This window comes from Sorex fumeus, unplaced genomic scaffold (assembly GCF_029834395.1).
Source record: "Sorex fumeus unplaced genomic scaffold, SorFum_2.1 ptg000265l, whole genome shotgun sequence".
NCBI lineage: Eukaryota > Metazoa > Chordata > Mammalia > Eulipotyphla > Soricidae > Sorex > Sorex fumeus.
In genome coordinates this window covers 27,946,548-28,090,393 of record NW_026606322.1, presented here as the reverse complement: position 1 = coordinate 28,090,393, position 143,846 = coordinate 27,946,548, and the positions used below count along the sequence as shown (strand labels likewise).

At 49.8% G+C, this 143,846-nt stretch overlaps 1 protein-coding gene across 1 annotated transcript; it reads left to right on the top strand.

Moving 5' to 3' along the window:
• Window positions 1-82,614: 82,614 nt before the first annotated feature.
• Window positions 82,615-142,907, top strand: LOC130018463 (interleukin-10 receptor subunit beta-like). Its single transcript, XM_056109157.1, has 14 exons — window positions 82,615-82,851; window positions 99,240-99,327; window positions 100,726-100,767; window positions 102,511-102,634; window positions 105,273-105,445; window positions 106,386-106,540; window positions 107,544-107,703; window positions 112,731-112,742; window positions 124,466-124,589; window positions 128,505-128,665; window positions 131,378-131,544; window positions 137,002-137,149; window positions 141,513-141,667; window positions 142,677-142,907. The coding sequence occupies exons 2-14, from the start codon at window positions 99,273-99,275 to the stop codon at window positions 142,905-142,907; spliced, it is 1,707 nt and encodes a 568-aa protein (XP_055965132.1). The 5' UTR covers window positions 82,615-82,851; window positions 99,240-99,272.
• Window positions 142,908-143,846: the final 939 nt, after the last annotated feature.

Below are 143,846 nucleotides of genomic sequence, written 5' to 3'. Positions count from 1 at the left end.
TAGCCACACTGGAGGTGGGGTTAGGACCAAATGCACTCCACCTTGTAGCTGAGACCAGGGAATCCTTTTTTTTTATTGAATCACTGTGAGATACAGTTACAAAGCTTTCATGTTTGAGTTTCAGTCATACAATGATCGAATACCCATCCCTCCACCAGTGCACATTCTCCACCACCAATGTCCCCAGTATACCCCCTCCATCCTACCCCTCCCTCTGCCTGTGTGGCAGACAATTTCCACAATACTCACTCTCTACTTTGATGACATTCAATATTTCAACACCAGTCCCGCCATTATTATTTGGAATTTTCCCACCACCCCTCAAACCTGCCGAAAAGACAGTGCTAGACAATTTGTTTTGTACTGCTTATTATGAATAGCATATATTATTAATAGCTCTTCCGGCCATGCGCCTCTGGAATTCTAAAATTTTAATAATTAGGATCTGGAGGGGTCAGAGCAATAGAATAGCGGGTAGGGCATTTGCCTTGCACAAGGCCAACCCGGGTTCATTCCTTCTCCCTTCTTGGAGAGCCTGGCAAGCTACGGAGAGTATCCCACCCGCATGGCAAAGACTGGCAAGCTACTCGTGACGTATTCGATGTGCTAAAAAACAGTAACAACAAGTCTTACAATGAAAACATTACTGGTGCTCGCTCAAGCAAATCAACAAACAACGGGAGGACAATGCAGTGCTACAGGGGCTGAAGAGATCTCTGCAGCGAGTTGTTCGGTTCTGAGATTCATTTGTGTGTCTCTGGATCAGGGCCATTAAGGAGTTTAACAAGTAGCTGGGGGCAGTTTGTGGGCGTCATTTCAGGGTCCCATGCATGGGGTGGGGGGAAGAGAGGGGGAAGGAGACGGACCGGCTCCTCCCCTGTCCCGCGAGGCCTGGTGTTTGCCATACTCCTCCCACATACCTGGGCTTCTCGTTGAGTTCTGGAAGATGGCGGCCACCTGGATTCCTAGGGGGCAGTCGGAGAACAGAACCTGCTCCCGTCTGGAGTAGCCCGTTGAAAGTGGCCTATTGCAAAGTCCGAAGGCATCTCTACAGCAAGCTGCTCAGTTCTAAGATTTGTTTGTGTGTCTGAGGCTAGGGAGTCTTAAGAGACCAGTCAGGACCCGTCAGCTTGAGGGCCAGGAAGCACAGGAAAGCGTCCAGGATAACAGCTCTATTGTGGCACCAGGGGAGAGAGCCGAGAGGAGCCCCCTGCCTTGGCCCTGACTCCTCCCTCCCCACCTTCCTCAAATCTCTGCAGGACCCACTCAGCCTGACATGCACTGACCCATGATCCCAGACCTCCAAGTGAACCTGCCCTCCCTGGATTAATCCAGGCTCCTCCTGGCAATCCCTTCCATGAGCATTGAGAGGCTCCCAGTCTTCTTTGCAAGTCAGGCCTGCACCAGTCTGGGTGTTGGGCTGGCTCTTCCAGCTGCTGGTGCTCACGGTGTAGACAACAGCCCTTCCAGGGGTACACACACAGCCCCCTCACCCCAATACACACAAATCTCTTATTTATTTTTTATTTTAAAAAGTTTTCGTTTTTGCTTTTTTGGGTCACATCCAGCGATGCACAGGGGTTACTCCTGGCTCATACACTCAGGAATTACTCCTGGAAGTGCTCAGGGGACCATATGGGATGCTGGGAATCAAACCCGGGTCAGTCACGTACAAGGCAAACGCCCTACCCGCTGTGCTATTGCTCCAGTCCCCCCCCCTTTTTTTAATTTTTTTATTGTATAAAGTAGTTCACAATATTTTATTATATTTAATATTCAAGCACCAATCCCGCCACCATTACACCTTCCCACCACCATATTTCAGATGTTTCCATCCCGAACCCCAACCCCTGCCCCAAAACAGAACCAAAATAATATTATATTTCCCTCTAAGGTTGGTTGCCTCCTACTTTGAATCCCTTCTAATGTGGTGCAGTCCTCTTGGAGTATGGGTGGAGTATGTCCTATGAGGTGTCATGCAGCCAGACACACATGGTCCAGGAAGAGGAGCCTATGGAGAGTGGCCCTGAGCGTGGCAGCGGTTGGATTCTGGAGGTTTTCAGGTGTCAGGGCTGGGTCCCTTGGGGCAGGGAGGGGTCCTACTTGTCCCTCTCTGGGGCACCCCGAGTGAAACAGCCTGGCACAGAGTCCAGCGGCATCGTTATGGTGAGTGCCGTGTTATGCTCCCTTCCGGAAGAGATGGACATGCGATCTGGATGGTGGCCTATGACAAGGTTATCTGGTGCCTGCTAGAGGTGGCTTATGGGCATGATTACTGAGTTGCCAGAGATCGGGAGAGTAGGGGAGTGGGGATATGGGCAGAGGGTCTCTGTTCCTGGTTCCGTTGGACCCAGAGTTCTCAGTCACAAAGTCCCACATACCTGGGTTTTCTTGGGGTTCACATACACACACACACACACACACACACACACACCTCTGATGGTCCTCTCAGGCCTGGGAAAGAGAGGCTTCTCCTTACTGATGGGTCAGCTCTGCTTCTAGATGGCCCTGCATGACCAGAATTCCCTGTTCATAGATCGGGGAGCCCGTGGCAGGTTGGTCTGTGAACCGCAGCTCCATGGCTATGGTACAAGTGGTGCAGGAGGGAACTCAGCAGTGAGCACAGGCTTTCATGTACTTGATTGGGTTTGATTCCTGGCACCTCCTCAAAAAAAAAAAAATAAAACAAAATCCAATGGCATCCCCCCCACCTTTGCTGTAGAAAGAGCAAGACTATTTGTGTCTTCCTGTTTGGGGGCCACACCCAGTGGAACTCAGGGATTACTCCTGGCAGTGCTCAGGAAATCATATTCAGTGCTAGGAGTCGAACCAAGGTTGTTTGCGTGCAAAACCTTGAGCTTTATCTCCAGGACTGGACTAACTCTCTGGCTCATGAGCGGCTGTTTGATCATCGGTTGCCAAGGATGAACCAGTACTGGGACCATCATCAGAGCCTCCTGCTTTGCTGCTCGATACCAACGCTCTCCCATCCTTTTCCTTTCTCAAACTTCCGATGTGGACCTCTGTCTGGATCCTCTCTGAGGTGAGCTGAGCCTTATGCCATCCCTTCTCGAGAAGAGCAGGCAGTCCGGAGAGGGGAAAATGTGCTCAATCCCAGAGCTGGTGAGCAAGGCTGGCTGGGTCCAGCAGCATCCTTACATGCTGCCCCATGGGTTGTGGAGTGCTGAAAAACAAACCCTTCTTCAGTGCGGGCAGGAGCTTGCTCAAGAGAAAGTGCCTTGGGCTAGAGTGATAGCACAGCAGGTAGGGTGTTTGCTTTGCACAAGGGTGACCGGAGTTCAACCCCCCACATCCCGTATGATCCCCCAAGCACCGCCAGGAGTAATTCCTGAGTGCAGAGCCAGGAGTAACCCTGAGCATCGCTGGGTGTGACAAAAAAAAAAAAAAGAGGGCATGCCGGTCAGGGCTGGAGACATGTTAGTCTTGCAGGTGACTCACCTGGATTGAATCCCATATGGCCCCCTGACCACCACCAGGAGGGACCCCCAAGTATAGAGCCAGGAGTGTGCCCATAGGGTGTGCCTTCCCCCACCCCCTCAAAAATAGAGGATGTGCCTTGACTGTACAAGGCTCCAGTTTTGGTCCTTGGCATCACCTGGCACCAAGAACATCACCAGGCAGGACCCCGGTGGTCCCAAGTGTCACAGAGCCCAGCACAGAGCACATATATGTGACAGACTAGCGCTGCTGACTGAGTGACACTTGGACTTATCCTGGGACACTTGAGCACTGCCTGAAGATGCCCCTCCAAAATGTTCTTAATGAGACGTGTTCCCTACTTTCTTCTCCATTGTCTACTTGGGGAAGACTCTGGGATGTAAGTGTGAAGATACAGTTTAAAAATTAAATCTTCCAAAGAGGGAAACTAAGTTTCTTAACACATAGGAAGAGGGCTGGAGAGAAAGTGAACAGGGGTTAAGGTGAGGGCCTTGCACAAAGACAACCCAGGTTCGAGCCCCAGTGCCACATCCAGTTGCCCGAGTGCCACCAGGAGTGAGCCCTGAGCGTTGGGCCTGGAGTGACCCTAGAATGTGTTCACTGATCTCTTGTCTCAGAGCCTGTCCACAGCCCAACCACGGCTCACCTACAGCCTATCCACAGCCCATTCACAATCTATCTTTATTTCTTTATTTATTTATTTTTAAGTAAGTTTTATTGGATTACTGTGAGGTGCAGTTACAAACTTGCATGATTATGTTTCAGTTGCACAATGCTCAAGCACCCATCCTTCCACCAGGGCACAATTTCCACCACCACTGTTCCCAGTGTCCTACCAGCCACCCCCACCCCACCCCACTCCCTGCCTCTGTCGCAGGCACCATCCTTCTTACTCTCTCTCTCTCATTTTGGGCGTCATGATTGGCAATACAGATACTCAGAGGTCATCATGTTTGGTCCTTGGTCTACTTTCAGCACACACCTCCCATCCCAGGTGATCCCTCCAATCATCATCCACTTAGTGGTTCCAGTCTTTAAACTCCGTCCTCCTCCCCATAGAACTGAACTAGAACAAAGGAAGGAAACCCCTCTTAGTTGCAGGGGCTTGGTGGCCTTTTGATCTTCTTGCTTTTGATCACTTTTCAAAATATTATGAAAAAAATTGAGGGTAGAAGCCTTTGAGCAGCGCTCAGGGGCCTGGGGGCCACTCCGGGCAATACCTGGACACCTGGACCAGACTGTTCAATGCTGCCTAAAGGGGCTGGGATGCCGGGGGTGGGTGCATGCAGCACTGGCTATCTCACTAAGGGCTTCTGTGTGCAAAGTTTGTGCCCCTGACCCCAGCGGTCCCTTTTCTTCTGATGACAGGGGGCAGAATGGAGTCAACCTGGCCATGGAAACAACATCTGCTTTCAGCCTGCACACAACACCCCATCTTCTCCAGTCTTGGGGGGCCCTGCCCATCCTTCTAGCCCAGAATCTGACAGGGGGCAACATCCTGCACCTCCCCAGGTGCCTCCTCCCTGGCGGGCCCCACCCCCACCCCATCTGCAAAGTACCAGGTTCTTGTGGACTTTGATTTTATTCAGCCACAAAGAATGCAAGATGCTGTTTTTGAAGAACTGAATAGAAGTCTCCTGGCCACCTTATCTGGCGGCTGCTGCACGCCAACGTGGTAATTACCCGTTTCTAGAGCCTTTTTTTTCCCTCTCCCCAAAACCCAACTTAAGCTGATTACCGGCATCTCAAACAACTTCCCTGGGCTCTAGATATATCCATTTAATATGACCAAGCCAGGCAGCCAACTGCTGTTTTCAAAAGATGATCTGACAGATTCTATTCATTTTCAAAGTAGCTCTCCACGCCTGGAATAATGATCGTTCATTTCCCGCATTCTGACACCTTTCAATGATCTGTTGGCATCTGAAGATTTAGGGACAATCTTGGAAGAGGCAGCTGGACTTTCCAGCCCCAAGACACAAATACAGAAAGGATTCCCATGCAGCATCTGAAATGACTCTGTTCTTTGCAAATGGATTTCCAAATCTGCATGTTAATGGGATACTTTTATCTTCAAATATAACCCCAGAGAGAGACAGAGAGAAAGGGGTGCAGTGTTCATTTAACTGGCAGGCTGCCAACTCAGGCAGGGAAAAAAATGATGCACCTTTTCCTCAAAACTGGGGTTCCCTCAACTGACCATTTAAAAAAAAAAAAACAGTGCAAACAGCAGGGGTTTCCAAACATCTCATGTCTCATACACCTAGCAGAGAAACATAGAGAACCCCACGGAAGTGGGAAAGGGCCTCAGTTATTTCTATTGGTCAAACTGGTTTTATGTGAGCCCCTCACGATAAAGAGACAATTAGTGAGGTGCACGTCTATAAGCTCTTTCTGTTTTTCTTTCTCTCTTTTTCTCTTTTGGGGCCACATCCCATGTTGCTCAGGGGTTACTCCTGGCTCTGCACTCAGGAATTACTCCTGAGTATTTAAGGGACTGGAATGGAAAGGAATGGGAATAAAGATAGATGGTCGGCAACTACACCACTTCCCCTTTGTTGATGACATTGTTCTAATAACACCAAACATCAGCCAAGCGGCACAAATGCTGGCCAACTTCAGCCGTGAGTGTGGAAATGTCAAACTAAGGATGAATCTCATGAAGACAATGTTTATGAGAAACAGCCTCGTTCCTGACACTCCATTCGCTCTCAACAGAACAACCATCTCCGAATGCAACAGTTATGTGTACCTAGGTCGAGAAGTCAACATGATGAATGACCTGGCACTTGAGTTGCGCAGGAGGAAGAGAGCAGCTTGGAATGCCTTCAAGAGCATCGAAGAAATAGCTAAGAGGACGAAGAACCTCCAGCTCCGGGCACATCTCTTTGATTCCACTGTTCTTCCTGCATTAACATATGCCTCAGAGACCTGGGCCCTACGCAAACAGGATGAGAATGCTATTTGGGTCACCCAAAGAGGAATCGAAAGAGCTATGCTTGGAGTATCACTTTCAATCAAATGAGAGAAAGAGTCGGGAGTTCCGAGCCCCATCAACAATCAAGAATCAGGGACGCTGTCTCATTTGCCAAGGCATCAAAAATCAGATGGGCTGGACACGTAATGAGATTTGGAGACGACCGCTGGACTAGAGCCGTTACCTACTGGATTCCACGGGACCGCCCACCTACTAGATGGTCAAAAGACCGCGTGGCCGCCCACCTACTAGATGGTCAGACTTCTTCATCAAGATCCTGAACAATCGGTTTGAGGCTCTTCGTTTCCTAGAACTAACACACATTGGGCTACACTAGCACACAACAGGGACAAATGGAGACATTACTGGCGCCTGCTCGAGCAAATCGATGATTAACGAGAAGTGATCAAGTGATTTAAGGGACTATATAGGATGCTGGAGATTGAACTCAGTCTGCCCCATGCAAAAGCATGCAAGACAAGTGCTCTACTCACTGTACGTCTCTCTGGCCCCGTAACTTTCTTTCTTTCCATCCTTCTTTTCCTTCCTTCCTTCCTTCCTTCCTTCCTTCCTTCCTTCCTTTCTCTTTTCCTTTCTTTCTGTATCTTCTTTCCCTTCCTTCCTTCCTTCCTGCCTTCCTTCCTTCCTTCCTTTCTTCCTTTCTCTCCTTTCTCTCTCCCTCTGTCCTTCCCCTCTCTACCTCCCTCCCTCCCTCCCTCCTTCCTTCCCTTCCTGTGAGATGCACAGTTACAAACTTGTCCATGATTGGCTATAGCCTCTTTCTTGAGGACACTCTAAGTTTCCTCCTGCCTTTGATTTCAGTTCCCTTCTTATTTCAGCTCCACCCTCCCCCCAAATCAGGCTCCTTTGGGGCCCAGCAGCGTTGGGTTTACAGATGAAGAATAGTCCTGGGGGCTGGAGGGATAGCATAGTGGAGAAGGCATTTGCCTTGCACGCAGCCGACCTGGGTTCTATCCCTGGCATCCCATATGATCCCCTGGGCACCACCAGGAGTAACTCCTGAGTGCAAAGCCAGGAGTAACCCCTGGGCATCACCAGGTGTGATCCCCCCTAAAAAAAGCAAAAACAAAAGAAAAAAGAAGAGAAAAATTGTTCTGTTACATAGTAATCCACTTGTAAGCCTAGATTCTGCAAACTAGGGAGAGAGACAGCAAAACCAACGGCTTGAGGTATTTCCTTCCCTCTCTCCCCCCACCCCCTCCCTCTGCCCTCCCCTGGCCTCCAATCTGAAAAACTGAAATCAACCAATTCAGTTTAGTTGACCAAGTCAAATGATTTTCAGATATCAGCAGAGGGGACCCAATGCACAGAAAGCCAGTGGGGACTGTAGACTGAAGGTCCAGGAGGTCGGGGTCAGGAAAACCGGCCGGTGAAACTGACCAGTTCCAGAAACCGTTCTGGGAACCAGAGACCGCTCCCACAGTGGATGGGGGGAGGGGAGCAGACAGGACCTCCTGGCAATCTTGGGTAGGTGTGAGGCCACTTGTTTGGTTGGCTCTCCCACCCCCAAAAGGCAGAAACCTCCAAGGGCCCAGAAAAGCTGCCCTGGCTGGTCACTGCCCGGCGTTCTAGCCCCGTCTCTCAATCAACAGCGCCCCTTACTGGCCCTTCCTGGCTGCAGCTCCTGCCCTCTGGGGGGTCTCCGCGGGGGCAAACCAGGGGGCAAACTGGGAACTAGCGCCTTGGTTCCATCTCTATTTCTACACTCTGGGGCGCCTGCAAAAATCCCAGCCAGGGGCTCCCGTCAGGCGGCCCCGCCTCTCCCGGAGACCAACCACCAGGAAAATCCGGGGTGATCTGGGCAGATTGGGGTGCAGGACGCCTCCGTCCACGTGCTGGAGCCAGAAAGATCCGCAGAATCTGCAAAACCAGGGTTTGAATTCTAATTGGTGAGTGGTATCGGGCGGGGGGGGGGGGGGGGGGGAGGGGTGGAGGGGATAGGGGTGGGTGGTGCCTCAAAACCAGCACCTGCGTGAAACTCCCTACCCTCCCCCGGTCCAGGAAACCCACCAGGGTGTTGCCAGGCCCTTTGGGCTGGACTCACTGCAGAATTTGGGGCTGGAGGTGGGTGACAGCCGATAGGCAGTGGGCGGGGGGGGGGGGGGGGGAGGATCTGTCTGAGTTATTTTAAGGGAGGGGTGGCACCCCAGGACACAGAGGGTGGGATGGGGAGGGTTATTTTTCTCCGCTTCTGAGATTCCAACCCCCCCCCCACACCCCCTCGTTCATTTACTCAGCATATGTCTTAATTCACATCAACGCTTAGTAGGTGTTGGATTTGCACACCTGTCTTACATACCTGGGTCCAGGTACATAAAGTCCATTGAAATGTCTCTGAGGTGTGGTGGGTGAGGAATCGTAAGTGGAGAACCCCAATCTAGTTGAACACAAGGAACCCCATGAAAAATAAGCAATGTTTTTGATTTCAACTTTGAGGGGTATGTTCACACACAAAATCTGCCAGTGGGGGAATTGGGGGGGGGGGATGCCAATGAGGACTTTTTATAGGTGTGGATGTAACTTCCATTCTAGATGCTTCTGGAACACCATGCTTTCATCACTTAGGAGGAAGAAGAGAAAATTGTATCCCCCCTACCAGTACCCATTCAAAGCCAGGAGGTAAAGGCAAAAGAAGGAATCCTTCAGTGCCCGGGGCACCAATGTTCCTATCTAAATCGCAATAAACAACAAATACTTTATCAGATAATATGAAAATTGTAATAGCAATCAAATCATTAACTGTGGCTGGGACATTAGTATAGTGGGTAGGGCATTCACCTTGCATGCAGCCCACCGGGGTTCGATCCCAGGCATCCCATACGGTCCCTCAGTACTGCCAGGAGTGATTCCTGAGTGCAGAGCCAGGAATCACCCTTGAGCATCACTGGGTGTGACCCAAAAAGTCAAAAAAATAGAACCATTAACTCAAAAAAGAAAAGAAAAATGAAGGAGGAAAGAAGGAGGGAGAATGGAAGAAGGGAGGACAGAAGGAAATGGGAGCAAGGATTCAAAGAGTTATTCCAAATTTTCCGTGGAATATTATTTAGCCTTTAAAAATAAGCAAAATTCAGGTACATACTAGAATATTCATAAAACTGGAGGACATTGAACTTAGCGAGAAGAACTGATCCCCAGTACAAACAGCCTAGATTCCATGTACATAAGGAACCTAATTGTCAAAGTCACAGAGACAGAGAGGAAAGGGGCAATGGGGAGAGGAGTGGGGGTTGTGAGAACAGGGGTCAGGGAGTTGTGTTTGAATGAACCCAGAGTGGACGGATGGAGGTGAGGGTCGCGGGTTGCACATGATGTGAATGAACTTTACGCTGATGAACTGGACTTTTTGGAATGATCAAGATGACAGGCACAATGTATGTTTTACCACAATCAAAACAAGCAAACAGAAATGTCCTCCTCTCCGGTAAGCGGGGGGAAGGGGGGGACGACAATGATTGTGAACATTTTAAATGAAATAACTCAAGTATGTAAGAGGTTCTGTAGATTCAGTCATTGCAGTGGGTGCTTCATCAATTAGCATGACAATTCCCCAGGTGATCAGAAAAGATGGACTGAATCGATGAATCATTAAGACATACACATTTTCACTGATATTTGATTGACATACCTTTGGCTTTCAACACTATGAATTTGGGGGTACAGTTTCACCATTCAATGTGTAGATAAGCCTCATAGCAGCCAAGTTTAAAGTTCTAGAACCATTTCCACGAGCACAGGGACCACTGTTTTACTCATACCTCTACAGAAAAAGCCTTTGTTTTTTTTTTTTTAATTTTTTAATGAAACACCTTGAGATACAATTACAGACTTACACACTTTTGTGATTATGTTTCAATCATACAGTGTTCAGTTCCCATCCCTATACCAGTGCCTTTTCTCCACCACCAATGTTCCCAGTATCCCTTCTGCCACCCCCATCCACTTCTCCACACCTCCCCACCTCTGTGGCAGAGCATTCCTTTTAATTCCCTCTCTCCTTTTGGGTATTATGGTTTGCAATACAGGTATTAAGTCGCCATCGGGTTCAGTCTAAAGTCTACTTTCAGCACACATCTCCCATCCCGAGTGAGCCCTCCAAGTATCCTTTGCTTGGTGGTCCCTTCTCTATCTCATCTGCCTTTTCCTCCTGCATGTGAGGCCGGCTTCCAAGCCGTGCCTTGGGGGTTTTATAAGATGAAGAATGGGTAAGTTGGAAGAGAGGAAATTGGCAGAACTGTTGGGGCAAGGCGTTGGCTTACATCTGGGACTACTCCAAGGTATTTTGGGTGTTCCTCCTGTGATGATTGGGGGGGTGCCATGTGGTGTTGGGATAGAATCCAGGGTTCCAGCATATGAAGTTATGTGCTCCAGCCCTTTGAGCCATCGCCCTGGCTCTAGGTAAAGTTTTATTGTATTCCTCAAACATCCAGAACCCCTGAAAACTGGTCCATAGCACTGGCTTTTCTAAGGGGAGGGATGTGGGAAGTGGATGGGAGAGGTGGGCTGAGATAATAGTGGGAAATAGCTGGCAGTTCGGGGGAGGGCATGGGGTTGGGACGTTGTGTGTGTGACGCCCTACCACTAACTGGAGTGTACATCACAGCACTTTAAAAAAAAAAAGGCACCCAAGAGCTGATAAAATGAACCTTTGTTAGTCATAAAGTTTATGTTATGACTAGGTTGGTTAAATCACTTGGCGTACAAATACTTTTGAAAATTAAAACAAAATAAAACTGGGCTGGAATGATAGCACAGTGGGTAGGGCGTCTGTCTTGCATGCTGCTCGACCCGGGTTCGATTCCCAGCATCCCATATGGTCCCCCGAGCAGGGCCAAGAGTAATTCCTGAGTGAATGAACCAGGAGTAACCCCTGTGCATCGCTGGGTATGACCCAAAAAGCAAAAAAATAAAATAAAACAAAATAAAACTAAGTCGCCTACAAAAAAAGCTGTCTAAAAAAAAGTTATGTACTGTGAATGCATGGTGTTCATTAAAATAAACGGTAGCACTGTAGCACTGTCTTCCCGTTCATCGATTTGCTCAAGCGGGCCCAGTGATGTCTCCACTGTGAGACTTGTTGTTACTGTGTTTGGCATATTGAATATGTCATGGGGAGCTTGCTAGGTTTTGCTGTGCAGGCAAGATACTCTCGGTAGCTTGCCAGGCTTTCCCACCACCAGCCATTTGGTAGAGAGGGCAGTGGAGAGAGAATCCGGGAAGTTGGTTGCGGGTGTGCATGTAAATCTGGCTTTCCCTTTCTGAGAGGAAGTCATAGGACATGCTTAGGAGTTTAATGAAAGAAGTTTCTGGAGCCAGACAGATGTCAGATGAGCAAGGTGGAAAGCAAGTGTGTGTGTTAGGGGCAGGGGCGATGGTCACCAAGGGTGGCCCAAATGCTGTATTGTCCCAAACCACCACCACCGCCACCCTCCTGTACGTTAAGAAGGCCATTTGTGAAGTCCGGGGGATAATAGAAGGGTTAGGGCACTTGCCTTGCTTGCAGCTGACTGGTTCAGTTCCCTGGAGCTGCATATGGTGTCCCCCACCCCCACCCCCAGGCAATGCTAGGGACCACTCACCAGCACAGAACCAGGAATAGACCCTGAGCAAACAACAAGATGCAACCCCCTCCAAAGAAAACATATGTTTGGGGGTGGGGCATGGGCTCCATGTGGCAGAGCAGAGGGGCTACTCCTGACTCTGTGCTCAGGACTCAGTACCATGCGGTGAGGAGGCTCCCTCTTGCAAAGCCCGTGTCCCTGGAGTTGCCCCTCTAGCCCCAAGAAGACAGTTTGTCCCAGCACTGTCTTCACCTGGGATGATATTAATCCTAGGAGCGTTCTAATAATGAGCTGAGGAATGTGTGCTGGACATAGGGTGATCGATCGATCGCTGCTGTGAGGCCATCTACAGCGCTGGCACCCCCTACTCAAGAATGAGGCTCAGGAGGGACTTCTGTGCCTGCCTCCTCCACCCCTACCTCCCAGCCCCAGGTCTAAACAGCATGAAAGCCTTCAAGAAGCCTAATTTTATCTCTGGCTGCACCTCATTACTGCGTTTCCTGCAAACAATCGCCGGTTTCCAGCATAACAAGGAGGCCCGTTGGTGTCTGTCTGGGAACCTATTCCTCAGAGAACCCTCCAAGCGGGGAAGGGGAGATTCTTGTTAAACCCTGGAAAGCGGCTGGACTGTGAATGTGCCTTGCAGCCCACCACGTGCCTAATTGCCCATAAATGTCATTAAGTTGAGAAATGTTTCCACCAAATTAACTTTCGCTCATGATGTCTCATTAGCCCGGCAGTGCTGGAAGATAACCGCTTACTAGTCACTGTTTTAAGGAAAACATGGTTAGTGGCTGACTTTTGGCTAGCAGCAATGTGGAACCAGGTATTGTAGCTGTCAAAATCCGTGCCCGAGCCCAGCAATTAAGCCCGGTATCTCTGTCTCAGTGCCAAGAATCTAACAATCCCGCAGCAGATGTTGTTTCAGAAATGTTCTCCTGCGCCGGGGTCCCCCTAGGAATCCATTGTGTGTGGAAATGAGAGGTGTGTGTGGGGGGGGGGAGGAAAGATCTATGAGGATCCACAATCTCTTTGGCAGAAAATGGGGCCGGGGGCAGTGCACTTAGAAAGGCACAGACCCCATGACCAGGCTTTCTCGGAACCGGGCAGAAATCTCCCATGGGTGAGGGTGGTTTTAATTGCTTGCAAAGTGCTTTGCAAAGTGCTTTGCTACCCTCTTCTCACTTTTCGGTCCAATCTAAGGGATGGGTCTGGTTGCGGTGGTGGATCAGTAGCCAGAAGCCCAGAACTACGCTGGCTGGGTGTCGGCGTGGGCATTGTCCAGCTCTCTCCTGGACTCGCAGTTGGAGCGACAATTCCCCCGCACACCAGTGAGAGCTGGCTCTGGGTTTGCCAGGGCTACCCACCTGTGCACCTTCACCTAGGAACCTTGGACAACTGGGCAGTGCGCCAGAGGCGAGATGCTGGGGTCAGGGTGTATTGTGCCTGAATTTCATTCAGATCCCCAGTTGTGGAGAGACCAAGTCCACACACGATAATGCAACAGCAAAGGAACTTTAGTGCTAGCTCGAGCTAGGGTCCAAGTCTCATCCAACACAGTGGAGTCTTGACAAGGATCCTGACTCCACGTCACAAGTAGTTTTTATAGGTTTCAAGATTGAACAAGCACTATGATAACAGTGATCAAGCAACAGTTGTCAACGATTAGTCAACATTTGGTAACAGTTTCTGGTTGTTCAAAAAAAAATGGACATAGTAGCAGTAAGTCAGTTTGTGGTTGTTCAAAAAAATGGACATAGTGACCCCTCATGTCCAATCTTTGGGTAGGTTACTCAACTGGGAGTTTACCAGAAATTGCAAGTTCATTTTCTGGAAAACAGATGCTTAGGCCTAGTCAAAACTTAATGTTAGGGCCAGAGCAATAGCACAGTGGGTAGGGCGTTTGCCTTGCACGAGGCCGACCCGGTTTTGATTCTTCTGTCCCTCTCAGAGAGCCCGGCAAGCTACCAAGAGTATCCTGCCCGCACAGCAGAGCCTGGCAAACTCCCCGTGGCATATTCGATATGCCAAAAACAGTAACATGTCTCACAATGGAGACGTTACTGGTACCCACTTGAGAAAATCGATGAACAATGGGAGGACAGTGCTTTACAGTGCTTATAAGTAAAGTAAGTAAAGGCCCTCCGTTGCTCAAGCGGGCCCAGTAACGTCTCCATTGGAGACTTTGTTGTTACTGTGTCTGGCATATCAAATACGTCACGGGGAGCTTGCCAGGTGGCTGGAGCAATAGCAAAGCGGTAGGGCGTTTGCCTTGCACAGTGCTTATTATATATATATATATATATATATATATATCACTGTCACTGTTCTCCCGTTGTTCATCAATTTTGCTCGAGAGGGCCTGGTAACATTGTGAGACTTGTTACTGTGTTTGGTATATCGAATATATGACGAGTAGCTTGCCAGGTTTGCAATGCAGGTGAGATACTCTCAGTAGCTTGCTGGGCTTTCGAAGAGGGGCGGAGGAATTGAACTCGGGTCGGCGGGTGAGCCACATGCAAGGCAAATGCCCTGCCCTCTGTGCTATCCAAGCAATATATATATATATATGTATATATATATATATATATGGGTCAACCTTTAATAACATGTTAGTGATCTCATATAGAAGGTCTTAATGGCCCCTGCCAAAATAAAAGAATCTTCACACTCTTTCCTTTATGGATATTTTTTGGTAGCATTTTCAGCAGTTTTTCATAACAATACAAAATGTATTATTTCAGTTCTGCTTTGGGACAGGGATTGGGGTTTGGGATGGAAAATCCCAAGTATGGTGGTGGGAAGGTGTCATAGTGGTGGAATTGGTGTTTGAATATTAAATGTCATCTAATATTGTGAACTACCTTATAAAATGGGCTGGAGCAATAGCACAGCAGGTAGGGCATTTGCCTTGCACGCGGCCAACCCGGCCGACCCGGGTTCAATTCCTTCGCCCCTCTCAGAGAGCCCGGCAAGCTACCGAGAGTATCTCGCCCGCATGGCAAAGCCTGGCAAGCTACCCGTGACTTATTTGATATGCCAAACACAGTAACAACAAATCTCACAATGGAGAGGTTACTGGGCCCCCTCGAGCAAATCGATGAACAATGGGAGGACAGTGACAGTGACAGTGATAAAAGACAGCACTATTCGTCTCCCATCAAAGCTGTTGTTCAAATTAAGGGGTATACACAATAACCTTTCAGTATCTGTATCATCTGTATTGCAAACTACAATGCCCAAAAGGAGAGGGAGAGAGGAGAGAGAGAAGGAGGGAGAGAGAGAGAGAGAAAAGTGTCTGCCATAGAGGCATGGGAGTGGGAGGGTGATGGCAGGGAACCTGGGGACTTTGGTGCTGGGAAATATACACTGGTGGAGGGCTGGATGTTGGAACACTGTATGACTGAAACCTAATCATAAACAGCTTTGTAAGGGTCAATCTCACAGTGATTCAATAAAAAATGAAATGAAATTTAAAAAAAATAAGTACACAAACAATTGGGTATCACTTTATCAGATGGAGAAAGGTGGATAAAGCATGTTACACACAGATTGAGTCTTTAATTATATGCTATTGGTGTCTGTCATGAAATAATGCCGAAAGCCAAGAAAAGAAAATTAAAAGGCCATCACTTAATTCCAGGTCTTATCTCGTTTAAGGTCTTATCCAGGTCTTGTCACTTATTCCAGGTCTTATCTTGTTTCAACAGTATGAATTTTCTCCTTAAAATAAAATCTCCGGGGCTGGAGCAGTACAACAGGTAGGGCGTTTGCCTTGCAAAGAAAATTGCCCAGGTTCAATTCCCAACATCCCATATGGTCCCCTGAGCACCGCCAAGAGTAATTCTTAGGTGCAGAACCAGGAGTAATCCCTGAGCATCGCCAAGTCTGTCACTGTCACTGTCCTCTGTTCATTGATTTGCTCGAGCGGACCCAGTAACATCTCCATTGTGAGATTTGTTGTTACTGTATTTGGCATATTGAATACATCACGAGTAGCTTGCCAGGCTTTGCCGTGTGGGCAAGATATTCTTGGTATCTTGCTGGGCTCTCCGAGAGGGGTGGAGGAATTGAACCCGGCTCAGCCAGGCTGGCGGTGCACAAGGCAAATATCCTACTGCTGTGCTATCGCTTCAGCCAGGTATGACCCAAAAAAGCCAAAAAAAAAAAAAAAAAAAACCTCCTCCGAATCCTGCCCCCGCCCCCAAAAATTTGCTGTTCAAGTCAAGACATGTTCCACTGTTGGAGACACCTTTTTCTTTGTGAGGGTTGACCCCACCTCTATCCCCTGACAGCTGGAGGTCACAGCCAGTGGTACAAAGGGACCAGGCAGTGCTGGGATAGACGAGGTGCCCTTTGCATGCCAGGCAAGCACTGAGGTCCTCTGAGCCAGCTCCCTAGTCCTACTGGAGATGTTAAAATACAATTTACAGGGGCCAGAGCGATGATACAGTCAGCAGGGCTCTTGACTTACATGTAGCCAGCCCGGGTTCAACGCCCGGCATCCCATATGGTCCCCAGAGCACTGCCAGGAATAATTCCTGAAAGCAGAGCCAGGAGGAACCACTGAGCATGGGTGTGTCCCCAAAAGAAAAAAAATTCTATTTACACAACGATATATTAGGCCTGCTCTTGGGTTTGATGGAGTGTGTAAGTGGGTAGGGTGGGAGCCTTGTTTTTTTTTTCCAATTAGGACATTTATTTTTATTTTTAAAAATTACACCACCGTGAGTGCACATTTACAAAGTTGTTCCTGATTGGGTTTCAGTCATACGGTGTTCCAACACCCGTTCTTTCACCAGTGTACGTTTCCCACCACCAATGTCCCCAGTTTTCCTCCCACAAACACCTTCAGACTGCCTCTATGGCAATCCTCTCTCTCTCTCTCTCTCTCTCTCTCTCTCTCTCTCTCTCTCTCTCTCTCTCATTATGGTTTGCAATACAGGTACTGGAACGTCAAAGGTTATCACGTATAACCCTTTACCTCCTTTCAGCACACAGTTCTTATCCAGAGTGATCATTTCTAACTATCATTGTCATAGTGGGCCCTTCTCTATCCTAACTGCCCTCCCCACCTCCCATTAGTGGGAAGGTTTGGTTTTAATCTTGGTTTTTAAGTCACACCCGGGTTCAAGACTGACTCCTGGCTCTGCATGCTGGGACTACTCCTGGCAGGCTCAAGGACCATATGGGTTGCTTGGGATTGAAACCTGGTTGTCTATGAGCAAGGCCAGCACTCATGCCCCATGCTATTACTTGGCATCCATAGTGTTTGTTTTGTTTGTTTTTTGTTCGTTTGTTTAAGAAACACAAGCACAAATCACATATCTGCTTTACCCCTCTCTAAAAATCAAGATCTCATCCGTTTATGTGTAGGGGACCCAATGCCCTCATCGGAGTGTATGTTCCCTGCACCCATCCATCACCCACTCTCCCTCCAGCCATGGGCCCCATGCCCCTTTCATTCTCTGCCATCACACAGATCTGAGTTCTTTTTATTCTTTTTCCTTTTTTTTTTTTAACTGAATCTCCGCGAGATACAGTTACAGACTTACAAACTTTGGTGATTGTGTTTCAGTCATGCAATGATCGAGTACCCATCCCTCCACCCGTGCCCATTCTCTACCACCAATGTCCCCAGGATCCCTCCCACCACCCTCCCATCTCCCTCCCTCCCCTCCCCCAGCCCTGTGGCAGGCACATTCCCTTTCACTCTCTCTCTCCTTTTGGGTGTTATGGTTTTGCAATACGGGTACTAAGATGCCACCATGTTTGAGGGGCCCACATTTGGACAGCAATAGCAACCCCGTAGACAAAGGGAACTTCAGTGAGTTGTGCCAGAAAGGCATCTAATATATGAAAGGCAGGTTTGGGCTTCTGCTTTGGTCCACTATATAATTAAACACTAAGTCTCCTGTAAATCCTACACTTTGGGGGTAGTTAACTCTCTTAGTTAACTATTTTGATTTTTAGGTTTGAAGAGTGCAAGTATTAAAATCAGGAGTACTTTCCCTCTTCCCATTGTAATTATCAAAATAAATATCTATCACCAGTTGTTTTTTTTAAAAAAACCTAATCTATAATAGGAATAAAAAAAAGTGCACTGAAATTTCCCCAACCACTCAAGGCATCAATTATTCAAGTGCAGATCTGAGTTCTTGAGAGACTCTGGCCCTGTGAGCATCAGTGCCCCTCTCCCTTATGACAGAGGGAGTCTTATCTCGTCTGTATTTCGTTACCGCCCAGCAGTGGAAAGCACATGCTGCAGGCTGGGGTGAGGGCCCAGCATGGTGGTGTCTCCATGGGGGTCCCCTTTAATGTTGGGGGAGACTAACCAGTGGAAACTGACCAGCCACACCCCAGGTGCCTCAAGGGAGCAGGGCAGCTCCATTTACTGTGCGCTGTGACAGCCTTGGGGGGCTTGTTTGGCTTTAATTGCGGGTCACATCCAGCGTGCTCAGGCCTTACTCCTGGCTCTGAGCTCAGGGATTATTCCTGGCCAGGCCGAGGGTCCATTTGGGGGACTTGGGATTAAACCCAGATCAGCTGTATGCAAGGCTAAAGCCCTAACCACTGTACCATATCTCAGGCCCTAGGACTTGGGGTCTGTAATGACCCATCAGCCAGCTACCTGGCCCAAACTCTTCAGGGTGACAAGGGAAATGGGGAGAGATTCTGGGAACAGAGGGAAAGAATGAACAGGGAAGGCAGAGAGTCCGGATTGCACAAGATCCAGAAAACTTGTCACGGGTTGAGACCGGCTTCCTCAGTCAGGGGGCCTGGGTTTTCTCTCTGCAGCGTAAGGGCAGGCATTTCAGAAAGGAGCCCAAATCAACGGCATCTACCGCTCATTCCCAGAGCGGTTGGAGGACGCAAGTGCCTGCGGCACTTATTCTAGAAGGTTCCAGAATACAGCTTTGGAGGTAGGAGGGAGCCCCACTCTGGGAAGCCAGTTGTTAAACCTTCACTGAATATCAGGTCCGAAAGGAACTTTCCATGGGGGCTTTGCTGGTTGAGTCAGTGAAATCAGGGCTGGGGTTGGGCCTGGCAGGAGCTAACACAGGCCTCAGGGGAGAGAAAGGGCCATGCTCAGGGGACGCTGGAGTCTGACTGGAGATGCTCGTCCCGCTTCGTCTGTTAGAGACCGAGGTCTGGGGATAAGGACATGAGATGGTGGCCCGCCTCCCACCTGCACCCCATATACATCATGGTACGGGGGAGGGGAAGAAGGGAGAAGAGAGGAGAGGGGAGGGGAGGGGAGGGGAGGTGGGAGGGGAGAGGAAGGGAGGGGAGGGAAGGGGAGGGGAGGGGAGGGGAGAGGAGAGGAGGGGAAAGGAGAGGAGAAGAGAGGAGAGGAGAGGAGAGGAGAGGAGAGGAGAGGAGAGGAGAGGAGAGGAGAGGAGAGGAGAAAGAAAGGAAAAGGGGCTGAAGCAATAGCATAGCCGTTAGGGCGTTTGCCTCGCACGGGTTCGAATCCCAGCATCCATATGGTCCCCTGAGCACTGCCAGGAGTAATTTTTGAGTGCAGAGACAGGAGGAACCCCTGTGCATCATCGGGTGTGAACCAAAAAGAAATAAATAAAATAAAAATATAATCACGGTCACGGTCCTCCCGTTGTTCATCGATTTGCTCGAGGGGCCCAGTAATGTCTCCATCATGAGACTTGTTACTGTTTTTGGCATATAGAGAATGTCACGGGTAGCTTGCCAGGCTCTGCTAAATGCTTTGAAAGAAAGAAAGAAAGAAAGAAAGAAAGAAAGAAAGAAAGAAAGAAAAAGAAAAAGGAAAGGAAAGGAAAGGAAAGGAAAGGAAAGGAAAGGAAAGGAAAGAGGGAAAAGAGAGGGAGGGAAGAGAAGAAAGGAGGGAGTGAGGAAGAGAAAAAAGGATGATACAAAAGAAAGAAGGAAGGGAGGGAGGGAAGAAGAAAGGAAAAGGAAGGGAAAGGAAGGAGGGAAGTGAGGAAGGAAATAAGGAAAAGGAAGATAGGAAGGAAGAAAGAAGGGAGGGAGCAAGGAAGGAGGGGAGGGGGAGGGGAGAAGGGGGAAGGAGGGAAGGAAGGAGGGAGGGAGAGAGGGAGGGGGAGAAAGCAGGAGGGAAGGAGGATGCTGCTTCATCTTCCAGCTCCCGCTGAGCTACTTCCTGTCAGCCCCTAAGGACCTGGCAGAGTCCATCAGGCCTGGACCCAAGCGCCAGGTAAGGCAGTGAATGTCTGGCTGCTCAGACCTGCCAGGGCGGGGCGTCCTGGTTCTGAGCGTCACTGAGCTCCAGCTGGAGCTGCCTGGCTGGCTCTGCCCTGCCTGAGGAGGATCCCCTTCTCAAACATATGTTGTTAAAAAACCAAGTGATGCAAAGGGCAGACTTCCATTCAAGACTTCCCATTCAAGACTTCGGGATCAAGAAGCGAGACCAAGAGAGTGGGGCGGGGTGGTCCCAAGGGTTTCTGGTCTACCCCATTGTCTCATATGGTGTCTCATATTGGCACATATGGCTGCCGACAGCGTCCCAACAGTGCCTCATGCATGGACAAAGGAGCAGCCACGAGTCCAGTCCCGGCTCTGTGCCTGAGCCCTCCAAGCTGCAGACCTTTCCACACTCTTTTTATGCTGCATTAGAAAGGCAAGAAGGAAAGGCTCGCAAATGCAGGTCCTAATCTCTGGACTCAAATCTTATGATTGGAGAACAGTCACCCACAAAGGCCTCTCTCGGACCCCCATGCCCCTGGGACATCAGCTATGGCCTCATAAAAACAGAGAATTGGGGCTGGAGTGATAGCACAGCGGGGAGGGCGTTTGTGTATGTAGCCAACCCAGATTTGATTCCCAGCATCCCATATGGTTCCCTGAGCACTACCAGGAGTAATTCCTGAGTGCAGAGCCAGGAGCAACCCCTGTGCATCACCAGGTGTGACCCAAAAATAAAAAAATTTTTAAAAAAGAGGAGAATTCTCAGAGGTCAGAAATGTGCCACACCCATTGCCCTGTCACCCCCCGAAGAAACACCAGCAAGATATACCAGTGAGACAAACCCCAGTTTGTTTCCGGGTCTTGAGAACCTGGAGAGAATTGTCCCTCCTTCTGGTTCTTGCAAACCTCACACTTGGGTTGAAGAGATGGCAGAAAGGTCAAGGTGCTTGTCTTGCACGTGGTCAGCCAGGCTTTACTCTCTGGGGCCACAAAAGGTCCCCTGAACTCTGCCAGGAATGATCCTTGGCACGGTCCGGTGTGACCCCAAAGTCAAAGAAGAAAGAAAATGGGCAACTGCCTTCCTCAGCTAACTTCATGTGGTCCCTGCAGCCTTGCCGGGCCCAGTCTGAGGCAGTAAATTCCCAGGATGTGATTACTGGTCTCTGCCTTCCCGACTGGCCAGGGGAAGCCTCTCTGAGGACAGAGCCACACTCACACATTAAGAAGGTGAGTCCCGTGGACACAACCAGTGACTGAATGCAGGCTTTGCAGGCAATGCAGGATGCCCAAATTCCCTCGCTGACGCCTCTGCCGCAGCACAGAGCCCTGAGCCTCGTCAGGGATGGCCCCCCGCCTCAAAACTACAAAACAGAAAAGCAGGAAAGCTGAGCTGAGAGGTGCCCGGACAGATGACCTATGCAGAACCTGTGCAGAACCCTGGCATCTGCGCATCTGCGCGGATGCCCTCCCGGGCCCTCCCGCGGCCCCGCCCCCACCCGCAGGGCTGGGCTAGAGCACTGAGAACCGTTTGCACATCCAAGCTGGTACCTGTTGACCATCCGCTCCCGTCTCTGCCCTCCCCGCCGCAGCCCCTAGCGGCCCTGCCACATGCCTCCTGGCTCATGTGGGTGGCGCAGCCTCATTAGGAAGGGATTTGGTGCCTGTTCGTTAATTGCGGGCCGTTCCCGCCACCTGCCACGCGCGGGCTCATCTGCAGGCTAACAGCTCCTAATTGTCATCATACGGCCGGGCCCCCACCACAACTTGTGAACAGATCCTGGGCAGGGCGGCTCCGGATCGCACTGGGGCCAGAGCACAGGAGCCCGCGAGCAAGGGGCCAGATGTTGGAGAGAAAAGCAGCGGGTCCCCACCCCGCCACACGCACAAATGAACGGGTTTGCTATCCTCCGGGGCCACGGCATCCACGGAAGCCTTTGGTCAGGGAGAAGGAAGGCGGGTATCTGGACCAGGCGGATGAAAAGCAATGGGGTCGGTTTCACTTGGTTGCTTCCTCGTGCCCTCACCTGGGTGCCTTTGTTCTGTGTCTGCTGTGGACGCATCACCCAGTGCCTTGTCTCGAAAGGAATTTACATGGGAAAGGGGTGAGAGCTAGTTCCAAGTTCCAGAGACTGCTCAGCCCCCTTTGGAGTGGCAAGGGAAGGAGAAATGGCAGCCCAGAACTTGGAGGGAGAAGTGGGGAGGAGAGAGGAAAAGGTGTCCGGGGTGGGGGGAGAGAGAAAAAGAGGAAAAGAGAGAGGGAGAGAGAGGAAGAGGGAGAGGGGAGAAAGGGAGAGGTTCAGGGAGAGGTGGAGGGAGAGGAGGAGGAGAAAGGAGAGGAGAGAGAAAGGAGAGGAGAGGAGAGAGGAGGGGAGGGAAGAAGAGGAGGAGAGGGGAGGAGAGGAGGAGAGAGGAAGGGAGGGGAGGGGAGCAGAGGTGAGCAGAGAGGAGGAGAGAGGAGAGGAGAGGAGGGGAGGGAAGGGGAGAGGAGGGGAGGGGAGCAGAGCTGCAGAGGGCAGGGTTCGGGTGTTGGCAGAGAGTATGGTTCTCAGGTTGGACAGGGGCTCTAAGCGCTGACCACGTGCTTCATGTACAGCCTGGGTTCGAACCCCAGCACTGTGTGGTTGCCCCCAGGACTGCTGGGAGTCACCCCCAAGCAGAGAGCTGGGAATAGCCCCTGAACACCATCAAGTGTGGCCCCCAAACCACAACCAGCAAAGAGGGAGCAGATGTAGTGAGCAAGAGAATCTCATTCTAAGACAGGAGAAATGTGCGCCTTGAGTGTATCAACAGAGAGAGAGAGAGAGAGAGAGAGAGAGAGAGAGAGAGAGAGAGGCTGAGCTGTGCACCCAGTGGTCAGGGACCATAGCTGGGCTCAGGACCTGGCACCCCAAGGCCCACCAAGCACCACCAGGTGTGATCTTGATGACCGCCAAGAAAGAAGGAAAGTGAGAAAGGAAGGAAAGGGGAAAGAGGGAAAGAGTATTATTTGTACAAACCTTTTAAGACCAGGCCCATGTTTACAACAGTGCTAATGATTCTTGTTCTGGTGGACACTGTGACCTCCCCACCACCAAAGTGTCCATGACCCTCCATCATGATCCTTCTGTCACCAAGATTCTGTTGGCACAGGAAGTGACAGGGGGTGGGGACTCCTTGGTGTCAGGCATGCTCAGAGCCCAGACAGGCGAGTAACCTGGTGAGGGCTGGCGTTGTCTGGGTTGCTTTGGTTTTTCCTGTAAACCCAACCCTAGCACACATCACGGGGACCAGGAGACCCCCACGCTCCTGAGGTGTCACCTCAGAGGGACATTTGCCAGGTATGTGGCCCTGGAAGTAGATCTATGCTTCATTTCCCAACATTCCTGCTATGGGTCCCTGCCCAGGGCAGGAAGGACAGGAGGGGAAATCAGATGAACTTCAGCGGTCACTCAGGGATGTGAAGGGGTGAGATGAAAGGAGACCCCAAAACATGCAACCCCAAAGGATGGGTCTGAGCGTACAAGGATGCTATCCCCCCCACACACACATACATGTACCACCCACATACACGTATGTGCATGCACGTGAGCCATGGGGGAAAATCTCCCCCTCATAAAAACCACAAGGCAATTCCTGCAACCCAGCACCAGACCGGAAATGAAGGTGAGCAAGCAGAAAGGAGAAGCCTGGCTTGGTGGAGAGATGCTCTCGTAAATAAAGCAAGTTCAGAATGAGAGAGAGAGAGAGAGAGAGACAGAGACAGAGAGACAGAGAGAGGGAGGGAGAGAGAGAGGGAGGGAGAGAAAGAGGGAGAGAGAGAAAGAGGGAAAGAGGTTTAGACAGACACAGGGACAGACAGAGAGATCAATGGAGACGCAAGGAGAGTGAGGCAGATGAAGACACTGAATCAGACACCTGAAAAGAAAGAAAAGATGGATGGAAAAATGGCACACACAGATGTGCAGACAGAGGGAATGAGACAGACAGGACGACGGGGTTTCAGAGTCCTGAGCAGCCGGAGGCATTGCTCTAGAGTCTACCACTCCCCAGTGTGCTAAGAGACCTCGGGAGGTGGGTGATTCTGCATTCTTGGTTGTTGGTTTTTGCTTGGGGGCCATGCCCGGTGGTACTCAGAGCTTAATCCCAGCTCTGTGCTCAGGGGTCACTCCTGGAGGTGCTGGGGGAAACCTATGGATTCAACCTGGATCGGCCATGTGCAAAAGCCAGCACCTTAGTCACTGTTGGATTTCTCAGACCATCATTTTTTTAACTGAATCACTGTGAGATAGACCCTTACAACGCTGTTCATGACTAGGTTTCAGTCATACAATGTTCCAGCACCCATCCCTCCACCAGTGAACATTTCCCAGCACCGGTGTCCCCAGGTTCCCTCCTACTACTCCCTACCTCACTACTTCTGGCTTGCCTCTATGGAAAATAGGGCAAATACTTCTCTCTCTCTCTCTCTCTCTCTCTCTCTCTCTCTCTCTCTCTCTCTCTCTCTCTCTGCCCCCCTTCTCCTTCTGGGCATTGTGATTTGCAATACAGGCAATACAGGTACTGAAAGATTATCGTGTATATCCCTTTACCTACTTTAACACTCAGTTCTTGTCCAGTGTGATCATTTTCAACTATTATTGTCCTACACCGGTATGACATACACACCCTTCTCTATGTCACCTACCCTCCACCCCACACACACTTGTGGTAGATTGCAGCCATTGCCTAGTCCTCCTATCCCTTGTTTTCCCTGGTCTTTGCTATTAGTCTTCTACTCTTTATTTTTATGTACTCCAAATGAATGCCGTCATTCTAGGTCTTCCTCTCTCCTCTGGCTCATTCCCGACCCTCATTCTCCAACAGCCCAGGACAGCGGCCCACCTTGCAGAACCCAGCACCATTGCATCAGGGGCTCTTGAGAAGTTCCAGCCTGAGAAGTGCTTTTGCTGGGCCTCCCCCAGAGCGGCGGAACACCCCTCCCGAGCACAGAGCCTCCAAACGGCCCTTCCCTTCCACTTGCACCCCTGCATCCGGATCTCCTCTATGCTACATTCAGGCTGCCCTCCCGGAAACCACCCCCCACCACACACACATACCCACACACACACATATGCGCACACACGTGCACACACACGCACAAATACATACACGCACAAACACACTTGCACACACGCACACACACATGCACATATACCGCACACATGCGCACACACACACACATGCATATACACACACACGCGCGCGCGCACGCACACACACACACACACACACACATACAGGCGAACGAGCACACACACCCCAGCCCGTCTTTTGCACATCTCCCGCACTGGCTCCTGGCTCTCTGGACGTCACTCACGGCTTTTCTCTGCCCACTTCCTCCAGCCTGGGAACCCGAGGGGCCTCGTTGAGGCTGCATGCGAGGGCTGGCAGATTTCAGAAGCCAAGAGAAAAAAAAAAAAACCCACCCGAGGAAGAAAGGATGGCAGTTTGACACAGCACTGTCACCGCTAAAACGGGCCCTGCGCGTGACCCGGGCCTGGACAGCAAGCCGCGTGCCCAACCACAGCTGAGCCCGCAGCTGTCACGGTTCACGGACCCCCGCTCCATGCTGAGTGACCAGATGCCTCTGTTTACGCAGCCCTCGTCCCAGCCTCCCACCGCCCGCCCTGACTGCACTTCATCTGTCTGAGCAATCTTGCCTTTCATCCCCCACCCCTTCCTCTCGCGCACACGCACGCCTCCCGCCCTGCACTGAAGGTGGGGGGCGGGGGGAGTTCTCTTTTCAAGTTTGAACCCAGAGAACAAAGTAGAAAACACGAGAAGGAACCTCATCCGGAGTCTTTGATTCCTGCCGTCAAAGTGTCGGGAGGGTGACCCTCGCCCAGCCCCTGCCAGCCGTCCTCCCTGCCTGCCTCCCTTGCTCAGCCTCGCCGCTGCAGTTGTTTTGGTTAGTGGTGGAGAGACCCCCGGGGCTGAAACGCCAGGCCTCGCCTTGCCTCGTTGGCGGAATCCATCTCCTTTGAGGCCTCAAGCATGGAAAGCTGGAGTTTGACTCTAGAGCCACGTTCTGGGACCCTTGGCTCCAGCAACGGGGCGGGTTGGTAATTTGAGTAAGACCTCGTTGACACCTACACCATCTCCTTTGCTGCTACCAATCTCGGGGGTCCTTCCCCCTGCCCCCCACTGCAGGGAGAGCTGGTGTCCCCTTTTCAATTATGAGGGGATGAAGCGTTTGGGTTTTTTGTGTTTGCTTGTTTTCCGTTGTTTGGTTTGGGTCACATCTGCTGACGCTCAGGAGTTATTCCTGGCTCTGCCCTCAGCATGCTTGGGGGACCATATAGGATGCTGGGGGTGGAACCCAGGTTGGATGTGTGCAAGAAAAGTGCCCTACCCACTGTTCTATGGCTCCAGCTCCCCACACACAGACTTTGTCACAGAGATAACAGGGATGGTTAGGTGAGCTCAAAGTTTTATCTCCCCAGACACCAAATAACATATTGGAGTACGAGCAAACAGAGAGCCTTCTCGGGAAACCAGGCAAGAGTGCAGGACCCCCATCCTGAGAGTATAAACAGAGGAAGTGCAACCCATCATTGTCTCATCCCCCAAAAAGTCTGAGAGGAAGACATGGTAAATTTTTCACCAATAAGCACTTCTGGGTTTCTGAATGTGGTCTAGTCTCTGCCTTGTGGAAAGACCTTCATGAAAGTCTCTGGGAAACCAACACTCCTCAGGCTCCGTGGGATAAATGATATTTGTTGAAAAAGCAGAGCTATTGGGACCTGCAGGGGGCGGAGGGAGGAGAGAGAGAGAAGAAAGAGAGAGAGAGAGAGAGAGAGAGAGAGAGAGAGAGCTCAGGAGGAAGAATAGGGCCTGGAATGTGTCTTGCATGCATGAAATCTGGGTTTGATCTCTGGCACCACAAAACTGACCAACAACCCCCATCAAACAAGTTAGAACCAACCCCTACCACATATGAGGCCTGGAACTTGGTCCCAGCACCCCTAGATGGAGTAAGTGAGTTCTGAGCAAGCTGGGGGTGGGGTCCTGGTTGACCCCATAAGCATGACAGAATTCTTGAAGCACCTAGAATGCTGAGTGCTAATAGTACTCTGAGACTGAGCTTAGGAAGAATCAAGCACCTATTACAAAATTCTATAAAAAACACGATTGTATTATTGAGCCAAGAGTAGCTAGCGTCTGTCTGAGGTCAGTGGGGAAAGGTTTCACTGAAGATGTCTTCAGAACTGCATCTTGAAGGGTTCAAAGGAAAGCACAAAGTGGGATCATGTGAGAAGGGGCTAGGGGAGGGTGGTTGCATGTGCTCTAAATGGTCTGAAGTGTAGCAGATTGAGGGTAGTAAGACTCCAGCTGTGCCCAGGGTGCTTTCTGACAAGTGTGCTGAAGGCTCAAAGTGGCCTCTGCAATGAGAATAGGGTGTGAGGGCCCCAAGGTGATGTAACCCATGAGCGTTTGAGAGCAACTTGTTTAGAATGGGGCACTTGTCTATGAATGTCGACCACAGACACAGTTTAGGACATGGAAACCTTGAGATCCCTGAGACTAACATTCATGCCACAGAAGGGAAAACACATCTAAGGAGCAAATTATGTGGGTGATGCAAATAGCTAAATGTAGGATAACATTGGTTTGTCCTTTCTGCCTTGCCACAGGGAGCTTAGGTTTATTGGGTTGCTCCCATCAGAGTACTCCCATTCTCCTGTGTTTATTTGTAACCTCTTTCTTTGTGCTCTGTTAACTTGTCAATATTACTTTTCTCTTCTGCTTAAGTCCCTTGCATAGTTAATTCAGAGCAATGTCCTTTTTGTATGGACACAGGAAGACAGTTAATGCTATGCTTTTGTATCTTGGGAGTTAATTGACTCTAAATGATAATTCACCTCCTGGACATCTGTTCTCTTGACCTAAGCCTCAGCTGCCCTTACTTCCTAGATCCCCAAAAGCAGGGTCCTGATGAGGGACTGGATGTACCCAGGGCAAGCTGTGAGCTACCCTGGCATCAAAATGAGCCAGGCCAAATCACCATAATGCTTGACTATAAGTTAAGATCATGGTCACGGACAAAATCTGTCATGATCCAAAAAGTAATAACTAGATTCAGACTCTGCTAGAGTTAGGAATAATTAATCTGTCCTGAGCACTATAGTCTGAGTCTGTGGTGAGATGTCCCCACGAGAGCCACCCTACAAGCTCAATCTTACTGTGTCCATACAAAATAACTAATATTAAGATGTTAATTAAGTTATTGGACTAAGGAGAGCAGAAACACTCCTAAGATGTATTTTGTCCTTAAGTGGAAGAAAGGCTTTTGATATGTTGATTTTGCTGCCCAAGGGGATGTGGTGGCTACCCCCAAGGTTGGGGAGTTGGAGAGAGGCTAGAGAGAGACCAGGGCAGCAAGATGGAATGCAGAGAGACTAGCAAGGGGGACAGAGGGAGAAGAATGTAGGGGAAGAATGCAGGAGCAGGAACGTGGATAGATGAGAGACACGACTGTGAGGTGGAGCACAGAGAGATGAGCGGGAGAGAAAGGAGGAGACAGGAATGAGGGGCAGGGTGAGACTAGAATGGGAAACGTAGTGAGACTGGAAGAGGTGCGTGGGGAGAATGGAATAAATGGCACTTGATCATCAGCCAGCCTGGCATCCTCATTTCCTCCTTTGTCTACCTATGGCATGGGCCTCCCCGGGTGGGGGAGTGGCCCAAGACCACTGAACCCAGGCGGTGAGAGGGAGAGCCGTCGGGGCTTTCCCTGGCCACCCTGAAGATTACACAGTCAAATGACATTTAGAGTGTGAGAAACACATGCAAAATTTCCCAAGTTCTTTTGGTGAATTCAATGGGTAGATGGGTTCATCTATACTCCCTTATAGGCCCACTTAGAGCACCACCACTTAAAATCATGTTGTTTTCCAAACGATGCCCTGTCAACAGTAGAGTGATTTTAAATAATCGATAGATGTATGTGTTTAATGTTGCCCCTTGCTGGAACTCAAAGGTGTTAGCGCGTAGGGGAGGCAAAAAGCCAACAAACACAACAATTTGGTCCATTTTGGCAAGATGCCAGTCGTAAAGTGAGCTGCCCACACTTGGCACTGCTTGCATAGGGTGGAGGATCCTGCCCATGGACCCTGTCCATACATGGTCCCTTGTGAAAATAGGAGTTTAACATGGAAGTCACATATCCCCATACATGCTTAACTCACAGTGAGTCCAAAATACAGCACAGACTAATTAGTCCCTGTTATGACCTCTGGATGCCCTGAGAAGCTCTGGTCCTTCCCCAGGGAACCCCCACAGCTTTAAGAATTTTGTTCTTTCTGATCAGTATTTTCTTCTACCACACTTTTCGAAAAGAAAATAAACAGTCAAACAACCTAGGGGATCTAGAATTGTATTATTATTATTATTATTATTATTATTTTGCTTTTTGGGTCACACTCGGCAATGCACAGGGGTCATTCCTGGTTCTGTGCTCAGGAATTACCCCTGGCGGTGCTCAGGGTACCATATGGGATACTGGGAATCGAACCCGGGTCGGCTGCGTGTAAGGCAAACACCCTACCAGCTGTGCTATCACTCCAGCCCCTAGAATTGTATTATTATTATGAGAGTGTCAGACTTGGTGACAGATCATCTATTCTCTCTCTTATAAAAATATAGAGGGCCTTTTAAAAGTCTTCATTTTAATGTAGACAAAAATCACAACAGTTATACAATTCTAGAATAAAGCTCAGATATTAAAATCAGTAAGTATAAAGCTTAAATATTTTAGGTGAAAACAGTTATATCTAATCACAAGGTCATTTAGTCCCTGTCTAAGAACTGATTAAGCCATCCGCTGCCTGTCAAGCCTTCTGTGTTATTTTTGTTTGTTGAGTTTCATTAGTTTCTATGTTACTTTCCTGTCTGACTTGATGTGCCCCTAACTGGAATGTTCGTATTGAGGAATTAGGAGGTGCTAAGCAATCTGGAAACTTCACACTCTCTGATCTGGACACCAGAGTACCTAAAATTTTTTGCAGTTTGGCATCTCTGCAGAGAGTACTGGTGAAGCTGGGGTTGAGTCTTTGGCATGGCTGCCACAGTCGGGTGTAGGTGTGGCTATTGGGGCGGGTACTCTGCCCACCTGCCACACTAGGGCATCCGGATTTTTAGCCCAGGGGACCAGCATATTCATGAATTTTAGCTGTTTGGCATTGTATCTCCTCAGATATTTAGTCAGAAGTCTGTAGAGCAGGGCTGGGGGCAGGGGGTGAGTCCACATGGCAGAGGCTGTGGGAGGTGGGCCTAGAAGATTTTTTTTTAAATGTATAAACATGGTGATCTTGGGGTTTGAGTAACCAGTCACCTTGCTAGTATTTCAGCACCAAGGATAACTCCCAAGCTTTGGAGAATTCCAAGGGGCCATTATCCAAGTGAGTGTTCATCTAAAGTTCAAGAAAACCAGTACAGCAAGAAGAGTACTTTGGGTCCTTGCTTATAAATGTAAAAAGGCCAGAGAGTGAAATAAATGGAGAGGTGGGAGAGGAGTAAGAAGACATGGCCAGGAGGGAAGGGGCAACTGTCAGGGACCTTGAACATATCAGTGGTACAGGGGTGTGTTATATGCCATGGATCCATCGGTGCTATAAGCGTGGATCCCAACCTCAAAAATCAAACTGAAAAATGTGTCTGTTAACGAGGCAGACTGAGGGATGGGAGGGAACCTGGGGACATTGGTGAAGGATAACAGTGGTGGTGTGATTTACATTGGAACGCTGTATGCCTGTAAATTCTGGTGCCTCAATTAAAAACAAGAAGAAAGAAAAAGATTTTACCCCAAAATCAGTGCCAACCTACTGTTACTGCAGTTGACTTTCTAGTAAGGAACAAAACTCTAGATATATATGTATAAATGCATCTAAAATGCAATCTATACTTAAATATTGTCCTTCCGAAACATAAAAGGCCCAGGTGTCCAAGTATATGAGGCCTCAGAGGTTGGCTGATCCTGGTACATCCACACAATGAAAAACTACGGAGCCACCAGGAAAAATGAACTCATGAAATTTGCTTTTAAATGGATGGACATAGGGAGGATCATGCTGAGCGAAATGAGTCAGAAGGAGCGGGACAGACATAGAATAATAACACTCACTTGTGGGATATGAAAAAAATAGTATGAGACTAATACCCAAGGATAATAGAAGCAAAAGCCAGGAGGACTGGCCCATGGTTGGAAACCTGCCTCAAGGGCTGGGGGATAAGGCAGTTGGGATAGAGAAGAGACCACTAGGACAATGATAGCTGGAAATGATCACTCTGGATTAGAACTGAGCGCTGAGAGTAGGTAAAGGAGCAAACGTGATCCCCAGTTTAGGCTTCACAGGTGGTTGAGACTGAGCCGCAGAGCGGTGGCAGGAACCATTCTAGAGCTTTCAACTGATCACTCCTCAGAAACTTTGCTCAAATGTTAGAAAACTAGCTTTGTGTTGAAAAAATTCCATTCCTCTCCTTTGTTTTCCCCTGTGGATAAAAAAAAAATTAAATAAGTATGCTCATAAAAGAACATCTCTTTGGGGATTTATTACAAATTAACAACTTACAAAACTTTTTCTCTCCTCCTGCCCCCAGCACGCCCCCTCCCCCCAGCCTTAATAAGGTTCCCAGCGGTTATGGTGCAGAGCTGTAAGTCCCACACACGGTTCTCACAGTTAGCCTGGAATGGGGCAAATTCTTCTTGTTTTTACAGCGAGGGAACCAAAGCAAAGGCATCAAAGCAACCTGCCCAATGACACACAGTGCTAACAATGACCATAAGGATTCTCATCTGTTCTGACTTTTCTCAACCCCCATAGACTACCCCCAGGACCTCCCAAGTGTCACTCACCATGCAGGAGTCAAGGAGGAGAGAGAAAGAAAAATAGGATTTTGTTCAAATTGTCCTGTATTTGTGTCCCCTTGACTCAGAAGGAAACAAGTCTTTACTTTGAGAAGCACTTTGTTTTGTTTTTCTGTTTGTTTGTTTGGGGGCCACACCTGGCAGTGCCAAGGGCTTCCTCCTAGCAGACTCAGTTGACCATAAGGGTGTCAGGGACCGAACCTGGGTCAGCCACATGCAAGGCATGCTGCACCATCACTCTGCCTTTTCCTTTGAGAAATACTTTCATGAATCCCTTGGCTAAAAATGTCAGGGGTCGGGGCCAGATAAATAGTACAGAGAGGAGGGCGCTTGCTATGCATGTGACTGACTCAGGCACAACTCCTGGCACCTCATATAGTCCCCCAAACCCTGCCAGGATTGAGTCCTGAGCACTGCTGAGTGTGGTAAAAAAAATAAACAAAATTAATAAAATAGGGAGATGGCTCAAAGGGCTGGAGCACCTGCTTTGCGTGCAGAAGTCTGGGTTTTCTTAATCCCTGAGCACAACCAAAAAAATTTTTAAAAAAGAAAATAAAAACAAAAAAGAAATGAAAATGCGGTCTCAGGGTCAGGAGCGATAGTACATTGGGTAAGGCGTTTGCCTTGCATGAGGCCGACCCTGGTTCGGATTCGATCCCTGGCATCCTGTATGGCCCCCAAGCATAGCCAGGAATAGTTCCTGACCCCAAAAAGCCAAAAAAAAAAAAAAGCAGTCTCAGTTCTGAGATCAGGAACAAAGAGTTCAAAGAGAGGAGCAAAGATTCAGGCTGTGCATGGCCAGAACGGTACCAGAGATGGCTCAAATCAGGAACCGTGGCACATTCCTGCACAGTGATACAGATAGGCCTCCCCCAGCCAGCCCAGAGTGCCTCACTCATTGCAGCCACTCAAGTCTTTGGAGGCACCCATAGCAAAACCACACACTCTAAAGCGAGTTTTGTAAAAATTATTACAAAAAAAAAAAAAGCAGCAAATTAGAACAACCTCAAGCCACCACCCAGTGACCAAAATGGCACCAACCTCTGCAGGACACACATTTCCAAACCTTCACGATTCCACAGTGATGGGTGATGGCAGCGTGAGCGAGAACTGCGACTTCATTATGGTTTCAGATTCCCTGTGGGAAATGCTTCTGCTCCTTTGATCACTCACATCTCACTTATTTCCATCAGAACCACTGAACTTTTTATCTGCTTTCATTCCTCTCAAGCCCCACAGGCCCCTCTGAAACTGGGGAACATTCATTCCCTTTTACCCCAACAGGAAAGGTGATTTGCTGGTGCAGGAAACAACCTTGGTAACTCGGCTGTGTGATCTCCAGGCTTGACTTCACAAATGAACCAAAATGGACAAGGCTGAAGAAAAGCAACTTTTGAAGGGATTGACCGATAATAACAACTTAGTCATAAAAACAGAATCTTCAAATGCTGATGAGAGAGAGAGAGAGAAAGGGCTGTGTGTGTGTGTGTGTGTGTGTGTGTGTGTGTGTGTGTGTGTGTGTGTGTGTGTACAGGGGTTAAGGCACTTGCCTTGCTTGTTGCTGATCTGGGTTCCATCCCTGGCACTGCCAGGAGTTCCCCCTGAGCCAGGAGTAAGCACTGAGCCCCGCTGGGTGTGAGCCCCAAAACCAGTCAAACAAACCCAAACCAAATGCTAGCTCAAGGACATTTCCTGCTCGAATCAAATGCACAATACCCCCCCAAAAAATGGGTCAAATATAAACCTGTATTAGAAACAATGGGGGGGATTTTTTCAGGTTTTTATGGAGTAAAATCAGTCACATTTCACACTCTTGGACTTACTATTCCTTGGGGGCATCTTAATCGGCTCTGAGAGGTATACGAAGCATTTAGAAGAAAGGCCCCCTGGACTCCTTGCTCAAGACTAAGAGCAGAAGGCGCAGGGGCCCACGGATCCCTCCGACATCTTTGACATCATTAAAACAGCAGCTTGGCACCTACTCCAGGTAGAATCCCGGCGACCACAAACAAGGCCCAAGTATGCGGGTTCCAGGACTAAATCTCCATGCTGCATGGTGGCAGAGGTGCTAGGCTGTCCCTCCCCGGCTCCCCGCCCACTCGTCGGCCTGGCTGTCATGCCCACAATGTGCCTCTGGGTGCCATCTTAGCGCACCAACAGCCCTGGACCAGAGATGCCCAGTTGAATCCCAAAATGGATTAGTGCCCTACAGAAGTGTCTCTGGAACACAACCATTTACAATCTAGGATTCCAGAAGCGCATGCCTGCAGCACCCATATTATTCAAAATGAGCAAGGGACAATAATTGGTCTAGCATCTGCCCCTGGTAGGCAGGCTTGAATAGTGGTGGGATAATTCAAGCAAAACATAATGCCCAAAAGTAGAGAAAGAGTATTGGGGGAAATTGCCTACCATGGAGGCAGGGTGAGGACTGGGATGGCGAGGGGGGTGGGATACTGGGGACATTGGTGGTGGAAAGTGTGCACTGGTGGAGGGATGAGTGTTCGATCATTGTACGGCTGAATCTCGAACATGAAAGCTTTGTAAATGTATCTCACGGTGGTTCATTAAAAAAAGAAAAAAAAACAGTAATGTGGAGTTCATGCCCAATTCAATCAGCTTAATCAATAGCTGAATAAATAGTAGTACTCCTACATTTAAAAAGGGGGGACGCTGGAACAATAGGTCAGCGGGGAGGGCATTCACCTTGCACAGGGCCCACTCAGGTTTGATTCCCAGCAATCCATATGGACCCCCTAGCACCACCATGAGTCATTCCTGAGTGCAAAGTAACCCCTGAGCATCGCCGGGTGTGACCCAAAAAGGAAAAAAAAAAGCAAAGCGAAACAAACAAAAACAAAACAAAACAAACAAACAAAAAAACAGTAGCGTGGGGCCAGTCCGCTTCTGAACAATCTGACGTGTGCATGTTTTCCGCCTGTCCACTCCCCTCCCACGGGTCCAGGACTGAGTGAAAGTCCATTGAGACACTCCACCCAGAGGACACACTCGCTTCTGCGGCTGGCTGGGACAGAAGGAGAAGGAGCGGCTGTGACTCTCACAGAGGCCACTGCGACAGAGTTCACAGCTCCCCGTGGCCTCTGCCTGCCGCCCACCAGCACCGTCAGTGCTGATTAGAGCCAGCCCTGTCAACGCAGGCCGCGGCTATCCCCTCTCCAATCCTGCCCAGACAGATTTTCTCTTCCCTCTCCAGTCACCCGAGGTCACAGAATCCACAGGGTGGACAAAACATGAAGGAGGAATTTTATGGGCCGCTCGAGACACGCCGCCTTGGGGTGGAGCAAGCCTGCTGCTCCTGAACGTTCGCCAACACCTCCGGCCAGTCACCGACCACCCCTTCACTGCTGCTCATTTGCAGCGCTGAGCCTCTTGCCAAACAAAGGCCATTTCCAAGGGGGTCTCTAGCCTTTGTGAGCGGCCAGCAGAGTTCTCTGAGGAGGAGCTGGGTGGTGGCCGGACACTGCCACAGTCGGCAGATGCCGGTGGCCTGAGTGGGGGATGACAGAGAAGGGAAACCAGAAACTGGGTGGGGGGTGGGGGGTGTTATTTTTTTTTAATTGAATCAAGGTGAGCTACAGATACACAGCTTTCATGATTGAGTTTCAATCGTACAATGTTCCAACACCCATCTCTCCACCAGTGCCCATTTCCCACCATCAATGACCCCAGTTTCCCTTCTACCACCCAAACACCCCAACCCAACCTGCCTCTGTGGCAGGCACTTTTCTTCTCTCTGTCTCTCTGTATCTCTCTCTCTTTCTCTCTCTCTCTCTCTCTCTCTCACCTCTCTCTCTCCCTCCTTTTGGGCACTATAGTTTGTAATACAGCCTTCATGTTTGGTCCTTTACAAACTTTCAGCACACATTTTCCACCCAGAGTGATTCCTTCCAAATAATTTCTCTGCTGTGTATGGAAATGCTCATAAACATGCATGATTTTCCCTGGGGGAAAAAAAAACTCCTAAACACATGTAGACCGTTATATCACCTTCACTGTGCTTTACATAAACTCAGACCGTCCCCCTGGCCCCCACATACACACACCCACACACCTCCTTTTTTCAAGGCTGCTTGGCAGCAAGCCAGTCAGACCTACTTCCCAACGTATAAATCATCTTCTCTCCAACAACGACCTTGTTTTCTAGTTCCTGTGATTTTTATCTTACGTGCTCAAATGGACTCTTCAAGAACCCAAGAGTATTCACCAGCCTAAGAAAGTGGCAGAATTCAATCCTGAGACCCAAAAATGGATTCGCTAAGTCATAGGGTAGCAGTGGAATACTGTGCAGCTGTAAAGAATGATAGAATCGTGTAATTTGCTGCAACATGGATGGAACTAGAAGATATCATGTAAAATGAAGCAAAACTAGAAAAATGACAGACACAGGATGATCTCACTTATATGTGGTAGAGCAACTGAATGAGGAAATGCACTGATTTAAAGGGAGGGATGCCTGAAACTGAGATATCCAAGCTCCTCGGAACGGGACTGGGCATCCTCCCCCCCAACTCCCCAGTTTTCCAGTAGCTTGGCAGTCACACCCACAAACTGTCCCTGGTGCCATGTAATCTCATCAATAGCCAAGATCCAGAGACTCAGAAATAAAGCTCCTGTAAGAGAGCAACACAGCATCTCCTAGAGCACGTGGCCACATTGCAGCCATGTGACCTCATACTCAGCCCACTGATGGACCAAAAGTAGCACACATTTGTTTCATTTTAACATACGTGCCTGTAATCTCGTATATAAGGGCTTCAATGTCTCCAGGATGAATTACAACCATCTTCACACACTTTCCTCTTGTGGTGGGAAGGTGCAGGGTGGTGGGATTGGTGTTTGAATATTTATCTGTAATGAGCTATTGTGAACAACTTTATAAAAAATAAAAATTTTAAAGAAGACAATAAAAATAAATCAATAAAGGGAGGGACGCCTAGATCACCATTGGCCCAGAAAATAGGGAGGAGAAGAAGTGAAACAGAGTGAAGGAGAAAGGGAAGGAAATAGATGAGAAGCAATGGGGGCAGAAACCTTGGTCAAGGGGATTCAGGCGCATGGGTGGTGTTAAGGAATGATAAAGTGAAATATCCAAACCAGAGTCCACAGCGCTGAAATCATGAGACCCAAACTATCACAACCAAGTTTAAAAAGTGCCTGTCAGGATGGCAGGCTGGAGGTGGCGGGTAGGAGAGGGTACCTGGGAACACAGGTAGAAGAAAATTAACACTGGGGGTAGGACTGGTGCTGAGTCTGTGTGAAATCCACCCTGTACTTATCCCAGACCACATTCTCTTACACGTTCACATCTGAGCTAGGATCACATTGGAAAGGAGGCCACGGTTTACCTGGAAGATTAAATAAATCAATAACAGCCTGCCAGTGGCTCCTTAGACCCTGTTATTCCAGGAGGTGTTCGGCTGACCTTGGCTAAATGAGCTGCATTTCAGTTGCTCTCATTTGGAGGAGAACATCTAAGTCACTGGATTCAAGGCTGCTCTCACCAGCTGTGGGTCCCTCGAGGTTCCCCACCCTCACCTGGCCTGGAAAATGGAGATGGACCCATCCTACACCTGCCTAGGACATGATTCTTATAAAGACCAAATAAATAAATAAATAAATAAATAAATAAATAAAGGCCCTGATTTTGGAGACAGAGAGATAGTATAGGGGTTAAGTCACCTGTCCTGGGGCCAGAGCAATATTACAATGGGTGCTCAGGGTATTTGCCTTGCGTGCAGCCTACCCAGGTTTGATTCCCATCAACTTACGGGCCTTTGGCCTGCCAGAAGTGATCTCTGAGCACAGGGCCAGGAGTAAGCCCTGAGCACAGCTGGGTGTGGCCCCCAAACAAACACACAAAAAGAGATTTGCCCTGTAGTCAGCCAATCCCAGTTCATTCCTTGGGCCTACCTATTATCCTCAAGCATGGTCTGGAGTGATCCCTGAGCACAGAACCAGGAGTAAGCCCTGAACAACTCTGGGTGTGGCCCCCAAAACAAAGAAGAACAACAAGACTTTTTTTTCACTTGCATGGTCTTTGTTGACCAGACACTGTGGCTATGACGGACCTTGACTTGGGGCTTCCTCTGTCCTCCAAATTGCCTGTCCTCCAGAAATCACAATTTCAAAGGCTTTTATTGGCAAGGAAGCAGCAGACGAGTTGGAAGCGAGCCTGGCTGGCACAGACCTTGGAGCCCTCTGCAGAGAGCGGCGGCCGTGGGCAGGGTGCAGGTTGGCTGTTACACAGCTAGGATTGCCCGTCAGGGAGTGTGCAGATTTATGGGGTGGAGCAGGGGGTGGGCACAGGTAAGGTGTAGACAATGAACGTGCTTAATGTGCATCACTTGTATAAAAAATAATGAGGTGGGGGGAGCTGTCAGGGCCTGATTCACGGTGAGTATTGCAGTTAGGTGATGAGGAGAAAGGCTGACTATAATGGGGAGAGAGCAAAGGGGTGTCCACCATGCAGTTCCCCTGACCAGTTCTGTCCAGCTGGGAGTAGGAGTCTAGATTTTTCCAATCCAGAGCTCCTTCAAGCCACACCAAAAGAACGTAATGATGCAGTTGCTTCGACCCAACACTATCTGGAATGTTCTGGCTAATCCAATTCAAATGGAAGAATGTTAACAATATAGTTGCTCCTGGAAAGAGATTGTTACCTCCTCCACATTACCCCTAGACCTGTCTGTCTGTCTGTCTGTCTGTCTGTCTGTCTGTCTGTCTATCTGTTTATCTGCCTACCTGCCTACCTGCCTGCCTGCCTGCCTGCCTGTCTGTCTGTCTGTCTGTCTCTCTCTCTCTCTCTCTCTCTCTCTCTCTCTCTCTCTCTCTCTCTCTCCCTCTTTACACCCCATCCCATGGGGTGTGCTACTCCTAGTTCATCAGCAGTGTTGAGTGTGAGAGGTGGCATGGACCCCCACTGCTGATACAGATGGAGCTCTCTGTTGAGTTATTACATCCAATATTCCAGCACCAATCCCACCACCAGAACGGAAGTTGGGAGATGGTGTGGGGGAGTTACTGGCTCCAGACCGCTTGTCAGCACTTTGTCCCCAAAGCCTGGCATCTGCTTGCATCTTTGGCCACTCAGAAGACAATCACTCCAAGAATACCACTGTGCAGCAGCTCTTCCTCCTCCTCACTGTCTCCCCCTGCCTCTCGATGCACTTCCAGGAAGGGATCTTGCTCCTGGCAAAGGTTCCCACCAGTCACCCAAACTGATGCAGTGAGCACCCCAGAAAGCCTGGCAGTGGTGGGTGATGAGCCCTGTAGACGCCCAAGATGATCTGTATTTGTGAAAACTCCAACCAATAAGTAAGCAACCGTATGTTTATTTCTTTGGACCTGACTCCTGGCTCTGTGCTCAGGGATCACTCCTGGAAGTGTGGGAGAACCCCTATACCCCTATAGCCAGGGATGAGCCCAGGGTTGGCTGTGTGCCAGGCAACCATGGTACCCACTGTACTATCTCCTGGCCCCAAGTCAGCAAGCCTTGACATTTGATCAGACCCAAAGTAGATTTTTTAAGTGGGGGGTCAAAAAATGTGTCTTTAGGTGCATATGCTGCCAAAGCCCATGTGTTGCTCGTGCCCCCGTGGCCAAGCATATGTGTCACCAGCATCTCCTCTCTTGAGATGCAAACTTTTGTGCTTCCATATCTAACGCTGGGGTGTGTGTAGGGGGCTCTTTCCGTCTCCCACTTTCTCTCCCTCCTCCCCTTCAAAAACCTCCAAATAAAATCTGTCTTACTTTTAAAAAATGTGTGTCTTTATTAAAGCTGCATGTGGCCAGTCCAGGTTTAACCTCTGTTACTGGGTTTCTGAGCCTTGCCAGGAACAAACCCTGAGTATCACCAACCATGGACTCCAAATGATATGAATCAAAATATTCTTGTAAGGAGACAGAGGCATCAGTATTTTAAAAGCCTCTGTCTTTAAACCACTGATTTCAGCACTGACCTGTGAGCATCGCCCAAATAATTTGGTTATCATAGTGGCAAAAATATGATTGCTTGGAGCTTCCACAACTTCTGGGCTTAGCGTGGCATGGAAGCATTTTCCTTTGAGTAACATGTTATATTTATGATCATATTGACTCTACTTCACTCTGTGGATTTTAATCATAGATGAACTACTCTTTTTCCTTTCTTTTTCTTTCTCTCTTTTTTTAAATTTTTATTTCCAGCCTTTCTTTTTTTTCTTTTTGATTTTGAACCACACCCCGGCAATGCTCAGAAATTACTCTTGGTAGTGCTCAGGGAAATATGGAATGCTGGGGATCAAACCCAGGTAGAACACATGCAAGGCAAACGCCCACCCCCTGTGCTATTGCTCCAGTCCCCTCTTCTCTTTTTCTTTTTCTTTTTTGTTTTACTCTTCATCTCCCTCCCTTCCTCCTTCTTTTCCTCCCTTCCTTCTTCCCTCCCTCCCTCTTTTCCTTCCTTCCTTCCTTCCTTCCTTCCTTCCTTCCTTGCTTCCTTGCTTCCTTCCTCCTTCTTCCTTCCTTCATTCCTTCCTTCATTCCTTATTTTCTTCCTACTTTTTTCCTTTCTTCTTTTCTTTCTCTTCCTTTCATGCTGCAACTTTCTGAGATTAAAGTAGGGTTTCATCTTAATGCACCCAGAGATGAATCTCTGGTAAAGTAAAGAAGGAAGACAACTGGATTCAGAGTGAGTGCCTGGCTTCCCTTGGAGGGCGTATGTGTCAGCAGATACAGCTAGGACCCCAGCCTCCTCCCCTGGAGTGATGCCCTGTATGCGGAAGCAGACCCAGCTAGGAGGCCCCTCCTGTTTCCCCCCTGCCCGTAGCACATTCCTGGCTCGGGGTGGGAATCAGTCAATATTTGGTGAACAAACAAACCCTCCTTTCAAAAAGACAGTGCCAGGTTACACAAACAGAAGGGTGACCTCATCCACTTCCGTTGAATGACACAGGCCTGACTTGAGGAATGAGTCAATAGTGACCAAACAGGGGGACTAGAGAGATAGCGCAATGGGTAGGCATTTGCCTTGCACGCGGCTGACCTGGGTTCTATCCCTGGCATCCCATAGGAGCAATAGGAGCACCGCCAGGAGTAATTCCTGAGTCAGGAGTCAGCCCTGACCATCAGCGGGTGTGACCCAAAAACAAACAAAAAAATTAAACTAAATGACCCAGAAAGGCTGCCACCCACCCACCCCCACCGCCACCAGCCACCACCAGCCGGACTCTGAGCTCCCTGGAAGATAATGTGTGCAATGTGACTGGATGCAAAGTAGCAATTGGTTGGCATCACCTAGCTTGCTGGGGCACATCATGCCTCTTTATGCAAAGGAAATTCAAGACAGTGTGTCAGGGTGGAGACGGAGACCTGGGCGGAGACACCCCAGGACACAGTTTCCCACACAGTCCACTCTGTCCCTCAGGTGCCCAGGCCCTTCCTCTCAGCATCTGCACAGGCCAGCGCCATGCCCCAGGGCCAGGTCATGCTCCTTCTCACATAGGCTCCTGCTCTTCCCCGGATGACACAGCTCCGAGGATGGGATTCCAGACCCTTCTTGGCACATGGAGAAATCTGATCCATCCTGAGGGGGACAGGGATCAAGCGGGGAGGGTGGGGGCAACACCCTAAGTTGGGAGCTGGACTTCACAAGCCTGGCCTGGCTGCAGGTTTGGATGCAAATGAGTCAGTGCACCCCAGTCTCTGAGGGGGGGCTGGTACCTCCACAATCCAGCCTCTGAGGGGATCTGATAACTGTATACCCCAGAGGTGGGTCTGGTGCCTCCCAACTGATACTTCATTCCCTGTAAGACCTCATTTTTGTTTTTGGTGGATAGGAGGTTTTGGTACCTCAACTGGCAGTGCTCAGGACTTACTCCTGTCTCCGTGCTCAAGGGTCACTCCTGGTGATGTTAGGAGATCCTGTGGGATTCAGAGAATCAAACTGGGGGTCCCCGCATCCTGCATGCTCTCTCTCTAGCCCCCAGGCTTCATTCTTTTTTACTGATAGGCATGAACCAGGCCCGGGGGTGGGCAGCAGAGGGCTGACCCATTTCTGCAAGGGAGCAAGTGATTTGGTATGGGGGCTGGCCAGGAGTCATATTCCTGTGTCCGGTGTGGTCCTTCTAGCATGTTCTATACTGGCACTACATCCTGGGCCCAGCAGAGAGCCTGGTACTTTATGGGTACTCAGGAAAAGTGGATGGAGGGACAAAAATCTGAACTGTTGCCAACAACTCCTGCAAGACAAGGGTGGGGGGAAGTGTTGTGTGTTGTCAGGAGCTTCTGCAGCTCTTTTGGGCCAGTATGGCCATTCCCAGGTCACCATTCCATTCAGGCTCATCCAGGCTCCATTCTGCTGGGCATATGCATTATGTGACCAACTGTCTTTCTCCATTAAAAAGCAGCTCAATTGTGTGGGTCAATTCTCATGTTATGTTTCCTTGGGATCTTTGTTGCTTCCTTGCTGTGAATCTTTAAGTCCTACATCTGAGAGAGGTTTTTCAGTATCTACCCCTACCCCCCTGACTCACTTCACTCAGCATGATACCCTCTGGTTCCACTCATGATGCGGAGAATTGCAGGATTTTATCTTCTCTTAGAGCTGCATAGTATTCCATTGTAGGCAAAATCTTGATCCATTTATCCATAGTTGGGTCTTTTGCATTTTAAATGTGGACACCTGAGCTAGACCATGCGTGATGTTCAATGCTCTCTCTCTTTCTATCTCTTGTTCTCTCTCTCTCTCCTCCCTCCCTCCCTCTCCCCCTCTCTCCCATCTCCACTAAATTAGATCCTGCTCCTGCTTTTGCTACTACCTTTGGCCGCAGCCCTAAGACAGCCCAGATCTCAAGTAACAAATTCTGCCTCGTTTCAACAAATGGACTCTTCTAGAAATCAATCTTCTGCCAGCCCATCTTTACCCTCCCTGAGCAAAACCATGAGAACTGAAATTCAACTGGGCTGCTGGGTTTTCTCCACCACCAGCCAGCCTTTTCCTTGCTGGGGTTCTCTCTGGGGTTGCCCCATGTAAAATTCTCGAACCCGTCCAACCTCAGGCCCCAGCATGTTGCATCTTCCTGTGTTTGCCCTCCGATTCTCAGCACTTGTTCACCGGCAATTAGACGCCTAATAAAGCAGGTGACAGTAATGATGACGCCTGGGCTGATGATCACAACTGGGAGCAATTGAATAAAATTATACAGGGGGACGCTATGGTAAACGTCAGGATCTCCTGATACTGAAATTCACAGAATTGTGGCTCCTCCCCCGGGGGGTGTGTTGAAAAATCTCCTCCCTTGAGAAAGCCCATCTTTAGGTATCTGTTCTGGGGCAGTTAAGGACAGTGTTGCTACCACAGGAAAAGGTCTCCAAAGAGTGCACTTCCTGATTGGGACATTCAGGAAGCGGGTTGTTAGGTGCCACTTCAGAGCAGCTTCCTGTGGGGACTGATCAAAGATCTACAGAAAGGGGTCTGGAGCATTAGTACAGCGGGTAGGGTGTTTGCCTTGCACGTGTGGACCCAGGTTCGATTCCCAGCATTCCCAGCACCGCCAGGAGTAATTCCTGAGTGCAAAGCCAGGAATAACTCATGAGCATCGCCGGGTGTGACCCTAAAAGAAAAAAAAATCTACAGAAAGGGGGGAGTAGCTGAGGTGGTGCCTGTTTCTCCTCCTTGACTGGGGTTGGGCTTATGAGTTGCGTTGGCCAATGAGATGTGGCAGAGGTGATCACGTGTCAGTGGTGGGCCTGGGTCTCGCTCTTTCTTGTCTTGGCTTTTGCTGTTCAAGTGTTAGATGATCAGCTGGACTGTGGGCTAAGGGAAGTCATGCAAAGCGGGTTTTCTGGAATCTTCAAAGCCAGAGAGTGAATCCAAGGTAGCATAAAAGAGGTTTATCAAAGGAGTGATTCAGGAGTAAGCCCTGGGCACAGAGTCAGGAGTAATCCTGCAATAGCTCCAGGTGTGGCCCCAAAATGATATGCATGTAGTTATATATACATATATAATTGTATACAATTAAAATGAACAAATTTTATACTTTATTGAACTGCAGTCCTAACTTTAGTGATGCCCCACAAGTGACATCTTTGGATAAATCCTTTGTTCTTTGTTTTTTCTTTTTGGGTCACATCTGGCTATGATCAGGGGTTAAGTCCTGGCTCTGCACTCAGGAATTACTCCTGACGGTGCTTGGGGGACCGTATAGGATGCCAGGGATCGAACCCAGGTTGGCCGCAGGCAAGGTAAACACACCCTACCCGCTGTGCTATTGCTCTGGCCCACATGTTCTTATCAATATCCACTCTCTCCTCCCTCAGCCTCCCAAGAAGAGCATCTCCTCCTTTTCCAGTGTTGTATAGGGATTAGAACTGCACCCCTTGAAATATTTTTTAAAATGGAATCAAAAATGGTAATAGAGGGTCCAGAGTGATAGTAGAGCGGTGAAGGCATTTGCCTTTCACGTGACCAACCTGAGTTCAATTGGTATGGTGCTCCAACCACATCAGGAATGATTCCTGTGTACAGAGCCAGAAGGAACCCCTGAGCATCACTGGGTGTGCTCAGTAAGCCAAAGCAGAAAAAAAAATATAGAGGACCAGAGAGATAGTATAGGCATAGGGAACTATCTGAATTTAATTCCCAGCACCACATAGAATTCCACACTCTACACCACTGATGTACCAGGAGTAGCACGCCGCATTGGATGGGACATAAAGTAGAAAGCAACCAATCTTGCTTACAAAGTAAATAAATAAATTTATATATATATATATATACATACATACATACATACATACATATTAGCCTACACAGCTCAACCTGTAGCAACAAGTTAGTAATCTCTTACACAAGGGCTTAATGGCTCCAGAGTGAGATACAACAATCTTCACACACTTTCTTCTAAGAAAACTTTTTTTGACCATTTTTAGTGAATCATTCACAACAAACAATACAAAATAAATTATTTAGGGCCTACTATTGGGACAGGCTTGAGTGATGGTTGGGAAAACTCGAAATAATAATGGTGGGAAGGTGTAATGGTAGTGAAATTGGTGTTGGAATGTTGAATGTAATAAATTATTGTGAACAACTTTACAAAAATAAAATTTTAAATATATAAAATATATCTATAAAGAGTCCCTTGAGCACCACCAGAAGTGGTCCCTGAGCATAGAGCCATGAGTAAGTGATGAGCATTGCAGCACGTGGCCCAAAAATAAATAAAAGGAGGGAAGTAATTCAGAGCCAGACTGGAAGGTGGTCTCGAAAGTTGGAGTTCAGTTAAGTTCTTGAGTCACATACACGAAGGAACAGAGAGGCACACATGTCTGCTCATGGCAGTATCGGAGACCATGGCCAGGAAACCAAAATGCAAATGTCCATGACAGAAAAGGCTCTGGTTAGATGCACAGGGAATACCATGCATCCATAAGGAAAGATGAAATCCTGCAATTTGCTGCTGTGTGATGGATCCAGCGAGCCTGTGCAGAGTGAAGTTACAAGGAGAGGGGCAGACACAGAGTGATGTCGCTCATCTCTATAGGCAGGATGCAGAGAAATATAGTGTTGTAGTGACAAATTGCAAAGGCGTCCAAACCTGGGAACTGAGCTCATCCAGGGTGGGCAGATGGGAATTTGGAGGAGGGGAGGGGCACTGAGGTAGTGTTTGGGGGGGCCGTGGTGCAGATTCTCGGTGCACGGTGTGTGTGGGATTGGAACGTTGTATGTCTGAAGCCTTAATGTTCACAAGGCAAAGAGAAAGGGAGGAGAGGGAGGGAAGGAAAGGAGGAAGGGACGGAGGGAGGGAAGGAGGGATGGAGGGAGGGAGGGAGGAAGGAAGGAAGGAAGGAAGGAAGGAAGGAAGGAAGGGTAGGAGGGAAATCTCGCATTCGCTGCAGCCTGTATGGCAGTGAGGGTGTCAGGTTAGACGAGCGAGCCAGGGAAGGACAGACACTAGGCTATCTCACTTATCTGTAATGGGCACAGTGACAAGCAAGGCAATGACAGGTGTCACAGGATGACAAACCCTTGGCCCTGGAGTATAGAAACGAAAGCCAAAGGAGGGAGGGTGTGGGACGAGGAGGCAGGTGGGTGGGAACATCAAAGCTGTGGCCAAGGATCTTGGACACCTGAGTGACAGGAAGTGAAGTCACTAGGGTAAACACATGACCCGAACTATAATAAGTATTTTTTTGTTTCTTTTTTTTTTTAATTTTAAATCTTGCTAAGGAGGTAGGGCAGGGCAAGGAAGGGAGGCTTGCACCATCCAAATTGCATGGCTTTCTCTCCCAGAAGGGAGCAACATGACGCCCGTCATAGCCATGCCACCGGACTCTGTGCCAGGCTGTTTCACTCAAGGCGCCCCAGAGTGGGGCAGGTGAGAGCCCTCTCACCCCAAGGGACCCAGCCTAGGCAGCCGAAAACCTCCAGAACTCAACTGCTGCCATGCTCAAGGCCATTCCCCACATGCTCGGGCGGAGCCTCACACATGAGTGAACCTATTCCCAGAGCATTCTCGGCTACCCAACACATCACAAGACACTCCCTACCCATTCTCCAAGAGTACCACACCACATTTGATGGGGTTCAAATAGTAGGCAACCAATCATAGAGGGGAATATATATATATACATACATGCATATATATTTTTCAGATATATATATGCAAGTTCTCCATTGCTGTTCTGGAAGATGTGATAGATCCATCAGGACCTTGGAGGGCAGTCATCTTGGTCTCGTAGTTGGCGAAGGACAGGCGGGCGTTATGAATACTTTTCCCGGCTCCTGCCGCATCTACCAGTACTTCTGCTCTTCTCTCTTGGAGGTCTTCCTTGATCGCATCTCTGCACTGCTTTGCGAGCTCAGACGTTCACTTGCGGTTGCCTGAGGCATGCGCCAAACCATGTTGGCGAATAAGCTCAAGAGTTTTCAAAGACAGGCGTTTTTTTGTGGCTATCTCTCTCTTGGCATTCCTCACACAATCATGGAGGTACTGAACCAGTCGATCGTATTCCTCGTCAATGTTGTCAACAATGGCATCTTCCCATATTGCCGCAATAGTGCCAAAGAGCTCCCAGTTGGTGGTAGTTCTGGGAGTTCTCTTTTTAAACTTTGCAGCCCTTTCTCCCCACTCTGTGAAGTAGAATTTTGCATGAAGGAGACGGTGGTCCAATCCCATTCGGAATTTGGGGACAACAGTGACATCAGTCAGGCAAAACCATCGATTGAATATGATGTGGTCTATTTTGTTGTGGAATCGTCCACCGGGAGACTCCCATGTCCAACGTTTAGATTTGGCCTTATGGAATTGTGAGTAACCATGGATGGTCTTGGTAGACATGATGAACTCAGACAGTCTCTCACCCTGTTCGTTCCATTCTAGGCCATGGGTCCTGATGTGAAGTTCTTTGGCCGATCTTCTCGGTCCTATCTTGGCATTAAAATCACCCACAATGATCTTGTAGAAGGTGTGTCTTCTTTATAGAACTTCTCCAGCTCCATGTAGAACTTCTCAATTTCTCCTTCATCATAATTAGATGTTGGTGCGTAGACAACGAAGACAGAAATTGCCGGCAGTGAGCCACATCTATTCAAGTGTAAACGTCCAACTCAGGTTGTTAGGCATTCGAATGAATCAATGCTTATGGCCAAGTTTGTGTTGACAAGGACACCGATGCCTCTGACACCTCTTTTATCATATGTTCCGAGGAACAATTCTTCTCCAGTGTCGAAAACGGCATGATGAGATTGGTGCTTTTTTGTCTTGGTCAGACCAATGATGTTGTACTTGATCATTCGCACTTGTACCATCAGGTTCTTGACGGATGCATCTGATGCTAGCGTACGTGCATTGAAAGTACAGACGATCATTTTTGTCTTCCTTCATTGTGGCAGCCTAGTTCGGCCTTGAGATTTTATTGGCCTCTCCTTTCTTGGAATATCACGTTTCACTCAAATGAGAGAAAGAATCCGGAGTTCCAACCTCTGTCAACGATCAAGAATCAGGGACCCTGTCTCATTTGCCAAGGTGTCAAAAATCAGATGGGCTGGTCACGTAATGAGATTTAAAGATGACCGCTGGACTAGAGCTGTTACTGACTGGATTCCACGAGATGTCAAAAGACCGCATGGCCGCCCACCTACCAGATGGTCAGACTTCTTCATCAAGATCATGAATGATCGGTTTGAGGCTTTTTGTGTTCCTAGAGCGAACAGACACCATTGGGCTACACTAGCACGGGACAGGGACAAATGGAGATGTTACTGGTGCCCGCTCAAGCAAATCGCCAATTAAGGGGAAGTCAAGTGATCAAGTGATATACGCAAGTTCACATCACTCAACCTTTAACATGTTAGTGATAGCCTAACCAAGGTTTTAATGGCCCCTGCCAAAATAGAACAATCTTCACACCATTTTATCTATGGACACTTTTTTGTAGCATTTCCAGCAGTTTTTTATAACAAACAATACAAAATATATTATTTTGGTTGTGCTTTGGGACAGGGATTGGAGTTTGGGATGGAAGCATCTCAAATATGGTGGTGGGATTGGTGTTTGAATATTAAATGTAATAAAATATTGTGAACTACCTTATACAATTAAAATTTTTAAAATATAATAAAAGAAAGGGTGGCTTGGCTCATTGCTTGAGGGATGGTCGGAGCCCAGTGAGAGCCTTCCAAGGCCTGGGTGACGCCTGGCAGTAAAACACCAGGAAACGTAGAGCAGAGGAAGATGAGTGGAAAGCGATGGGTGACTGAGAGGGCACCCCCTGACGGATAACTAGGAGAGGGCAGGGGCCACACGGGGTGGGAGCCGAGTCCCGATGAGGGCTGTGGGGCCCCTCTCGAGGCGCACTCGTGGCTGTGACACAGGGAGAGGACAGCCACCGTGCTTCAGACCAGCATGGAGCAGGCTGGGGTGTGAGCAGGTCAGCCCAGGCAGGCTTCCTGTCCACTTGGGGTCTCGCTTCTCTCCCCTCAGGCGGGACCCTGCTTCTCTCCCCTCAGGAGGGACTCCACTTTTCTCCCCTTAGGAGGGACCCCATTACTCTCCCTTCTCTCCCCTCAGGTGGAACCCCTCTTCTCTCCCCTCAGGGGGACCCTGCTTCTATTCCCTCAGGCGGGACCCCAATTCTCTCCCTTCTCTCTCCTCAGGTGGGACCCCGCTTCTCTCCCCTCACAAAGAACCCCACTTCTCTCCCTTCTATCCTTTCAGGGAGACCCGCTCCTCTCCCCTCAGGAGGGACCCCGCTTACTTCCCTTCTCTCCCCTCAGGGAGACCCCGCTTCTGTCCCCTCAGGTGGACCCCACTTCTCTCCCTTCTCTCCCTCAGGGAGACCCGGCTTCTCTCTCCTCAGGAGGGACCCCACTTCTCTCCCCTCAGGGGATCCCCACTTCTCTCCCCTCAGGCGCGACTCCTCCTCATTCCTGGTTCATAGACATGAGGAGACAAGTTGGTAGTTTGACAGTGACAGCAGAATGTTCACTCTCTGGTAGCACCCTTTTATTTTCCTTTGTGAGTTGAGGTCACGCCCAGCAGCATTCAGGGGTGACCCTGGATGGTAGCTCAGGGGGGCCCTATGCAGCGCCAGGCATGGAACCAGGGTCAGCCACATACCGGGCAGGTGCTCTAACTCCTGAACTATCTCTCCAGCCTGGCCACCGAGGTGATTCTTTCCTTTTCCAGCTCTTCTCACCAAATGAGCTAGCTGGTCGACGGGCTTGCTTCGGGTTCTCTGCGACCCCCCCTTCTCCTTCAATGTTAGCCCTGTGGAGCGGGGGTGACCGTCAGGGAAGCATCAGCACCACAGGAGTGCCTGGCACGCATCAGGCTAAGTTGGTGAATGTTCACTGAGTGAATGGCACGAGGCAGAGGGTCTCTTGTGAGAGTTTGATCCCTCCTTTGCCAAGCGAGATATAGACAGGCACTTGTGAGAGGAAGGAGAGAGACATCAGAGAGTTCTGGAAAAGGCTTCGGAGCAAGGGCAGGCTCCAAAGAGAGCCGGGGCGGGGGTGGGGGAGGGGGGAGGCGGGGTGCTCAGATAAGAACGTGGCAGGGAGGGGTTTGGGGAGAGGATGCAAATCCACCAACGCTTGCTCAGAAGGTGGCCAGCGTGGAACTGAGGGGGTGAAGATCAGTGGTGACCATGCCTGAAGCTTTGTCACCAGCTTCCCATGTGGCCTCAGAGGCCAGAAACCTGTAGGTTCCAGATGGCTTCAGCGCTGGCCCGTCTGCTGGACTCTGCCTCATCCGGCCCGGAGCAATACGCTGGGCAGTCGTGGCCACTCTCTGGGTGGAAGGAATCACAGAAGATTGCGTTTCCCACCCTGGTCCCCTCGTCGGCTTCTAAGCCAGAGATTGGATGCGCAGAGCCTCCCTCGCCTCCCCAGCCTCGAGGTCTGTGGACAAGAGCATCTGTTCCACTGCAGAAACAAAACACCTAGTTATTTGTATGGGTTTTTAAAATATAATTTTTGTTAACTTATAAAAAAAAGTAGGTTTAAAATATATTTCAAGGGGGCTGGAGAGAGAGCACAGTGGGTAGGGCATTTGCCTTGCACGTGCCAACCCAGGTTCAATTCCCAGCATCCCAAATGGTCCGTCCCCCAAGCACCACCTGGAGTAATTCCTGAGTGCAGAGCCAGGAGTAACCCCTGTGCATCCCCAGGTGTGACCCAAAGAGCAAAAAAAAAAAAAAGTTTCAAGAAGAGGAATTAAAACCCACAGGCAACAGGAACAAGGAGCAGGAGAACTGACTGACACTTAGTAGGAAGCTTGCCACTGGGGCATCAGGGAGGGGACCACTATAATAAAGACAGAGGGCAGAGGTCACTCTGGACCAGGAACAGGTGCTAAAAGGAGCTAAAGTGACACTTACAATGCCTATTGGTAACAATATTGTAGCCACAATGCCTTAAAGGGGCGGGAGGGGGGAGAGGAAGAAGAAAAAGAAAAAACATGTCTGCTGTAGATGCAGACTGTGTGTGGGGGGGGAGGGGGTTGGGGACGCTGGTGGAGGAAAGTGGACACTGGTGAAGGAATTGGTGTTGGAACATTGTATGCCTGAAACTCAATCATGAATAACTTTGTAATTCACATGGTTCAATTAAAAAAAACTTTCAAGCGTTCCAGCACTTTACATAATGGTTGCCCTCACATTTTTTGCAAACAAAAAAAAAATATTTGGGGGCTGGAGAGTAGTACAGCAGGTGGGGTACTTGTCTTGCATGCAGTCATCCTGGGTTTGATCCCCAACAACCTTACTGGTTTCCAGAGACCTTCATGAATGATCTCTGAGTGCAAAGCCAGGAGTGAGTCTTGAGCACTGCGGGGTGTGGCCCAAACACAAAAATTAATTTTTTGGCGGGGGGGGAGGGTGGGGGTCAGACACTCCCAGTAATGCTCAGGGGTTACTCCCAGCTCTTCACTCAGGGATCACTCCTGGTGGTACTCAGGGGACCATATGGAGTGTTGGGGATCAAACCCAGATTGGCCGTGTGCAAGGCAAATGCCTTCCCTACCTACGGTGTGATTGCTCCAGCCCCAAGGGAAAATAAAAATTGTCCCCAAATTCGCATGATTATGCAGTGAAATACGGTCGTGATGCTCCCCAAAAGAAGGACCAGGTTTGACTAGGATCATCCCAGAGGATGAGCATCGCCAGCATTGTGTTTTGTCCTGTCTTGGGCGCTGCTGATGCAGAGGGGACCAAATCCATCACTCCCGCACTCCGTGTCCTCACGTGTCCACTTTGAAGATAGGACTGTCCCAAGTGTATGGTGCAAAGGTGAAGGGGTGCTGAGGACCTGCGGTGAGAAAGAGCAGCCAGGATGCCCGATGCCCGGATGCCCCCTTTCATCACTGTGTTTAGTACAAACAAAGCAGCGAAAGTTAAAATAATTACCTGCGAGCCGCTCTGTATATTTCTGTCGCCTAATTAGGTAATCTGCCCAGGTGTTTAGCACTAAAGCTTCTGTGCTTTAATTGGAAAAAGTCAAGGACTGAAACTAATTAGCAGCATTAATCCTAACCAGAAGTCTAATGATATTAACCACAAGTCACCACCGCAATCAGGAACCTTTATTCTAAAACATTTGCCGAAGAGGTGAGGAGGGGGAAGAAATGATGTCTTGGTGAGCCTTAGTATCCTGGTTCTAACCCCCAGCGACCCTTCCTCCCCCTCTCTCTGGGAAAACAAAGGAAAGAGTCGGGATGCAGAGAAGGGGGTTTAGGACCCCCGCGCGTGAACGCATTCCTCCATCTGTGTCTGGTTTTATCCAGCAAGAAATGTTCCTAAATCAGCACCCTCCATTCTGCTCTTACTCTCCCTCTGGATTTCCCTTCAAATTATCACTGATAATCGAGCTCAAGGAAGAACCTGTCTGCTGCAGGGAAAAGATACCGCTGAGTTCAGTAAGTCTCCTGGAGATTACGAGGGAGTGACTTATCACATACACACGATGATGGGAACAGTGTTTGAATGAGTGTTTAAAACGCCGTGGAATAAAATGCTAGCTGACCCCTTGATGAAAAAGAACAAGGAGAAACATTCCACCATCAGCTTGTCTGACTTAAAGCCCTCGTCACATGGCCTTTGGGTTTATCCTCATTTCTAACTCCGAGAATTGAAATAAGCAAATTCCAGAAAGAGAAACAAAAACAACCCAATTTCCAAGGTGACTGGTGGGTTTGTGGAAGGAACCCAGAGATTGTTTTTTTTTCTTTTTTTTTTTTAATTAGAAATCTTTTCTGCTTATATCTTTGACTATTTTCCAGAGTTTTTCATTTCTTGTGACTTTTATTTATTTTTCCTTCCGGGAGACCTGGCCATGTGCAAACACAGGTGGAAACAGGGGACATTCGTTTGCTTTGGCTTGGCCATCAGCTAACCAGAAAGGACCTTTGAGTAATTTGAGCTTCCTCGCTGCTCTGGGCTTTTAAAGAGATGGGTGGATTGGACACTTCCATGGAAGGATGGAAGGACAAGTCACTTTTGGAGCCAAACTGAAAATGAACCAAGGCCCACGGTGCACTCACAACATATCCCAGGCCTAATTTTTGCTGTGGCTCTGTATACATTTTTTCCCCTGGCTCCTCTCATCACCCCTTGGTGACTTGAGCGTCGTTAGTATTACTGCCAAATCCCAGGTGTTTGGACGAACTTGAACGTGGTCCCCGCCAAGACGGGGACTCTGCACTGTCCTTCTGAGGTTTACCTTCTCACCTGACTTTCTGCTCCTCATTCCCACCTCTGCCATCCCATAGACACCCCCTCCGTCAAATTTACAACAGTAACTCATGTTTCCAAGCATACAACTCTCAGGATTTACCTACTTCTATCTCTATCTTTTAAAGAAGAAAAAAAAAATTTTTTAAGGGTTTCACCACCTTTCCCTCTAGAATGTAAACTGATTCTGCTTCATGAAAACATCCCCCGTGTCCCAAGCTTTGGCCCTCTGGAGGTTGTGGCTTAGAAACCAGCTGTAAATAAAACCTGTGTATAAGGCAAAGCTCCCAGTTGCTGATTTGGGAGGTACTCTTTGTGTGTTCATCTTTTTTTTCCCCCCCCTCTATCTCTCTTCTTAAAAATTTTTTTCTCTTTGTTTGACACCTGGGAGGTTTCCCCCAGCTAGGCAATGTAGACAGCTCACAATGAAGGGTTAAAATAATGGGGTCATTATTGGACTGTTCCCCAGAAGCAGACGAAGACCCGTAGCGGTCTGGGTGCAGCTGGTACGCAATCCAATTGCCATTCACAGGGGAATTTCCTTATTTCTATATCACAATCTCCCACCTTGATAAAAAAAAAAAAAGGAAAAACACACACACACACACCCCATTTCATTTGGACTGTGTACTAAGAATAATTGCCACCAATATTGATTGGCCCTTGGGGAACGGGCTGAATTTAAAAATTGCAGACTGCCAACTCCCAGCTGATGTAGCCTCGCCGAGATTGCCGTTTATTTGTGACATGTTCCTATGTTTAAACTTCTCTGAGAAAACTGTGAAATTAATATCCTGCGTTGCCTGCAGCGTGGGGACACGCCCTGCTGTAAGGTGCCGCCACTATTTCTGGGCTTGTTTTCATGCCCGTTTTGGCAAATCTTTTCTGATCACAAAGCCCAGGGAGATTTGTTCCTGGGGTGTCACTGTGTTGTCTTTACTCTCAGGAATGGGGCACATAGGTGAGGCTGGTTTTGTATTGTATTGTTTTGTTTTTGTTTTTGTTTCATTTTAGCTACATGTTTCAGTTCTGCAGGCTTGGAGCTCAGAGCTTCCGGTCCGCGGATATATTTGTTTAAATTCTGACTGTTCCTCCTTCATCAACAAACCTCTACCAAGTGACCCTGAAACTAAGCCACTTCCTGCCCCGCTGGAAAGAGGGAGGACTTGGTTGCTAGTCTCAGTTACTGAGTCTGCAGGATCTAGTTGCGTGGTTCAAATGCTAAGGATGAAAATGTCCAATGTTTCTAAAAATTCATCACAGCGACCAAGGAAAAGTGTGTTCTACTCATTTGTTTTGAAGTCATGCCAAAATGTGTTTTTTAACCCCCACAAAAATTATGTATGTGTACATATCGATATGACTCTGCTAGTGACAATTCCAGGGGTGATGTTTTCTAATGAGGATTTAAATCTGTCACAGAAAACACAGTGGCAAACACTTTGCTAAACAGTTCTTTGCTCCATCCGTTACTATTATCAGTCATTGCAAAATCCCTTCCTTCTTCCTCCCATCTCCTTTCTCATTCTATACACAAATGAACAAACAAAATGATAACATATTTTTGAAAACCCCAGCAATAACATTTCAAAAAAATCTTATCAGAAATAAAAATGAATAAAGTTCAGTGTTTCTCTCTGCTTCAAGTCCCTTTGACTTTTAACTTCTTTTTGCTTCTCTTTATATCCTTAATCTCCTACACTATACATGTGTCATTAGTGTAATAATATATTTAAAAATTAACTCATAAAAGTTATTACAATTTTTAATAAAAAATACAGTGGCTCCAAATAGTTTGACTTCAATAGTTAATGGACAAATTATGTACCTTTCACTGAGAAGTTAATTTAATGTGGAGACTCTACTTACAAAGGAGCATTTCATATTGTCACCCATAGTCACAATTTAAATTTTAAGTTTAACTAATTCACTTTTATATCTTAAAAATTCATTCTGATAAAAGATGAAGTCATGAAATTTATATACAAGTGGTACTACATGGAAAGTATCATGCTAAGCGAAATGAGTCAGAAAGAGAGGGACAGACATAGAAAGATTGCGTTCATCTGGAGAACATAAAGTAACAAAATAGGAGACTAACACCCAAGAATAGCAGAATACCAAATTTTAAATACCAGTAGGTTTATTCCATGGCTTGGAGGCCAGCCGCACACGCTGGGGGAAAAGGCAGCTCAGATAGAGAAGGGAGGACCAAATAAAAGGTGTTGGGAGGATCGTCCCAGGATGGGAGCTGCGTGCTGAGAGTAGACTCTAGACCGAACATGATTGCCACTCAGTGCCTCTTTTGCAAACCACAGCACCCAAAAGGAGAGAGAGAACAAGGAGGAATGCCCTGCCACAAAAGCAGGGTGGGATGGGGTGTGGGGAGGGAGGCGGGGATACTGGGATCAGTGGTGATGGAGAATGGGCACTGGTGAAGGGATGGCTATTCAATCATTGTATAACTGAAACCCAAACACAAAAATTTGTAAATCTACAACTGTACCTCATGGTGTTTCACTAATAAAAATTTAAATTAAAAAACCCAAAAAACTTATTCTGATAAATCTCAGTGAGTAATTCAAATGCAACTACTGTTTTCTATTCTGATAAATTTGAGTCTATTAGTTTCATTTCATCTGTAGTGGTAGATTTTCTTGGTTGTTCCTTTCCCCCCCCAATGATTGAGCACTTAGATTTATTATCATCCTGAGGTTTTCCACAAACAGTTACATCTTTTACAAATCTATAAACTAAGAAGTACAAAACCTACAGAATATATTTTTTAATACAAATAACACACATCGTCATCATTAAGTTCACTATCCCAAATGTTGAAAAAACCATTTTGGAGGTTGTTTTGCTTTTGGGGGGGTGGGTAAGCATACCCAAAAATGCTCAGGGGTTACTCCTGGATTTGCACTCAGGAATTACCCCAGGAATTGCTCCCACCTGCTCAGGGGACAATATAGGGTGTTGGGGATAGAACCCGGGTCAGCCACATGCAAAGCAAACGTCCTCCCTGCCGTGCCATCGTTCTGGCTTCAGGAAAAACAGTTTTTAAAATTGCAAGTCAACCAGGTGGACAACTATAATTCTAGTTCACTGGAGAGTGTCATAAAATAACCCCACAGGCTGTTACACTTTCAATAAAAATCACTGATGTGTTGAAACTTAATCTATTTCAGATAGACCTTCCTGTTTTTTTCCTAAAAGCAAGGCATAAGAAACACAAATATATTCCTAAATCCTGGGGTGGGAGGTTTATGGTGGGGGGAGGGGAATGTCTGCTCCAAGGATAATTTAGAATCAACGTATTGAACACGGGTTGGAAGCTGTTTGCTCTGCCCTGTCAGAGCTGATTCGTGCTACAGGCATGAAACATATCTATAGAGATCCCCTCCCAGGAAACTGCCTCCTGATTTTCACCTCCAGATCTTCAAGTCCTTGAAGGGGGTTGACTCGGGTCTCTGTGGGGGAGAGCAAGAGCGATTTCCTACTGAAAGCCAGCTCAAACCTGCCCCTCAAAGTGTCCTGATTCTGAAATACTCTGGCTGTCATTCTTCTAACTTGCCACATCGGGTGCTCCTGAGGGCGAGAGAGAAGCTGTTCAAATGGCCTGTGGCCAGTGCTCTTCTCCCCCACCCATTAGAAAACACACACACACACACACACACACACACACACACGAAAAAAAAAACCATCCCATTCTAGAACTTCTCTGGAAGTGTGGGTTCTGCAAGAGATGGTTATGGAGATGTCACCAAGTGCTGGGCTCGCCTCTGGGCCTAGAGGGAAGGCTGAGAAGAGTAAATAGTAGAAGAGAGGCAGCAGGCCTCAAGATCAGTCTACAAGGTCCGGCCCAACCCACCCTAAGAATCGTTTGGCCTCGTTTTCCAGAGGGTGTCACAGGCCATGTTCACAAAGCAAAGGACTTTTCATTTCTGTGTGGTCGCATGGATGTTTGGTTTGGGCAAACCCCAGCGTGTTTCCCGTCCCTCACTCTTGGCAGTGTTCCAAGGAGTGTGTAATACCCAAGATCAGACCCAGGGCTCCCACATGCAAGGGGCTTCCCCTCTTATCCTTTGAGCCAGCTCCTGGACTGTGCGGTTCCGTTTGGTTTAAAGACTCGGTGAACAAAAGAAGAGAGAGAGTAAGAGGGGATGTGCCTGCCAAAGAGGCGGGGAAGGGGGGGTGTTGGGGGGGGTGGGGCAGGAGGGATACTGGGAACATTGATGGTGGAGAATGGGCACTGGTGGAGGGATGGGTACTCAATCATTGTATGATTAAAACATAAGCACGAAAGTTTGTAAGTCTGTAACTGTACCTCACGGTGATTCGTTTAAATAAATAAATACTCAATGACGGGCTGGAGAGACAGCACAGCAGGGAGGCCACTGGCCTGGCACACAGCCACCCTGAGTTTGATCCCTGGCACCGCACACGGTTCCCCGAGCCTCACTGGGAGTGATCCCTGAGTGCAGAGCCAGGAGTAAGCCCTGAGCACCACCAGGAGAGGACCCCCCCCAAAATCCCCTCGAAATAATAATGAATTTTAAAAATAAAAAATTAAAGCTAGGTAAGATTTTTCTGGAGTCTTTATTCGGCCCAGACCCACAGGGACCCTCTAGGGGAGTCCCCAGCCAGGATGACTAAGTCACAGTCACACGCCTGCCTTGACCTCATGTGTCTTGTTTGTGACACTGACCCGCAACGCACGAAGGGACACCAGATAAAATTTCGAAGTTAACATGGAGTTTCAGGTAACCCATGAGAGCTGGGGGGAGGAGGGTGGATAATAAGCCCCAAATTTCACACGGAACATACAGTAAATGATTCTATTAGACGGGCCCATAAGACTGACACACTTGGGGGCCTGAGCTATAGTACAACAGGGAGGGTGTTTGCCTTGCACGTGGCTGAGCCAGGTTCGATTCCCAATATCCCATATGGTCCCCGAGCACCGCCAGGAGTAATTCCTGAGTGCAGAGTCAGGAGTAACCCCTGAGCATCGCCGGGTGTGACCCAAAAAGAAAAAAAAAAAGACTGACACACTCTCCTCACAATTGGTCAATTCATGGGAAAGCAACAGAGAGAACGGGCTACAGAGCCGGAGGGTTGGTTACTCTCAACCTGAAAGACCCCCACGGCCAACGCTCCCTGCCCCCCCCCCCCCCGTGTGCCTACACTCAGCGAATGCCCTCAGTACATAGTGAATGGGCAGTAGCTTCAAAGACTTTGGGGATTCCCCTGAGCCCCCTGATCAGAGCTCCCTCGCAGGGGAGGGCATCCTCTCTCCCCCACACCCTCTCCTCCCTTCCCTCCTCTTATCCTGCCACTTTGCCTCCAAGGATGCTCCCTCTATGATTTACTCCTGATTAGACATTTCCAAAGTTTCCTTCCTCCCCGCCTCTAGGAGCTCCCCCCACCCGAAAGCCAAGTACCTTCATCTTCACCCCCATACACCCCCTCCCTAGACCCTGTGATCCTCCCCAAGTATTGGGGGTTGCGAGAGTGAGCACAGGGAACAGAGTCCAGCAAGGGATGGGGAACAAGGAGAGAGTTCCAAGGGCTGAAACTTATGAAAGTGCCCGCCCCCAAGCTGGATCCCTGGCACTGCTCGGGCCCCTGCATCCCACTAGGGGCTTAGGCTTGGTGATCCCCAGCTCTGCTGACGCAAACCATGGTGCACTAAGTATTGAACTGTAAGGCCAGGAGTGGCCCCAGGACCACCCCACCTCCCCATCCTCAGAAAGCGAAGCAACGGACACTGATGTGAAATGCAGAGATGTCCCAGCGCTCCTGCCCTGTCTGGGTCACTGGGTGCACCAGTCATGGTGGGTGTGTGTGTGTGTGTGTGTGTGTGTGTGTGTGTGTGCGCGCGCGTGCTTGGGATGTGTGTGTGTGTGTGTGGGGGGGGTGGTCTTAAGCATGCATTCCTACCCAGTTCCCAGGTGAAACACATGTAACCAGTTACTTAAGAGAACATGAAGAGGGCCAGAGAGATAGGACAGGCCTTAAGGCATTTGCCCTGCATGCAGCCAACCTGGGTTTGATCCCCGGCACCCCATCTGATCTCCTGAGCACCGCCAGGAGTGATCCCTGAGCACAGAACCAGGAGTAAGTCCTGAGCATTCGTGTGTGCTCCCTCACTCCAAAATCAGAAAACCAACCAAAGAAAGGGAACATAGAGAAAGAAATAAAGATGAGCCTGGCAATGTCCTGCAGAAATCTACGACGGCAAGAATAAAAGTGATTTCTATTATTATCACTTATACGGAAATCACACTTATCTACACATTTGTTTGTTTTTTAAGTTAGCGTTGAATAATTTCCAAGATAATTGTTTGCTTTGCTTCTTGGTTTGGGGCCATACCCAGAGCGCTCAGGACTTAACTCCTGGCTCTGTGCTCAGAGAGAACTCCATAACTAGGGGACCATATGGGGTGCTGAGGATCAAACTCAGGTCAGAAGCATCAAGTTGAGCTTGCCACCCTCTAAAGCACCTCTCTAGGTCTATTTGGCTTCTTTCAGATGGATACAAAAGTAACTTCAATCATCCATTAAATCACAACTACAGGGGGCTGGAGCAATAGCATAGCGGATAGGGCGTTTCCCTTGCACGAGGCTGACTCAGGTTCAATTCCCAGAATCCCATACTGTACCCTGAGTACCTCCAGGAGTGATTCCTGAGTGCATGAACCAGGCGTAACTCCTGTGCATTGCCGGATCTGACCCAAAAAAGAAAAAAAAATCACAACTACATAAAAATGCCCTTTTTTTTCTGCTTTTTGGATAACACCTGGCGTTGCACAGGGGTTACTCCTGGCTCATGCACTCAAGAATTACTTCTGGCGGTGCTCGGGAGACCATCTGGGATTCTGGGAATGGAACCCAGGTCGACCGCGTGCAAGGCAGACGCCCTACCCACTGTGCTATCTGCCCAGCCCTAAAAATGCTTTTGATAATAAAAACTGAAGCAGACTGTTTGTGTCTGGATTGTAATTGTGACTTCTGAAGTTTAATGACAATGTTAATGTTTGGAAGGCTGGAGCGATAGCACAGCGGGTAGGGCGTTTGCCTTGCACGCAGCCAACATAGCCGACCCGAGTTTGATTCCTCTGCCCCTCTCGGGGAGCCCGGCAAACTACCAAGAGTGTCTCGCCCACACGGCAAAGCAGGCAAAGCTACCCGTGGCATATTCGATATGCCAAACACAGTAACAAGAAGTCTCACGATGGAGACGTTACTGGGCCTGTTCGAGCAAATCGATGAACAACGGGAGGACCGTGACCGTGAATGTTTGGAAACACCATCAGTTTGGATATTCGTGATTCATCCTGTCTTGATGTGGGCATTTGTGATTATTTGTGGTACCCCTTAAAACAAGCACTCCGGCCAGCCCCCTACCCCAGCCCAGCCTGCCTGGTGTAGTGAAAATGACAGAAATTTATCCTGAATAAGGTTAGACTTGGGGCATTGTTTCTTAATCTGTTTCCTTGCCTGAAAACTGAGGGAATCAAACTAAATTATTTTGCAGAATCTTTCCAACTCATTTGTTTTCTATCATCTCATGCATGCTTTAAAATAAGACACCATAAACTGATGGTGAGTGCACAACGTTTTCATTTTAAAATTAGTTTGAAAAATAGAAGTGCCCTTGGGCCAGTCTTTCTTCCTGGGGAGACAGTGCCACTTGCAGGTCATGATGCCAATAACAGCACAATTCCAGTTTTGTCTCCAATAGGCTGGAGGCATTTGCCACAGCCCAGAAACCATCCCTTTGGGATGTGGTCACACATTTGTGAGTCAGCCAGCTGGGGTGCAATCAAAGTGACTGGACATGGAGCCAAGCTGAGCCTGCTAGCCCCCAGGGGACCGATGCATGACCTTGACCTCGGTCTAATGATGACAGCTTTAATTACAGGGTGTCACTAATAGTGCAGTTCCTGTTGGTGGGAAAAGGAGCCAGAAAAGATTTGGATCACCTCAAATCTATTCAACAGCAAAAATGGATGTGACTCGGGGCCAGAGCGATAGTACGGTGGGGAGGGCGTTTGCCCTGCACGCGGTCGACCGGGTTCGACCCCCAGCATCCCATATGGTCCCCCGAGCACCGCCAGCAGTAATTCCTGAGCTCAGAGCCAGGAGTAACCCTTGAGCATCGCTGGGTGTGACCCAAAAATCAAAAAAAAAAAAGTGGATGTGACTCTCAGGCAGTTCCATTCAAAACTGCTTCCGGATGGCTGGAATAGATTCTTTTAGCGATCTATCTGCGGATATCTCTTCACTGTCATTTGTAAAGGTCACAAAGCAGACTCAAGTCATTACCTTTTTATTTTCCTGCCCTCCCCCAAATATTTATTGAATAACCACGTAACAACATTAGCGAAGTGCGGAAGACTTTCTCTTTTTATTAAAGAGCTGCATGTTAAAGTTATTGATAGTTGCGGCAAACTATCAAGATTATCCTACCTCACACTGCAGAGCCTGGCAAGCTACCCGTGGCGTATTCAATATGCCAAAAACAGTGACAAAAATGGGCCTCACTGCCTTGACCCTGAAAGAGCCTCCAATACGTTGGGAAAGATGAGTACGGGGAGGCGGCTAAAATCTCAGGACTGGGATGAATGGAGATGTTACTGGCGCCCACTTGAGCAAATCGATGAACAACAGGACGACAAGTGACAAGCGATAGTTACATTTTAGGAATATAAAATTTCAACACCAATCCCTTCCCTGGTATCAACTTCCCTCCACCAGTGCTCCCACATTCCCTCCCCATCATCCCAATCCCCACCCCACTCCCACCTGTCAGCTTGACAGGCACAGTACAAAGTTCCAGCGGCTGCACCTTAGACCCCATGTTTTCAGTGTTGTTGAGTCTGTGCTTTGAATATGTGGCTCCACCCCCTCTCCCCCCCGACACACACACTTATATCACTGCTCTAACTGAAGCCCTGGTGCCTGTCCCACCATTACTTCCCGTTCTCTTCCTTCCCCTTGATTTCTTTCCTTCTCTGTCCTTCTCCTCTCTAAACACTGGGACCAAGGGTGATGTAGATATCCCCCTTTTACAATATTTCCTTGGGCTGGAGCGATAGCACAGCGGTAGGGCGTTTGCCTTGCACGCAGCCAGCCCGACCCAGCCGGGTTCGATTCCTCTGCCCCTCTCGGAGAGCCCGGAAAGCTACCGAGAGTATCTCGCCCCCACGGCAAAGCCTGGCAAGCTACCCGTGATGTATTCAATATGCCAAACACAGTAACAAAAAGTTTCAAAATGGATATGTTACTGGGCCCGCTGGAGCAAATCGATGAACAAAAGGACAGTGACAGCGACTACATTTCCTCATCCCGGGTTCTATATACCACAGGTAACTGCCAAGGACTTTCACAGATGTATCTTTGCGGGTTGCCGATGATGCCTGGATGTCATCTGCTGATACACGGTAGAACTGGAGATCAAAACCAGAACCTCACTCACGCCAGGTGTGTACTCTGCTACTGAGTCCCCTAAAATGATGGAATGGACACAGCAGCTTCTCAGTGCAGCAACCGGGCTTTGTAATTTTGTACACACACATTTTACAGAACCCGGAGCACAAAAGTCGGGAGTCACTGAGTATTTGAGGATCTTTCAGGGCTAAACGTTTGATCTGAAAGTCCAGAGGGCTGGCTCTGGGGGCTGGAGCTCATTGCTTTCCCCAGGGAGCGCTGAGTAGGCAGGATCTCTTTGAGATGACTGCTGGCTTAATATTTTGAGCCTGAAGGTGAAGGAGGAGGGGGAAGAGGAGTCGCAGATGGAAGTTTCACCAGAGTCCCAGCAGAGGGAGCCATTCCCTAGCATAAAAGTGACTACAGTGCTTGATCAGCTGGGCGTGCCTGCAGAGGGCTGCCCTTACAGCATACTGCCGCTAGGTGGCGCTTCAACAATAGAAATGCACCGTGCCCCAATCTGAGGCCAGAATTTGTATCTTGGGTGTGAGGAGGACAGATTCCTTCTAGGGTCCCTCCCCCGCACCCCAGCTCACCGCCATCCCACCCTTTCCTCGCTGTCTCTCTGTGCTCCAATCCCCCCGTCATACTAGATTATGGCCTCATTTTGCACTAATCCCCCCCCTAAAGATACCATCTCCAATACAGTATGAGGTGCGAATAACGGTTGACTTTTTTAAAAAATGGGGGTAGGGGTGGGATGGAGTGTACAACTGAGTCACTTGATTTTCAATTTTGTTCACCCTTAACACGGAGGCAGGAGCAAGTCCTGAGCACCGCGGAGGGCGGCCCCCAAACCCGAGTAAATCAATAAAAGCAAAGGTCTCTGTGCATGAGAGGTCACTTGATCACTTCACAACCTATTACTCATCGATTTGCTTGAGCGGGAGCCAGTAACGTCTCTATTCATCCCTGTCACGTTCTAGTGTAGCCCAATGGCGTCTGCTCGCTCCAGGAACACAAAGAGCCGTTGGAAGACCCTCAAACCATTCGTTCAGGGTCTTGACAAATAAGTCTACGACCTCGTGGGTGGGCAGCCACGCGATCTTTTGACATCCCGTGGAATCCAGGGAATCCGTAACGGCTCTAGTCCAGCGGTCGTCTTCAAATCGCATTACATATCCAGCCCATCTGATTTTCGACGCCTTGGCAAACGAGACAGCGTCCCTGATTCTCGATCGTCGACGGATGTCAGAACTCCGGATTCTTTCTCTCACTTGAGTGAGGCGTAATACTCCAAGCAGAGCTCTTTCAATTCCTCTGTGGGCGACCCAAATAGCGTTCTCACCCTGTTTTCGTAGGACCCAGGTCTCTGAGGCATATATTAATGCAGGAAGAACAGTGGAATCGAAGAGATGTGCCCGGAGATGGAGGTTCTTTATCCTCTTAGCTATTTCTCGATGATCTGGAAGGTGTTCCACACCGCTCTCTTCCTCCTGCACAACTCAAGTGCATGAGTTGCCAGACAGAAAAATCAGGGACAGGAAACTCTGGCCCATGAGTGACCAGACAGAAAATGGGATCCAGGCTCCTCTTGGGTACCAAGTCCAGGCATCTGTGCACAGGCCAGGAGGCTGGTGGCTGTGTCTGCAGGGCTGAGTCAGGCTCTGCCAGGCTGAAGGGGGGCGGGGGGAAGCAGAGCGGAGAGGGGCCAGCGGGGAAGCCCAGCCGGACCCCTTCAACGCCCACCTCCTTAGCCCGCCTCTAGCTCCACCCCCAGCAGTTGCTGTTGTCCGTCCAGCCAGGGATTGACCAGCCAGGAGAACAGGCTGAGTCACCCTCAGGGAGCAGATTCAGGCACAAGAGCGAGGCTTGGGGGACCCCAGTGAGAGTCGGGGGTGAGGATGCAGCCGCAGTTGATGGAGCAGGAAGGGCCTGAACCTGCATTTCAGCAAGAGGCTGCGCTGGGGGAAGGGCGGGCGGCCGGACTGTGGTCCACCAGCCGGATATGCGGAAGACGAAGCTTTGCCAACTCAGAAGCATCTGGGCCCCTCCAGGGCAGTGCCACCAAAGGGCAGAAGCTCCAACCCAGCCCTGGAGGCACCAGGACAATTTCACACAATCACACGCCACGCATGACATATCCCCACACAACACACACACCACATCTCATATCATATGTACAACATGCATCACATACAATACACACAACACAGCACACCCATACCACACACACAACACAGCACACCCCATACCACACACACATACCATATATCACATACCATACAATACTCCACATCCTATACCCCACACACAACACACTACATCATATGCCTCACACACAACATACCATACATACTACATGCTGTGCTTCACATAACTCAAATACCACACACATCACACACCTCTCACACAACACACACACACACACTACACATACCCCATACACAGCACAAAACACACCATATCACATACCACACACACAACATGCTGCGCCTCACATAACTCATACACAACAAACACTTCACACACCCCACATAGAGTACAAAGCATCACATGCACACATACTAATGCCACACTCCATACATCTCACACAAAACACACACTTCACATGTCCCACACACGGCACAAAATACACCACATCACATTCTCATACACTATTGCCACACTTCCTTACCTCACACATGATATAGCACACACCTATGCCACACCTCACATACTTCACACATTCCACACACAACACACAACACACACCACTTCACATACCCCACACATACCAAATTATATACCTCACATACAGTGCAGACAGGCCACACTTCACATATCATACACACACCACCACCACACTTATACCACAGGTCACATACCTCAAGCACCATTTCACCTACTACATACCATACACATGACAGATTCACCGTACACCACTCACCATACTTGTTACACACACTATGCACACACCAGACATCATTCATCAGACCACACGCACACCACTTACGACATGCATACTCATGACACAAGCCATTATCACACTTACATGCACACACACTATTCACCATTTATTACATGCAATATCCACCTCACTTATGCACATGCATACCTCACATATTCCCACTTATACGCCACACGTCACATTCCCCACACACAACACACGTATCACATCACATTTACATATATATACAAACACCTTCTACACATGTGAACACCCATACATACATACCACTTCACATACCCCACATACAACAAATACTATATCCACACACAACACTTAGATATCACTGTATCACACTGTCATCCTATTGTTCATAGATTGCCTCGAGCAGGCACCAGTAACATCTCCTTCACCCTAGCCCTGAGATTTTAGAAAGTGCCACATTCAAGGTTCTTTCAGGGTCAGGAGAATGAGACCCATCATTGTTACTGGTTTTTGGCATATGGAATACGCCACAGGGAGTTTGCCAGACTCTGCTGTGTGGACAGTATAATTTTGGTAGCCTGCCAGGTTCTCCAGAGTAAGAACTAGATAATAAGATGTCACGCGGCCGCAAATGTGGCCACACACTTCCAGGAGCTGGGTTTATAGTCTCTGGGTCTTGGCCGTTGATGGGATTACACGGCGCAGGGAGCAGTTGGTGGGTATAACGCCTACATACTGGAAGATGGGCGATCTGGGTTGAGGAGGCCCAGTCCCAACCCGAACAGGCTTGGAGATCTACGCCCCAGGTCCCACACACCTGGGTTCCTCAGCCGGTTCCTTCATGCATGAGGCTCATCCGAACATGTGGAGAGTGGTCTTAAGCATGGCTGTAGCTGGAACCAGAGGTCTTCAGCTGCCAGGGCTCTGCTCGGGGTGGGGAGGGAAACTCAACCCACCCTCCTTCAAGGGGCCCTGGTGAGGAAAGCCAGGCACGGTGGCAGGAGACTCTGCACTGTTCTCTTCTGGGAGCTGGGTTTATAGTATGTGGGTCTTGGCCGTTGATGGGATTACCCAAGTAGGTCCCTCTTGCTGTAGCTCGGAGAACGTGGCATTGGGGGGGGGGGGGTGAGACCCCCACCGGCCTCAGCCTGTGTCTCAGCCACTCGGGGTGCAGGAGGTACTATGGGTAGCGGAGATGCTGGCCACCTCACCCTGCAGCTCCACAAGAGAGCCTGCCCTTGTGTGTTCCTGGAGAATGGGAGCCAAAGGCATTTTCTCGTTGCTTGTGGTTCCAAATCACCACTTTCTTCTAGAGTCTCTGCCTTCCTCAGAATTGGTGTCTCTCAGCTGCAGCCTGGAACCTTCTCGAGGGCCGTCAAGTCCCTGTGGTGAGTCTCAACATTGAAGAGAATGAAGGAAGGGGTAGGCTGTGATGGTGTGTGCTAGGAAAAGAAAATGGAATAGAATAATTCTGAACACACAGTTAAGTGCTGCTTGGCGTGTATGTGGATGAATGATGTAGATGTGTGTGGTGAGTGGTGTGTGTATCGAGTGGGGTATGTAGTGAATAGTGTGTATGTGTGGCAAGTGATATGTGTGTGTTTGTGGTATGAGGGGTGTGTATATGTGTGGTGAATGGTCTCTGTGGTGAATAGTGTGGGGGTGAGTAGCGGTAGTGGTGGAGGGGTGGATGGTATGTGTGGTGAATGATGTATTGTGTGTGTATGTGTGTGGTGAATGGTCTGTGTGATGAATAGAATAATGAATGTGTGTGTGTGGTGAGTAGTAGAGGAGTGAGTAACGTGTGTGTGATGAATGATGTGTTGTGTGTATGGTGTGGTCTGTGTGAGTGTGGGCAGGGTGAATGGTGGGGGAAATTAGTGTAGTGTGTATAGCAGATGATGCATTTTGTGTGTGTGTGTGGTATGAGTGTTGTGTATATGTGTGGTGGATAGTCTCTATGGTGAATGGTGTCGGGGGTGAGTAGTGGTAGTGGTGATGGAGGTGGTTGGTGTGTGTGTACGGTGAATGGTGTATTGTGTGTGTATGTGTATGTGTGTGGTGAATGGTCCGTGGTGAATGGTGTGTGTGTGTGTCGCTAATGGTGTGTTGTGTGTATAAGTGTGGTACAGTCTGTGTAGTGTGGGCGGGGTGAATGGTGAGGGCATAAGTGTAGTGTGTGCAGCAAATGATGCATTGTGTGTGTGTGTGTGTGTGTGTGTGTGGTGAATAGTCTGTGTGGTAAATAGTATGTGGTGAATATTGCGGATGTGTGCAGTGAATGGTGTGTTTGTGTATATAATGTGTGTGTGTGTGTGTGTGTGTGTGTGTGGTGAAATCTGTGCATGCATGCATGCACGTATGTGTGTCTGCTAGCTTGTGCCTTTCCCTCAATTACCAATCCGGCTATAAAGGAGCTGGAGCTGTCCCCACAGCGCAGACATGGCAGATGTGATCAGGTCCTGAGGTGGCGGATGGAGCAACTCTGGAAAGTTCAGGCTGAAGCATGGTGCCAACCCTGACACACGCAACCCCGGGCCAGAGTCTGCAGCTATTGACTCAGGGAGGGCTGAGGCGGTGACTGTCTCCGTATTTTCCTTCTGGTTAATGTTCAGTCCCGCCAGAAGCTCCTGTGGTCTCTCATGGAATGACTCAGCTCTGGAGTCAGGCCTCAAGCCATGTTTTGCTTGTTCGACCATTTTTCAGCACTGCCTCTGGCACCCACCGGGCACTCCTGCGAGGAAAGTCCCTCAGGAATTTCCTTCCAAGCTGTGACACAGACAGCACCAGACAGCAAGTCAGATGCAGATGAGGACTTTTTCTGAGTAATGACAGCATTACTGGGATATTAGCATTATTTTGGTCTGTTTCTTAAAAACCAGGGGAAAGAGCCAGGAAGATGACTTGGAGGTAGAACCCGTGTCTCCCCCAGTCAGCTGTGTGTAGGGTAAGTGTGTTTTGGGTTTGGGGTCTACACCCAGCAGAGCCCGTTTCTGTCCTATCTCTCCGGCCCCTACTACAGTTATTTGTTAACTATGCAAAATAATAATTCTGGCTATTTAAACATTTTTTCCAAATGGTTTAATACCCCAAAAAATCCAACTGAGCTCTTTTTGAAGATAAAAATTCTTTATTAAATGATCTATGCGTGGAAAGCAATACCCTTCAGCAAACAGACAAGAACTCTGAAAAGCTGTGCAAAACAGAAGGGCTATGAAGACAGGAAGAAAACAAGGGTTTGGAACCAGAGCCATGCAGAGCAGGTAGGGCATTTGTCTTGCACGCGGCCAACCAGGGTTCGATCCCTGGCATCCCATATGGCCTCCCAGGCACCGCCAGGAGTAATCGCTGAGTGAAAAGCCAGGAGGAAATCCTGAGCACTGCTAGGGGTAACCCAAAAAACAAAATGAAACGAAACAAGCCAGACCACAGGCCCACACTAGCAAATATCCTTTCTTCTCTCTCTTCTTCCCTCCCGCAGCTGATTCTAACATTTCTCCAGTCACCCAGTCTCAGTTCTAACGCCAGGAAGCATCTAATTGCCCGGCTTGCTCCCTCTCTTCCCAAGCCCATGGCTTCTGCCTTCTCACCAGGAAAAACCTGAGTTTGGCCTTGATGTGAATTCTCTGGACACCTTCAGGGCCTTTGACTTAGCCAGCCATTTCCTCCTGCCTGGGGCCATAGTGACTGCTCTGGGGTGTCCTGGGACCCCACGACAGTTTCTTTCCCTGGCTCCTCTGCAGGTCCAGCCCGCCCCACTTGCTCTCACCTGGGGCTTGCGGGTCCCTCTCTCCTCACATCTGTGGCCCCTGTGCTGGTGAGTTTCCCTCGAAGAGCTTGTACAATTACAGGACAAGTTGCCCTTTGCACACTTCTGGTGTTCTCATCTTTCTGGGAGCCCCAATCACCTTCCCTCTGGGTGCAGGGAACCAGCGACCTGGTGGAAACATCTTTGAGGGGGTCCACATATTTCAAATCTCTGTACCCCACACTTCCTCCACACCCCAAAATTAGCCCCGCTCATCATAAAATGCTCTCTCTCCAGAGAGAAAAATGCGATGTGCACATAAGGGAGATTTCGTTTAAGGAACTGGCTCACATGACAATGGGTCAACCAGAGACTGAGGCAAGAGCTGATGTCGCAAACGAGTTGGGAGGCAGAATTCTTCCTCAAGGGGAATCGGTTATGATTTAAAAATATATAATAACTACAGAGAGAAAACAGAGACAGAAGAAAAGTCAAAGACTGAAAACAAAAACACAAACAAGGAGCAAGCAATGACTAGAAACAGAAACAGCACATAGTAGGTCTGACCCGACTCAAACAAGAGTGCCTTTGAGTCTGAGGGGTTGAATTGTGCTGATAGAAAGGCAGGAACTGACAGCATAGGTTGAAATAAGAAAAACGTGAGGCCAGGGGCAAGAGCTATAGTACAGCCGGTAGGGCACTTGGATTTAATCTTTGGCACCCATGAGGTCCCCTGAGCCCCTCCGAGAGTGATCACTGAGTGGCAGAGCCAGGAGTAAACCCTGAACACAGCTGGATGTAGCCCCCACACAAACAAAAATGGGTCCAGAAAAGTAGGACAGGGGTTTAGACACTTGGAATGCATATGGCCAATTTGGTTCAAATCCTGGCACCACATATAGTACCCCCCCAAAAAAATGCACCAGAAATGATCCCTAATAACAACCCAGGAGCAAGCCCTGAGCACTGCCTGGTGTAGCCCAACCCCCCCCAATATATATATATATATATTTTTTTTTTTTTTTTTTTTTTGCTCAAGCAGGCCCAGTAACATCTCCATTGTGAGACTTGTTGTTACTGTGTTTGTCATATCGAATACGCCAAGGGTAGCTTGCCAGGCTTTGCTGTGCAGGCGAGATACTCTCAGTAGCTTGCCGGGCTCTCCAAGAGGGGCGGAGGAATCGAACCCAGCTCAGCCGGGCCAGCCACGCACAAGGCAAACTCCCTACCACTTTTCTATATGAGGAGAATCTATGTTATTTACAAGAACTTAAAAATATAAGACTCAGAGACAGAAACTACTTCTCTTTGCCTGCTCTTCAATCCCTCCAACACTCTCGCTTGCTTGCTCACTTCCTGGGTTGCTTCTGTCCACTCCGGAGAAGCCTATGTCCCACTAGAGCACGTCCTTTTCTCTTTCTCTCCCCCCCCACATCTGTCTAAACAAGCCTTGGGAGAAGCTGTGTCACTTCACCAGGCTGCTGCCTCCTGAAATCCTCTTCTGTGAGTGAACAGTGACACCCCCAAGTGAGACTGTGAGTGGTGACAATGTGGGAGGTTGGCACTGCCCTGAGCTAGGTCAGGCACTTCTCTGAGCGCTGGCAGCTGAAGTGGGTCGAGCAGGGAGGTGGAAATGTTTCTTTTCAACTTCCCTTGCTCCCCATTTTACCAAGCCCCTGGCACCGAATCCCACCCTCCCTCTACTCTGCCAAGGAGCCCTGGCAGTGCCCAGCAGCTCTAAGCCTCAAGGCCAAAACTGAAAATTTTAGGCCCACATAGTTGGACTGAGTAGTGCTGGGGGTGACTCTGAGCCTTCTGAACAGTGCTCAGGAGCATGTGTCCCCCCCCAAGTAAGTAAATAATAACAACAACAAAAAAAACTTCTCCATTAGTCCCTAATCTTTCCGCTTTTTATTTTTTATTTGCTTTTTGGGTCATACCTGGTGATGCACAGGGGCTACTCCTGGCTCTGCACTCAGGAATTACTACTGGCAGTGCTCGAGGGACCATATTGGATGCTGGGATTCAAACCCGGGTTGACTGTGTGCAAAGCAAACGCCCTACCCCCTGTGCTATCGCTCCAGCCCCTCCCTTTATCTTTTAGTCTTGCTTCTTAAGGGATCTAAATTTCTCACTGTGGCATCCCCCTTAGTATGGAAGGCAATCAGTTTTACTCAAAGTTTACTGATTTCAATATTAACCACATCCTTTGAGGGAAAAAAAGATGCAGCTCTGTTCACAATAGCCAGAATCTGGAAACACCTGAGTATCTGAGAACAGATGACTAGTTTAAGAAACTTTGGTACATCTACACAATGGAATACTATGCAACTGTTAAGAGAGATGAAGTCATGAAATTTGCTTATAAGTGGATAGACATGGAGAGTAGCATGCTAAGTGAAATGAGTCAGAAAGAGAGGGACAGACGTAGAAGGACTGCACTCACTTGTGGAATATAAAATAACATAATATGAGACTGACACCCAAGGACAATAGACACAAGGGCCAGGAAGTTTGCCCCATAGTTGGAAACCTGCCTCATGAGCTGGGGGAGAAGGCGGCTGGAATAGAGACAATGATGGTTGGAGGAATCGTTCGTGATGGGAGATGTGTGCTGAAAGTAGATAAAGGACCAAATGTGACAACCTCTCAGTATCTGTATTGCAAACCATAATGCCCCAAAGTAGAGAGAGAGTGGGGGGGAAATTGTCAGCCATGGAGGCAAGGGGAAGGTTGAAAAGGGGGGGATATACTGGGGACATTGGTGGTGGAGAATGTGCACTGGTGGAGGGATGGGTGTTCGATCATTGTATGGCTGAAACTCAAACAGGAAAGCTTTGTAACTGTATCTCACGATGATTCAATTAAAAAATAAAATAAATAAAAATAAACAAAAAACATAAAAAGATACACCTATTTACAGCAACATCTAGACTGGGATTTAACCCAAACCTGGGTGCCGTGCTCTCTCCCGTTGTTACATGAAATCGACCCTCCCAGATGCCACCTTGGAGAATCGATGTGCCATGGTCCAGAGGACGCTGAATCACAGTCTCGCTGTTAGCCTGGACTTCCTGTGACTATCACCCCACACAGTCAGCCTAGCACCAAGTCTTGCTCTGCCTCTTCTGGGATCGTCCTAACCCATCCCTTCCACCAACCTGCAACCCAGGGACCCTCCATCCGAGTTCCAATCGGGTCTGCCCCGAGCCCTACATCCCATTCCGACCTCCTGCAGGCTCCCCCAGATGCAGCAAGGAGAGAACTTGCTCTCTTCCTTCCCCGGAGCCCCAAGGCCCCCAATGCCACAGAGTCTTCGAGCAGGCGGGAACTGGGGTGTTGCCATTTGCAGGATTTTGTAAAAATAGAAGTGAGTTCACGGTTGGTTGGGCTCTAACAATCCGCTTTTATGTTCCAGCCAAGTTTGATTCTATCACGACCCAGGCTGTCTGGGTGTGCTCAGGCTCCCGTACCAAACCACACAGACAATAGGGGCTGGGGGTTTGGGGGAGCAGAGGGGGAAGTTTCACAGAGTGAGAGCCTCTTCTTACAGAGACTCTAATTCCATCATGGAGGAGGCTTGCTCTTCCCTTCGATTTTTGTACTATTTCCTTTGGAGAAACTGGAAACACTTCAGGACCGTTATCCCCAAGGATGAGTGCTCCCTAATAGGACCCAGGGCCTCAGGCTGAATCCAGGCACCCTGATGGACTTTTGCCTGCCTGCCCTGCCCTTAGGTCGACTCTGAAGAAACACAGCCCCTGACGGTCTGTGAACAGTGGGTGCACGTAGCTCTCTCCACAGAAGGCTGTCAGCGTACTCAGAGTGACGGAGAAAACTGTGATGGTGATGTTCCACGGTTTCAATGCATCTGCTTTTCAGCGGTAATTTACTGGATGATGTTCTCTCTTGAGGAAGTGCAAGATCAATTCAGAGCCACAAGCCCAGTCTCCAACAGTGGAATGGAAGCGCATCCTCCGTGAGCGAGCCAGCTTCAATCCCTTCACTTCCTTTCTGTCTCCTGCGAGCCCTGGTGGCATTTGTCCTTCAGGCAAGCTTGAGACAGGACCTGTGTGGCGTGTGACTCTATCAACCTCCCCTGGGAACCGTCACGAGGTGAGGTGGTGGTGGTGGTGGTGGCGACACACGTGTCTTGAGCAAAGTCAAGCTTGAGTGCCTGAAGGTTTAAAAAGGGTAAAAGAACTCTTTTTGACAGACTTTTTCTCCCTCCTAATTGGAAGCCACATTCTCCATCAGCATTGGATCTATCTTTCTGTTGTGAGTTTCAATTTTGTTTTGCAGTCACAACTGGTAGTGCTCAGCGATCATTCCTGGTGGTGCTCAGGGATCACTCCTGGTGGTGCTCAGGGATCACTCCTGGTGGTGCTCAGGAATCACTCCTGGTGGTGCCCAGGGATCACTCCTGGTGGTGCTCAGGGATCACTCTTGGTGGTGCTCGGGGACCATATGTGGAGCTGGGGATTCAACTGAGGTCAACTGTGTGCCAGGCAAGTGTCTTACCCCCTGGACTATCTCTCTGGCTCTGATCTCACTTTTTTCCCCCCTTATATCCTGACATAGTTGATCTCAGACTGTAAGTCTATTACATCACCTTTCTTTACAGGGTATTGATTTTCATTTTGGTAGAAATAAAATAATGATTTGGGGGTCTGGTTTAAAAAAAAACAAGGAGGGTGTAAAGAAAAGGAGGTTGAAGGAGGGAGGAAGTGAGTCATTCTGAGAGAGAGGGGCAGGGGAAGAGGGTGACATGCAGATGGCCTAGGCCTGGGGCTGTGGTTGGGGTGTTGTTTCACAGAGTTGCTGCTTCTTTGTCCAGAGCGAAGGTTTCCAAACAATTTTGGCCTACCGCCCCTTTTCCAGGGGTGGGGGGGAATAACTACTCAGCACCCTCCTTGGTGGCCCTTTTTTTTTTTTGTCTTTTATATGGAATAGAAAAATACTTCTTTTTTATTTTCGGAAGGGATTACATGGGATGTCAAAAGAACGCCTGGTCGCCCACCTACAACATGGCTGGACTTCTTCGTCAAGACCCCGAACAAACGGTTTGATGCTCTTCGTGTTCCTGGAGCAAGTGACACCATTGGGCTACACTAGCATCTGAGAGGAATGAATGGAGATGTTACTGGCACCCGCTGGAGCAAATTGATGAGTAACGGGATGACAAGTGATACAAGTGATTTTCAGAAGGACCATTTCTATCTTTTTTCTCTATAAGGAGAAACATTATATTTTTTCTCTTGAATGCTCAATTGATCATACGTACATCAGCATTTCTCTATTCCATATAAAATCAAAATAAATAACATCAATAAATAATTATAATGTATTGATCAATATAACCAATAATTATTAATAATATAATATTGTGTATGATAATTAATGTATCACTTAATTTGGGGGGGCTGAAACGATGTTGCTTTTTTAAGCAAACAAACTGAAAGCACCCCACAGAGGTCCCCAAGGCCACCACCTTCTCTCTGAATTATTCCAATGCCCAACGTGGAAGATGGCGGGGGGGGGGGGGGGGTGTATCACCAACACTGGGAATCAGAGTGAATCTCTAGCCTAAGGCCAGAAGACATCTGTAGGATGACATTGGTTTGTCCTTTCTGCCTTGCCACAAGGAACTTAGGTTTTTTTTTGGTTACTCATATCACAGTGCTCCCATTTCTCTGTTTATCTGTAACTTCTTTCTTTGTGCTCTGCTTCTCCAACCAATCACCTTTATATCCTTATCAGACTCTATTAATTTGTAAATATCGCTTTTCTCTTCTCCTTAGGTCCTTTGCATAGTTAATTCAGAGCAATGCCCTTTTTGCATAGACACAGGAAGACAGTTAATGCTATGCTTTTGTAACTTGGGAGTTAATTAACTGTGAATAATATTCACTCCTGGGCATCTGTTCTCTCGATTTAAGCCTCAGTTGCCCTTAGTTCCTAAAACCCCAAAAGCAGGGTCTCGACGAGGGACTGGATGGACCCAGGGCAAGCAACGAGCTACCCTGGCATCAAATTGGGCCAGGTCAAAGTGCCATAATACTTAACTATAAGTTAAAAGCATGGTCATGGACAAATTCTGTCATGATCCAAAAAGTAGCAGCTGGATTAGGACCCTGCTAGGGTTAGGAAAGATTAATCTGGCCTGAGCACTGTAGCCTGAGATCTATAGCACAATGTCCCCAGGAGAGTCACCCTACAAGCTTAATGTATCTCTTACTGTGTCCATACACTGTCACTGTCCTCCCATTGTTCATCGATTTGCTTGAGCGGGACCAGTAACATTGTGAGACTTGTTACTGTGTTTGGCATATCGAATACGTCACGGGGAGCTTGCCAGGCTTTGCCATGCAGGCGAGATACTCTCGGTAGCTTGCCGGGCTCTCCAGGAGGGGCGGAGGAATCAAACTCGGGTCATCCATGTTGGCTGCATGCAAGGCAAATGCCCTACACGCTGTGCTATCGCTCCAGCCCGTGTCCATACAAAGTAACTAATATTAAGAAGTAGAATTAAGATGTTAGTTAAGATCTTAATGAAGTTTTGGGACTAAGGAGAGGAGAAACAACCGTAAGTGGTATTTTGCCCTTGAGCAAAGAAAGGCTTTTGATATGTTGATTATGCTACCCCCAATGCAAGGGAATTGGAGAGAGACTAGGGGAGACCAAGGCATCGAGCAAGTGGGAGCACGGAGCAGATGAGTGAGGGAGACAGGAGGAGCTGGGAAGGAGGGGCAGTGTGAGACTAGAATGAGGGTTCAGAGAGACTGGAACAGGTGCGTGAGGAGAATGGAATAAACGGCATCTGATCAACCAACCAGCTTGGCCCTTGTTTCCTCCCTCGTCCACCCATGGCATCAGCCATCCTGGGTGGGGGAGTGGTGCGAGACCACCGAACACAGGCGGCAAGAGAGAGAGTCAGGGGTTCCCTAGCTGCATGGTTATTACACAGACATCCAGGCCGAGTGTCATATTGACAGAACCTGCGGAGATCAGCTAGAGAGAAAAAAAAAAAAATGACTCACCCCTTCCCTGTACTCTCTCCTGGTCCTGGGCCCTGACTGAGCACAGAAGTTAGTAGGGCTCAGCCGGATGGGGCTCCCAAACAGAAACGGTCACAAAGATAGAGTCCGCTTGGGCCCAAGAGAGCTGCAGAGGACAGGCTTTGCGTGCGGGAGGCCTGGCTTGAACTCCCAGCATCCCAGGATCCCTGGAGCACTGCCAGGAGCAACCCCCGAGTCCTGAACTGAAAGCCGTTCCTTGACAACCACCAGGCGTGGAGCAAACACAGATCTCTGGCGGCAGTACTGGAAGAAACACGCATCCCTGCTGGCATGTCCCCGCTGTCCTGTGTGCTTAGGAGGACACTGAGGGTGAGAAGGTATAAGGGCAGATGCTGGCTTGGGGTTTCTCCATCAGATATGCAGAAGGAAATGGCACCTTCACCCCCCACGCACTTCCTCCTACTGCCTGGGCATGTCCACTTGGGTGAGAATTTGCGACTTATCATAGATGTAGGAACTCCCCCCACAACCTGCTAAGGCAACCTAGAACTGGACATTTACCCGCATAAGTCATCTTTTTTTGTTTGTTTGTTTGTTTTACTTTTTGGTCACACCCAGCAATGCACAGGGACTACTCCTGTCTCTGCAATCAGGAATTACTCCTGGCAGTGCTCAGGGGACCATATGGGATGCTGGGAATCGAACCTGGGTCAGCCACATGCAAGGCAAACACCCTACCCACTGTGCTATTGCTCCAGCTTCTGCATAAGTCATCTTGACCCAGGACTCTCAGTGCCCAAATTGAGAACAGTCAATTCTCTGGACATCCCACTGCCCTGACCCCACAAATAACCCAGGAAAGAAGATGATAAAAATCAACCTGCACCAGCCTTCACTCTAGCCTCTTGAATGCCTCCGCTAGGTTAGATTCCATCATGAAAATGTTGAAAAATAAAAACGTTCTTTGTCTACAAACTTCCCTTACCAACCTTTCTGCATACCTCAGCAGCAGCAGAGAACTTTGTCACATGTTTCCTGCCCCCCTCCCAAAAAAAATAGAAGTTACCAAACTCTCTGCTTCTAAATCTTCCCACACTTTATGACTTCCTTTCTCCTGTGACAAAAAAACTTAACTTCCAGTTGGGCCCTAAAACCAGCCCTGGTTTCTCATCCAGCCTCTGTGCATCTCAGCAACTTTGCATCATCTCGGACCACTTAACAATTGGTCAATCTCTGCAGGATGCTTCCAGTAGAATGATCCACATGCCAGACTGAGCTCCCATCTCAAAAGGATCCACCCCGGGACAAGAGTGATTGCATAGTGGCAGAACACTTGCCTTCATGGGGATTCAATCCCTGGCACTCCATAAGGTCCTCTAAATTGGCCAGAAGCAATCCCTGAACACAGATCCAGGAGTAAACCCTTAGCACTGCCAGATATGGCCCCCAAGCAAAGAAACAAAATTCCATCCCTTGAAACAATAGCCACTGCCCAACCCTTAGAATGGCCCAAAGGCAAAAGTAGGAAAGTACCAAACACTTCAGAGGCTAAGCTATGGCAAGAACTCTCATTCATGGGTGATGGGGATGCACAATTGTGCTGCTTCTTCAGAAGAGGGGCTGGCACTTGTTTACAAGAAAACCTCTGCTCTCAAAATAAGACAGCTGGTCCAGTCCTTGGTACTTACCTGGATGAACTGAGAATAGTTTCCCATAAATGATTCTAGTTACTTATCTACACTTGCTAAATTGCAACAATAGCCAAGATGTGTGTGTGTGTGTGTGTGTGTGTGTGTGTGTGTGTGTGTGTGTGTTGCTCTGGAAATAAGCCAGCTGTTCCATTCCTTGATACTTACCCAGATGAACTGAGAATAGTTTCCCTTAAATGATTCTAGTGACTTGTGTACACTTGCTAAATTGTAACAATAGCCAAGATATGTGTGTGTGTGCTCACGCGCACGCGCGCGCGCGTTGGGGGGGGTGAGGATTAGTAAATAGATAAACCCATGGTGGTACATCCCTAAGTAAAATATTGATTAACACAAGAAAGCAACAAGCTAAAAGGTCATAAAAGGATTTGTAGAAATTTCTTTCATGGTTGTTTTTGGGGCCATACTTGGTGGTATGGTGGTATGGGTGTGCTCTGGGCTTACTACTGACTCAGGGATCCACTCCCGGTGGGCTTGGGGGACCATATGGGGTGCCGGGGATCAAACCTGAGTCAGCTGCATGTAAGGCAAGCTCTCTTCCCACTGTACTATCTCTTCAGCCTCAAAGGAAACTTCCATGAAGTGAACTCTCAGCAGAGTGAAAGAAAGCCAAGCGGAAAAGGCTGGACTCTTCCACCCTTAATTTCCCCAATCTTCCTAACATTCTGAGTCCAACTCTTTTAGGCAAGCTGGAAATCACAGAATAGTGACAGTTGGAGATCAGTTGTCCCCAAGGAGGGCTGAATTGGTGGAACCCACATCATATTCTATGCAGTGATGCTATAATGGTACATGCCATTCCTCCTTGTGAGAAGGGATACAGTGTTTGACGCCCTGCTATATTTCACTGACTCTGGCTAATGAAATTGGATCCACATTAGCTCATCAGTTGCAACAAAGGTTGCCATGCCCTTGTGAATGCCCCATTCAGTTCCCTTTTTCAAAAGTTTTTAGTGTTTTGGACTACATCGGCAGTGCTCAGGGTTTATTCCTGGTCCTATGCTAACAGGTCAGTCCTGGCTGGGCTTGGGAAACCAGATGTGGTGCTGAGGATTGATCCTGGGTCAGCAGCATGCAAAGCAAATGCCTCAGCCAGCCACTGTACTGTATCTCTGGCCCTCTATTCCATTTTTTTCTGGATGCTCTTGGCTTACTCCTGGTGGTATTTGACAACTAAGGTCAGCCATGGGCAAGACAAGTACCTTAATCCTTGGCTATTTCTCCAGCCCTATTTGTATGTTTTCTATTTATTGAACTTGCTCTTCGCTTATTTTTATACTCATCTTCTCTCATACTTCAATCTTATATGACTCCATTGTATCTCTTCCATTATTATATCAATTATATACTTTTAAACCTACCCTTAATGATAACACAAGTTTTCTTTTTTTCTCCTTTTTTTATGATTTTATTTATTGAATCACCGTGAGAGCAGTTACAAAGCTTTCGGGTTTAAGTCTTGGTCATACAATGAATCACCCGTTCCTTCACCAGTGCCCATTTTCCACCACCAAAAACCCCAGTATACCCCCATTCCCACTCCCTCCCTTTATTTGTGGGGCATATAATTTCCACATTACTCTCTCTCTCTCTCTCTCTCTCTCTCTCTCTCTCTCTCTCTCTCTCCTTTGATTACATTCAATATTTCAGCACCAGACCCACCATTATTATTTGGGATTTTACCCTAACACTCAGATCTGCTGAAAAGGCAACGGTAGACAATTTGTTTTCTGTTACTGGTCATGAATAACATATGATGTCATGCGGTAGCAGTAGTGGCCGTGCGATTTTGGAATTCCGAAATTTTAACACTTAAATCTGGAGGGATTTCTGCCCAAAGCTTCTGGGTTCTGAGATTTGTTCCTGAGTCTCTGGGATCATGGCCGTTAAGCAGCTTGATCAGGAGATAGAGAGGCCGTTGGTGGGCGGTGACTCAGGATCTCATTGGGGTGGGAAAGAAAGGGCTGGCTCCACCTCCATCCCTTGAGGCTCCACGTATCTCATCACTGTGGGCCCAATCCTGACTGTCCAATGACCTCTGTAGGACGGTGGCCACCAAGCTGCCAAGGGGGAGCAGGTGGAGGGACAGCACCCTTTCCCCCCTGGGGTGGCCCAGTACCAGTAACCTACTGCCGGGATTGGACACATCTCTGCCAAAAGCTGCTGGGTTTTGAGATTTGTTTCTGAGTCTCTGGGATCAAGGCCATTAAGCAGCCTGATCAGGAGCCAGAGAGGCCCTTTGTGGGTGGCGACTTGGAGTCTGGTTGTGGTGGGGTGGAAAAGGCCGGCTCCACCCCCATCCTGTGAGGTATCCCACGTATCGTCACTGCGGGCCCAAACCTGACTGTCCAATGGTCTGGAATATGGCAGCCACGGAGCTGCAAAAGGGGGAGCAGGTGGAGGAAAAACACCCTTTGCCCCCTGGGGTGGTCTGGTGCCGTTAACCCATTGCAGCGCCAGATACATCTCTGCCAAAAGCTGCTGGGTTCTGAGATTTGTTTCTGAGTCTCTGGGATCATGGCCATTAAGCAGTTCGATCAGGAACCAGAGAGGCCTTGGCTTCAATTATATAGCTGAGCTGGAGGTGGTTTGTGGGTGTGTCTTCCATATATCTAACTTTTGGCCATTTACTTTCTTGGTAAACTTTGCCCCAAGTTTTTGGGGTTTGGCCAAAGGCACAGCAGCAATTTTGGGGTATCTGGAAGTCTGAAGGCACCATTAGGCTGCTGATGCACTCACCACACAGGTACAGATTGGCCTGCTGGCAGCACCATATCCCCAACATGAGAGTTTTCAATGCATATTTACAAGTGACCTAAATCCACTTCAAGTAACACTATTCTACTTCATGGTCTGGGCAAGTACCTTTGCTCTCCGGTTCCTATAACAATACTATCACTCATTTCCCTTATCCTTAAGCTATATGCACCCACTATATTGCTGATGTTATTGGGGTTTTGTGTGTGTGTGTGTGTATGTGTTATTATGGAGGAAAGGTAGAGCTTCTGTTGTTGATTTAGTTTGGGGGCCATGCCCAATGGTGATGAGGGACTGCAGCTTATTCTAGCTCTGTGCCCAAGGATCCTGGCTATAGCTGGAGGACCGTTCGTGGTGCCAGGGATCAGACTGGGTTTGCCACATGCAAGGCAAGCACATTACTTCCTTTACTATCTCTCTCATCCAACAATAATCTATTAAATTGTTTTGAAAATTCCCACCAAAAAACCAACAACAACAACAATAGCAAAGCAAGCAACATAGCTTGAGGAGTGGAAAAACACTGTTTTAATTATGCTAACGGACCTTGTTGAGCTCATGCTCCAGAACTGGGTCCAGAACAAAGACGAGGGCTCTGTTTTATGAAATATCTGGTGAGGGTGGAGCATTTGCAGGCAGCTGGCGGGAACGAAATTAGTGAAGCAGTAATTACCGTGCATGTTATTCTGCAAAGTAAGGTCTGGACCACCTCAAGGACATGAGCATATAGGAAGGACATTCCAAAGTTACAAAGCAAGACTATGATCATCTCAAGGCTATCCTGGATGCACTCTGTGGTTTTGTCATACTCCCCCAGACTCAGTTGCCCCTTGACTGCTCTTGTTTTCTGGCCTTCTTGAATTGAGCCTGTTAGAAATGTGGGCTGGGGTCTATTTTCCTCATCAAGATCAATTCTGAATCAAAAATTAAAATTTCATATGGCTTCCATCGATTTTTGTTTTTTTCTCTAATGGTCTTCCTTTCAGGTAGATGCCATTTTCTGACCTATATTGCTTTTCCTTTTCTGTGCAACTCCTTTCAACAGCATTTTTCTTTATGAAAAATCTTTAACACTTCTTACAAGGGCGAGCGATTGGCATTCCATTTGCGGGAGAAAACCTTTGCTTCTCCTCACTTGTTAGGATGCTAAGTGGGAGACTGGAATGGGAGCGCTCATTTATTCAGTACTCTGTTTGTTTGTGGGCCATACCCAGAGGTGCCCAGAACTTACTCTTTTGCTGAGAGAACACTCCTGGAGTGCTTGGGGGACCACAAGTGGTGCCGGGAATCGAACTCAGTTTATTTCAATGCAAGGCAAACTTCCTACACGCTGTACTCTCTCTTCCCGCCCTTTATTCAATAGAATTTTTTTTAAGCCAGTCCTAAAATACAGCTCTGGCCCTGCAGAAAAGCAGACAAACTTCCTATTCCTTCTCCTGTGGAGCCTCCAAGAGTTGAGCTGGAAGCGGTGTTGGTAGGAGGAAGACATCCCAAAGTGCTGTGGATTAGGCGATTCCCTTCTGCCCTTTCCGGGCCCCGCCCAGGCCCCGCCCCTTACGCCCTAGGACTAGCCCTGGACCCTCCCCTTTCCTCCCAAAGACACGCCTAGGCTCCGCCCCGCCCCGCTCAGGACACGCCCCGTCCCCGCCCACTCCGCCCGGGCCAGTTGCCCGGGGCCTGCGCTCTGGGCGCGCGGGTGCACCCGGCGCTTTGTCCGCGGCAAGGGGAGGAGGCCCCGCGGTGGACCCGGGCCGCCGTCCGCTGCGCTCCCCTGCACTGGCCCCGCGGAGGTGGGGACGGGCCTCCGCTGCCGGGAACCTGCCACCCGCTCGCACCCCCGGGTGCGGAGAGAGGCGACAGCGGAGCACCCCCCTCGCCCCGCTGCCAGGGGCGCGGGGTGCTGGTGAGCCCGAGGCGAGCACCCCAAAGGGGAGCGGCGAGACGAAACCGCCAAGGTACGCGGGGCTGACGGGGTCGGGGAGGTCGCCAGTAGGGGGTGACGGCCGGGTCAACGCCGCCTCCCGGCCCCCCCCCGCCCGCCCGCTTCTCGGAATCCCGGACGCCTTCCCGCTCTAGTCCGATCATCTGCCGGGTACGCGAGGCCCCGGGATCCCTATCCCCGCACCAAGGGCGTGTGGGGCTGTGGGGCGCCGCGATCTGCCTCCCAGGGGTCCCTAACCCAGCAGCAAAGGACGCGCGGGGCACCCGGACTCTTGGGGCTGCGGAGATGAGCCCCAAACACAGACCCTCTCGGCCTTGCAAAACTTTTTGGCATCAGATCCGGGTTGGGGGGTCTCAGGCCCGCCTGCGCCTGACTTGAGCGACCCTTTGCTCCCCTAGGGAGCGGGCTCCATCTGCTATGCGACCTTCCCGAACCCTAACCAGAGGCTCGTGGAAAGTTCTGACGCACCCGGGTCAGAGCTGACCTGGACCATAGGGCGGTACAGGCGGGGGAGGGGGGGGGGGAGCGCCTGACACACAGAGAAGCAGGGGCCTCGCCAAGGACCTGCAACTGCCCCTTTCAGTACTTTCTCTCCTTCTCCCCCCACCCCCCCCATCTCATTGGCTTTGGCAGAAAAGGGACAAGAATGAGGCTGTACATAGACCAACTTCTTGGTTATTTATTATTATTATTATTATTATTATTATGGCACCATGATTTACAAAATTATTGATTGCTGAGTTTTATTTGTTTTGGTTTTTTTTTCTCTTTTTGGGTCACACCCGCGATGCACAGAGGTTACTCCTGGCTCTGCACTCAGGAATTACTTACTCCTGGCTGTGCTCAGGGGACCATATGGGATGCTAGGAATGGAGCTTGGGTAGGCCACGTGCAAGACAAATGTCCTACCTGCATTGCTATTGCTCCAGCCCGCATTTCTGAGTTTTAGACTACAGTGTTCCAGCACCCATCCCCCAACCAAATCAACTTCCCCCGGCCAGTGTTCCCAAGTCCCCTTCCTCCCCCCCCCCTCCCCACCCCCCATTCTGCCTCTTGGACAGGCACATTTTTTAAAGTTCTGTTGCTGTGGTTTGGAGTTCCCGCTTTCAGTGTTGTTGACCTGGGTTTGGATAGATGGCTATACCACTCTTCTACACCATGAATAGGACAACCACCTGCCCTACCCCCATTCTCCACCCCTCTTTACATTCTGGGCAGAAAAGATAGCACAGCACATAGGGCACTTGCCTTGCATGTGGCCAACCTGGGCTTGATGCCCAGCACCACATATGGTCCCCTGAGCATCATCAGGAGTGATCCCTGAGTGCAGAATTAGGAGTAAGCCTTGAGCACAGCTGGGTGTGTCCCGTCCCTTCCCCACACCCCTCCCCCTAATAAAAGCCCAAAACAAAACAAAAACAGTAGGCCAATTTTAAAGGGAAACACTTTAGAAACTTGACTAGAATCTCCACAAGCTAGAATTTGACAGTTAGTCTCAGGAAGTGACTTGAACTTTTTGGTTCTGTGGTTGCCAGGTTTTCTTTCTATTTTAAATCAGAAAGCCCCATCGCCTTTTTGGATGGTTGAGAGGGTAGTCACACCTGGTGGTGTTCAGGCCTTACTCCTGGGTCTGTGATCGGGGATCACTCTCGGTGATGCTGGGGTGTGTGTGGGGGGGGGGGGCGTGGTATCTGTTGTGCCAAAGATCAAACCTTGGTCAGCTGTTGATAAGGCAACTACCTTAACCCCCGAAATAGCTCCCAGGTCCATATTTAAAAGTAAAAGAAAGTCTGTGTGAGATTTGGTTGCTGTTATTTGATAGTGATTCTTCTAAAGGGAAAAAAAAAATGGGAAAAGAATTCTAACCCCAGAGATTCTCTCTTCGAAGTCAAACTTGTGTTTAAAAAAATTTTCTTTCAAGTAAAATGGAACAAAATTAGGAGAACACACGTGAACAAATTATAAAGGGACACAGTTGAACATGGGTTGAAAAAATTGCTGGACTTGGCATATCATACGCTTAGTATCATACGCTTAGTATGATATGCTAAGCACTTGACCTAATTTTTCATGCTTGCAATCGACAGTAACTTTACTATGGCTTTACATCATTTTGAAGATTTGCTGAGACTAAGTCAGGGCATTATAAATTATTATCTCTGTAGCAATGTAGCACTGTCTTCCCGTTGTTCATCAATTTTCTCAAGAGGGCCCAGTAACGTCTCCATTGTGAGACTCGTGGTTACTGTGTTTGGCATATCGAATACTTCACGGGTAGCTTGCTAGGCTTTGGCGTGTGAGCAAGATACTCTCAGTAGCTTGCCGGGCTCTCCAGGAGGGGCGGAGGAATTGTGGAGGAATTGAACCCAGCTCGGCCGGGCCAGCCGCGTGCAATGCAAACGCCCTACCACTGTGCTATCACTCCAGCCCAGAGTCCAAGTAATAAAAATAAAATATCCACTGTCCACTGTCCACTGACCTCCCGTTGTTCATCGATTTGCTCGAGCGAGCCCAGTAACGTCTCCATTTTGAGACTTGTTACTGTGTTTGGCATATTGAATACCACGGGTAGCTTGCCAGGCTTTGCCATGTGGGTGAGATACTCTTGGTAGCTTATGTAAGTAATGAATGCAAAAACAGAGATGAACAAAAATAGATATTTTTTTTCAGTCTTCCCATAAGCATACAGAGCCTTAATAGACTCCTTTTCTTCCTTCATTTATAAACTTTAAAGGTATTAAAAAATCCATGTCATATATATTCTTTGACTATCAATTGTCTTTATTTATTTATTTATTTATTTGGCTTACACTCAGTGGTTGGGCTGGAGCGATAGCACAGGGGTAGGACCTGGCCAACCCGGGTTTGATTCCTCCGTCCCTCTCGGAGAGCCTGGCAAGCCACCCAGAGTATCTCACCCGCACAGCAAAGCCTGACAAGCTCCCTGTGACGTATTCGATATGCCAAACACAGTAACAACAAGTCTCAAAATGGAGACGTTACTGGGCCCGCTCGAGCAAATCAATGAACAATGGGAGGACAGTGCTACAGTGCTACACTCAGTGATATGCGAAGCTTACTCTGGCTCTATGCTCAGCACCACTCCTGGCAGTGCTCGGGGGACTATTTGCAGTGCCAGGGATCAAAGCAGAAGGCAAGCACCTGTAGCTCTAGTCTATCTCTCTGGCCCTCAATCCTTAGACTTTATCAAAAGTAAAGCCGGAGGGGCTGGAGTGATAGCACAGCAGGTAGGGCGTTTGCCTTGCATGTGGATGACCCGGGTTCGATTCCCAGCATCCCATATGGTTCTCTGAGCACCGTCATGAGTAATTCCTGAGTGCAGAGCCAGGAGTGACCCCTGAGCATCACCAGGTGTGACCAAAAAAGAAAAAAAAAATTAAAACCGGAGGCTCTATAAGGAGGACTTAAATGTTATGGGACCAGGTGAGAAAAAACACTATCCATTGTGTTCTGCCACTCCCACAGGCAAAATGTTCCTAGTCCAGATGATGCGTTTTCTCGTCGTTCTTGGAATTCTAGATCCTTCCCCTTTCAGGTTTTCATCAGTGGTCATTGTCGGTCTGAGCCCAGGCAGAGCTTGAGGGGACTTTTTCCTGATAGCTTTCTATTACCTCCAAGAAAGGGTTGGGATTGAATTTACAGAAGAGTTCAAAGAAGCCTTTGGGGAAATGTGTTGACTGAAGCCAGAATGATGAGAAGTGGAGAAAAGAGAAAATGAAAGAGGAAGGGAAGGAAGAGGGGTGTGGGTGGGAGGCACTTAAGAAGGGGAGTAGTTCAGAGCTCCTGCAGATTATTTTCTGGGGCCAGCAAAAGAATGAGAACATGCCTTTCTCCCTGCCCAAGCCCGGCTTGCACAAACTGGGCAAATGATCTTTTTTGTTTGTTTGTTTAAATTTGGACTTAAACAAATAGTGTGACAGTGTTTTTTTTTTTTTAATTGAATCGCCTGAGAACAGTTACAAAGCTTTCGGGTTTAAGTCTCTGTCATACATTGATCAAACACCCATCCCTTCACCAGTGCACATTTTCCACCACCAAGAACCCAGGTATACTCCCCAACCCACCTCTCCACCTGCCTGTGTGGCAGATGATTTCCACTTTACTCTCTCTCTACTTCAATTACATTCAATATTTCGACAAAAGACCCACCATTATTATTTGGAATTTCCCCCCAACAATCAGACCTGCCAAAAAGGCATCCTTAGATAATTGTTTTCTGTTGCTGATTTTGAAGAGCATATGACGTCGCGCGGCCGCTTGATTTTGGAATTCTGATATTTTAGTAATTAAGTCTGGAGGGATTTCTGCCAAAAGCTGCTGGGTTCCAAGATTAGTTTGTGTGCCTCTGAGATCACGGCTGTTAAAGAGCTCCATAAGTAGCCGGAGGAGCCGTTCGTGGGCGGCAACTCATGGTCTCTTTGGGGCAGGGAGAAGGGCCAGTTCCACCCCCCATCCCGTGAGGCCCTGCGTGTCTTGTCAATGTGGGTGAGTGATCTTGAAGGATGGTGCTGTTATTGGCATTCTGAGATTTTTTTTTCCCCAAAAATTAATTTAAAAGTCCAGTGTGTTTCTGCTACCAGAAACTCTACTGGTATGTCAACAAAATTCTTGAAAAAGCTCCTTTTGTTAACCAGAAAGAAGAAAAACCGCATCTAGAGGTTTCTGTTGTTGTTATTATTCTCTGACAGGAGGTGCCAGAAGGGAGCTGGGAACAGGGAAAGCACCCCAAGAGCCACCCTGACTCTCCTGCCCTCCCAGGGAAGCAATGAACTTTCAACAAGACCCCAAAATCTCCCCCTGAGGCTGACTAAACTCTGGCCAAGGGCCAGCAATGTCGTATAGTGGTCAGCACAGACCTTGCATACATAAGACCTGGGTTCACTCCCCAACACTGCCAAAAAACTAAACCTCAGATCAAACTCAAAAAGCTCTACAATAACAGACAATAACAAGGAAATGCAACAAAATATTTAAGAACTAGACATGCAGAGAGTGGCATGCCCTGGGCTCAGTGCCCACATCCCAGCACCTATCCCTTCTGCTGCAGCCCCATCTGTATGGACCAAACTGGAAGGGCATCCAGTCGGGGAGTGGGGCGGGGGGAGGGGAGAGAATTATTTCCACCACATCCTCGCAACAGGCGTGGTGAACAGAAAGAGTGTGGGAAAGGGGAAAGTTAGGAAGAGAAGGGATGTAGCTTGCAAAGAATCTCGCTAGAACAACCTCTCCTTCCTGGAGCAGGAGGGCATGGCTCACAGCCTCTCCCCCTGCTCCCTGATCAGAATATGAATTCAGGGGCTAAGGAGGTGCCTCTGAGGGCGGGAATGTGGGTTTCGCAGATCGGAGCTTCATGTCTTCAGAACAAGGGCTGGTGGCAGTGTCCAGGGACTAGCACAGCACGAGGGTGCTTGCTGAGTCTGGCACTACACGGTGCCCCTGTCCTCGCATTGCTGGGTGTAGCTCTGGGTCTGAGAAGCATCATGTCCTCTGGTCCTGCCCAGCGTGGCCCCTGGACCTCCTGAGCACTGCTCGTGAGCCTCCCACCCCTGGAAAAAAATCAGTAAAATCAACTCAACGATGAGAAAATTTGGGGGTTGAGAAAGTACAGTGGGTAAGGCACTTGCCTTGCAAGCGGCTGGCCCCAATTCTATTCCCAGCACCCCATTTGGTTCCCTGAACCCTGCCAGGAGTGATCCCTGAGCACAGAACCAGGAGTAAGTCCTGAGCACACCACCCACATGCCTGATCCCGTCCCGCCCCCAAAGCAAAACAAACAAAAGGATGAGAAAAATTTGAAATCAAGAGGGAAACGGAGTTTGGACACCCAGCTACCGGACAAAGGGGGACACCCAGCTTGCTCCGTGGTGCCATCACTCAAAAGAGAGGTGGCTTTGGGCAGGCAGATGCTGCCCAGAGCTTGGGGCACTGCTGGAGTGTGATGTAGGGCTATAGCGGACAGTTCATGGTGCACCTGCTTTCTGCGGGCATGTCCTGAGCTTGACAGGTGACCTTAGAGAAGCCAGTGCAAATAAAAGCAAGAAGAAATTTTCGCAAACTAAAGAAAAATAAAAGATGTGATGGCCCAAAGAATGGGACATGTTCCTAGGTAAAACAAGTCTGTCGGGGCTGGAGCGATAGCACAGCAGGTAGGGCATTTACATTGCACACAGTGACCTGGGTTCAATCCCCAGCATCCCATATGGTCCCCCAAGAACTGCCAGGAGTAATTCCTGAGTGCAGAGCCAGGAGTAACCCCTGAGCATTGCCTGGTGTGATGCTCAAAAAGAAAAAAAACAAAACAAAAACAAAAACAGAAGTTTGTCTTATGGTCCACCCCAAAGTATATCTTAAATGATTTCAATTCAAAGAGGAAATAGGAATTCAAGAAAATGAAACCAATGGAGGAGGGGGAGAAACCAAATGAAGCCACCTCAGACTTCTCCAGTACCCCGTGAAATTCCAGAATATAAAGGTTCTGAAGTAAGGTGCAAAAAGGGAAAGAAACTTTTCAACCCAGGGTATTGTATGAAGCCCGGCTGTCCTTCAAGTTGAAGGCTTTTCAAGGGATGGGTGTTGGAACATTGTATGAGTGAAACCCAATCATAATTAACCTTGTAACTGTATCTCATGGGAAGTCAATAAAAAATAAAAATAAAAGAATTTTTAAAAATAATAAAATTGCACAGCGGGTAGGGCGTTCGCCTTACAAGAGGCCAACATGGCCGACCCGAGTTCAATTCCTCCGCCCCTCTCGGAGAGCCCGGCAAGCTACCGAGAGTATTGGATATGCCAGACACAGTAACAACAAAAGTCTCCAATGGAGACGTTACTGGGCCCGCTCGAGCAAATCGACGATCAACGGGAGGGCCTTTACCTTTACCTTTTAATAAAATTGCATATTATTTCCCAAATATAAAAGTATTTTAATTAGAAATATATATATAAATATATATATGGGCTGGAGCAATAGCACAGCGGGTAGGGCATTTGCCTTACAAGCGGCCAACATGGCCGATCCGAATTTGATTTCTCTGCCCCTCTCGGAGAGCCCAGCAATCTACCAAGAGTATCTCGCCCGCACCGCAAAGCCTGGCAAGCTACCCATGACGTACTCGATATGCCAAACACTGTAACAATTGTCACAATGGAGATGTTACTGGGCCCGCTCGAGCAAATCGATAAACAACGGAAAGACAGTGACAGTGATATATATCTATATCTATATCTATCTATCTATATATACATATATATATATATATATGTCTTCTCAGGGCTGGAGCAATAGCACAGCAGGTAGGGCATTTGCCTTGCATGAGGCCAACCTGGGTTCGATTCCCAGAATCCCATATGGTCCCCTGAGTACCACCAGGGTGATTTTTCAGTGCAGATCCAGGAGTAATCCCTGTGCATTGCTGGGTGTAACCCAAAAAGCAAAAAAAAAAAATAAATAAAAGTCTTCTCAAATATGAGTAAGAAAAAAGGAATGTAACAAATCACCTTTGAGTGAACCCTTCTGGGAAAAACAACTAAGTGTTAGATAATAGAGTCCAGCAAACAGTAAATCAAGAGAGAGAAATAAAAGAACACAAGGAAGGAGAATTGGAGAATTCTGAAATTGTGGATAGGATGATTGATGAGTAAGTGTAGAAATAATAACATCTTTGGAAGTTGCAGTGGGCTAAGATGTCATTGTTATCTAACTCCAAACAGCAAAAAAAAAGGGGGGGGAAGCAGAGGGGAGGAAAACGAGGGAAAAAATAAATGAGTATGAGTTTGACATTCTTTAAAAGCATGGCTATCTCTGTAAAAGCATTGGCAGCTACTCTCCAAACACAGAAACTTTCATTCTGAAGGACATATACACCTGTTGTTCGTGGCAGTGTTCAATACAAGAGCCAGGATATAGGAACCACCCAGATGTTCAAAGATAGATCAGTGGTAAGGAAGCTGCCATCTGGATACTCAATGGAATACTATAATGCTGCAACAAATGATGAAATTGTGCAATTCGCTACAACTTGGATGTCACTGTAGGAAATCATGTTAAATGGTATAAGTCAGAGAAGAACAAATACTGGGTGACCTCACTCGTCTCTGGTTTACAGGGACAACAACACACTAGATAGAATCAAACAACAAGAAACTATTGGGTTATGTTTACCTCATGTTAATGATGGAAATACTGGGGTATCAAGATTTTCATTTCTCTCTCTCTCTCTCTGTCTCTTTCTCTCTCTCTCTCTCTCTCTCTCTCTCTCTCTCTCTCTCTCTCTCTCTCTTAAATGTTATGGTTGGAGGCCACATCTGGCTATGCTCAGGACTCACTCCTGATACAGATCACTCCTGGAAGAGCTCAGGGGATTATCTATGGTGCTAGGCATCAAACCTGCAGGGCCAGTTGGGTCAAACTGGTCACAAGGATCAGCCACATGTAAGGTGACATCCTGCCTCCTCTACGACCTCTCAGGCCTGTATTTCATTTTTGAGCCCATGGAAGAAATTTGACAATATAAGAAAGCAATTGGAAAAACACTGGAGACAGCTAGGCCAAGGTATTAACAGTAGCTGATTGGGAGAAAGGAGGATTGTCGCTTTCTTTTTTGTAGTGTGTGTGTGTGTGTGTGTGTGTGTGTGTGATAGCTCATTGTATTTATGTCGTCACTGTGGAATGGGTCCTTTCATCATTCATTGCTTGCTAGGCATGTGACAGGCATTAAAGGGTGCTGGAGAGAAGAAAAGACATAGCTGTGTTCTCTAAGCGGATTTTCGAGGGCTATCTGTCTGTCTGATTGTCTGCGAGACCATCAGACTGCAGAGAAGAAGCATGTCTGCGGGTGAGAGCTCCGTGGGTCGGCCTTGCCCTCAGTCATTTGGGGCTGGAGAGATAGTACAGGGGATCAAGTACTTGCCTTGCTTCCCACCTGACTCCATTGATCTCTGACGTCGGATATGGTCCCCCAAGCACTGCCAGGGGTCACTCCTCACTCCTGAGCACAGGGCCAGGAATATCCCCCAAGTGTGGTCAGGTTTAGCCCAATCACCTTTCCCCTCCCCAAGAAAGTCAGTTGTGTTCATTTGGGTATAGGGGAGAGTTTGATGCTTGGGCATTTGGGCTAATTCCCGGGAAAACAGCCCTGAATCCCCCTGAGTCCCGGGGTGAGCTCTGGGCTGCGCTGGTTACAGAATCCTCAGCCCCTCCTGTTTAAAGGGCAGGAAGGAGAATCCCCCAGGCTTCTGAGATCAAATCCTTCTCCCGTTTTGCCACAGTCTCCATCCCTCTGATTGTCACTTGTCTTTTTTTTTTTCAATTGCCCTCTGATGGACTTGTAAGTAGCAGTCTGACCTGTTAGTATGACTTTTGCCATTCCCCTGCATATCATGCAAAGCCAGACACCAATGCAAAGTCTCTGCTTAGAGAACAAAACGGGTGTTTTTTTTTTATTGAATCACCGTGAGATACAGTTACAATGCTTTCATGTCTGAGTTTCAGTCATACAATGACCGAACACCCATCCCTCCACCAGCGTACATTCTTCACCACCAATGTCTCCAGTATACCCCTCCCTTTCCAACCCTCCCCCTGCCTTCATGGCAGACAATTTCCCCCATACTCTCTCTCTACTTTTGGGCATTATGCTTTGCAATACAGATACTGAGAGGCCATCACGTTTGGTCCTTTATCTACTTTCAGCGCACATCTCCCATCCCGAACGATTCCTTCACCATCACTGACTTAGTGATCCCTTATGTATTTCAGCTGCCTTCTCCCCCAGCTCATGAGATAGGCTTCCAACTATGGGGCAATATTCTTGGCCCTTGTGTCTCTTGTCCTTGGGTATCAGTCTCATATTATGTTGTTTTATACTCCACAAATGAGTGCAGTCCTTCTATGTCTGTCCCTCTCTTTCTGACTCATTTCACTTAGCATACTCTCCATGACCATCCACTTATGAGCAAATTTTATGACTTCATCTTTCCTAACAGCTGCATAGTATTCCATTATATAGATGTACCAAAGTTTCTTTAACCAGTCGTCTATTCTCAGGCACTTGGATTGTTTCCAGATTCTGGGTATTGTGAACAGTGCTGCAATGAACATACAGGTGCAGATGTCATTTCTACTGTGCTTTTTGCACCCTCGGGATATATTCCCAGACATGGTATTGTGGGGTCATATGGAAGCTCAGTTTCTAGTTTTTGAAGGAATGCCCCTATTGTCAGGGATATTTTTATGACACAAACATGGTGACCTCCACACCTCGAATTGGCCCAGTGGCTCAGAAACAGCCACTTCAGGCCAGCTCAGGAAGACTGCAGGAAGGAGGGTCCAGCCTTAACCCTAGGGGTGAACCCTGAATCAGGGTGGCAGCCCACTGGCGCCATCTGTGCCCTGCACAACCAGGTGCCTTACTCTGCAGGACCTTCAGATCCTGCCTCTGCCCCTGAGCTCTGGGAGCGGCACTGTGTCCCCCAGAGCCTGACTCCCCCGTCCGTGCCCTGCTGTGGCCACATCCCAGTTTCTGTGTCAAGGTTGACCTAGATGTCCACCCCCAGCCTTCTGCATGCTGCCTCCAGGGTGAGCTGGGGGCATTACAAGGATCCCCACCACCCCCTCCTCCCTGCCCCCCCCCCCCCCCCGTCAATCCCTGCAACATATACCAGAGAAGCCTCCGTGCTCTCTCTGCCAGATGTGTCCCCCACCCCCATGCAAAACATCAGCAGTTGCTGAGGCTTAGAAAGAGACCAGGCATGGCCCAGACACCCCATCCTGCTGGGGAGCGGGTTGGAGGGGGTGGTGCGGAGCCAAGTGGAGCTGTGACGGCCCGTTGTTCCCTCAGGCTTTCTGAGCAAGCCAGGCCATCAGAGATGCAGTGGTGAGCAGTGAGTACAGCCAATGTGGGGCCTTCCGGTCTCTGCTGCCAGGACGCCAGGGCCGAGAGTGGAAAGGAGCCAGAGTGAGGCTGGGGAGACTTGCACCCACAGAGCATTTGCAGGCACACGCTCAATGCAGGCAGAGCACCAAGAAGAAACTCCAGGATTCTTTCCCCAGGAAGCAGGAATCTAGCCAAACGGATCCAGGGGAATCTGGGTCCCTGAAACAAAAGAAGGGAAGGATGTTCCCTTTCCTGGAAGGGGGAGGGGAACATAAACATGAAGTTGTTTATGTCGCTGTGGGTACACACCTGTGTGCCAGTGTGCGCCTATGCACCTGCGTGTGCGTGTGTGTGTGAGTTGTGTGCAGGTGCACATGTACCTGTGAGCATTTGCATGGCACCAGGTGACACTCACGAGAACTGTTTTTGTTTTGTTTTATTTGGAGGCCACACCCAGTAGTGCTCAGGGCTTACTACCTATCTGTGCTCAGGAATTAGCCCTGATGAACTCGGCAAACCATATGGGATTCCAGGGATCAAACTTGGGTAGGCCACATGCTAGCACCCTCCTCACTGTACTATCAGTCAAGAGAATTCTTTTTTCTTTTATGCTTTTTGGGTCACACCAGGAGATGCACAGGGGTTACTCCTAGCTCTGCACTCAGGAATTATCCCTGGCGGTGCTCAGGGGACCATATGGGATTCTGGGAATCGAACCCGAGTAAGCCACATGTAAGGCAAAGGCCCTACCCGCTGTGCTATTGCTCCAGCCCCCAGTAAAGATAATTCTTAAATGGGTTTTTAGCTCAACTGTAGACTGGCTCCTGGGAGCCCATTTTTCCACTTGAACTTGGGGCTTGAATGGGGCCCAGTATTGGGGAACCATGAACCAGTGTCCCACAGCTCAGTCACTTGGAAGGAAACAGAGACTCTGAGGGAGAGAGACCAAGACGGTGAAGGGCTCCTTAACATTCTGGAAGAATTCTTTCCTCACCTTGGAGTGGGCAGGGCTGAATGAAACAGCTGAGGCGGAAGATAGGGGAGACACCCCTTCAGCCAGAACCTTCTGTGTGGTCAAAAACAAGAAGTTTCCATGGCTTGGAGGCCAGCCGCACACTCTAGGGGTAAAGGCAGCTCAGATAGAGAAGGGAGCACCAAATAAAGGGTGTTGGGAAGATCCGCCCAGGATGGGAGATGCATGCTGAAAGTAGACTATCAACTGAACATGATTGCCACTCAATTCCTCTTTTGCAAACCACAGCACCCAGAAGGAGAGAGAGCACAAAAGGGAATGCCTTGCCACAGAGGCAGGGTGGGATGGGGGATGGGGGGATGGGAGGGATACTGGGATCATTGGTGGTGAAAAAAGGGCGCTGGTGGAGGGATGGGTACTCGATCATTGTATAACTGAAACTCAAGCACAAAAAATTTTAAGTCTACAACTGTACCTCGTGGTGTTTCACTAATAAAAATTAAAAGAAAACAAAACCAAGGAGTTTGTTTGGGGGACAAGTGGAGGTGGGGTTTAAATTTAGCGTAGCCAGCCAAGAGCTAGTTTCCTTCAGACTTAAATCTCCTGCAACCTGAGGGGAATGAGGGGAATGGCTCGGCCCACAGGGTTGGCACGGGACCTTTGTACACAGGAGCCGTGGGCTTAATCCCTGGCCCAGCTAGTCCTGCAAGTGCCGCCAGGGGTAGCCCTCCCCCCCAAGAAAAAATACGCCCCCCCTGAAAATCCATAACAAAAATACCGAATTGACTAGCAAAGGACAGCAAGAAAGTACTTAGCCCTAATGGAGATGACATTTAAAAAACCTGCTCAGTCTCACTCCCAATTAGAGAAATACAAAATCTGTATGAATCTGGGGACAGTTTTTTTGTCATATTGTTGTTTTGGGGCCACACACAGCTGTGCTCAGGGCTTAATTCTCTGTCTCTCTCTGTCTGTCTCTCTGTGTCTCCGTCTCTCTGTCGCTGTCTCTCTCTGTCTCTGTCTCTCTGTCTCTTTTTCTCTCCCCAAGGAAATCTTTATTTGGGCATCCAGCATTGATCAGGAATCAGTCCTGGTTCTGTGCTCAGGGACCATATGGGGTGCCAGGGATCTAACCCCAGTCAGACACGTGCAAGGCGAGCGCCCCACCCACTGCACTATCGCTCTGCCCCCCCCCCCCCCCCAAGGACGATCTTTTGTTGACGAAATAGAGTCTTCAATATCCAGGGTCCAGAGAGAGAGCACAGGAAGTAAGGGGCCTGCCTGACATGCAGCTGGTCCCAGTTCATCTCTAGCACACAAATATGGTCCCCCAAAACACCTCGAGGAGCGACTCCCAGCACAGGGCTCACTGCCGGCTGCAGACAAATCCTGCCTGCCCCCAGCCCAAAAGCTTGATGGTCACCTCTGAAGAGCTACAGGGAAGCCCATATGCTCCCCAATCACAGGCACCTGTGAAACTGGTACAGACCCTCCCCCACCGAGAGACACTCTGAGTCATCTGTGGTTTCTACCAAAATTAACAGTGACAAAATATTTTTTCCTTATATTTAATAGTGACTAACAGTTTTTGATGCATAGTAAATTACATGTAATTGATATAAAATTATATATAATTCACTATTCCTGGGCTGGAGCGATAGCACAGCGGTAGGGCGTTCGCCTTACAAGCGGCCAACATGGCCGACCCGAGTTCGATTCCTCCGCCCCTCTCAGAGAGCCCGGCAAGCTACCGAGAGTATTCGATATGCCAGACACAGTAACAACAAAGTCTCCAATGGAGACGTTACTGGGCCCGCTCGAGCAAATCGACGATCAACGGGAGGGCCTTTACCTTTACCTTTACCACTATTCCTAGGTACTTGATTTGGGGCTTGCAGTTGTAAATAAGATTGGTTTTATTTTTTAAATGCTTTTAGTGTTGGGTCAGAGCAATGATACAGCAGGTAGGGTATTTGCCTTGCGTGTGGCCAACCCAGTTTTGGTCCCTGGCACCCCATATGCCCTCCCCCCATTCATGCTAGGAGTGATCCGGGAGTACAGAACCAGGAGTCAGCCCTGAGCACCACCAGATATACCAGATATGGTCCAAAAGCCAAAAGGAAATTTTTATTTTATTTATTTCTTGCCTTTTGGGTCACACCTGGCGATGCACAGGGATTACTCCTGGCTCTGCATTCAGGAATCACTCCTGGCAGTGCTCATGGTACCATATGGGATGCTGAGAATCGAACCCGGGTCAGCCGCGTGCAAGGCAAACACCCTACCCGCTGTGCTGTCGCTCCAGCCCCAAAAGGAAAATTTTAAAAGCTTGTAATGAATGTTTAGACTTCTCAGAGCACCTAATCAGTCCATCAGTCAATAAAAAGTAAGCATTTATTACCAAAGAGGAGGAGGAGGAGGAGGAGGAGGAGGAGGAGGAGGAGGAGAGGAAGGAAGGAAAGCAGGAAGGAAGGATTGCAGAGATGGGATAACTCCGAGTCATCAGCAGTTGCTCAGGGTTTCCTCCTGACTCTGCATTTGGGAATCACTCCTGATGGGGCTCAGGGATTGTATCAAACTCTGGTTGGCATAGTGCAAGGCAAGCAAGCACCCTGCCTACTATATTCTCCAGCCCCCCCCACCCACCCAAGAGAGACTTAAAGACAATAATCAAAGAGTGTCGCACCCGGGGGTTTTCTGTACCCCTACAAACCCAGCCCCTACCTTCCCCATCCTTTTCTGTCCTGGGATCTCTCCTGCGTCCTGTAGCTTCAGGTTGGGTCAACCCAGAGAGGAGGAGAAGGGAGGGACCAAAGAGAGCATCTTTGACCCTCAGCCTCGACCCGGGGGTCTCACTGCCTGACCTTCACTGCGTCCCCATCCTGGCTCCTGCCCAGGGCTACTAGCGCAGCGCTCCCTGTCGCTCCGTCCTGGTACTACACTCCTCCGCAGGTCGCTCCACACTGCGGAGGTGGGATTCAGGGTTTTCTCCCAAGCGTTTAGCTGCGGTTTCCTGCGCGTGCCGAACCCCTGACTGACCTGCCCTTTCAGCTAGCCGTCCCAGTTCTGGAATGTCCTCCTGGCACAGAACTGGCACACGTCACCCGCTTCGGGTGGGGGGGGGGGGTGGAATCGAGGAGGAGGCGCCCATGAGAGGGAGCCCTAAAGGATGGCGCGGTCAGGGGACGCAATGCAGCTGCTTTTTAAAAAGGTGGGGGGCGCGGTGGTGAGATAGTACAGGGCTTCAGGCGCCTGGCCGATGCCCAGTTGATCCCCAGCACCCACAGCATCCCCAGGGCACCGATCGAAGCGATTCCTGAGCACAGAGCCAGGACTAAGCCCAGAGCACTGCTGGATGTGACCCCCAAGTCCCACCAAAATAAATAAATTAATTAATTAATTAAAATAAATCAAAGGTGTGTGTTGTGGAGTGGGAGAGGGGTTAAATCCTCTTTGGTGCTGATACAGAAATATTTTCCCAGTGACATCTTGAAGTGGACAAAGCAGGGTAGACGGGAGAAGTAGATCTGGTTCTAGCTTAGGGACAGCAAGGGAGAAATATAAAAACAAATTGCTTTGGCTGAGGCCTGAACATAACCTGAGTCTTCACAGAGTGTTGCCAGAAGACCCCTGTAAACAGACTCCAGGGCTCTGTCTTAGATACCACCCCGCAACATACACACCTCCCCTCCCCCACCCTGTCTGGGAAGTCTTCCTTCAGCTTCCCCTGAGATTGTGTTTTTCTCATGAAGATTGGGAGGAAACCATGCTGAAGATGCGATGTGACTTGTGAGCCTGTTGCGGTAGAACGCACACGTACACAGGTGTACATACACACATGCATGCACTCTCCTGCACACACACACACTCCTGCATACTCATGCATGCACACACTCCTGCATGCACACACTTCTGCACGCTCATGCATGCACAGTCCTGCATGCACACACTCCTGAACACTCCTGCATGCACACACTCCTACATGCGCACACTCCTGCACGCTCATGTATGCACACACTCCTGCATGCACATATGCACACTCCCACACACACACACACTCATGCATGTTCCTGCACCACGCACACATGCATACTCCTGCAGTTCTGCACACACGCACATATGCATACTCATGCATGCTCCTGCACGCACACAACTCACGCACACTCCTGCATGCACAGATACACTCACACACACTCATGCATGCTCCTGCATAAACACACCAAACATACACCCTCATGCATATTCCTGCATACATGCACCAGAATAGAAGCAGCTTTCAGGAGGAGGGTCAACTTTGGTCTTACTGGTCCCGGGTGACTGCTGTCCATCTTACATTGAACATTCCTGCCTGGTGAGCTGGAAGTGTTGCTTCCAGAAGCCAAACGGAGACCACTTGAGGGAATGGGTGAACGGTTCCTCCTGGGGTGTGAGTAACAGGGAGCAGGCACTGGGCATTTCCTGCTGGTGATGTGCCTCTCATCTTTCAGTTAGACACTGGGCATTTTTGATCACCTGGTACCCGTTTCCTTCCAGATGTGAAAGTGAAGCTTAGCACGAACTGCAAAGATGCTTTGGAAGCCAAACACCTCAGCCCTGAGACCCCTTCCTTGGAAGCTGCTGGGTAAGTGTCATCTGTTACTGTCACCTAGTGGGACAAAGCCTGTGTGGGCCCGGGGTGCCCCCCCCCATGGTTCAGGGGGATGTCCCCCAGTATTCAGAGCCTTGTGGGGGATTACCAGGTTCCTTTCCCTATCTGGGGATGCTGAGTCAGCCTGGCTGGGTCATGGGCACTGTAGTGAATCCAGGAAGCCTGGGTCCCTTGGGATTCAGTCTGGGAGCTTGGGTCCCCGCCTTGCTGTGAGTTTCAGGAAACACAAACAAACAAGGATACTCCTGCCCAGTGGGGACCATAAAGAGGTCTCCGGAAGACTCCTGCTCTCCATTCTCTGCTGGTGGCATTTTTTGCTCCTTTTTTGGGCGGGTGTTGTAGAGGGGCAGCCCTGATCTTTGGCTTCTGTTCCATTTTCTCGCAGTCTTTTTTTTTTTTCTGGAAGTTTCTTCATGCATGCCTTGGGTCTACCTGCCTTTGGCTTCTCCTTCTGTCTTGTAGTGGCCTGGTTTGCAGTTCATCAGTGGCGGGGGCTGGGGGGGAACCCCAAGTAGGACAAGAGTTCCACTGTGCCATGCTTGGAAACTTCTTTGTCTCCACTTGCTCCCCCCAACCCCCGATAATCCTGGACACCCCGCTTTTGCCTTCCTAGTCCCCAGGACCTCCAGAAACAAATCCCCAGTGAATTCCCATCCCCCACCACCCTTGTCCATTTATCTTTTAAAAGTGATTCCATACTGGTGACTGGAGAGATAGTATAACGGGGAAGGCACTTGCCTAGGATGCAGACAGCTTAGGTTCAAGTCCCCGGCACTCCATATGGTTCCCCGAGCACTGCCAGGAGTGATCCCTGAGCCAGGAGTAAGCCCTGAGCCCTGCCAGGTGTGGCCAATAATAATAATTATTATTATAATAATGATAAAATAAAAGTGATTCAGGACCGAAGAGAGACCACAGGGGCCAAGACACTAGCCTTGCACACTGCTGCCCACAATTTGATCCCCGACACCACTTAGGGTCCACCTGAGCCCACTAGGAGTGACCCCCTGAGCAGCTCAGAGCCAGGAGCAAGCCCTGAGCATCACTGAGAGTGGTCCAACCCACTCCCCTTCCCCTTACTCCCCTCCCAAAAAGCAATCCATTAGCGTTTTCATAGCCAGAGAGTATTTCTGGCAGTTGGTCCTCTGAGCTCATCTGCTGGAGCCACCTGCCACATTTGCGGCCACACCCCAGAGGGATCCTAGTTTGGATCCTCTGGGGACCAGAAATCCTTGGTCTCATTGGTTGGTTCTCTCTGAGATCCATTGCCCTGAGGTCCACCTCTCACACAAATTAAGTCTCAACCCAGTGGCCTTGCACCCAAGCCCTGGGAAGCACCGCGGCTCATCCACCACGTTTGTCTTCTTCCAGGGCTCGTCAGTCTCCTGCTCAGAATCGCCTGGGTGCTGCCGGGTAAGAGATTCCTCTCGTGGAATTACTGGTGGGTGGGATAAAGATTAGGGCCACTGTGCGCACGCAAGTCCAACACGCGGACATTCCCTGTCCAGTCCCACATCTTTCCCATCTTATTGGAATCATTTTTTTCTCCCTAAAATAATTTCTCTGGAAGGAAAGAAAGAAGAATGAGCCCATCTGTCTCCCTTATAATTGTAAGGAATCTGCATGCTGGCACCAGAGAGCTAGTACAAGGGTTCAGTCACTTGCTTTGGTAGCAGCTGTGCCTTGTTCCATCCCTGGCAAAGGGCCGGGAATATTCCCCCAAGTACCAGCGGGTGCAGCTTGAGCCCCATTGCCTCCCACAAAAAGAAATGAACACACTTTAAAATCCAGTAACATACATACAAGTGGTACTACATGGAAAGTATCATGTTAAGCAAAATGAGTCAGAAAGAGAGGGATAGACATAGAAAGATTGCATTCATCTGGGGAACATAAAGTAACAAAATAGGAGATTTACACCCAAGAATGGCTGAGATTAGTACCAGGAATTTTGCTCCATGGCTTGGAGGCCAGCCACACATGCTAGGGGAAAAGGCAGCTCAGATAGAGAAGGGAGCACCAAATAAAGGGTGTTGGGAGGATCCTCCCAGGTTGGGAGAGGCATGCTGAAAGTAGACTATAGGCCAAACATGATTGCTACCCATTGCCTCTTTTGCAAACCACAACACCCAATAGGAGAGAGAGAACAAGGGGGAATGCCCTGCCACAGAGGCAGGGTGAGATGGGGGGATGGGGGGTGGGAGGGATACTGGGATCCGTGGTGGTGGGGTATGGGCACTGGTGGAGGGATGGGTATTTGATCATTGTATAATTGAAACCCAAGCACAAAATTTGTAAGTCTACAACTGTACCTCATGGTGTCTCACTAATAAAAATTTTAAAAAATAAATAAAGTAAAGTAAAGTAAAGGTCCTCCCATTGATCATCGATTTGCTCGAGCGGGCCCAGTAACGTCTCCATTGGAGACTTTGTTGTTACTGTTTGGCCGCACGGCAGAGCCTGGCAAGCTCCCTGTGATGTATTCAAGATGCCAAACACAGTAATAAATCAATAAATAAAATAAAGTCCAGTAAAAGTCTTCAAATCCAAACCTGCTTGCTCAGCAGAATGAGGATCAGAGAGAAATACAAAGGGTTTAGGTGTATGCTTTTCACCAGGCCAACCCGGATTCCATCCCCAGCACCACATATGGTACCCTGAGCCCCGCCAGGAGTGAGATCCCTGAGCACAGAGGCAGAATCAAGTCCCGAGCATCACTGAGTGTGACCCAAAACCCAGAACAAAAAGTGTGGCAGGAGTCTGTGGGATAGGAGTAAGTTGCTAGGGGCTGAACTGCTTCTCGAGGGCTCCCGGTGGAGTCGGGGGTCTGAGTGGAGAGCAGGGCATGGCTAAAGGCCACCTGGGTTATTTCGATCCATCAAGAGTCAATACCAAATTGACCAAGTTCAGGTCTGTTGGCCTGGCACTGGGTTTCCATGCCTTGGTTTGCATGGTCTGAAAACGGACTCCTGGTCCTGAGTCATTTGAGCCCCGTGGTTGGCATCCCTCAAGCCCTTCCTTCTCGCTGATGTCCAGGCTGCAATGTCAGTGGGGGTCGGGCCTGGCGGTCCCAAGTATGTGTGGCACCGTACCTGCCACCCAGCCCAGGTCCCCAAGGTGATTGCTTGTCTTTCTTTTCCTTCTCATTCCATCCAGGCTCTCCCGAGAAGCCTTGCACTTTTAAGATGAACTTGCGCAACTCCCGGCTGATCTTATCATGGGAGTTTCAGGGCCACAAGCTCGCACCCACCCACTACACACTGTGGTACACCATCATGAGGTAGGTTTGCCAGTACCAACATCTCTTGCTAAATATGTTGGCTGTCTTCGATGCAGGACATGGGGATGCTGAGAATTGTGAAAGAATGTCTGAGCGTGTGTGTGTGATTGAACGCTCTGAAAGTCCATAAACAAAATGCTCTTCCGAGGCCTGAGTGATAGTACGGTGGGGAGGGTGTTTGTCTTGCACGCTGCCAACCCGGGTTCAATCCCCGGCATCCCATAGGGTCTCCCAAACACTGTCAGGAGTAATTCCTGAGTGCAGAGTTAGGAGGGACCCCTGAGCATTGCTGGGTGTGACCCCCCCCAAAAAAAAGAGTGATGTGGGCTGTTTGCCACCACTGTCCCCAGTGCAACTCTTCAAGGACTTTTTTCTGAGGACAAGAGTCCAGGGAACTGGCCACCCCATCGACTCAACTGCCCATCAAGAACCTGCCTGTTCTGGATCAGGACAAGGAGACCCCAAGCTGGCTGGGCCTGTGTGTAGCTCTGAGCTCCAGGCACAGACCTTGGCCTGTCTCAGAACGTTTCTCTTGGCCACTGCTGCCGAGGTCGGGTGAGTGGAAGGAGCCCTCAGCCCCATCTTCCACGGCTCATGCCCTCAGTCCCATCTTTACCCCAGTGGTGGCTGATTGGGTTTCTAGCCGAGAGGTGAAGTGATCTTGGGAGCTGCCCCAGTCCCCGGCAGTTTCTTTTCTTTTTTTTTTCCTTTTTGATTTTTATACAATTTATTTTCATAAAGTAGTTTACAATAGTTCATTACAGATAATATTCAAACACCCACCGCACCAGCGAGCATTTTCCCACCACAATAAGAGGGAAGTGTGTGACAGTGGTTCTATTTCATTCTGGAGCCATTTAAGCCCATATATAAGAGAATACAAGCAAGTATGTAAAAAACAGACAAATGTGTCCTACTTTAGGTACATCAGTGGGCTTGAGTATAAGAGGTCACATGGCTGTTAATGCCCCAGGAAATAATGCATCACTCTCTTCCGGGTGCCTTGTTTTATAGTCTGGATCTGGGCCGTTGACGAGATTATATGGTCCGGAGGCAGTTGGTGGGTGTAACTGCCAAGCTACTGGAAAACTGGGGATCTGGGTGGAGGAGGCCCAGTCCCGATCTGAGCTGTCTTGGAGATCTCAGCCCTGGGTCCCGCGTACCTGGGTTCTCTTCTGGTTCCTTCATGTGAGAGGCTTATCCAAGCATGTGGAGAGTAGCCTTGAGCATGACCGCAGCTGGGTTCTGGAGGTTTTCGGCTGCCAGGTCCCAGGCGGTTTCTCTCTGGTGCTGGCCTGGTGTGTGGCCCTCCTGCATCTCTGGACCTCAAGCTGTCAGACAGCTATGGGGTGGCTCTACAGGGTAGGTGATGCAGGATGCAGGGCTCAGGGGGAGGGAGGGAGAGAGAGAGAGAGAGAGAGAGAGAGAGAGGAGAGAGGAGGGTGGCCTCGGGTGGCAGGGAAGACAGCCCATCTAGAGACGTGGCCACGGCCACTCAGGCTTGTTCATTTCCTCAAAACACGGATATTTATTGAGCCTTCTTCCCCAACGCCTGGGGTCCAGCCTTAAGCCCAATCCCTGCCCCCCGGAGACAGGCATTATAAAAGGAGGTGGAGACCTCAGAAAACAGAGACATGAAGGGATAGCAGGTCTGTGGAATGAAATGGAAGAGCTGGGAAGGAAGCCTGGGATGGGTATGGACAGGTGGGCAGGAGCAGGGGTGGGCCACGCCTGGCAGTGCTCAGAGCTGTTTCTGGCCCTGTGCTCCAGGGAACCCCAGAGGGTGCAGGGTCAGTGGCATAGTGAGTGCCCTAACCCTTGGACTAGCTCTCTGACCAAGGGTTAGGATGTTGCATTTTTAATTTATTATCGTTGTTATTATTATTTTGTATTTTGGGGGACCACACTTGGGAGCGGTGCTCAGGCCTTACTCCTGGCTCTGAGCTCGGGAATCACTGTTTTCCTTGCATGCAGCCGACCCTGGTTCAATCCCCAGCATCCCACAGAGTCCCCAAACACCGCCAGGAGTGATTCCTGAGTGCAGAGTCAGGAGTAACCCCTGAGCAACACTGGGTGTGACCCAAAAAGCAAAAAAAAAAAAAAAAAGCAGTGTTCAGGGAATCATACAGGGTGCTATGGATCAAATCTGGGTCAGCCATGGGCAAGGCAAACCCCTCACTCCTGTATAAAAATGGCATTTTATGACAAGGTTTTTCTTTTTCTTTTCTTCTTTCTTTTTCCTTTTGGGTCACACAGGGGTTACTCCTGACTTTGCCCTCAGGATTTACTCCTGGCGGTATTCAGGGGACCCTATGGGATGCTGGGAATCAACCCGGGTTGGCCACGTGCAAGGCAAATGCCCTACCCACCGTGCTATCACTCCAGCTCCGTGATGTTTTTCTTTTCTGGTTTTGGGGACATGCCTGGCAGTGCTCAGGGCTTACTCCCAGCTCTGTGCTCAGGGACCCTCTGGGGTGCCGGGGATCAAACCAGCAAAGCACCCTACCCATTTGTCATACTCTCTCCGCGGCCCCCTGATGTCGTAAAGAAGGCGGTTAGGGGCCCCTGGAGACAGTGGAGCTGCAGAAAAGGGGGTGCTTGGCATGACCCCACTCTCCCATTTCTTTTCCTTTCAAAGCAAACACGAGGCCATGAAGCTTGTGGAGGACTGTGCAAACATCACCAGGTCGTTCTGCGACCTCACAAACGTGTGGCAAGACATGGGTGAGACCTATATCCCCATGGTGTCTCGGCTCCAAGGGAACCAGACGCAGGACAGCTGCATGAGCGACATTCGCCTGACCAGCAACAGTGAGTCTGCCGCCCCCCCCACCTCCCCTTCTCTTCCCATCACCTGCCTCCGCCTCACTTCCTCACTATAAAGCATGAGTTTGGGGGCTGGAACAATAACACAGCGGGTAGGGCGTTTGCCTTGCATATGGCTGTCCCAGGTTTGATTCCCAGCATCCTATATGGTCCCCTGAGCACCGCCAGGAGTAATTCCTGAGTTCAGAGCCAGGACTAACCCCTGTGCATCACCGGGTATGACCCAAAAAGCAAAACAAACAAAAAAACAGTGAAGCTGTAAGATGCTGGTACAGACACTTTATGAAATAGAACTCACTTGGCAGTGATGGTGAGCAGAAATCAGATGCCTGTTATTAAAAAATGCAGAAAGAAGCCCTTTAAATTTTGTGGTTGGAAGCTTGCTACAAGTTAGGGGTGGGGGGAGGGCAATTAGGACAGAGAGGGGACCACTGTGACAATGATTGTTGGAAATGATCACTCTGAACAAGAACTGAGTGTTGAAAGGAGGGAAAGGGGTATGCATAGTAATCTTTCAGTACCTGTATTGCGAACCATAAAGCTCAAAAGGAGAGAGAGAGAGAGAGAGAGAGAGAGAGAGAGAGAGGAAACTGGGGACATTGGTGGTGGGAAATATACTCTGGTGAAGGGACGGGTGTTGGAACATTGTATGACTGAAACCCAATCTTGAAAACTTTGTAACTATGTATCTCACAGTGATTCAATTAAAAAAGAGAGAAAAATATTTTGTGGGCCATGGGAGAGACTGGAGCTATAGAACAGAGAGCCTGTAGGCCATTTGCCTCACACACAGCTGACCCGGGTTGGATCCTGGCATCCCATTAAGGTCCCCCAAGCACCACCAGGAGTGATTCCTGAGTGCAAGGAGTAACCTCCGAGTATTGCTGGATGTGACCCAAAACTTCTGACTTTGTCTTCTAAACAGTGTCTTTAGAACCTCCCGAGTTTGAGATTGTGGGTTTCACCGACCACCTTAAGGTCATCATCCACATCCCACCCGGTGTCTCTGGCATTATAGAGGATTTAATGTTCAACACGCCCCTGGTCATTGAGGAGCGGTCAGAGAGGATTGTGAAGAAGGTACGTGGTCACCAGTCCCTGGGGTGTTGTGGTTGTTTTTAAGTACAGTTTAAGAATTTGTGCAGTTAGGAGGCTGGAGCTATAGCACAGCAGTGGACAGTACGGAGCCAGTGCTGGCCGTGCGGTTTTGGGCGCGGTGACAGCCAAGCCAGCCCGTGGTCCATGTGGGGATCTTGGCATGGGGTTCCAGGATTACTCCCAAAACCCAGCACTTTCCAAGGGAAGCACATGCTGCTGCCAGTTGAGCCTGGATCAGTACATGCGAGACATGTACTGCCGTACTTTCTTCTGGCCCATGCAGGATGAAATTGTGACAGGATTATCTTGCTGAAAGACTATCTTGCAAAAATGACACCATAGAGACTTTTGTCCCCTTAGTGCTACTTTTTCTCTTCCTTTGTAAAATGAACTTGCTAGACCAGATTTCATGGCTTAAAATTGCATGTGTATGTGCGTGTGTGTGTGTGTGTGTACACATACCTGTAGTTTTGTGGTGAATGACTTGTTCAAAATGAGCCTACAATGGTTTTCTTCCCAAGCCTGTGATACTGTTTATTTGTTTTGGGGGGCCGCACTCGGCAGTGCTCAGGGCTCACTCCTGGCTCTGCACTCAGGGCTCATCCCTGGTAGGGCTTGAGGAGCTATATCTATTGCAAGGGCTCGAACCTGGGTCGGGTGAGTGCATGGCAAGTACCTTTATCCTCTATACTATCTCTTCGACCTTCCCATGATAGTTCTATCCTTGTTTAAGATTTGAAGGCAGGAGGCTGGAGCGACAGTACAATGGGTAGGGTGCTTGCCTTGCACATGGCCGACCTGGGTTCAATCCCCAGCATGCACTGCCAGGAGTAATTCCTGAGTGCAGAGCCAGGAGCAATCCCTGAGCATGGCTGAGTGTGACCCAGTAAGGAAAAAAAAAATGATTTGAAGACAGGTCCCTAAAGAGACTGCCGCTGACTGAAATTCTCACCCCATCTTACTGATTTATGCTTATTTTTCACAGCATAAGCCCAAAATAAGTGGGAAAATGGCTGGAGATTTCTCTTACGTCATCGACAGGTTAATTCCGAACATGAACTACTGCATATCAGTTTATTTTGATGACAGAAATCCAGATGTGACACGAGCAATGAAATGCGCCCTCCTACCAGAAGAGAAGCCAGGTATGGCCGCTCGCTCTTGCTCAGGGAACATGCAAAGAGTCTGAAAGCTGGAGAGTTGGGAGAGCTGGGAGAGGCAAGGTCCTGGGTTTGCTTGTCACCCACTCTGATCCAATGCCATCTGATTACCACCAGATGCGCCCCTCCCAAAAGCCTTTTTTAGAAGTCTTGGCAGAAAATATGCTCTGTGTGCAAGAGGCGCAGGTTCCACCCCCAATACTAAGCACCAAATCAAGAGTAACCCCTGAACACTAGGTGTGAAAAAAAAAAAAAGAAAAAAAGAACCACAGAATTTCCAACTTTCACATGTCACAGTTGGTTTTTGTGGTATCTATCCCATGTCCTGGGCCTCACTAGCCCCACTCCCATGATTACCTCCTGTGGCAAAATTATCATCCCAGAGATACTTCAATCACTCAGAAAGTGTCAAGGGTTTGGGAAGTGTGCCAAGAACCAGTGCTTTGCAGCTGGAGCGATAGCACAGTGGGTAGGGCATTTGCCTTGCATTTGGCCAACCCAGGTTCAATTCCAAGCATCCCATATGATCCCCTGAGCAGCGCCAGGAGTAAATCCTGAGTGCAAAGCCAGGAGTAATACCTGTGCGTCACTGGGTGTGACCCAAAAAGAAAAAAATAATAGAACCGATACTTCGGTACTTGGAGTCACTGGTTACCATGATCTATGATAGCCCTTCCCCTCCCCCAGAGTACTCGCCTTCCCTTCCCTTCCCTGACTTATCTCCCCCACCCCCGCCCCGAGCCACACTTCCTACTGAAGACCAGTTCTCCTGCCCTGCATTTCTATTGCCATTGGTCATTTGGCATTCCCCTACGAGGGTTTCTGTACATCCCAAATATGAGAGACATCATTCTGAGTCTGTCCCTCTCCCTCTCACTGATTTTACCCACCAGATCCATCCACGCTGCAGCAAATTGCATGACTTTATCTTTTCTTATGGCTGAGTAGTATTCCATGGTGTGTGTGTGTGTGTGTGTGTGTGTGTGTGTGTGTGTGTGTGTGTGTGCCAGAGTTTTCTGTATCCAGTCATCCGTTCTTGGACACTTGGGTTGTCTCCATCTGTTGGCTGTTGTGAATAGTGCTGTAGTAAACATAGACGTGCAGGTGGCATTTCTGCATTGTGCTCTCGGGCACTAGGGTTATATTCCCAGGAGTGGAATTGTTGGGTCATATGGAAGCTCAGTTCCTAGTTTTGTGAGCAGTGTCAATTGCATTACAAAAGAGGCTGGATTTGTCAACATTCCCACCAGCAGTGAAAAGTGCTTGCCACAGAGGCAGCCTGTGGGTGGGAAGGAAACTGGGGACATTGGCAGGGGGTAGTGGGCACCTGTGAAGGGATTGGTGTTGGAGCAACATACGCCAGAAACTCAATCATAAATATCTTTGTAACTTTATCATTCATAGCGGCAGAGCCTGGCAAGCTACCCGTGACGAATTCAATATGCCAAACACAGTAACAACAAGTCTCACAATGGAGACGTTACTGGGCCCCGCTCGAGCAAATTGATGAACAATGGGAGGACAGTATCTGCAGTGATTCCATTTAAAAAAATTAGAAAAAAAATTTTTTTTTTTAGAAAAAATTTTTTTTAAAACTCCACCAATTGGAATAAATAGCAGTACTCCTACATTTAAAAAAAATCACCAATTGCATGAAAAGGAAACTATTTAGAGATTAAAGGATGGGGCTCTCCAAATTATAGACCTTTGGTCTATCCACAAGTGTAGCAGATCATGCTCAAAAGAAGGAAGTGTTATATTTGAAATAATAGGAGGAAATAAAGCACTTGCCTTTGGATTGGCCTGTGGAAAGACCCAACATTCTGGCTGAATAGGAAAAATATATTGGGGCTGGAGCAATAGTATAGCAGGTAGGGCATTTGCCTTGCATGCAGCTGACCCCGGTTCGATCCCCTGCATCCCATATGGTCCCCCGAGCACCACCAGGAGTATTTCCTGAGTGCAAAGCCAGGAGTAACCCCTGAGCTTCACTGGGTGTGACCCAAAAAAGCAAAAAATAAATAAATAAAATAAAATAAAAATATATTTATTTGAATTTTGAAATTTTTATTTATTATTATTGTTGGGTTTTTTTTTCACCCACACCTTAGTTCTCAGGGGCTACTCCTAGCTCTGTGCTTATGGTCAGGGGTCATTCATAGCAGTGCCAGGGACCGAAATGGCACCTCCTATATACAAAGCATACATTCAATCCTGTAAACTCTCTCACCCGTGAACTTTGAGGTCCTTATCTGAAGCCAGAGACATTCTGGGTGTGAGAATGCAAACTGAGAGATCTTACTGCTCAGAATGACCTGGTGTGGTCTAATCTATACACTGAGAGTCAGCCAGCCTACATGGTGGTTTCAGTGAGCGGATAGAGTGTGGATGGGCGGGGCTGCTGCATCCTTTACTGCAACAAGAAGGAAGGGCGTGTTTTATCTGTGTCTCACTGGGAGCCTCTACAACATTAATCTCTGTACCCACATTTTATTCAACATACCAGCAAACAGACCAAAGCGGGGGAAAACTCAATTTTTTTCCCCTCTGTCCTCACAGAATCCTTCTGGACTCGAAATGGGTGGGTTTTCTTCCCCACCTCAAACAATTCTCCCACTCGGGCTGGGTGTCCCACAGCTTTGACTCAGCCCTGACACTTGGTCCCTAACAAATGCTTCCATCCCATCCCCCAGGTTCAGGGCTCAGAACCACAGGAAGGCCCCTCACATCCATGTCAAATGTCAGTGACACGTCCATGTGGCCTCTGGGCTTCCGTGGGACCAGATATTGATGGAGATTTCACAACCCCCTCCTCAATTTTGACCATGTGTGAGGATGGTTTACGGAACTGCAGAGAATGGTTTGCTTACTGAAGGGTCCTTGTCTACTCTGAAAGGAGATGAGGCTGGAGAGATCGTCTAGTGGATAGGCCATTTGCCTTGCATGAGACCAACCCAGGTTTGATCCTCTACACCCCATAGGGTCCCCTGGGTTCACCAGGAATGATACCTGAGTGCAGAGCCAGGAGTAAGCCTAGGTGTGGCCCAATAACCAAAAAAGGAGAGAAAGAAAGAACAAACAAAAGAAAGAACAAATGAAAGAGAGAAAGAGAAAGAAAGAAAGAAAGAAAGAAAGAAAGAAAGAAAGAAAAAGAAAGAGAAGAAAGAAGGAAGGAAGGAAGGAAGGAAGGAAGGAAGGAAGGAAGGAAGGAGGAAGGAAGGAAGGAAGGAAGGAAGGAAGGAAGGAAAGAAGGAAAAGGGAAGGAAGGAAGGAAGGAAGGAAGGAAGGGGGAAGGAAGGAAGGAAGGAAGGAAGGAAGGAAGGAAGGAAGGAAGGAAGGAAGGAAGGAAGAAAGAAAGACCATAATGGAGGCTGGAGCGATAGCACAGCAGGTAGGGTGTTTGCCTTGCATGCAGCCGACTTGGGTTCGATTCCCAGCATCCCATATGGTCCCCCAAGCACCGCCAGGTGTCATTCCTGAGTGCAGAGCCAGGAGTAACCTCTGTGCATTGCCAGGTGTGACCCAAAAAGTCAAAAAACAAACAAACAAACAAAAAGAACATAATGCTGGGTGGAAGAGATGAAAGACGGGAGGATGCGAAGTGTTTTCCCCCACTCTGGCCACACCACCCTCCCCAGCACCTCCATGCATTCACCACCCCAAGAAGTCCCCTGAACCCTATTCTTGAGGGGTTTTACCCAAGGTTGCCTTACCTAGGCCAAACTAATGCAGGCCTTGTCCACTGCTAATTGAGTCCATCTCTAGTGCCTCTCCCCAGCACCAGCAAACGGGTGGGGCGGGTGGGCGGAAAGTGAAAGCAGTTACTTGCTTGGTTGCCCTGGAAACCAGCCCACAGCTCAAGGGGCTTTCCGAAAAAGTGGGGCTGGGAGGGGAGGGGCTGGTGAGTAACACAGGGCTGCGCTTGGCTTGGCTTAGAAAGTGAATTCTCAGGCTCTTGAGAACAGAGACTAAGTCCCTCTTATCCCTAGTTGCAGTTATCAGCACTAAAAGCCCGCATCCCCCACCCATCCCCTAGAGACGGGTCAGTGGGCTGAACCTCAAGTCCTTCTTGGGAGGTCCAGGTAGCAGCCATACCCCCCCTCGTGGGGTTGCCTTCTTCTGGGCTGATTCTGCTAAGAGGTGGTCACGTGACCACACTCTCAGTTCCCCCCCTTTCTGCTCCACCTTCTGGGAACACAGAGACAGGCACCTGGGGTCAGACCCTGTGTATGCAGGTGCTCTTGCTATCTGCACACACCATGCTTTATGCCATCTACAGCTCTGGGGGGCATTCACAGCATGTCTCCCCTTGTAATCCAGGCTTGTTAGCCAGACTTGGGGAACATGCAGGTTTGGGGTGTGGGAGAACCCTTGAAGACAGAGGGGCTTGGCCTCCATGGGGAGCCCCCATATGGGAGACTTTAGCCCAAGATCTAGAGACAGCCTTCCCCTGGTCAAGCCCTGAATGAATGAATGAATGAATGGGGCAGCTCTTCCCACCAGACCTGGGAGGGGCTATACACAGTCCACGCCCACTTCTGGAGCCCCTAGAGGCCTAGCGCGTTAGTCTTCTGGATAGTGGGGACCCAGCAGCCCTGCTCTGCTCACAGCAGGGGACGGAAAAACAAGATGAGAACAAGTGAACATGAGTGTCTGCCAGCGCCAGTGGGAATAAGGACTCTGGAGCTGGATTAAGCAGGATAATGTGTGAGGGGGTGGGGAAGAGGAGGGGCTTCCAAGAGAGGGTGCCAGGGTGCAATTTTAAATAAGGAAGGCAAGTGTTTTGCTTTAGATTCTCTAGAAGCAGAACCAGAAACAGGAATTCAGGTTGGGGGGTGTTGGTGAACAGGGCAGGGAGACACCAGTCAGGCCCTATAATATCACTGCTGCTCCAGACACATCGCTTGGGCAGAGAAGATGCTTTGTGTGTTTGAGACCCTGGGTTTGAACCTGGTGTCAAAAACAGGAGGAAAAAGAGAGGGAGGGAGGGAGGGAGGGAGGGAGGGAGGGAGGGAGGGAGGGAGGTGAGAAAGGGAGGAAGGGAGAGAGGGAGGGAGGAAGGAAAGAGGAAAGAAGGAGGAAGGGAGGAGTGGAGGAAAGGAGGGAGAAAAGGAAAGAGGGAGGGAGGGAGGAAAGGGAAGGAGGGAAGGAAGCAAGGAAGGAGGGAAGAAAGAGGCAGGAAGGAGGGAGGGAGAGGAGGGAGGAAAGGAAGGCCGAAGGAAGGAAGGAAGGAAGGAAGGAAGGAAGGAAGGAAGGAAGGAAGGAAGGAAATCATTTTGGTTCTGGTACATTTTTCTAGAATGTAAACTCTACAAGTAAGAATTTTGTGTCATTGTGTCATGCGATGTGCTTCGTGGCTACATCTGATTCCAGAATTTTCCTTTGAATGTTTACTGTCTTGTCACTCCTGGAGGGAATAACAACAGTGAGTTCATGGGTCCTCCCAATAGGACAGGAAGTGTGGAAGTTTCTTCCAGTCTATTCCTTTATCCAGAAAAAAGACACTGATTGATTAAAAAACAGATTTTAAAAAAGACATTAATGGAAGTTAAACACTCCATCTTCCTTTTACTTTGCTTTCCCCCTCCTGTATCTTTCTAAAGCTGTGGGCCCAGATTTACATTCATCAAAAACTTTCTAAAGTGTGGGGCCAGAGCAATAGTACAGCAGGCAGGGCATTTGCCTTGCATGCAGCTGACCCAGGTTCGATCCCCAGCATCCCATATGGTCCCCCAGCACCACCAGGAGTGATTCCTGAGTGCAGAGCCAGGAGTAACCCCTGAGTTGGATGTGACCCAAAAAGCCAAAAATTTTAAAAAAAGAACTTTCTAGAATTTATGAGAATCTGATTTCTTCTCATCTCAGGAGACCTTTCAGGGAAAGAGTCGTTTTCTGGCAGAAGGTTGAGATTTTTTTCCCACAAGATATTTTGCAAAGGGACCAGAGCGATAATAGTGGGGAGGGTGTTCACCTTGCATGTGGCCAACCTGGGTTCAATCCCAAGCACCCCAGAGAGTCTTCTAAGTCCTACCAGGAGTAATTCCTGGGTGTAGAGCTAGGAATAACCCCTGAGCATTGCTGGGTGTGGGCCAAAAAAGAAGAGAGAGAGAAGAAAAAGAAATTTTGTGGAAAAAAAAAAGGACCCCATCATATGACAGAGCAAGCCCAGAGCTCTGATGGTGAGGTGTACTCAGAACCTGGGCTCAGCTCAGAAATGATGCCTGCATGTCTTCAGAGAAATTTTCCTTTCCTACTCCACCTGCCACACATAGTAAATGGCCTACTCCTGGCTCTGCACTCAGAGTGAGCCCCCGGTGGGCTCAGGGGCCCCTATGGGGTGCTGGGGATCAAACGCAGGTCTGCTGCATTAAAGGCAAGATTCCTGCCTGCTGTATCATTAAGGCCCCTGAAGGTGGGATTTGGCTGGGAGGGGGGTGTGCGGGGCGGGGCGGGAGTGGGGTGGATAGTACAGGGGTTAAGGCACTCTCTTGAATGCAGCTACACTCAATTTTGTCCTGGCTTCCTGGGCACAAGTCATGAACACTGCAGGGTATGGCCCAAACACCCACTCCCTACAAATACTAATCGTCACTGGGGTTCTTTTTTCAGTGCTCACTTGGGGTGAAAGGTCCCGTAGTGGACAGTGTGTCCTAGGATATAATGATATAACTGGAACGCATTTTGCTTTAGGCTATGCAATTTGTTGCAGGGCTGGAGGCCAGCAGGAGAGCACGTGGCATGTATTTAACTGGGCCCTGGGTTTGATCCCAGCACAGGGGGTCGGGAGGGCGTGGAGCAGGGAGAAAAAGACATTTATGATGTTTGTATTAAAGTGGGGTGTGTGTGTGTGTGTGTGTGTGTGTGTGTGTGTGTGTGTGTGTGTGTGTGTGTGTGAGTGGGGGCACACAGGGATCAAACCAGGGTTGACCACGTGCCGGGCAGCGCCTTCACCCAGGTGCTGTCTCTCTGGCGTTTCACTGTGTCCCGGGCGGGAATGCCCGCCAGCCTTTTCCGTTTAACTCTAGTTTCTCCCCACTCTTTTGCTTGCTGCCTTCTTCTGCCACTGACTGTGCTTTTGTTCCCATCTGCACTCATTTACTGGACTGGTTTTGAAATAAAATCATTTAATTTTCCATCAACAGAGTCATCGGAACGTGGCGAGATACAACTGATTTTTATGTGTTTTACGTTTTTAATGTTGATGGCCATCCTCGGCGTGCTGACTATTCTGATACGAACGGGCTATATTTGCTTAAGAGACAATTTCCCCAAAGCTTTGGTATGTTGTTTTTGCTTTCATTTTCTATCTTTGCTTTTTTATTTTAGTTAAAGAATTTTCATTATATACTTCAGTATTTTCACAAAGGAAATTCCACTCTCTAAAAAACACAGAGTGTTTTTGTTTTTCCCTCCTGAGGTTCCTGGCTGTCCCCATAAACAGATACGGGGCATTCTGTGTTTCCTTTCCATACTTTGCCCTCCTAATTTGAATGATTGTGTACCATTCTGCTGTATCCATGCCTCATTTTTTTCCTTTTCTTCATTTCCCAGGGAGAGTGTGTTTACTTTTTTTTTTTTTTTTTTTTTTGCTTTTTGGGTCACACCTGGCAATGCACAGGGGTTTCTCCTGGCTCTGCACTCAGGAGTTACTCCTGGCGGTGCTCAGGGGACCATATGGGATGCTGGGAATCGAACCCGGGTCGGCCGCGTGCAAGGCAAACGCCCTACCCGCTGCTCTATCGCTCCATCCCCAGGGAGAGTGTGTTTAGAGGGATGGTTTTTTCTTCCTTCCTTCTCTCTTCTCTCTTCAGCCATATTGAATAATGCTTTGCATGGTTTTATACAGCTGGTCATTTAATTTCAGATTGTTTCAGGGAACAAATAGACTCAGGAAGTAGCTTGATCATGAGAAAAGATTCATGCAGGGCTGAGGTTGTGGCACAGAGGGAGAGGGCATTCCTGGCCTGTGCCTAAGCTCTGGATTCCATCCCCAGCACTGCAGAGAAAAACAAAAGAGAGGCTGGAGCAATCGTACATCGGGTAGGGCATCTGCCTTGCACGCAGCTGACCTGAGTTCAATCCCCGGCATCCCATATGGTCTCTGGAGTACCACCAGGAGTGATTCCTGAGTGCAGAGCTAGGAGTAACCTCTGAGCATCACTGGGTGTGATCCTTCCCCCCCACCCCAAAAAAAAGAGCCAAAAAAAAAACACACACACACACCCCAGAAAAGTCAAAAGACTAAATAACTAATTTATAATGCTACAGGTAACATAAACTATCTACATGTCTTTAAAGCTTAATCGTGTTGGCTTCTGTTCACTTATATGTAGAATGGAGGGTTCCCAGAGGTGCTGTTCTTTGTGTTAAAGTTTAATTGTTAGTGAAGCCAGGGATGGAGAGAGAAGCAGGTAGACGCTTGCCTTGTATGCTACCGATGTGGATTTGATCTCTGGCACCCCATGGATACCCAAGAACTACCAGAAGTGATTTACTATTATAATAAATACCTATCATATGGACTGGAGTGATAGCCCAGTGGGTAGGGCGTTTGCCTTGCACGCGGCTGACCCAGCCCACCCGGATTCAATTCGTCCTCCCCTCTCGGAGAGCTTGGCAAGCTACTGAGAGTATCTCGCCCGCATGTCAAAGCCTGGCAAGCTCCCCATGGTGTATTCGATATGCCAAACACAGTAAAAGGTCTCACAATGGAGACGTTACTGGGCCCACTCAGCAAATCAATAAACAACAGGAGGACAGTGCTACAGTGCTACCTATCATATGTATAAATAATATATTAGAATATAAAATGATAATCAATATCTATCGGAGAGTCCAGCAAGCTACCGAGAGTATTCGATATGCCAGACACAGTAACAACAAAGTCTCCAATGGAGATGTTACTGGGCCCGCTCGAGCAAATCGATGATCAACGGGAGGGCCTTTACCTTTACCTTTAATCAATATCTATAATAAGTACCTAGAATAGCTATCATTATTAATAATTATTGCTCGAGCGGGCCCAGTAACGTCTCCATTGGAGACTTTGTTGTTACTGTGTCTGGCATATCGAATACTCTTGGTAGCTTGCCGGGCTCTCCGAGAGGGGCGGAGGAATCGAACTTGGGTTGGCCATGTTGGCCGCTTGTAAGGCGAACGCCCTACCCGCTGTGCTATCGCTCCAGCCCATAATTATTAGAACTCAGCTACTTTGCTTATTTTCATTTTTGAGCCAGGCTGGTAGGTGACTCTCATAGCCTGGTCTAGATACCAATCGCACAGATTTCTGCAATCCTTTCAGTGCATCCTGTATCATCGTCTCTCTGTTTGAGCTCATTTGCCTTATTTTTTTGTTTTTTTTTTTTTCCCTTCTGCAGTGCCAGGGATTGAACCCAGGTCCTCACACATACAAGGCAAGTGATCTACTGGAAATTGAACCCTGGTCATCCGCATGCAAGGCAAATGCCCTGCCTGCTGTGCTATCACTCCGGCCCCACAACTAATTTTTTAACTGAGCTGGCATGTGGGTGACTCAGGAGAGATAGTTGGCCTTGTGTTGCCTTTTGCTCACTCTGCAATCACAGGAATATCTGGACATCTGTGATCTTGGCAAGCTCCAGCTTTCACTGTCATTTATGTTCGCATTCACTCACAGCTTCACTCGCAGCTGCATTTGACTCGGCCCACCCACCAGTCATTGCTTTGGCCTTGAGGCCTTGGAAAATCCTTTTCCAACTCATTTCTTATGCAGCCTCAAGGTATAAAGGCCCTTAGCACCACCTCCATTCCACTGAGATAAAATTTCTGCCTGGAATGCCTCAACTTGCTCCTAGCCTTCCCCCCAGATACCCTGGCATTCCACTGGTCCCTAAAATGCATCTGAGTGATATTCCTATTACCGTTATTCTTGTTACTGTGTTAACTCCAATTCATGACAGAAGGCACTGTCATCTTAGTGTCAGTATAGTATTTCTCTACTAAGAACTGTTACCCACAGAGCACTCAGATGATAGGCCAAGTTGTCACCGATAAAAATAGCCAGTGCAAAAATGCTTTCATCAGTTGGAGAGTAAATGTGAAGCTGCTTTGCAACACCCAGGAACTTGAGCACCCAAGAAGTATAGCCTAATACCTTGTAAATTTTTATGCTCACCACATCCATGTAACTCATGCGCAGACCAGTGAGGGCATGGCCAGCCATACTCCACACACACACCCCAAAATCTCTCTCCCAGTACCTCGAAACATTAGCCCCACTGGGCTACTCAATGTCTGCTTACTAACAGTATAGATTAATTACCCAGTTTTGAACCTGAAACCAGACAGTTAAAAGGAACCATACAGTGAAAACATAAACCAACCATGATGATAATAATAATTACTCTTTTTAAAGCATACAAGAAGAAATCCAGGGACTGGAGCTATAGCACTGCAGGTAGGGCGTTTGCCTTGCACGCGGCTGACCCAGGTTCAATTCCCAGCATCCCATGTGGTCCCCTGAGCACCGCAAGGAGTAATTCCTGAGTGCAGAGCCAGGAGTAACCCCTGAGCATCACTGGGTGTGACCCAAAAAGAAAAAAAAAAAAAAGAAAAAGAAATCTAATAGAAAGTATTGTACAGCTATTGTGGAGGATCAAACCTGGGGCCAGAGAGATAGTTTGAGGATTCAGGATCCTATCTTGCATGCGACTGACCCCAGTTTGATCTCCAGTACTGCATATCCCCAAGCACCGGAGTGATCCCTGAGCACAGAGCCTGAACACCAGTGGGTGTGACCAAACACACACACACACACACACACACACACACACACACACACACACACACACAGATCTAGTCAAATGAACCTGGAAATAGGGACCTGAGAGATAGTACAGCAGGTTGGGAGCTTGTCTTGCCCGCGGCCAACCTGGGTTCAATTTCTGGCACCACAGAGGCCAGAAGCCCAAGCGCTGCCAGGAGTGATCCCTAAGCAGAGAACATGGAAAAAGTCCTGAGCACTACTGGGTGTGACCCTCCCCCCCCCCAAAAAAAAAGCAAACAAAAAGAGAATAGAAATAAAAATCACAATGAATGACAAGTAAGAATTACAGCTGGGGAGGGGATTAGCTGGTCAGATAGTGAAATCAATGGGGGGGGGGAGGGGGGAGTTAGATCTGTGTCTCACACCATACACAGATATTTCCAGGTGAAAAAGACAGTCGTGGGGGGAAGTGGGGGACAGAAATCAATAGGTTGAGCATGTGCTTTGCATGTAGGAGCCCTGAATTTTGTCCCTGGCACCGTATGGTCCCTTGAGTACCACCAAGAACCACCTGTCCCAACCCACCCAACCACCATGGCGTGTGGCCCTAAGTTCAAATAAGCAGATAAAGGCGAGGAGCCGGCACAGCAGAGAGAGAAGGTCCTGGTTTGATCCTCTGGATCCTTCTACCCCTCTCCTCTCCCCCCCCCCCCAAAATAAGAGGAGAGTAATAAATAAGGAAGGCTAATCACTGGATTGACACACACACTCTCTTTTTCTCTTTTAAAGAATTTTGTTAATAAGTCAGCCTATGTCTTTCTGGAGCTGTCGTCACTGGAAAAGACAGATCTAGTGGAGGTCATTCTTGTCAACAAAAAGAAAAAAGTGGAGCACAGTAATGTGGATGATGATCACGACGATGATGCAAGTGACAGCGAGGACGAGGTGGCCGCCAGGACCAGCCCTGGCGGCTACACCATGCACAGTCTGGGCCGGCTGCTGTCTCTGGCCTCCTCCTCCTCCTCCTCCTCCAGAACTGGGGATGGCCCCAAGGACCCAGGTTCTGTGGGGGCTGACCTGGTGGAGCCTGAGGCTGACAGGGAGACCCTGGAAGTGCCCAGGCCTGGGCCCCTGCAGAGGGCCAGCTCAGTGTGTGAGGGAACTGGAGACCTGCCTCCAGGCCCCCTTGCTGAGGAGGATGTCAGCTCCACAGAGGGCTCTGGGGGCAGAATTCTCTTCAACGTGGATCTGAACTCTGTGTGTGTGAGGAGCCTGGAGGATGGGGATTCTGGCCACTCCCTCATGCTGCATCTCCCAGAAGGGACTATGGACCTCGAGGGGCCTGAGGAAACGGATTCAGGCCTGGTGGAGGCCAGCATAGCGGGAGCGTGGCTGCCCTCCACTGAGGGCCTGTGGCTGGATGCTACCTCTTCTGAGGAAAGTGACTCTTCGTCTGAGTCGAACTTTAGCTTCGGGGATGGTTATATACCCCGATGAGTCCCACACCCATGGCCTCAGAGATGAACATATAACCTCCAGGGCTCCCCGCACCCCCCCTACACACACATGAACACACACACAATCCTTGTCCCTCTGGAGCTTCCTGGGCAGAGAGCATCGCCCTGGATCTTTCTGGTGACATCCTCCTCAGGGCAGGGGGTGGGAAACTGCATTGTCATATCTCCCTACTGATGCAGAAGATGGAGCAGTGGCTGCCCAACCCCCCAACTGGCAGAGGAGGTGACTGGGGTGCCTGCCTGGGCTGCCAAGGGCTGGTCCAAGCCCTTGTAAGATTTTGGGAAACCATTCCTTCAGGCCAGTGTAGCAACGCCTGATGGGCTTTCTGGCAGGAGACCTCATCAGAGTTGTCAGGAAGGAGCAGGAACACAGGGAGAAAAGGGCGGAAGCAACCAGAGGGATGACCCGATGAGGTCGGGAAGTTCAGTAACAGGGAGGGCAGCCACCTCAGCATTATTCTGCCACCTCTGCTCTGAAAACAACTCTTCTGTCCTCAGTTTCAGCTGGTGAGACAGGGGCACTGGACTACTAACTCTAGGAACTAGCCGTGACAAAGGAGTCATTTGCTGAGAAACACGGTGCCATCTTTTAAAGAAGGGAAAGGACAAGGAGAGGGGAGGAAAGACAGGAAAAGAAAAAAAGAGGGGACGGAGCGATGGTACAGTGGGGAGGGCGTCTGTCTTGCACGCGGCTAACCCCAGTTCCATCCCCCGCATCCCTTATGGTCCCCCGACTAGTGTAAGGAGTCATTCCTAAGTGCAGAGCCAGGAGTGACCCCTGAGCATCACCGGGTGTGGCACCCAAACAAATATGAAAGAAAGAAAGAAAGAAAGAAAGAAAGAAAGAAAGAAAAAGAGGAGCTGGAATGATAGCATAGTGGCCTTGCACACGGCCGACCCAAATTCGATTCCCAGCATCTCATCTGGTCCCCCAAGCACCGCCAGGAGTAATTCCTGAGTGCATGTGCCAGGAGTAACTCCCGTGCATTGCCAGGTGTGACCAAAAAAAAGGAAAGAAAAGAGGGCTGGATGCCACTGTACAGCAGATAGGGTGCTTGCCTTCCACATGGCTGATCCGGTTCAGTCAACCAGATGGGCCCAGGTTCCTATTCCTGCATCCCATATGGTCCCTGAGCACAGAGCCAGGAGTAACCTCTGAGCATTACCACCTGTGGCCACCCTCAACAAAAACAACCAAAAAAAAAAAAAGTTGAAGCAAAAATATTTCTGAGCTTGGGAATACATAAGGCATTAAAATCCTAGCCCTACAATTTAACCTCTGAAGAAGGGCTGTTTGGGGCACTTCTTGTAGAAGGGGGAGAGAGCGCAGGGGAGTTCTAGAATGTCATATAGTAAAAAACACAAGAGCACATGGGCCAGGGACTGTCTGGCTCGGTCTGCATTCCCTGCGTTCCCTCTCCGAGCTGGATTTCTTCCATGTCTGAAGTAGGGTTGCACTGGATGAAGTTCAAGATCCTGCAGTGCTCTGAGAAATATCAAGAGATACTCAGGAATAAAGATTCCCCTGGCGGTATGATACCCCCTCCCCCCCCCACACACACATGCACACAAAGGGTGTGCAGGGAGAACACAGAAATGTATGAATCCAGCTGTGCTGAGGGCCTCCTCCCCTGCTCAGGGATCCCTCCAGGGGACCAAATGATGGGGATGGAACTGCAATGGGCTGTGTGCAAGGCGAGTCCCTGAACCTCTGTTCTCTCCCTCCCCTCCCCTCCCCTCCCCTCCCCTCCCCTCCCCTCCCCCCCCCCCCTCCCCTCTCCTCTCCTCTCCTCTCCTCTCCTGGATTATTTTTATAGCTGCTCTAAAAGGAGAGCGCGAAGACGGGAACCATCATCTCAACCACGTGGCCAGAAGCACAATTTGTGTTGCTTAAATCACCCTCAAGTGTGAGCCGCCAGTGGTATGCACTTGCATCACACTTTAATAATCTAATAACGTCGGGGGTGGGGGGGTGAGGAAAGCAAGCCACAGCCTCAGGCCATTTCTGATCCTGCGGATGCATCTAGTTGAGAGATTTCCAGCGCCTCCTGAGTTGCTCTTGATGTTTGCACTTGATACCTTGTATACAAGTTTTTAAATATATTTTTTTTAATTTTTGGATTATCCAAGGGATGTTGGGAAAAGAGAATACAAATATACTTTTTAATACAGAACTGGTCGTGTGCGCAGGTTTTTCTCAGGGCCGTGTACGCACAAAGCTCCCTGTGCGCAGGCGCCGTCCCCACCCCTTGGCCAGCAGGTCCAGCCCACACCAGCCACTGTTACATCACCCACGGCTTTGCTCTGGGCTTTCATCCGCTGATAAGGTTTAAAACAGGAAATCAGGCCTTGTGAGAGGCGCGGAGTTATTACCCGATCAACCACTTGGCTTTGGATTGCTGGCGGGAGAGAACGGCAGAGGGCCGGGGGTGGGGAGACGCCCTCCCGAACGTGCTCGAGGGACGTTTGCGTTTTAAAATCAAACTTCTGGGTGACAGGAGGTCGCAGGGGGCAGGGTGGAGGAAACTAGAAGGGAGACGGAACCATGTCCGGAAACACCCCACCACCACCACCACCCACCCAGAGAACCAACCTCTGGGCTGGCAGTTTTAGTTTACTTTCCTCTACCTCGTTAACATCATAATATGCCTATTGTCAGGGACTCCTCGGCGGTGCACAGAGATCGCACCAGAGCTCACGGGGAGCTCAAACCCGGGGTCAGGTAAGGGGAGGCAGCCGCATGCCAGCAAGTCAAGTGCTGAGCTCCTGTTCCTCTCTCTGGTCCCTTCAATTGTGAGCTTTAAACGCAGGACTTAACTATTGCGGCTGCCCTCCGACAGGGGCTTATCGTGCCTACCGTTTTACAGCCTGCTTTAGGCTCGGTTTTCCTCTCGAGGAAGACCCGAAAGATCCGAGAAGCTACACCCCCAGCTCCGCCAGGGATCTTCGCTGCAAAGGGCGCGGGTGGAGCCGCCCGGCTGCTTGGCCTATTTGGGGCGTGGCCTGCGGGGGGAGTGGCCTATAGGCGGCGCCCATACGGAGGCGTGGCCCGTGTGGGTGTGTCTATATGGGGCGTGGCCCACTATCCCCGCCCCCGCCCTTTCCGGAAGCGGCTGGAGCGCGGCCCAGGCAGCGCGCCCGGGCGCTGGAGTGGGGTCGGGGGTGTGTTGCCCGGTGGCTGCCCACGGACCCCCCCCCACCCCGCCCCAGCCCCCGGAGCGTCCTTCCGGCGCTGCCATGGCGTGGAGCCTCGGGACCTGGCTAGGGGTCTGTCTCCTGGTGTCAGGTGAGGGCCTTGTGGGGGCGGCCGTCCTGGAGGGCTCCCGGGTGCAGTGACCCGCGTCCCGCGCCCCTCCCTTTCCCGGGCTGCGGACACTCGGACCCGGAGCCGCCGCGCACCAGGCCTTGATCCCCTTTGATCTCCTCCTCCCCGATTCCCATTTGTATCTGTTGGCAGGAGGTGGGTGTTGGGCAGTTGGTGGGGTGTTTGACGGGGCCAGGTGGGGGGACATCGGGGCCACATTTGGGGACTTGCGGGGCTTCTCCAGGCTCTAAGCTCGGGGGTCACTCCTGATGGCTCTCGGGTGATGATACCAAGGATTGAACTGGTGTCAGCTGCCTGCAGAGCACGTGTCTTAACGCCCCCCCAACCCGTCCGGTCTGCCCAAGTTGTTGGGTCGTTATGCTCTTGGCTCTACACATGGCATGTGTTTGACGCTTGCGGCTAATGAGGATTTCTCCCTCTGGCTCTTACGTCGTGCCTTGCAAGTCCCCTCAGGAGCTCAAACCTAATGCAGCTGTACTGGAGGCTTCACTGCCCCCCACCCCCACCACTCCGCCGCTGCACCTGGGTATGGATATAGTCCAGATGGTAAACTTTCCATGGATATTAGCCAGGCGGCAGGAGTGCATATTAATGCATCTCTCCTTCTGCACCCCACACGCATGGGGAAATCTAGAGGATACTTCAAGAAATGGATCTTAAATCTGTGTACCCTCTCCGGTGTCACTCTCCGCTTTCACACAAACCACCCCCACCCCCAAGCCTCCTTGGTCCCCCACCTCCATCCCCCTTTTCATGACCCTTCTGGGAGACAGATCTAGTAGATAAAACTCAAATTTCTTTTGGCTGCGACAACTGAAGACAACTGAAAAATGTGCCTTTCTCTAAGCAGATTAATGACTGGACATTTTGTAAAGACATTTGAATTTGTAAGCAAAAATGAAGTTTTGTCATTCCTGTATGCAAATTAAAAAACAATGGAACATTGTTGGGAGGAATCCAGATCTACCCCCTAGCCCCCTTGCAGCTCCTTGAACAGCTTCACTCTCCGCCTCTTTGAAGACTGGAGACTGAGCTAGTGGGGTGGGGCGTTGACTGGATCCTGGTGGGGGATGGGTGGGTGGGTGGGGGCCCATTGGCTGGATCCTGGTTCGGAGCAGGTGCTGGGTCAGAGGTTCCCACTTCTCCCCCTTGTTTTTACAGCCTCAGCAGTGGTGCCGCCTCCTGAAAATCTCCACATGCATTCACTTAATTTCAAGAACATTCTCCGGTGGGAGTCACCTGCTTTTCCCAGAGGGAACCTCACTTTCACGGTTCAGTACCACAGGTGGGTCTAGGGCGCACTGGGCAGGAAGGCTTCAGAGGCTGAGGGTCCCCTGAGCCACCGATGGCCTGACTCCAGCCCATCAGCTATGCAATTGTGACAGGCCTCAGGGATCTGCCCTCCTGGCCCTTGTTTGTTTGTTTGTTTGTTTGGGGGCCACATCCGGTGATGCTCAGGGCTAACTCCTGGCTCTGCACTCAGGGGTCACTCCTGGTGGTGCTCAGGGGACCATATGGGTGGCCAGGGCTGGAACCTGGGTCAGTCACGTGCAAGGCGAGCAGTAGAGCAGCTGTACTCTCTCTCCAGCCCCCCTCTTGGCTTTTCCTTGCCCTCTGGGTGAGTCTTGGGAAAGGTCTGCTGCCCTCAAATCCTTCCCGCTTTTCCTGTGCTGGTTCACAGGTTGGCGGTGGCAGGGCTCCCCATCAATTCTTTTCTCAAAGGCGGATGTCTAAAAATGTTACCTAGGGGCTGAAGAGAGCTTACTTGCGTGAACCTCCCCAACTCAGTGGGACCCCAGCCTGATGGGATCCTACCCCTCTCCCACCCGCATCTCCAGATGTGGTGCAGAAGGGCCTCAGTTATCCCTGGTACCACAGGGCACAGTTGGCACTGCATCCTTGGGCCCTGCCACCAACACGCCAGCCTGGTTGGCTAGGAATTGTCAGGAGGGGTTCTTCCGGGCCCCCAGAGCACTGCTGAAAGTAGCCCCCCTCAAAAGATAGCCCCAACCACTTCCCGGTTTCTCTACTCATATTGCTGGAATTCAGCCGGCACTGAGTGGAGGCTCTCCTAGAAAGGGCGGAATGCAGGTCACGCCTCAACACCCTCTCCAGAAGGTGGGAGCAGTCTCAGTGCGGTCGGGTACAAACAGTTGGCAGAGTGGTGTGTGACCCTCCTAAGGTTGAAAATGAGACCACTAAGAACTGTTCTCAGCAAGGCGCTTCCTGCGCTCCGGGAAGCAGGGAAGCAACGAAGCAGCAGCGGAGGCTTAATGAGGAAGGGGGGTGGGTGTGGGGGTCTCACCCGAAGCTGTGCTCTCCTGTAGCCCAGCTCCCTAGACCTGCCCTGCCCGGCAGTTTCCCCCTTGGCAGCCTGCCACTGACAGCACAGCTTGACTGCAGGTGACAGGCCTAGAGGCCAGGTGCCGACGGAGCAGCTGGCCAAAGGCTGAGAAGCCAGCCCGTGACTCAGACACCAAACACAGACAAGCCCTGAGGCTCCTGGACCCCGTAAGCAACACTGCTCAGCCGGCTGTCACTCCACACACATCTCCAAGGCCTCCTGAGTTCCGGGGGTTGGAATCATAAGCGTCAGTGGTTTGCTTCTCAGTTCATGGTTCAGAATTAGTTCAGGCTAACAGGCTATTTTCAAAGGCTCGACTCCCAGGGCCCGGGAGCTAGGACAGGGATGAGAGCACATGTCAAGCATGTGGCTGAACCCTGGGTTCCATCCCTGGTACTCTGGTCTTCCAAGTATTGTGGGACAGCCCTTGAGGGCCCCCAAGAATTTCTGGGTATAGCCCTAGAGTCTCTGGGGTGACACACTGGTAGTCCAGGCTCTGTCCCGTGGGCCTAATCAGCACCATATCCTTGGACTCTGGCATTGAACCACTGGCCTGGTTGCTCGGCTGAGCATCACCAGGAATCACCCTGGGGTCTTCTAAGGACCACTTGGCAAGCCCCAAACAAATGTCAAATACTGGACAAAGAACTTGGGAATATTGCCCGCAATAGTACAGTGGGTGGGGCATTTGCCTTACACACAGCCAACCCAGATTCGATCCCTGGCATCCCATATGGTCCCCCAAGCACTACCACGAGTGATTCTTGAGTGCAGAGCCAGGAGGAACCCCTGAGCTTCCAAATAGCCCATGTTAAAAGTCTGCATAACGAGCAGTGCTGAAGTAGGGGCCAGAGCTGACCCTGTGGAAACACTTCCTTGCTCATTGCTGTGGTCACTGCAATTTGTGTTAATTGAGCCACAACCAAGAGTTGCACCTACCAGCATCAGCATCTCAGACTGGGCCACATTGCACCCCTTCTGCGAAGCCAGCAGTCAGGAGAGCAGTAGCCAAGGACTGGCACAGTGATCTGTCACCACTTTCCCCTGGGAACCTCTGCCTGTCCCCACAACCCCAGCCTTCTCTGGGTGAAAACCCCCTCGTGTCCCTACGCTCAGGGACACTGTGGGTTTCTACCCAAAACTGGCCTCCCCGAGTTGCAGTTCTTGATCCCAAACTAAAAATACTTTGTTTAGAATGACTTGAATTTTTAAAAATTTATTTATATTCTGGTTTGGGGCCACATCTGGTGGTGCTCAGGACTTTACTCCAGGGATCAAACCAGGGTCAGCTGCACTCAGGGCAAACATGCCCTACCCTGTAAGTATCTCTCTGGCCTGGACCTGAATGTACAGATCACACCTGTATCTACAGTCGCCCATTTCACTGGGTTTGCTCCTGGTTCCCTCCCCGCCCCCCCCCACACACACACACATTGTACTTCCTGCCCTTTACCCCTTCATATTCATCGTCTGTTTCATAAGAGAAGGAATAATCTTTTACAATACCCTGGGAACAGTTATCAAGATCAGAACCTCAGACAGCAAAACGGTAGTTTTCATTTGGTCAGTTTTCCCAGAGGCTCAGAAAAGGTCATGCTGAAATTGACTTTCTTCCTGCAGTGACTTTTCCAGCATAATTTGATCTATAATTTTGTTTTATTTTATTGCCAGAGAATGAGTGGCCCACACCCAGAGATGCCTAGGGATTACTCCTGGTTCTGTGTTCAGGGATTGCTCCCGGCAGGCGTGGGGGGCCATCTGGGGTGTCAGGGATCAAACCCGCATCAACTGGGTGCAAGGCAAGCGCCCTACGTACTGTACTATCTTTCCAGATACAGTGATTTTATTTTTAAGTTTATTTTTGTTTGTGGGGGCCATACCCAGCAGTGCTCAGGAGGTACTGGCCCTGTGCTCAGAGATCACTCCTGGTGGTGCTCTGGGGACCATGTGGTGCCGGGAACTGAACCAGAGTCACCTGCAGGCAAAATGTCTTACCCCTTTTCGTTTCTCTGACCCGTAAGTCTGTGTTTTTATCTGTTTTGTTCACTGACTCTAGGTAGCTCTAGAGGTTTTCACCATAGCAGTGAATTTTTTGTCTCTTCTCCCTGTGGATTCTGTTCTTGTTCTATTGGTTGCTTCTTGTATTCTGGAATGAAAGCATGTAGTTGGGAGTGTTGTCTTCAGGAGAAAATTTACAGGGACATGCCAGGAGCCAGAAGCCAAGAGCCAGTACCGGGGAACCTGCTTTCCTAAACATGGGTGAGCAGAACCAGCAGAGTGTACTGGGGAAATCAACCTTATGCTGGGTATGTCCTTGAACAGGAAATATGATCTGAACAAATCTGATGAGTTAGTCTCTATGACTCTGCAGAAAGGAACCTTTGTAGCTTAGCTTGAGCTGTTGCACAGCACAAATTCTCCACTGCCATATGCTAGTGCTGAGTGGCCAGGGGAGACTCCCCAAAGGATGAGGCTGGGCTGATGATTTGCATGGGGGAACCTCCGGAACCGAGAGCTGAGATGGAAATGACTGCAGTATTTATATTAACCTAGGTTTTAGGGAGAAAAAGATAGCTCCCTGCAGGCAAATGACCTAGGAAAAGAGATGATATTGCGCGATCACCTTCAAAACTGTGATCACCTTCAAAACTGTATTTTAGCCAGTGAAGGCATTTTATCTTATTTTATTTATTTATTTATTTATTTTTTAAGAGAAAATGACTACATAGAAGAAAAGCCACTGTGTATATATTTCTCTATCATATGGTGTGGTAAAGATAGTAATAATAACACAAACAACTAAGGTTAGCCAAGAGGTGGGGCATTCCTATTTTTTTTTTTCTTAAATTTTTGCAGCTATTACAAGTCCTTTCAAGACCAGTGCAGTCATATTAACTCGACAGAGTGTGATTTCTCGAGCCTTTCCAAGTACGGCAACTACACATTGAGAGTCCGAGCGGAGTTCCAGGCTGAGCACTCAGAGTGGGTCACCACCATCTTCTGTCCCGTGGATGACAGTAAGCCTTCCCTTGCTCCTCACAGCTCCCTCCTACAGGTCTGCTTCCCCCCATGCTTCCCCCCTCCCAGGCTGGCACATAAGCAAGAATTCTTTTTTGTTGTTTGTTTTGTTTCGGGGCCACACCTGGTGTGTGTGTGTGTGTGTGTGTGTGTGTGTGTGTGTGTGTGTGTGTGTGTGTGTGTGTTGGGGGCGGGGGTGGATATTCCTGGTTCTGCACTCAGGAGTTAACTCCTGGCGGTGCTCCAGAGACCATATGGGATGCTGGAGAGGATGTGGCCTCCGTGACTAGAGCACACGCTTTACATGCTGGTGACTCGGGTCCCATTCCTGGCACCACCTGGTCCCCCAAACACCACCAGGAGCAGCTCCCAAGCACCGGGCCACGAGCTGCCCCCGAACACCACTTGGTGTGACCAAAAGCCAGAATTATATTTCAGTGGATGACATCACTTATTGTAATAAAGACGATAAACAAAAATACTAAATTTACATGTGAACAAGACAGATAGAGCTTATAATAAGAAACAAGAAGTTTCTCATGGCCCAGTTTTTCCAGTCACCAGCACGTGAGACACAGGGGTTCAAGGCAGTGACACTCAGAGGCCCTGAGAGGCTCAGCGGGCAGCGATTACGTGACAGAACCCCACATGGTGGCCTGGGGGCCATTGGTCACTCTACAACAATTGGGCATCAGCCGTACGCCAGGCACTTTCTTAGTGTTAAAGCACCAACAGCCGGCCCAGCAAAGCCCTGTCCTCATGGAGCCCCTATTCCATGGGGGGCAGGGGTAAGGTAGAACAGGCAGGCAGACATCTCTTCTGCCAGGTCGGAATCAGCTCTCCAGAAAGCAAAGCAAGGACCGGGCTAGGGACCAGGAGGAACGGCCCTTGACAGAGGCTGGGAGGGGATAATCTCTCTGCGGGTAGAGGTGTTATTTTATTTTTGGTTTGAGGGCCATACCTGGCAATGTTCAGGGCTTACTTCTGGCTCTGTGCCGAGGAATCACTCCTGGCGGTGATCAGGGGACCATATAGAATACCGGGGAATCAAACCTGGGTGGGCTGCATGCAAGGTTAGTGCCTTCCCTGCTCTACTGTATCACTCCAGCCCCCAGAGTGGGCATTTTAAAGACCTCTAAAGCGAAAGGACCAAGAACCTGAATATCTAGCAGCCAAGCATTCAAGAGGGAACAGCTTTGCATTTCACTGGGAAAAGATATCTGGTTAATTATATATGCTCAACACCAAAAAGAAGAGAATTGTTATTTAGGGCTTGCAACCCGGCAGAGAAAACAAAGAGATTCATCCAAAGAAAGGGGCAAAAGAGAGAGGAACTGCAGCCCCACTTCCCGAAGGTAGCTTCTATAGAAGACACAAAACCATGTAGTTAGAATGACTCCAGATACATCCAAGATCACGCTAAATAGAAATGACCGAAGCCCGCATCACAGAATCCAAGGTTTTTCAGATTTCATTTGAGAACTTTGTTCTTGGAGTGGATTTTGGGAACAGTGCTGGGAATTAAAGCCAGGGCTCACACAGGAAAATATGAGCTCCTCAGCCAAGCTACGTCCCCAGACAATCAGGTTTTGTTTTTAAAGAAACAAAATCCAGGGGCTGGAGCAATAGTCCAGAGAGAGGGCATTTGTCTTGCCCGCAGCCACCCAGGTTCAGGTTCAATCCCTTCCATCCCATGGGGTCCCCTGAGCACTACCAAGAGTAAGTCCTGAGAGCAAAGCCAGAAGTAAGTCCTGAGCCCCGCCTGACATGCCTCCCCCCCACCCAAAAAAAAAAAAAAAAACAAGCAAAACATCCAGGCCAGAGAGATGGTACAGAAAGGCCAACCTCAGTTTGATCTACGGCATCATTCAGGGCTCCCCGAGGACCACCAATAGTGAGACTTGAGCACAGAGCCAGGACTTAGAACTGAGCGTAGCTGGGTGTGACCTGACCCTACCCCACCCACAAAAATAATTTAAAAGAAAGTATCCTACCAGTCTCTTTAAATATACTGGCTTGGCTTAGTCCCTCGGCCTCCAGATGAAAGAGGTTTTCAGATTACAGAGTCCCCCATGGACCCCTGGGCCTGGGAAATTGGGAAAAAGAAACGTTGCTGATTGTCAAATTTGAGTTTTAATCACCTTTTTAATTTTTTTTTTGAATCACCATGAGATACACAGTGACAAAGCTGTTCATGATTGGGTTTCAGTTATACAATGTTCCAACATTGTCCCTGGGTTGCAGTCATACAATGCTCCAACACCTGTTCCCTTCACCAGTGTAATTTCCTACCACCAGTGTCCCCAGTTTCCCCCCCCCCCCCCCCGCCAGAACCCATGGCCTACTTTTGTGGCAGACATTTCTGTCTCTGTCTCTGTCTCTGTCTCTGTCTGCCTGCCTGTCTCTCTCTCTCTGTCTCTCTGTCTCTCTCTGTCTCTCTCTCTCTGTCTCTCTCTCTCTCACTTGCTCACTCTCTCCTTCCCTTCCTCCCTCTTTCTTTCTCCCCTTCCCTCCCTCCTCCCCCTCTCTCCCTCTCTCCCTTCCTCTCTCCCTCTCCCTCTCTCTCCCTCTCTATCCCTTCCCCCTCTCTCCCTCCTTCCCTCCCTCTCTCTCTCTCTCCCCCTCCCTCTCTACCTCCTTCCCTCTCTCCCTCCCTGCCTCTCTCCCTCTCTCTCCCCCCTTTTGTAATTGCCTGTTTGTTTTGTTCTCAGCTGTTATTGGGCCTCCTGGATTGAAGCTGAAAGCCCTGGCCAATTCCTTGCATGTGCTCTTCTTAGTCCCCCGAGTTGAGAACGAGCCAGACTCCTGGAGCATGAAAAACTTCTATAACGACTGGGCTTACAACTTGGAGTACTGGAAGAACGGCTCCAATGAGAAGGTGAGCCTGGCTGGAGCGGCTGGAGCCAGTGCACTGCGGGCCAAGTTTTCGCCTCTGGGCTTCCTGGTGTTCTGCAAGTGGGTCCCTCTCACTTAGTTGACCCTAAGTTGGTCTTGGGAGCTAAGGCATGGCCTCTGAGTGCCGGAAGCTTCCAAGTGTGACTGCAACCCCCACCCCACACCCCCAATCCCTGGCAGGGAAGCTGAGAGGAACATTTTGGTTTGGGGGGGAGGGTGCAAGGGACTTGGAGTCAGCTGACCCAGGCCACCCCTGAGTAAATGACTTTCTTGTCATGGACCCCTTACCCCGTGGACTCCCTGTCCCACATCCCAGCCATGGCCACAGGCAGCCCCATCTCTGTGGACACTGGACGGACAGGCAGACACTTCTTATCTCTCTGATCCCATTTCCCCCCTCACCACACCCCCCCATCCTCCTCCTTCCTCTGGGGGAATGAGTCCTTTTTTATTTATTTTGGGGGATGGAGGTGGGTTTGGGGCCACACCTGGCAGTGCTCAGGGGCTGCTCCTGGCTCTTTGCTCAGGAGTGATCCCGGGCAGTTCTTCGGGGACCCTGTGTGGTCACTGCAGCCGCAGACAAGGCAAGCGCCTTAGGGCCAGGCTCCTGCGTCTCGGGCCCACAGACCCTTTGAACACACGGGCTGTTGGCTTGCCCCAACAGCCCCTGTTCTCCCCAGCACCCGCATCTCGCTGGCTTGTCTCTGTTTCTCTGCTTGCCCATTTCCACTCCAGAGAAGCCCGTGTTCTCTCTTGCATGCAAGCTTCTCCCTGTCTCTCCCCTCACATTCTCTCTAACTGAGTTTCGATCCAGACTACCTTGCTTCTGCGGGGCCAGAGAGACGGTATGGCAGGTTAAGGTGTTTCCCTTATGCGTGGCTGACTGTGGTTCGATCCCCAGCATCCCGTATAATCCCCTGAGCACTACCAGGAGTAATTCCTGAGTGTGCCCAGGAGTGACCCCAGAGCACCGCCGGCCCTGGCCCCAAAACAAAACAACAGAACACAGCCCTGTGGTTCTCTTGGGGACCTCACCTTCCTTGCCTCTGCCAGTGGGGCGCCTACTTCATGCAGAAGGGATGTGGTTGGGGATTTGCAGGCGACCTCACAGAATTATTGGGGAATTTCTGGGCGTGATGGAAGCCACGAGCTTGTCCCCGGGCCGCTGCCTGGGTGCCCCGCGGCGGGTCATTTCCCTTCTCCAGATACGCCAGAGCTCTTTTCCCTCGTCCTAGCTCAGGTTTACTCTTCCAGTTGGTGCTCCCGAGTTGAGCACCCTTTGTGGCCCTCCCGTGACTTTGTGGACATGAGCTCTGAGCTCTTCCATATCCTCCGGAGTCTAGGAAGAAGGCCAGAGCCACAGGACAGTGGTCAAGGCACTGACTGGCTCTGCACATGGCCAATCCGATTCATTCCCCGGCATCTCATAAGTATCCCAGAGCCCAGCCAGGAGTGATCCTTGCACACAGAGCTAGGAGTAAGCCCTGAGCACTGCAGGGGGTAGACACCCCTCCCCCCACCCCCACCCCCCCCCCACACACACACAAAAGAAAGAGTTCAGGAAGAAGTGATCACCCATGTTTATCATCTTAGGAATCAGTTTATGGGACAGATGGTGATGCCCCCCCAAAATAAGCAGACAACCTCAAGACGCTCACAGTAACATCTCCCCCCAAACACTCCACAATTTATGTCACATGGACACATGCTGACTTTTGGCTAAGCCATTGCGCTGCAGAAGTCAGACGGGATTGGCCTGGGGAGGACTGAGCCGTGGGGTCCCCCAATGTTGCCTGCATCCAAGTGCCCCCTGGCCCATGGGCGAGAGCATAGAACTCACTTTCCCTTTCACTGCTTCTCTAAGCTGTGGCCCCCAACCCAGCCATGGGGCCGCCCACTGGCCCTCCCGCCCCAGCCTGTCCTGTGGGCCTCTTGGGGTGACTTGCCAAGAGTCACCAGAGCTGGCCGCTCCCTGGTACTCTCCTCCCTGGTGTCCACTGTGGCCCACGTGCACCCTCCCCCCACGTCCGTGGCCCAGGTGTCAGATGGTGGTGCCTGGGCAAGGAGTTGGCTGGGGGGAATGGGACAATGGTGAATAGAGTTAGTGACCCTCTTTGAGGAGACCCAGAAAGCTCCTCAGCTCCCGCTGCTGTGGGCACAGGTCACCGAGAAGCAGGACAGGGCCCTCGCCAAGTCTACCAGTGCCTCCAACTGGAGTGTCCCGGGTTTGAGTGTGGAGAAGGAAGTTTGGGTCATTCATTCCCCTGGAGTGAGAGCAGCCTGGAGGAACTAAGACCCGGCTTCTCCCTTGAGGGTCTGTGTTGCTGAGAGGTTGTCTTTTGGGGGCAGGGGGCTTAGCGGATTATAAAAGGCTTTAATTTTTTTTCTTTCTTTCTGATGGGAGAGAGTGAAGTGATAGAAACCAACAGAGCTGAGAACCCCAGTGGAAGGCGGACCCCACCCTCTCTGTTCATGGCTGGGTCAGCCCCTCAGCTGGAAAACCAGTGGCAGAAGGTCTTGGGGGTTTAGGATCTTTAAAAGTGAGCGATAGTACAGCGGGTAGGGCGTTTGCCTTGCACACGGTCAACCCAGTTTCGATTCCCAGCATCCCATATGGTTCCCCAAGCACCACCAGGGGTAATTTCTGAGTGCAGAGCCAGGAGTAACCCCTGAGCATCACCAGGTGCCCCCAGAGCCCCCCACCCCCACCCCACCAAAAAAAAAAAAAAGTGAAAGCTAGAAGTTTTGTTCTTCTTACAAGTCTTACCATTTGGGACCAGAACAGTAGTCCAGTGGGTCAGGCATTTGCCCTGCACTCAGCTGGCCCGGGTTCAATCCCCGTATCATCCCTCAAGTTCCACGAGGAGTGATTCCTGAGTGTAGAGCCAGAAGTCAGCTCTGAGTACTGCCAGGTGTGCCCCCACCCCCCAGAATAAAACCAAACCAAGCCAAAACAAACAACCTGGTCATGCCATTTTATTCAGTTTCTCCTATAGTCCGGACATGAGGTGAACGTCCCCAAGACCCTAAGGAAAACAGCCAGTGGGGCTGGCATGTGACTCAGTGACAGAGCACGTACTTGGCACACAGGAGGTATGGGTTCAAGTGTGGGCACCACCCTCACCCCACCCCCATACAGGAAGAGGAAAAGAGCCTGAGCAGTAGCTCCAAGGCCGGAAAGCGTGCTTTTTCACGATCCCTCAGTTCCAGGTCAGGAGTGACCCTCCCATCACTGCCGGGTAGGGTCCCCCCTAAAAAAAGGAACAGGAAGCCGTTACCCAAGGGAAGATTCAGCAGTCTCCGTGTAAGTTCCTGTGCCCGTCCCAGTGCCAGTATCCCAGTTCTTCCTGGAAGGAAACGGGAACCGTCTTGGTAACACTTTCTCCATTCCCTCTGTTTTGCTGGAAACACAGAGCGGGCGGTTTCTCCAGCTCGGGAAGATGCCCTCCGCAGGGGGGTCTCTTAGGTTCAGATGAAACCCAAGGCTGCTGCTAGTGGCTCAGCTGGGGCCATACGGGGGGATAGAGCCCCGCCGGCAGCCAAGAGCATAGTCCCGATTTAGAAGCAAAACTGGCTCTTTATTTTTTTATTTTTATTTTTTCTGAGCGGGGTGAGGGGATACTGTAAAAAGGACAGTGTGCTGGGTAGCCTAACGCAGGGTTTCTGCCAGGAATATTCCAACAGGGCCACAAATGAAAACCGTGTAAAAGGTGGGGGTGAGGCCACTGCACAAGCCTAGAAGACCAACCTCTAGGGGGTGGGCCCCACAGGGAGGAAGCAAGGTCGGAAGGGGGCTGCAGTTTGAATGGTTTTTCCGTTTATACCCAGGGGTTCTCAGGGCTCTGAGCTCAGGGATCACTGCCTGGCAGACTGAGGACCCAGAAGGGGTGTCAAGGATGGAACCCAGGTCGGCCACGTGCAAGGCAAGCGCCTTCCCCTCTGTGCTATGCTCAGCCCAGGGGGCTGCAGTTAGAAAGAAGTTGACAGGGCCAGAGTGATAGCACAGCAGGGAGGGCAGGGAGGACGTTTGCCTTGTACACGCTGGCCAGCCTGGGTTCCATCCCCAGCATCCCATATGGTCTCCCAGCACTACCAGGAGTAATTCCTGAGTGCAGAGCCAGAAGTAACCTGTGAGCATTGCTGGGTGTGACTCAAAAAGAAAAAAAATAAGTTGACAACTGTGCCCTGAGCCATAGAATTTGCTGCCCCTATGTCTTTCACAGCACGACTGTCACTGAATTTATGCCACTTACAAAAAATAAATCAGGGTGTGACAGTTATGTGGTGAAATACCATATTATCTCGGGGTTCTGCAGGGGGAAAGTTCAGGCTAGAGGTGTGGGCGCAGGAGAGCGGCTCCTTCTGGGTTTGGCGCCACACCTGGCGGTGCTTGGGGCTTAACTCCCGGCTCTGTGCTCAGGGCTCACTCCCGGCTCTGTGCTTAGGGATCACTCCCAGCTCTGTACTCGGGGAATACTCCTGGCAGCACTTGGAGGACCATAGGGGGTGTCGGGGATGGAATCCGGGGTCTGCACGTGCCACGCACATGTTCCTGCCCTTAGGGGCCGTATCGCTTACCCCCCAAATGTCCCCTTTTATAAGGACTGGACCCCCAGCATCCACCCTGAGACCTGACCCCTGTTGCCCCTGAAGAGCCAGGGCTTCGTCCCAGGGTTCTGGCCTTCCTCACATGGACTGACCTCACAGTGCTCGGGGCTACTTCTGGCGGGTCTCGGGGCGCCCTGTGTGGTGCTGGGGACCAAACCAGGCTTGGTCATTTGCAAGACAGGTGCCCAACCTGCTATACCATCTTTTTCAGCCCTTGTATTTAAGAAAGAAAGAAAGAAAGAAAGAAAGAAAGAAAGAAAGAAAGAAAGAAAGAAAGAAAGAAAGAAGGAAATTAGGAGCCACCCTTGCAGCGTCCAGGACGCTTGCAGAGGCTGATAATTCAGACATGACGGCACCCGGGCCCTGGGGCCATGCCCAAGTCTCCAGGGGCTATGTGGTGCGGGCATCGGACCCAGGGCCCTGCTCGGACTGCACGTGGACTCCGCCACCCCTACTCACTCTCACTGTGCCCCTCCCTCCCTTCCTCCCTCCCTCTCTGTCTCTGTCTCTGTCTCTGTCTCTCCCCCCCCCCGCCATTCCTCCCCCTCTTCTCCCAATCCCAGTGTGCTACCAGAGGTCAAATTCAGGCTCCACAGGAAGTGCACACTCAGCCCTTTCCATGCCCCCAGATGCAGTGCGTAGGTGGCTGTTAGGAAACGGGAGAATTGGGGAACTGAGCCCTCTGTGGCTTCGGCCTCGGCCTCGGGGGAAGAGCTTCTTCCCTCCTGGCCACCCTCCAAGGGCAGCAGAAAGGGGCCGAGAGGCAGCCGTGTGTTGGGTGGGGATTGAGGGGCCCCACCTCGTGGTGCCAACTCTTCTCCTTCCTTCCCAGTTTCTGGTGAACTGCAAGTATGACTCCGAGGTGCTGAAGGGTCTGGAGCCCTGGACCACATACTGCGTTCGAGTTCAAGCATTTCTTCCCAATTGGAACAAAACTGGGCTATGGAGCCCGCCGGCCTGTGAGCAGACCAAGGACAAGAGTGAGTCCCACGCCCCCTCCCTGTCCAGCTCCAGCTGGCTGGTCACACTGCCTGCCGGGAAGAAGGACTCTGAAGGGGAGGAACCCATGAGCTTCCGTTCCCTGTTTCTTAAAATAAGGACCCCGAGCCGTAGTACAGCAGGGAGGGCGATTTGCCTTGCACCCAGGTTTGATTTCCCCCTCACCCCAACATCCCATACAGTCCGCACCCCATACGGTCCCCCGAGCACTGCCAGGAATGATTCCTGAGTGCAGAGCCAGGAATAAGCCTTGAGCATCAGCGGATGTGGCCCCCAAACAAAAATTAAAAGTACCAAGAGGACTAAAAGGGTGGAGGCACCAGCCTGGCATATTTGACCCCCAGCACTGCATCTTGTCCCCCCAGCCCCGCCAGGACTGATCCCTAAGCAGAGAGCCAGGAGTAGCACAGCCTGCCCCTCCCCCCCACCAGCCCCTCAACTCTTCCCCTCACAAAAAAAAAAAAAATCCATCAGAGGGCAGAAGAGAGCTTGAGAGGCAGAAGCGTGGCTGGACACTGACAGAGCCTCCATGTCTGTGCCCATACATCAGCCCTCCGTGGCAGGGACTGGAGCTCAGCGCAGGGCATGTAACACACACATCTGTGCTCTGGGCTCCCACCCGCCTGCGAAGTAAGAGGAGCAAGATGAAGGCACTATGGGGGCGTTGAAGGGGGCGTTGAATCCTGGCAACGCAAACCTTGCGCACTGGGGCTCAAAGGCAGGGCCTCTCGCCTGCGTGCGGGGCATGGGGTCTCCCACCAAGACACGTCCCCGCAGCCCCCAAACCTGTCCGGAAAGAGAGACCTGGAAGGACTTCCTGAATCCTCACAGAAGCGGGGAGGGAAGGCACTTGCCTTGTACGCAGCCAAACCAGGTTCGACTCTCGGCACCATGTGGTTCCCGTGACCCCTGCCAGGAGTGATCCCTGAGCACAGCCTGGTGTGGCCCCTAAACAAAAACGAACATCAAAATTATCAAGAAGGGGCTGGAGCGATAGCACAGCGGGTAGGGCGTTTGCCTTGCACGTAGCCGACCCAGGTTCGATTCCCAGCATCCCATATGGTCCCCTGAGCACCACCAGGGATTATTCCTGAGTGCAGAGCCAAGAGTGACCCCTGTGCATCGCTGGGTGTGACCCAAAAAGCAAAAACAAACAAACAAAAAACAAAATTATCAAGAAATAAACCTCAGGGCTGGAACTATAGCATAGCGGGAAAGCGCTTGGACTCAGCACTGGTTCTGGCCAGGGTCCACAGGAAACCCTGGTCCCCCAGCAAAGGGGCCTCCTGTCAGTGCCAGCCATGCCAGGGAGAGCCCAGCCACGGGCATTGAACACGTGTGTGCTGAGGGATTTGGGTACATGCCAGAGCAGAGTGTGGTGGAAGTAATACAGGAAGGAGCGTGAGGGGCAGCCCAGGGCAGGGGGCTCCTTCCAGCCAGCTTGGGTGGCCTGTGCTCTCCAGCAAACACTGGAAGACTCAGAGCCCACCCGCCCCCTCGGTCCTCATCCCTGAACCAATCTGCAGCTGGATCAGAGGTCATAGGTAGCTTTTAATTTTTTTTTTCTCCTTTGTATGGGGGTACTCCCAAGTTGTGTTTTAGAGGCCACTCCCAGTGGGCTGGCAGGGATTGTGGGCAGGTGGTGCCTTGAAATTGAACTTGCGAGCTAGTGCAGGTACAACAGGAATCCCCCTGCTCTCAGAGCTGTCTCCTCTGCCCTACACCCCCACCGCCCCCACCCCAGCCCACAGTCCAGTGCTGCATGACCACATGGCCAGGGATGCAGCTGCAACTCATGGGACCATGTGCTACTTCCGCTTTCTCTATCAAAGTGGAAATGGGTTATTTCTCTCACAAACAGACTCTTGTTTGGCAGTGGGGGGTGGAGGTGGTGGTGGGGATTTTGGGGGGGCATACCTTAGGGTGCTCGGAGCTTATTCCTGGCTCTGTGCTCAGGGCTCCCTTCTGGCAGACTCGAGAACCATATGAGGTGCTAGGGATCGAACCTGGGTCAGCCACTTGCAAGGCAGACCCCCTACTCACGGTACTACGCTCTGGCCCCACAAATAGATCTCTTTAAGATGACTTGCTCTTGGGGTAGTGATAGCACAGCGGGGAGGGCATTTGCCTTACATGCGGTCGACCCAGGTTCGATCCCCGGCATCCCATATGGTCCCCTGAGCACCGTCAGGAGTGATTCCTGAGTGCAGAGCCAGGAGTAACCCCTGCGCATTGCTGGGTGTGACCCAAAAAGCAAAAAAACACAGTCACTGTCCTTCCATTGTTCATTTATTTGCTCAAGCGGGCCTAGTAACGTCTCCGTTTTGAGTCTTGTTGTTACTGTGTTTGGCATATTGAATACGTCACGGGTAGCTTGCCAGGTGTTGCCGTGCAGGCTACTCTCAGTAGCTTGCCGGGCTCTCTGAGAGGGGTGGAGGAATCGAACCCGGCTCAGCCTGGCTGGCTGTGCTCAAGGCAAACACCCTACCGCTGTGCTATCGCTCCAGCAAAAGCAAAAAAAAAAAAAAAATGACATTCTCTACCAAAGCATTGGTTTTCTTGGCTGCTCCCAACACCAAATGCTTTGAAAAGTTTTGGTCTGGAAGCGGGTGCTGGGAGCTGGGGCATAGGGAGTTCTGGTTGTTTGTTTGTTTTTGTTTCTTTGGGTGTTTTGTTTTGTTTTCACCTCCAGCAGTGTTTGGGGCTTACTCCCAGCTCTGTACTCAGGGATCACAGTCCCCGCAGGGCTGCCAGGGATGGAACCCAGGTTGCCCAGGCACATGGCAAGCTCCCTTCCCTCTGTCCTGTGGCTCTGGTCCCCCAGGCTGGGCCATTTAAGAGAAGCATGAGGTCCAGGAAGCGCATGTTGTGAAAAGTGGGTGAGAGGGTCTGTTGGTGACCTTGTGGTTGGCAGCTATGCTTGAGGCATTTATTGGACAGGAGGCAGGGGTCCTCTGCTCCCTATGATTCCATTCCCAGGAAAGACTGTCGGGTCCTGGGCTGGGCCATTCCTGAATTGTCCGGGGGTCCCCTACATCTCAGTGGGACAGAGGAAGGGGCTGTCGGTCTGGCAAAGAAAGGTGCCCGCAGAAGAGGCAGCAAATGCTTGACCCGAGGCCTCTGGGAGCCACGTTCGAGCGCAGCCTGGGCTTGGGCGGGGCTCTGGCTGGGAATTTCCACTAGCCTCTGTCCCAGCCCCTGCCTTGGTGTGTGGGCTCCACTGGGGCCCTGAGACCCAGGGCAGGCCCATTCTTTACTTCCAAGAAAAGAACTTGGTCTAAGCCAGGGAGTCCCCTGCTAGCCAAGGAAGTGGGTCAGGTTTCTCTTCTTCCCACCGTGCCCACAGGCAGTCCGGCCAGAACCTGCATCTGGAAAACTTACAGACCACAGCTAGGGGAGGGTGGTGCCGGCGGGTGGGAAAATTGTTGGAAGCCTTTGCAGCCTCCGGCACCTGCCGCCTTAGAAGCCAGGCACCTACATGGGGAACAGATCTCTGCCACCCCCCAAATAGGTCAATGGCGAGGTCCATGAAGTAGAAGGGAGGTTGGCCTTGGAAGGAGATTCTTACAGGAAAGTCTTTGCCTTCAGGATCAGGACACCCTGTGGACCCAGTGCCATGAGACCTGATTCATCACCAGCACCACCACCACACACACCACAGACACACCACACACACACACACACACACATATACACACACGCATGCGCATACACACACACACAAACACACACACACACACACACACACACCTCTTTTCAACTTCCATCTGGAATCTTGGAATCTGCACTTCTGTGTGTCTTGGCTTGACTGAGCCATGAGACCTGATCCATGACGACCACACACACACACACACACACACACACACACACCACTCTTTTCAGCTTCTGTCTGGAATCTGTGTGCCTTGGCTCAACTGAGCCACAGAAACCTGATTCTCCACCACCACTAACACACACACACACCCCTCTTTTCATACACACACACACACACACACACACACACACACACCCCTCTTTTCAACTTCCATCTGGCATCTGCACATCTGTGTGCCTTGCCTTACCACTCGTGTCTGGCCTGGCCATTACCCCTCTTGCCTTCTTCCAGACTCTTCAGGCTCCGGCTGAAAACCACCCATGTCATCAGTAAATCTCCCCTTCCTCTTTTTTCTCTCATGCACCCGACACTGCTCTGATGAGTGGGCACGACCTCTGTAGGGCATAGGCCGATTTCCCGGGCACCCCGGCAAGCTGCGGGCACTGTTTTCAGGGGTTGGGCGGCGAGGGTGAACCGTGAGTTCCTGTCTCCAGCCTCTGTCTCACACCCTCCCGCCACTGTCCCCACAGCCAGTGTGTCCTGGATCATTGCGCTCGTGATCATCGGGGCCTCCGTGTGCGTGGCCCTCCTCCTCCTGGGCTGTTTCGCCCTGCTCTGGTACATCTACAAGAAGACCAAGTACGCCTTCTCCCCCGGGAATCCCCTGCCCCAGCACCTGAAGGAGGTACGTGGATCCGTGGCTTCTGCGGCTTGGGCAAGGAGGGGTCTTTCTGGCAACACAGGGCATCAAATCCTGATTCCTGGGGGTGGGGGGAGGGGTGGAGGTCTGGGGCGCTGGACCAATTTCCAGGAGTTCTGTGGTCCCAGGAAGGAGGCAAAGGCTCGTTCTGGGACTTCTCGCTTTAACCTCAGCATCTGTTTCTCCTCCAAATGTTTCTGTTCTTGCTTCCAGCACCTGAAGGGGTGAGGGAATAAAAGAAATGGTCTGGGATGGGAGAGGAGAGAGAGAGAGAGAGAGAGAGAGAGAGAGAGAGAGAGAGAGAGAGAGAGAAGGAGGAAGAGAGATGAGGGAGGGAAAGAGAGCAGGAAAAAGGAAGAGCACTGATTTCTCAGATGTGGAACCAGGAGGGCCCCCTGGAGGTGGAGGCTGTGAATCTAAAGCTTTAGGGAGCTTGGGGGGGGGGGTCCCTTAGAGAGCGAGCACCTGGCAGCTCAGGGGCAAACACCAAAGAAGGTGGGGTGAGAGCTGTTTCAGGAGCTCCCCTCTGTGCTCAGCTCTGACAACTAGATGAGAGCCCCCACACACACCCCACGAGGGCTTGCTGCTTCTGGGTATTCGGCTTCCCCACCCCCACCTCCAGGTGTGGGAGTGGGGTGACTGTCTTAAATGGTAATTTCACATCTAAGGTTTTTCGAGCTTTTTTTTTTTTTGAAGCTGTTGGGTCACGCCCGGCAATGTTCAGGATGGACTCCTGGCTCTGTGCTCAGGGATCACTCCCGGAGGGGTTTGGGGAACCATGTGGGATGCTGGGGACTGAACCCAAGTCAGCTGCGTGCAAGGCAAGTGCCCTCGCCGCTGTCCTGTCCCTCCAGCCCCCCTGACTAAGGTTTTGAGGGCCTCTCCCCCGCCCCCATCCGTCCAGCCAGGAGTTCTCTCTGCACACCCAGGAAACAGGGAAGGGGCATCTTATGCAACTAACCCTGCCCTCCTATCACTCCCCTCCCCCCCACAGTTTCTGGGCTACCCTCACAGCCCGCTCCTGTTCTTCACCTTCACGCCCTCCGACGAGAACGAAGTCTTCGACAAGCTGAGCGTGGTGATGAGCAGTGTACCTGTGCCCGCCAGTGGCCCGAGTCCCACAGAGCCCTCCGAGGAGGACACCCAGGCCAGAGGACATACCGACCCTCTGCTCATCTCCACCCCGGAGCCCAACCAGACGCACATGAGGTCCGAGACCACCTGAACCCAGACTCACTGCCCCCACCCCCCCCCCCCCACCACCACCACCACCACACACTCCTGGATCCAGAACTTATCGGGGCCCAGGGCAACGGTTAAAAATATCAAATACCGAAACCCTACGTTGGAAAGACTCGGCCGGGCAGAAATCGCCCATCCCGGGACCTTGCTGCTTTGTGAAGGCCTTAACTTAAAGGATTACTCCTCCCCGGGCACTGTGACTTTTGTTATTGTTATTCCAGCCACATTAATGTTAAGGAATACATCTTCATTGCCCGAAGCCAAAGTGTTTCAGATGAGCCCTGGACCGCGATTGGACCTCGATAGCTGCTCCATCCCACTGGACTGCTGAGAGAGAGGGGTTGGGGAAGGCGCTGGCCGCCACTGTGGGGACACGGGCCCAGGAACTCTCGGGGATGCTGGGGACAGATTTATTTTTCTACTGCCTGTTGTTTTATAAAGTGTCTGTGTTCTCTACTGTGTGCAGACTTAGCGGTGCCAAGACTGTGTGTGGTTGGCACCCGCAGTGGCTCTCACATGGGCACAGGGGGCTGGTTCCCTCTGCCCATTCATTCATTCATGGGTCGGTACGTGGCGTGGGCAGAAGGTCTCAGCGTGGTTCTCAAACCTTCCCTGCGAGTCTGTGATTATTTCGGAATTCAGCATTTGAGATGATGAAGGAGGAAAACAATCCGAATCTAGGGCCCTGTGGCCAGTCATTCGCAGAATTGATATTTAGGTCTCGCAATCCCTATAGAAACTTACCAGGTGTATGATGGGGGTCACGGGATAGGGGTGGTTTTTTGGTTGGCTGCTTTTTTAGTTTGGGGCCTCACCCAGTGGTGCTCAGGGCTCACTCCTGGCGGGCTCAAGGGACCATATGGGATGATGCGGATCAACTCCAGGTCAGCCACATGCAAGCCAAACGCCCTGCCCACTCTTG

Excerpts from the sequence above, each read along its gene's own strand:
- LOC130018463 (XM_056109157.1), top strand. The coding sequence starts at position 99,273 with ATGCTTTGGAAGCCAAACACCTCAGCCCTGAGACCCCTTCCTTGGAAG. Across the intron at positions 106,541-107,543 it reads CAGAGAGGATTGTGAAGAAG|CATAAGCCCAAAATAAGTGG; the intron begins GTACGTGGTCAC and ends TATTTTTCACAG. Across the intron at positions 137,150-141,512 it reads TGAGCAGACCAAGGACAAGA|CCAGTGTGTCCTGGATCATT; the intron begins GTGAGTCCCACG and ends CTGTCCCCACAG.